The sequence below is a fragment of the Melozone crissalis genome, unplaced genomic scaffold (assembly GCF_028551555.1).
Source record: "Melozone crissalis strain CALT ecotype California unplaced genomic scaffold, PUWL_Pcris_2 ptg000002l_1, whole genome shotgun sequence".
Taxonomy (NCBI): domain Eukaryota; kingdom Metazoa; phylum Chordata; class Aves; order Passeriformes; family Passerellidae; genus Melozone; species Melozone crissalis.
Genome location: NW_026535780.1, coordinates 15,501,902 through 15,646,080, shown reverse-complemented (window position 1 = coordinate 15,646,080; position 144,179 = coordinate 15,501,902). Strand labels below are relative to the sequence as shown.

Sequence of the window (144,179 nt, the reverse complement as noted above, 5' to 3'; positions counted from 1 at the left end):
TGAAAACCCAGAGGTTCCCAGAGAGGAGCAGCAACAGCAGCAGCAGCAACGAGATGTCATTGGTTTGTGTCTTGTTAAAGATGCTCTGCTTGCCTTTGGAGCATATATTTCTCTTTTATCTGTGCTTTGTATTAAGTCATCAAAGATTATGTATGAAACAATGAGCTTTGTAATGGTTGTTTAGCTTGATGTCATGCAATCTCTGACATAAAATAACTTCTTTTTCCTAGAAATAGGGGATGCTTAGGAATTGCTTTAACCAGTGGATTAAAATTGCAGGCTGTTGAGAGTGCTCAATTCTAAAATGATTGGATTTTGTTACAGTTTCTAATAACATTCCTAAGTATCTAAAAGAAGATTTGTTGTGAATGCAGATGAACCTATCGTGGAAGAGCCGAGCCGTCTGCAGGAGTCGATGATGGAGGGCAGCAGAACCAACCTGGACGAGTCGGTGATGCCACCGCCGCCCGCCCAGACCGGGGTCAAACGCAAACTGCAGCAAGTGGAGCCAGAGCCAGTGTTACCTGTGAGCAACCTTTTACTGGTTTGTATGGGGAATGGGAATGAGCAGTGCTTTTGAGTAGGAAATGACACAGATTTGAGCTTTCTATGGTCCTTTGAGATTCACTGTAGTAGTATCAGAGCATTTGTCCCTGGGTATCATTCTGTTGCTTTTGTTAGCTGAAAAGTTTATTGAAGCATTTGAAATGCTGGTAGGATAAAGAAATTTTACTTCTTCCTCCAGTAAAAGTCTTCAAGAAATCTAGTGGATTGCTTATCAAGTCATGCTTGGCAAGTGTATCTGAACAGCTTCCATGAAGCAAGGATAGTGTTAGTTCCATAAATGTCTTCTAAGACAGCCCTAGTGTTCCAGGCTTAAGGCTTCAAAGAAAAACTTTGATTATCTGGAGAGATTTCCTGGTTGAGTTGTGAATAGACTTGGACACTAGCTGTGATGCAGTGTCAAAGGAAACTGTTTGTGAAGGGGAGAGGAAGGAAATGGGCAAAATGAAAGGTGTATTTTTCTGAATGCTTTCATGGTGAGAACAGTCCTGTTCATGCTGTGTCTCATGTTTGTGCATTTTTTAACCTCACTTTTCACATTCCTTGGCTGACAGGTTGTTCACTGTAGAATGGGACTGTCAGATGTTACATTATCTTAGTAAGCAGGGTGGCAGCTGCTGCTCCTTTTGCCCTTTCATGGGGTGAAATCAGCATCGACTGTGCTAAGTCAGTGTCATTGGGGGTGTTGGTGTGTTGGGAATTCTGTGATTATCTTAGAGGCCAGGTCAGGCCTCTAGCAACAACCTGTAGTGATACCTGCTGTGTGACTACATCAGAAGTTGCTTTGCCATTTTTAGGGTACGTGTAGAAACACTTTCACATGTCAAGGTAACTTTACTGGCAAACACTTAATTGTTTATAGATTCGGAGAGGGGAGGAGAGTACCATATATTTTACTAAAGCTGTCTTCATAAATCCTATTAAATTTCTTTTCTGTATTTTCCTCTTGACATAAATATTTTCTGAGAATATACTTTAGCACCAAAGTAATTCATGTGTTTTCAGAAACTTTGTAGGTACCAATGTTTTAATCCCTTCACGTTTGTATTGATGAGAACAGCATTTTGATATTTTGAAGATGTCTAGTTCCAGTGAGTTAAAGTGTGTTCGTGTAGCATTGCATCTGGTGATGTGGGATTTTAAATTTGCATGTGCTGATCCAAGGAATGAGATCAGTAGTTTGGATGGTGGCATAAGTGAAGTTACTGGAAAGCCTTTTTACTTTACAGTGGTGTCATAATTTCTGGTTTGAGTAGAATCTAAAGGATTGAAAATACACATATAGACAGCAAAACAAAATTGCTTTTTGGTTTTCAAAAATGAAAAATCCTGACAAATGACTAAGATTACATACTTGTATTTTATTAAACTGGTCTGTAGCACCATTGTTCTATTGTAAAAGAGATGACAAAATGATTCTGTTTGTTTAACTGTATTGTGTGCTCTTAAAGCATCCACCATCACAACAACTGGAAATACCACCTGTAGAAATGCCTCCAGAGGAGCCCCAAAACATCTGCCAGCTAATACCAGAGCTAGAACTTCTGCCAGAAAAAGAGAAGGAGAAGGAAAAGGAGAAAGAGGAGGAGGAGGAAGAAGAAGTAAGAACTCTGTAGAATCAGTTTGTGTGTTTCCTAGAAGTGGATGAATGTTTGTGGATTCAGTAAAAGGCATAAGAAATAACTCTTTTGTCTGTCCTTATAAATAGCCCTTGGAAATGTAATTCTTAAATTATTTCATAACCATTTAATAATATTATGTAATTTTTAAAATTACATATATATTCTGTTCTGAATTGGTGTTCTCTTGTTCTCACCCATGGCTGGATTAAACCACTGAATGTTTGTGATGCCTTAGATAAGAACTTTAGACCTTTAATGGTGTGGTTCATTTTAAATAGCTTGTCCTACTTAATGAAAGTAGCTTTTTGCAAGAAAACCAGCCATGTCTTCAAATAGGATAACTTGTCTCTTAGCCACAGTATTTAATATCCTGTGGTAACAAACTTCATTGATGTCTTGTATTTTACACCTGCTTCCAGGAGGAAGATGGCACAGGGGGTGATCAGGATCAAGAAGAAAGGAGGTGGAACAAGAGGACTCAACAAATGCTCCATGGCCTTCAGGTACACATGATCATTTGCTTTCTCTTAGAGCAGCTTTGGAGTGTGTGCACTGATGCTTTTGAGCTGAGTTAAAATGTCAAGAAAGAGCTTTCTGTGCAGTCAGTGTTACAGAATACCAGTTATCTTAGAGGGGGAAGAATGCATGTAGTTGATTAAATCTATATCAAATAATTGTATTAAAATGAAATCTATACTTTTATAATTGTCACTTATTGTTTAGAGAACATTTGAATTAAAATTTTTCACCTAAATGTTTTTCAACCTTCAAGTCCACACTCCATATGCACAGAAGTTGAAATTATAAAATAACTGGTTGTATTTTTGATGAAATCATAGTGCCTCTGACTTTTTGCCATGTGTCTTTAGGCAAACCCTCCTAAGAGTCTAGGGATAACACCAGTGTACAGGACATTTACTTCCTGTCTAGGCTAGTTTGAAAACTGTTATGCCATGAGAAGCTGAATCTATTGACAGCTGTGGAAATGTGACTTTGGCTGGTTTCTAGCATGTGGATTCAGTCTGCACAGACATATCTGTCTGTAGGATGGATTCTTGCTTGCTGGAACTAAAGAGGCTTTTTCTGATGTGATGACTGAACCCCACCATGTTCACCCTGAAGTGCAAACTGCTCCTTTGCTTATCAGTCTCTGTGTTTGTCCTCCACATACTCTTGGGCCAGCTTTGCCTTGCAGCCTGGTTTGTAGCTCCTTTGTTCCCTTAAACATTTTGGCAACTGGTGAGATTTGGCTGTCACTGAATGCCACATCCCACATGGTCACACATCCCCTCTTCTCTCGCCCAGCTTTAAAGGCAGAGCACGATGCTACAGGGCCTGGATTATCCTTTTGGCCATTTGGGGTCAGCTGTCCTGGCTGTGTCCCCTCCCAAGTCCTTGTGCAGCTCCAGCCTACTTGGTGCAAAACAGCACCATGTGAGCTGTTGTGAAGAAAATTGCCTCTGCCCCAAACCAAATCAGTACAACTGATTAAAATAAAAAAAGCTTAAAAATAATTTCTAAAGTATGCTGATGTTGAGTTGGTAGTGTTGTGTAATGTTTTCCTCTCTGAATGTTTTATCTCAGTTTCTGAAGTGAGCTTTAGAAATCTCTTTGGCCATAACTGGCTTTTTTCAGTTCTTTCTTCCATGTCCTCAAAAGAGCATCACATTGGATGGCTGAAACATGAAATCTGCAATGAGATTTGGAGTTAAGGTCTGATTCATATAAAGTAATTTGGTTTGGCCAGCCAAATATCTTTTCATCTTGTTGAAATTCATTCCAGGACAGACAGTTCTGCTTTAAATTGAACACTTCAGTTGTTGTCCTGGCCAGCAAAAAGATGTATAATCATGATTTGTTTTTTTAAATATATTCTTGCCAAGACTTTGAGAAAATCTTAGTGACTTTGGGAACTTAGTTTAAGACAGAGGAGTCTTAGAAATAAACAGGCTTTCACTTTGGGAAATTATGCATCTTTTAAAGAATGTTAGCTTTTGAAATTTTACTTTATTGTTTTTGGAATTACATTTATTTTGAGAAATAAAGCTTGATTTTTCTTTATTTTATTCCCATTAAGAAAAAATTGTCTTGTAGTCAAAAAAGACTGGTTAGCTATTGTTTCAGAAATAAAATCTTGTCCTAGTCAACAGTGTTTCTGGAATACATTCAGCAGATTCAAGAATGATTTTCACACATCTCTCGGAAGCCTACTAGGTTTCATTTAGCTAAGATCCATAAAGAAATTTTCATGTACATGTTGTAATGTTCCCATTCTTCTGAATCCCTCTGTGTCCTGGGGTTGTCAACAAACAGAATCTTGCCAAGAGACATTGTTGTTTCTGTGTAGTTCTCTATTTAACTTGTGGTATCAACGTTGTGTTTTCCAGAGAGCTCTTGCTAAGACTGGAGCAGAATCCATCAGTTTGCTTGAGCTGTGCAGAAATACGAATAGAAAACAAGCAGCTGCAAAGTTCTACAGTTTCCTGGTACTGAAAAAGCAGCAAGCTATAGAGCTGACACAGGAGGAGCCCTACAGTGACATCATTGCCACCCCTGGTCCCAGGTTTCACATTATCTGAATGGTTCCCTGGGGCAGAGCTCGTGCTCCTCTCACCAGTGCGTGTGTATTGCCCTGTCTGCAGGGCCCACAAGACCATTGCAGAAAATTTAGATTTTATTGTCTGTATAAAGTCCTTGGTTTTCTCTTGGGGTTATTTTGGGGTTTGGATTTTAACTTTACCACTCAAATTTTTAGTGAAACTGCTGGCTGGGTTGGGTGACTTGAGTTCCAGCTGCAGAAACCAGACATCTCAAGCACCCAGATAAAGATTGTTTTAGCAGCTCAGAGCAGATGTGTGCAATATTGGTGCATGTGATGTTGAGTATCAATGAAAATGTCTTACAATAATTTCACTAGTTGATTCAGTAGAGATATTTTTAACCTATACAAGTAAATCTGAATGGCCAACCTTTTGTCTGATTAAAAACTTTGCCAAACTCATCTGAAATGTTCGGTCTGCTTCTCGTAGTAGTAGTTTTTTCTCCCCTTCTCTCGATCTTTGTGCATACTGTGGGTCTCTTAAAGCTGCCAATATGAAAGGTAGTGCCTGATATGTCAGCTTGCTGCGTCACTGCATTTTTGCAGTCAGATTTTTGTAGCCCTTGATGCTAAGGGGAAACGAGTGTCTGTGGAAAGCACTTCCTCTATGTGATACACGAAAGGACAGAACATGTGAAGCGTTTTAGACTAAACATTCCTTGTCACTTATCACCTTGTTATGGTCCACTACTGATAATGGCTAATTACTGTTAACAAGTGACAAATGAAAACTAGTAATGTCATTTAACCATTTAAGAAATCATAATGCTTTAGATTTGTTAGAGCTGTATATAAACTCCAGACTTTTTAAAACAGACTTCTAGATTGTAAATTATCTGATTTTTTTATTAAGCAAGCATCCGACAGTAAGAAGAAGAAAAATTGCTAAAATCAGATACCACCTGTACCAAAAGGGCAACAAACTTTGAATATAGAGTACAGATGGGCACAATTCCACTTAATTGTGTAGTGTATTAATGGCTCTTTGGATATATTTATGGTTTTAGTGTCAATTTTTTCTGATAATGTACACTCCCGTGTTCAAAACGTTTTATCAGTTTTGCGAAAGAAGTCCGGTTTGATTTTTATTTCTAAAGAATGAAGCTTTACTGTTAGACCAGGTAGCACCAGAAATTATGTGAATATGTTGATTATGGAGACCTGTCTTAACTTTTTTTAGGGCAAAATTATTCACAGTGAAGGTTCTGGTTTTAATGTTGGCACTTTTGTGAAATAATTTTGGGACTCTTAAATTTCAGTGTATACTCAACTGTAAAATTATGTGAATGTTTAAAGAACTCTGAGACTACATGATGACCATGTTTTACTAATCCTTGGAAAAGTTAATTGTATAAAGTTACTGCAGCTTTATTTTCAACATGATGTGCCTGTAAAACCATAATTTTCTCCTTTGTAAAAAGAGACATTGTAGATAACTTGAATGTTTAATTATAGAAAAGGTCATTAGTTTCTTGTTACACATTTTTAGTCTGTTTTTGTTGCTTTTCAAAGTTAATATTCTTGAAAATAGTTGATGCTGTTATGTATAACTTTTCTAATAAAAGTTGTGTTATAAGCTGTTATGTATTAGCTCTGTGTCTTGTTTGAACACCTCCCATTTATGTAGGAGAGACTGAGCACTAAGAAATTGGTTATTTTGGTATTAGGTATGGAAAGATTTAGCTCTTTAAAAGGTTAAACTCGAATATGTAAATAGAATTCTTACCATTAGGAAGGAAGTGTTACTCTACTGGCTGTGCTGTGCTTTCGTTCAAGGATTCTTTGCTAGGAATGTGTGTCCTAGGAAAATTATGGGAAACTGTCTATAAAATGTGATTCATCTGCATACCTGTCCCTTCTGAATGCCAGAACATCTCCAGCTTGGATTCTTTTCTGTTGCCTTGCTTCTGGAATTGCCTGTGCATGTGTGTCAGTGCCTCTGAAGTTACATGCTCCTCCTGGTACATCCTGACTCTTGGATCCAAGCCTGTGGCTGCAGCACATGGGGTCAGCTGGTTCCCTCTAGAGTTTTTATTTATTTATATATATATATATGGGCAGTGAATTCTGACTGACACAGGCTGAGCGAGCTGGCTTAGTCTGGGCTCCACACACAAAGGGACTGTCCTGCTTTTGAGTGACCTGTGGAAGCAGGCAGGCCCACTCTGTGTGTGCTGTAATTCCTGTGGGATGCAGGTTGGCCTGTGCTGAGCCAGCCCAAGTGTGTGTGTGTGTGCAGGTGCAGGTGCAGCACTGGAAAAGTGACTTCCATTATTTTGGCTCAATCTCTGTGAGAGATAACTGTGGGAATTTGGGCACTCAGACTAGGATGAAAGCTCTTTTGGCTTTTCTTTATCAATAGGTTATATCAATAGTCTAGTACAGTTTTATCACCAGTTTGCTCTTTGTTACACCACTGTGATCAACAGTAATGATAAATTGATTTTGCTCCAACGTATGCCTGGTGACACTAATCTGGGACACTGAATGCAAGCTCTTCTTTATCCTGTACAGGATTTGTTACTGTTCTGACCATGGTACCAGTAGTACCAAGAGGCTTGCATTTCTTGGGAAGGGGGCTTTGTGGTAATGCGCTGATCAGCTGTTGGATGAGGTCTAAGGAATGGTGATGGAGCGTTGGTGTGGATGATGAGATGGAGAAGGGCTCTCTGTTGCACAGTGTTCATTGTTTTCCCTATGGCTGCTGCTGTTTTTTTTTTTTTTTAATGTGCTTCAATATCTTGGTAAAGAAGGACAGCATCTGCATTTTATTCTAGTTCTTCCTCAAACAAATGTTGAAATGGTTTTAAAGAAATTACCATAAGCATTCACTTAGTGTTTACTAGATAGGAGACATTTTTGTCGCAGCTCAGTGAGTAACATCTCTTTTCAGAACGCTGTCTTGGGAGGGATTTAGATTTGATGGAGAGCTGTAGAATGTGCTCCTCACTGCTTCCCAGCCAGGCTGGACTGGCTCTAGTGCCTTTGGCTGTAGTGCTGCACTGCAGCAGTGAGGAGAAGGAACTGCTGGGAATGCTGCTCTGTGCTCCATCCTCCCATTAGTGGCAGTTTTGTTCTGTCTGCAAAGCTTAACTGCTCACAGTAGGGGTACTATGATGCCCTGCTTTCCAAATTACTCCTCCTTGGTGTGTAAAAAAGAATAGTTGAGGATTCTAAATAAGTATTTCTTCGAGGAGATGGAGCCATTGAATGAATTCCTGCCCTATGTGTGTGATCACCTTGAAGCCACGCTGCTTTTTATTCCAGCTGGGGTGGAAGGGAAGAAGGCAGGTGATGCTATCTACAGCTGGAGGTTAAATAGTGCTCTCTCTCTGGGAAGAGCATGCGTAGAGGATTCTTCCTAATTCACAAGATATGATTTAAACCAGCTTATTAAGCAATGAACTAGCAGCTGTTGTGTGCAATTTTGCTTCAGGGACTTTGTTGGAGGGTCAGGTATATGATGCTGAAGATGCTGATCTGTGCCCATCTTCTGTGGGCACAAAATTGCCTTTTCTGCTTGGGTGTTTCCAGCCGACATCCTACTGTGGCAAATCAAAGAAGTCAAATTTCCACGGTTTTTTTTTTCTCCCTGTTGTTGTTCCACTGGTACACACCTGAGTCTGTGTCATGGTACATAATATTTTTTAGGAGTAGTGGGATTAAGGTAAATTTTTCTGTTTCTAAATCTCTTAAGGGTCCATAGATTGTACATCTTTGCTCAAGTGGTTGTGTTTATCTTTGTGCTTTTTCAGACCTTTTTCTGTTTCACCTCCAAGAAGCGTCTGGCGTGAATATACTGTGAATTTCTGCAACATGAGCATATAGAAAAGCTGAACTACCAAGAAATAAATTGTCCCGACACACAAGGAAAAAAGGACAGTTCTCTGCATTTCTTGCTGGCCTCTAAAGGTCAAGTAAAGCTGTAGGAGACACAAGAACAGGAGGTAGAAGGGAAGATTTTCTGTAGTTCTTATAACAGGACCTGGTTTTATATTTGTTTTAGCTTAAAACATCTTCATGCAGAATAAAAAAAAAAAATCCAAAATCTCAGGTAGGAGAAAATGTATTAGCCAAATACTAATTTTAGTGTTCTGAGTAGAATAAGGTGCCAGAAACTTTCTGGGAGAACACACCCTCCAATTTCATTTGGCCCTAGAGATTCCCCAGCAGCCAGGAAAGATGCAAGAGGTAGTTTGGTTGTCATGAGCTGGGTCTCTCCATGTTCTATTTTCCCCAGCCCCCCTGCTTTTCTTGTTTGCCTAATTTTTGTTTTCAATAAAAACATTAAAGATCATAACATTGCCTGAAACTAACACAAAATAATTGAGGATGTGTGGTTGACCTTTAATCATGGATGTTTATAAATGTTTGACAGTGATCAAGAAGACATGTGATGAGAAACAGAGAGTTGCTCATGACATTTGGCATCCTTCTGGAGCAGATGGGGATTTAAAGTTAGTGGTGTTCTCCATGCAGGAACTCCTCTCTAAATTAAACTGTTCTGCTGCATTCTTGAAACACTTTCTCCTTCCCTGCCTTGCAGTGCCCAGGTAGTGCTGGCAATTATGTGTACAATTTAGTTTTCTAGGTGTGGGGATATTGGGAACTGATTCAGGGTAAAACTCACCAAAAGAAACACAGGGGTTTTTTTTCCCCACCTGGATCAGTTTCTACATCCTGTGCGCTGGGCAGCCACACAGAAACTTGTGCCAACATAACACAAGAAGCACCAGGCAGGAGAATAGAGAAGGGAAGGAGTAAGGATTTCTTTTTTATATGGCTGTGCCAACTTTGCATGTGTGTTAAATCAGTTTAAGAAAACTACTCACAAAGTTGCAGTTTGAATTCAGGAGTCCCGGCCCTGGCTAAAACTGTGTACTGGCCTGTTCATCATCAGCTTGCACACCACTTATTAATATTCTGTTTTTCCAAGGCAGATGTTGGAAGTTCTCCCTGAAATCAGGTATTTCTATGGCAGAGCCCAAGCCCAGCCTCTGCCAGCAGATGTGTCTGCACTAATTTTCTGTTCATTTTGTGCAAGTTAATATGTCCAGACCTCAGGTTCCTGGAGAGGAAGCCAGAATCGCAGTCCATTCACCGGCAGCATGTACCACACATCGCACTGGACTGTGAGCTCCGAAATGAAGGGATCACATTACCTAAAACGTTCCACTGCTGAGCATTTCTGCAGAAAAGTTCAGCTAAATTTGTCTTTGTACAAATTAAGCTGCTTCTCATATTTCTTGACTATGGGACTAATCTCCAAAACAAAAGAAATGCTGATGTTTAAGGAATAAGAAACCACAGTCAATGTTATAAGAAAAAATAGAAGGAGAATCAGCTTAGCATTTGGATTTCAAAGCCAAATTGGATGCTTAGGAATGTTTCTCTGGTCAAGTAACTAATGAGAGACCCTGAAAATGGTACCATTTTGCATTTTGTAATTACATGAATGCAAACTTGTACCCAGTTCCGCTGATGCTGAGGGGGGCAGCAATGAGCTGGAAAAGGCGCACAAGGATTTGTTATGGTGGCAGCTACTTAGCAACATAAGCTGCAGGCTTGATCATATCTCGAGACTGAATAAGTGCAGGAGACACCAGCACTTCCAGTGCTCAGTTTCATCTCCACATCTGCGAGAAGCAGTTCCAGTTCATCAACTGTGGCAGGCTGCTCCCTGGGGTGCGAGTTGGGGCTGGGACCTCTGGGATCTCTTGCCTTCACCACTGAGCCTATGGAGTCATATGGAGGCTCTCTGAAAAAAAAAAAGGTTTAAAAACCAAGCCCAAAAAGAGCAGACCCACCACATGCAAGAGGAATCCATCAGGAATATTTAAATAATCTTCATGTCAGCAGCAAAGCCACCACCATTCCCATGTCTCTTGTGCTATTCCCTTGGCAGGGCGGTGTGACCATCAGAGTGTTGCAGGTGTTCGGCAGGTTCTGCTGATCACCCACGAGCTGCTTGGTGAGGCACAGCTGAGCAAGCAGCTCAGCCCCAGAGCACACAGCTGTGCAGGAAGACTTGACTTGTACTCCTGACCCCATTGCTCAGAGCTCTTCCCTGGAGGCTGATGCATGTTACTCTCAACAGAGCTGGGGAAGAGGAGGAGGAGGATGAGCCTTCCGCAGAGGACAATGTTAAGTCCAGCAAGAAGGGTGCACGTATAGCCTTACATTAAATTATTCTGCATTTATGGCACTTTATTCTTATGTCTTAGTACTGCCATTTCTGTTAGGAAAGGACCCTTCTAGCTCAGTGTGATGTGCAGATCATTCATGCCCTGAGGGAAATACAGCAGGTACCAAACCCAGCCAGATGTGCTGGGCATGTATATAATGGAGCAATAGCACTCTGAATCCTTAAGGCTGGACTGAAAGTGAGAGAACTGTTGAGTTTTCATTGCAAACAAGGTGAAGACATAAGGTCTGCCAGCTGTGGAGGTGGATTCAGCAGGATGAGAGACAGGGCCTGCAGTTTGACTGCTGGGACAAGGATATGAGAAAGGTTCCCACCTCCTCAATAGATCACGAGTTCAAATATGAACACACTGTCTCTGTGGTCTTTCCTTAAAATCCCTCTCTGCTTCTAGCATCCCTGAGGCCCAGTTTTTCAGCAGTGGCAAAGTTTTCTGCCTAATTTGAGGGCCAAGACATTTTCAATTGAAGGACAGAAGGGGTAATTAAACATTGGGATGGGTTGCCCAGGGAAGTGATGGAGTCACAGTACTTGGAGGTACTTAAGAAAAGACCGGATGTGGCACTTTGTGCCATGGTCTAGTTCATGTGGTGGTGGTTAATCATAGGTTGGACTCAATCATCTCAGAGGTCTTTTCCAACCTAATTGATCCTGTGATGACATTTCTGGAACCAAGGTAAACTGCAAAACAAAGCACACCCTTACCTCACCCGCAAAATAAGGTATCATCACTGGAAAACCATAACCAAAACAAGCTTACCATACTGGAAGGAAAGGTGAGACTACACTTTCTAGATTTTCATAGTTACACGCTCTTATCTCCTCAGTGTGGTACTTCCATTTTTGTTTTGTGTGTGGTTTTAGTTAGAAACTAAACAACAGTAATTTTTTGAACTTGACACTTTCTTCCTTATAGTAAGGGAAGCAAAGCAGCAAAATGCCTGAGTAAATGGCAAAGCAGTACTTGTGATCTGTGAAGAAAATGGGACGTGGTATGGGAGGTTGTGTCTGGTTGAGGCAGCACTCTATGAGAAGGGCACCACAGCTGCTGGATTGTGGTGGTGGGTAAAACTGGATAAAACACAACATTCCTGGCTACACAGGTGAGATCTCTGGCCTGCTCTTTTGCCCAAAGGGAAAATGGATGCTGTTATGCAGTGGCCCCAAGTCTGGTAGTCAGGTGTGAGCTGCCAAGATCTCCCTGCAGCCTTGGACTCGGGGTTTGCCAGCTCCACAGGAGCAGACTGTGCAAGAACACAGGAGGAAACACTGCTCCATGAATGGCAAGCCACCTGGGCTACCAGGTTCCACTCTCCTCCTTCCCCTCCAGCAGAGGAATTTCCCAGTCTGTCCTGGGAAATTTTCTAGTAAGAAAGCCCAGTTGTGCCTACTGAGGGTGAAGCCCAAGTGAGAGAACCCTGTGAGGATGACTGAGCTGTGTGCCTGGCATTGCTCTCCTGCATCCTGTCACCTCAAGCACATCACAGCTGCAGAGGAAAGCCACTACTCTGTTCCTCATCACAGCACAGCCTGCCAGTGGCAGAGGTGAGGAGCAGGGTGGAGAGATCATCCCTCAGTTAGGATAGAGGCCTTGCACCAAAGTCATCGATGGACAATCGGGTCTTTGTCACTTGGGAAAGGCTTAGACTAGAGTACCAGGACAAGGTACTCCCAAGCAAAAATCACCTGAATGTTACACAGATGTGAGTAATGAATGCTCATCCATTATTCTTTTCCACCCACTCCAATGGAGAAGTATCAAGTCCACATCAAGTTTTAAATCCACCAACATAACTTAAAATGCTACAGTAAACTTGGGTCTGACATTTAAAGAAAAAAATAGTGTTTGAAGGTCATTGAACAAACCTACTATAAAAACAATACATCATTTGAAAGCTTTAGCTTCTAATTGATGTTTTTCAAAATAATTCTGTTCCAAATACGGGATAGAGAAATCCAATTTAACCAAAAGGTAAAAATAGCAAACAAGCACGACATATTTGATTGCAGAAGATATAATTTAATAAATCATCACCATAATGTAGTCTAGGCATGTTTAAAACATATCCTCCTATAACCAGGCCACAGATTCCATTAAATGTAGTAGAAGCAGCTAACATTTAAAAGTCCTCTACAAACTGTATTTTCTCCATAATTTTTTTCCTTCAATCAGCTAAATTAGAGCTTTTTCAGGCTGAGGGTTTAGAAGCTCAGTTGTCTTGTAGGTATGAGTTTTGATGAAAGCCATGTAACAGTGGGCAAAAAGTCACGAAAACATTGCAAGCTGTTCATTTCCTGGTGCCTGAAGGGTGTGTGTGAGGTCAAATCTTTTGTTGTGATTCCATATTCCCTTCTGGAAGGGAAAGGATAGTTGTCTTCATAACATTTCTGTAAGGATATTTTAATTTTAGAAGATCTCACTGTAAAAAGAAGGACCAAGAAGCTGACCAACCCAGGGAAGGCTCTTAAATTCTTGAAATATTTGAAGTACTATGAGGTGGAAACAGTCCACAGAAAAATATCATCAGCTCCTTGCTAACAACCTAAATATCTCCCTGCTTCACCACTGAGGAGTGAGCTAACCTACTCCCTCCATGTCTGGATTGGTCTCAAAAAGCCAGAAACTTTTCTCAGAAAAAGTCTTTCCCAGAAATCACATTCCTGAATATCCTTTCCGTGAGTTTGCAACTGCAGTCATTTGGCTTTCAGTTATTTTTCTCCAGCACTGGCAATTTGTTGTTTCTCTCAAATGTTCATCTGGCTCTGTTTTGCTTAATCATAGTGTCTCCCAAAGGTCTGCTCTAATGAGTTTCTGCATTCGTACCATATGCTTTCCTTGCCATGGAGAGGTTTTGTTGTATACAAAACAGATTTTGAGACTCTTTCTATTCCCTTTCTCTTCTATCCTCATATCTGAAAGGTTTTCTAGGCAAAAGAGTTTTCTCAGGTCTCTTTACCCAGCTAGTTAGACCACATCTAAACAACGCTCCCATTTAATTTAGGTGTGTGACAAAACTTTGAAAGTAATTGTCCAGTTGCTTGATTTGAATTTAGGTTAAGTAGCTTTTTGGAGTCCTCATTTGAAATCCCAGAGGTCAAGGTCATCCACACACTAAGAATGTGTTGGCAACACCCAGTGACAGGAGACACCAAATTCCTAATGAAGGATCTGAGCTTCTAAGGGTGGTAGAATTATATAAAAGCAATAAATTCTTTACTGTGAGGGTGCTGAGACAAGTTAGTTGCCCGGAGAAGTTGTGGAGACCCCATCCTTGGAAGCATTCAAGGCCAAATGGGACAAGGCATTGAGTTGGAAAGTGTTCCTGCCCACGGCAGCGGAGTTGGAATGAGATGATCTTTAAGGTCCCTTCCAATATATACCATTCTATAACTCTGATTCTGTGATTACCATCATTTCTGACAATTTTTCTCTCTCCATGCCCACAAATTCCCATGCCAAGTCACTTCTGCCACAGCTCTATTACTGACAGCACTGCTTAGCTTACAGAAGGATCTCAATTCCAGTTCCAGTATCACAAAGGAATGCTTTCCTGAAGTTTTCCTACATAAAACACTGTCTCTAGTTTTCGCTTTTAGATTCAATGGAAACAGTGTTCAAATGGCATTTCAGTTATTCTGATTGTTCATCAAGCTGAAAGCCTCCATGAATGTTCTTTCCACAGCCTGTTCTCTGGTACAAAATGCAATTTGTTGTCTGGGAACGTGGGGATGCATGGAAGAACCTGGTGCTTTTAGTCTTAGGAGCAGCAGGGAGGAAAACATCTAGTTCCAATACATCTGTGTCAGGAAGCCTTCTGGGAGGGAGCCATTCATGTGCTGGCCAAGTGTGAAATACAGGAAGATGTTGGCTGACCTGCAGGATGAGGGCAAGGACAGTGGCACTGATGTTGCACTGGAGCTGGAACAATTGTGTAGAGGAGTTCAAGTTGGTGAGCATTGGGAACATCAGAACAGATTTGTTTAGAATAATGTTGGGGAGAAGTAACAGTTTTCCTATAGTGAAGGACTTTATTATTTATGGTACTAGATTAAAAACAGCAACACTCCCTGATATTCCTCAGAAAGACACAATTTACCTTTTGGAAGCTGTCATTTGTTACTAGAGGGTCATGCAGGTCTTTGTCACCATCCCAGAGCAGCATCCAGGAGAGTCAACCCCCTCAGCAGTGGTGCCAACTACAGCCCAGCTCAGAGCTGTGCTGGACCTACCTTTGCATCTGTTCATGGCCCTGGGATGGATATCTCAGCCCCTCCTGGTGATGAGAACCCTGCCTAAGGAGGAGACTCACCACAGCTGAAGTTCACTGGTGATGTCCCACCCTCTCTACTTTGCAAGTCTCTTGGCAAGTAAGCAGAGCAATGATACCAGAGAATGGTGTTTTTCTCTGAGACATTTCCTAACTACCAGCCAATGGTACCAAATCTTACCTGCTTATCTAGGCACTGCCAGAAGAACAAAACTGTGCTTATGTCTCCAAGATCAGTTCCAGTTTGTCTGCTGAAGTTACTGTGGCTACAACATTTTACGGTATTTGAGATTTTTTGCCATGCTGTTTGTCGTACTTTTTTTTTTTTCAGTCAGAGTGGATTTTCAAATTATCTAGTTTCTTCATTTGCCTGGTTTTACAGACACTTCCCAGTGTTTGGGCTACTTTAATGCAAACACTAGGCTTACCTGTAGGATGTCCCCTGGCAAACTTGACTATTAGTTATACAAGATCAGATTTTTCATAAGCTGGCAAGACCTCTTGGAACACTCCAAAATATGTTGCATTAATGTATGGGAAGATGCTTAATCTACTTTTATATCCATTTTCAATAAACCACAATTTTCTCCAAAAGATCTGCCTAAAACCCTTGTCTCCCAGCTTGAAATATGTTTCTGAAAGCAATAACATTTTCCATTACACCAGCAAAGTAGATATTAACTTTTATTTCTCTGAGTATCAGAACTTTCCATCCCTAAAGGGATGGCTTCTTTGTATCACTGCAAACTTGATAAATGACGTGCAATGAATCAAATTCATGTCCCACCTTCAATGCAGGGTTATTATAAAACAGAGGGGGCTACAGTAAGTGGAGTCAGAAAAACATCTCCTTCTGTTCTGAGCATACTTGGAGATTTCTGGCAAAAATGAGGACAAGGTGTTACTTCTGTATGTGCCCTTAACTGTAAGGGCAGCTTGCCACATGCTTCACTCATTTAGAGAAAACATCCCTGTGATGGATGACCCAACTATATAAAAATAACAGCCTAGTGATAAATTTAATGTGCAGCTTTGACCTCCTGCCTTTCTAATACTCATGTGCTGCTGTTTTGCTTTAGATGTCAGAGGAGGAGGGAGTCAAAGCAGGGACCTCCTCTGCTGACCCACCACCCACACCATGGCCACTGCTGGAGAAAGGAGGACAGAAGGGGATCTCTTTCCTCAGGAAAAGAAACCTACCAAGAACTACAAATTCCGAATTATAATTAAACCCCCAGTGCAGAGAAGGAAGACCATCCCTTGATTTTTTGCATGTTGAGTAAGACAGAAAAAACAGTGGTAGTTCTCAGGGTTTAGAAAGGACAGAACAAATTGCCTGTTGCAATCAGAAGCCACTTGCTCTCTGAAGAGACAGGCACAAGATCAGCTGCTGGGTGAATATCACTGTTCAGCACTGATCACTGGTTTGTTATTTTATTTTCCTGTTTTGTTGTCCTACTGTAGCTGCTGTCTGCCTGTTGTCTCCATGTCCAGTTGAAATCTCCATGGTCACCCTCCTCTCAAGGTGACTGGTGTGGTGAAGGCAGGTGAGTTGGGCAAGTGCTGTAACAGAAGCCTGTCCTCCAACCCTGCACCTCTTCCAGTCAGGCTGTCCTGCTCAGCAGGTACTTTGAAAAACTCCAGTGAGAAACGGATCTGGCTGCTGTCAAAGAGCAGGACATTGGATGAGATGTTTGTTCATTCTTTAAAACAACCTTAGACAAACTGCAGCTTCCTTGGACTATACTTCCATTCAGATATGCAGGTAAGCTAGGTATGGTGGGAGTCTCTGGTGCCTCTCTGGTGATTCTCCTCACACTTTATCAGAAGCAAAACAAAAATGCTCTTGATGCTGAAATAAATTACCCTGAGGTACAGATGCCTGTGTAGGGGTCAGTCTGATGTCCAGACACATTCCTGGAAGACCCTCAGATTCCTGACATATTTTGTTCAACCCAAACCTGCACTCATCTAGTTCTGGTGCTTGTTGAAAGGTGGGTACCAAACCAAACAGACACTGGGTTTGGTCTCCTGCTCTTAAAACACCCCAGCTTTCTTAAACCCATTGTGTCCACCTCTTCCAGTCAAGTTCCAACCTGCACAGTGGACTCTGCTTTCCAGCAGCGAGCCAAGGCTAGTACAGCATTCATGTCTGATGGAAATGGCAGTTTCATTACTTCTAAAATTATTTGCTCAATGTACAATGGGAGTGCTTGGCATAGAAAGATGCACAGCAGATACTACAGATAAAGCCAAAGGGTTTGGGGATATCTCATGCCTGCTAAAAGGCACGGCCAGAGAAAGACCCACCCATTTCCCTCTAAAATGTTTGTGTGCAGGTAGCAAAGAAATGCAGCCTGAATTCTGATGGTAGATGAAAATGTTATAAAATCCATTTTCAGGTCACATCTAGCAGACAGACAGGCTGTCATCAGCTCTGATTCTGCCATTTCATTTTCACTCACTCTCATTCATGTGGAAAGATCCTGGAGCGCCCTGGGCTGTGATCTGCTCAGTTCTATTTTTGGCTGTCTCCTTTCTGAAGGAAGGTGATTTCTCACATGTGGTGTTTTCCAATTATCACTTGTTGAGACATACCCCCTGGCTATATTACAAAGAGAATCAGGTGGCAAGTACATATTTACAAGTCTTTATTCTAGGGCACGGGAATACTTTATTGATCTGAGCTTTGAACTGAAGCTCTGGGTACTCTTGAGAATCATATTTTTTCTGAGTGCGTTGATCCAGCCTCTTACTCTTCTGTGAGAGATAGAGAAAATTAAGTATCATCTAATTTACTTGTGTGTATATGTGAATAGGCTGTTGGTGGTCAATTGTACAATATGTAAAATATGCAAGTGTCTCCTACAATATCCTCTATTGTATGTGATATAAAACGGGGTTTTTTCCCAGTTACTGTTCACCCACTGCCCACCAAGCTGTGACTCAGCTGCTTCCTTCGTTTTAAGAGCTAAATCTTTTTGGTCTAAAGTATTACTTTGTAAAGTACTTTATCAGGAAAAGCAAGGATTTGTGGAAGGATGAGTGGGTGAGCAAGCACCTTGTTGAGGCCTTTCTGTTTTCTCTGTCCCACTCTCAAGATACACAGGATTACCTCGGAGCTCTCTCAGCAGCATAAGTTTGAAAACTGAAAAAAGCATGATAATGATGATAAATGAAATATTTCCATTAGTAGGGGTGTATTTTGTATCAAAAATTAGCTTAATTATTGACAACATTACAGTAACACATCAAAGACAGGAAAACAAAACTCAGCAAGGAGGCTGGGGTCGCACAAGAATTTGGGAGGGGACAAAGCTGGGACAGCTGACCCCAACTGACCAAAGCAATATTCCATAACATATGGTGTCACCATCAGTGTATAAAGGTGGGGGAAAAAGAAGGAAGGAGGGAACATTCAGAGGGGTGGCATTTGTCAAGTCACTGTTACATGGGAGGGAGCCCTGCCTTCCTGGGGAAATCTGAACACCCACCTGCCCTTGGGAAGGCTTGAATCAACTCCTTGTTTTGCTTTGCTCATGTGTACAGTTTTGCTTTACCTAGTAAGCAGTCTTTGTCTCAGTCCACACAAGATTTCTCACTTTAACACCTCCTGTTCTTTCCACCATCCCATCGGGGGGGCTGATTGCATGGCTGTGTGGGACTGAGCTGCCAGCTGCGGTTAAACCATGACACTTCCCCACCATCTGCTGAACCAGCAGTCCTGGGCAGGTCTCAGAAGTCCCCCAGTGCATCTCAGCTGTGACAACAGGACCAGCAGGGTCTTGCTTGGGCCTTGTCAACAGCTGAGGGTCCCTTCTGTGTGAATGTGCAGATCAGCAAAACCTCCAGTCACTGGTTTTCCTCCACTGCACAAGTTCCCAGAAGTGGCAAAAGTCCCAGTGAGAGCTACTGAGAAGAGAGGATTTGCTTTGTTGATGCTGTGGATGCTTCACGGCTAATAACCTTTGACTAATAACCTTTTGGCAGCCGCCTTTTCCTTTGCACCATAGTGGATAGCAGTTGTCCATTCTTGTTGAAACTTGAACAAATTTAACATATTTCTGCAGCTGCTCTTACTTTGACGAGCAATTTATCCCAGGATCTTTTCACCATCAGTTTCCCTCTTCCGGCTGTTTGCTCACATCTCTTGGAATGATTTCATTAGATCAGGTTCAAGCTCATAGTAGTCAATATCCCAGTTTCTTTTACAGATCATTGAGATGTGGTTCATTTTCTTGCTTGTAGCTTTGGAGACTGAAATTGAGATGCATCAACATTCCCTTAATTTCTGATTCTTTTCTACCAATCTTTTCGTTTAGGGACATCCTACTTTTTCTAGGCCAATAATAGACCCTTTATCCCCCTTCTTTTTATGCATTTTTTCATTCAAAAAATTGGAGAACCAACTCATAGGGCTTATCATCTATAAGTACAAATACTCAGTCTGTGGTTAGTTGTTTTGGTTCTGGTTCAAATTAAAAAAGTACCAGATGTAAATATGATACCTGTAGGGCCTGGGAAATCAAAAGAGAAAACCAGATTTTTTCTGAGAGTGCACACAGTAAGTGTAGGAGCTTCCTCTCTAAGATAAGAAGTCTGGACTGTGCAGCCTTACTTTGTACTGGGGCACCAGTTTTGGAGATTTCTGTGAGCAACAGTGAACAGAAAGGGTGCTGAGAAAGAAAAACTCATGCTACAGAAAACATGGGCAACAAATTGCAAAGTTCAATAATAGCATCAGATAGCCGGGATGGAAAATGTCCTAAGAATATATGATTACTTTCTGCAGAGGCTTGCAGTTGAAATCTCAATAAACTAAGTGGACTATTTCCTTATCAAATGTGACAGAGGGCAGAGCAGACTGTACAAATAAGCCATTATTTAAAGTCACCCTACTGAATAGTCTGACATCTGAAAATTCATCTACCAGCAAGATACCATGCCTAAGTCGTTGTCCATGCCTAAGTTATATTTCTGAACCTTTTCTACCTGTCAGTCATTAAGTCAGAAATCATTATGAGATTGAATAGTATGTTACTGGAAAAATAAATGGTATGAGGAAAAAAAGGTAATTTTCCTCTACTCAGCTTTGTTTTCCATGCTGCCTTCTGTGTTTTTCCTGCTTTCTATGTATAGGATGGATTCATCCTAATCTGAAGAGTCCAGTGGGCACTTTTATATGTGCATTTCTGATTCAAGGAACCACAGAATCGCAGATTCAACTAGGTTGGAAAAAACCTTTGAGACCCCATCAAGTTCAACCTATGACCAAACATCATCTGTCAACTAGACCATGGCACTGAGTACCACATCCAGTCTTTTCTTAAACAACCTCCAGGGATAGTGACTCCACCACCTCCCCAGGCAGCCCATTCCTATGCCAAATCACCCTTTCTGTGAAGAACTTCTTCCTAATGTCCAACGTAAACCTTCTCTGATGCAGCCTGTGTCCTCTTGTCCTATCGCAAGCTGCCTGCAGCTGCCTGACACAATAAACCAGCGTGGTGGATTTTATTGAAATGGATTTTATTGCAAAGAATAAGCAAGGGAGTTCATTTTTAAGGCAGCAAGGGTAAATCTGCTACAATTTTTCAAAGTTAATTAAAAACTGAACAATCTCATGATTGCATCAGTGTTCCTATTAAGACTAAATCAATAAACCAATGGGTTCAAATCACGGAATTGGTAAATTAATGCAGTGAATAATCAAACTGGAGGTTGGAAGTGAAAGGAATTACTTTATGTTAGTCCTGTTTTCAGTTCTCATGAGAAAAAGGAGCAGAATTCAAGGAAAAGGCAGCTTCCTTTCCATCTCTGGTTGCAGGCTGCAGTCTAACCAACTCATGAAACTATTTAGTCAGTGAGGAATCATTTTGGTTTCAGGGCCATGCCAAGGAGACATTGCAATCTCATCCTGTTTCACTTTGAGGAAATCTGATTTAGAGAGTTCTCAGAGGTCCCTCTTTAACACAGCCTCTTCATGCTGAGCTGCTGCCAGTGGTTTTGGGTTAACTGCTCTCTCCGAGTACCACAAAAGCTATAAACTTTCCAAAGATGAAAAAAGACTCCTTCCACGACTTGCAAAATAAATGTTACTAAGAAGACCCACTGCTCCCAGGCTATCTGCCCTTTCCCCTCCCCAAGCACTTCTTCCCATCAGCAAATTGCCAGGTACTGCTCTCATGACCCATCTGCCTTGTGGAAAGGCTATTCCAGCACAGAGCTAAACATGTCCTGTAGCAATTATTCCAGCTGAGTGGCTTTGGAAGTGGAAAAATTACCTGTGATTAAAGACATTTTCCTTGATTATATCCATGACTCTGAATTTGCTATTCCAGTACAAAATGTCCATCTAGTTATTTGCAGCACATGAAAGCCACTCACATGGATGTCACAGAACATCCTCCCTCCAGACCTGGACTAAGTGCCCCTACATGGACCTGCTGTCCTTGACCTCTGTGCCCACTGATGAGCCAAATATGTGACAAAACTTCAGAACAATTTGAAATAATGACTTTGTTTTATTTAAAGCCCCTTTAAAACTCAAGCTGTTTTATTTCTCAGAAGAGAGACCTAAGTCTCCTTGCTGTGTCTGACTTGCTGCCCTGTCTTTATCCAGGCAATTTCAGGAGGCTATACTCTAGATGCCCTGCTATTTTCCAAACATTTCATGCACTTTCTTGTCAATACAGAGTAATGCAAGGAAAACAGTGAATTTTTCCTGGTGGAGATTTAATTCAGGCTTCACTGGTAAAAACTGAAGAGACACATTTTTAAAGATACTTCCTGACAGGATTTTTAGCACTATCTTCACGTCTGATTTGTAAGCTTTTGAGTTTCTAGCTCTCACTCAGATGAGCTCCTTCAGAAATCAGGTGTAATAACAAATTACACCTGATGGATGGTGGCTGTGAGAAAACGTAAAATTGTCCTATTTGTTTACCCATGTTTCAAACCTCTCTGTTACTCAAGCATGCTACTGTGCAAAGTGTCCCTATAGGTATCTTTTCCTATGTTTGTCCTTTTTGGTGTATTGCTTCAGTTGGGAGGGTGACTGTCAGATCAACACACTCTTTAAGAATAGATTAGGATATTATGATCAACACAAGATAAGGAAACCAAAATGCTGTAATTTTTATCCCTCACATGTAAAGTGGAAAAGATACTTCTGCTTTTGTTTTCTTGTGTATAACATAGGGTAAGGAAAGGTTTGCCTCCCATGTCCATCAGCACAGACTATTACGGAATGGAGGGTCAAATCCTGGTCAGGGTGGCTCTCCCCCGATGCAGTACTATCAATATTGTTCCTGTCCAAGTGCAGTGAAGTCCTCTAGGGTCACTGGACCACACCAAACAGTCAGTATTTAATAATACCAAATTATTTCCTCCTGCTGAAATCACTGTTATGGTCTAACAACTGAGGGTTCAACCTGCTGGGCACAAACTCATCACATCTGGCAGGGCAGCCAGGGCTGTGCCACCACTGAGTAATTCCAGAGAGCTGGGTAGGCCATGGTATTATTGTCAGACTTCTGTGGGAGAAGGGAAAAACATACAGGCAGGTTAGTGCACTTCACTGGATGTCACATATTTTTAATGAATTGGAAAAAATGCATGGTAAATTCATTAAGACTTTTCTGTGGGGGTCTCTAACCAGAATCCCCTAGCTGGGATTTGAAGGACTTGAGACAAGATGTAGAAGTTTTCCCCTTGGATGAAGCCCAGAGAACATACTGGAAAGATAAATACATGCTTCTCTCCTCATCTTTTCTTTCTCTGTAAAACGTTTAGGCTTAGATCTTCCCCGGAGATAAACTGGCACAGTTTCAGTCGTTGCAGCAGAGCTGCAATAATTTACAAAGAGTCTGTGCATTTTAAATTACGGCAGTTTCGGCAGAGAGGGAAAACCGCAAACCGCGGTCACTCCTGAAGGACCACGGCCCCTCCAGCCCCGGTCCCTCGGCTGCTCTCCTTGAGCTCACTGCGAAGCCGGGCTCGGCGGAGGTTCCCTCATGCCCAGCACCCAGCAGTGTGAGCAGGGCACACAAGTGTGTGTGGAGCAGAGCTCACCAAGGCCAAGCCGTCCCCTCTGTCTGCGGAGCGGGGCCCCGGGACCCCAGCCTGGCCCTGAGCCGCTCCCGGGGCCCGGTGAGCCCGGGCTGCCCCGCTCTCCTTCCCCAGCACAGCGGAGCGGGACCCCGGGACCCCAGCCTGGCCCTGAGCCGCCCTCAGGGCTCGGGCTGCCCCTCTCCCCTTCCCCTTCCCCAGCACAGCGGAGCGGGACCCCGGGACCCCAGCCTGGCCCTGAGCCGCCCTCAGGGCTCGGGCTGCCCCTCTCCCCTTCCCCTTCCCCAGCACAGCGGAGCGGGGCCGCGGCCTCCCCACATCCTGCGCAGCCCTCCGGCTCCCCAGTTAGCGTCCTTCACAAGTAATTAATGCACAGGGCCGAATGCTGATTCCGCAGAGCCCATTAATCACTTTTGCTGAGGCACGGGGACTGTTTGTACAGAGTTTGCAGAGATTATCGCCCTGGCTCCGGGATTTGTCACGCTGCATTACAAATGGCGCTTTAGTGAGCTCCATGGGTCCCGGGGAGCATAACCTGTCTGAGGCAAAGGCAAATATTGTCAAGCAGCCGAGGTTTCCCAAGAAGGGGCTTATCTGTTCCAGATTGCTTGATCATATAAATAGGACTTCAATATGAGATACATATGCAATTAATTCCTCAAGGGTTACATTTGATAATGGCACAGAAATTAATCTTCAGTCATGGAAATAACACTAGCTGTTTCAGAGGATTCAAGTAAAAGCCTGTAGAGATATCCACTATCAAGAATATTGCTTTATATTCCCTTTTGATAGAATATTGTTATTATTATTATTATTGTAACCTGCTGAGATTTCTGTTTTGAACATGTTGTAACAGGGATTAGTTCACTAGTAACCAAAGGGAAGGGCACAGCAGCCACAAAACAGCCAAGCGTCAACCACTGTCCCCTATGAGAGTCCTGGCTTTGAGATCCAGTCTCCTGTCCACAGTCTGGTAGAAGGATGACACAAGATGGGACACACTCAAATGTACAAAAAAGGGGTGCTTATCACTAGGCAAGTGAGCACAATGTCAAGAGAAATGTGCCCAGGGACTGGGATATACAGTTTTAGACTGGAAAAAACAATGCTGAGAAATCCTTCAGAAAAAAAATGTGAAAGCAGGGCATCAGCCTTCTTCTTCAGCATAATGCTATCAGATATGTTTGTGGTGGAGGTAAGCTTGTGTGTAACTGGAGGGTAGTTGAGAAAGCCTTAAAATCAAGTGTGATTTTATAAAAGTAAACATAAAAAAAGAAAAAAAGTTTTGTTACTTAGAAGTTTGGTAATTATGTATTTTGAGCAATCCTACCACCTGCAGCTTGAGTCAGCTAGCGACTTCAGAGAGCTCTGGAAGGCACAAGTGAACAGATGGTGTGTTTGTTGACACCATCAGGTAGTGGGCAATGAATATTTGTAAACTAGCAAGTGCCCACCAAAAATTATTCTAAAGCACATAATTAAATAAGTTATAAATAACAACAACAGCAACAACAACCTTAAAATATAATAATTAAAAATCTCATTAGTTGAAAAGGAAGGAGTGAGGGGAGGAGCCAAGAGTTTTTTCAGATTAATTATACAGCCTTATTTCTTACCTTTTCCTAGTCCATTACACACAGAGACCAAGTAAAAAATCTAATAAATTAAACAGCCCTCAGATATTCTGCATAGCTGAAGCTAATTGCCTAGCATTTTTATATTGTCAAGCATATGTAATAACAATGTTCTAGTTCTCACTATCATTAAGAAGTAAATACAGACTTGAAAACAAGTCCCCCAGAAATCACAAAAGGCCAAATACATGGAAGAAAATTACACTGTCTGGCATAACTCAGTGATTTGTATGAATTCCATATCCCCATTTTAATTTTACTATCTTCTCAGAAGCTTGGCAGGCCTGCCTGGGTTCTGATAGCACCAATCTTGGTGCAAATTTATCTCTGACTCAAGCTTAGCACCAGTGGTGTTGCTTGTGTTTAGGGCAACAATAAATCTGACTTCTTTACTACACAAAGAAGAAAGAAACACTGCAGCTCTGTGGGCATTCTAATGATGATGCAGAACTCTTTTTATTTTATATCCAGTTTAATTAATTTTAAAAAATCTAATATAAGCAGGCAACTCATATTCTGAAAAGTCGTTATGGATACTGAGAGGCAAGGTGTATAAATGGGATTAAAATACAAACATGGGACTTGGGGAAGATTCTGGCTAAGGACATGCAGACATGAAGCCTTTGAGGACTATGAGAAGCATGGCAGGGCATGCAAAGAGGCAGTCAAGAAAGCTAAGGCTTGGCTAGAGCTGAAATTGGCCAGAGATGTCAGGAACAACAAGAAATGAATATTCAGAGACATGACGAATAAGCAGAATCACAGGTAAGACATGGGACCACTGCTAACCATGGCAGGGAGATTAGCTACTTCTCAGTGCAAGGCCACTGTCTGTACTAATTGAAAAGTCATAGAAATAGGGGTGGATCCCCCAGGGATCAACACTGGGCCCCATGGTGCTGAACATCTTCATAAATGATCTGAATGATGGGACTGAAAGCAGCCTCAACATGTTCACTGATGACACCAAACTAGATGGTGAGGGGCACATGTCAGAAGGGAGAGACCTGGGCAGGCTGGGAGAGCAAGAACTGGATGAAGTTAAACAAGTGCAAGGTCCTGCACCTGGGACAGCCTAACCAAAGAGCCCAGAACAGGCCAGGATCTGTGCTTGGGGAGCAGAGTCACTGAAAGGGACCTGGGGGTGGATGACAGGCTGACCACGAGTCAGCAGTGTGTGGCTGCAGCCACAAAGATAAATTGGATCCTAGGCTGCATCTGCAGGGGCTTAACTTGCAGTGGTGGGGACTTCACCATCCCACTCAGTGCTTGCCAGGCTGCACTTGGAGTAGTGTGTCTTGTTCTGGCCCCCACAATTCAAGAAAGATGTAAGCAGACTGGGGAGGGTCCAAAGAGGAAGATTATCAGTGAGCTGCAGAACCTGCTCTGTGAAGGAAGACTGAAGGAGTTAGGGCTTTTTTCCCTGGATGAGGCTTAGAGAGAGCTCATCACTGTGTTTAAGGGGTGACTACAAGAGGACACTGCCTCTTCACAAAGATCCACATGGAGACTACAAGGGGCAACAAGAACAAGTGGCACTACCAGAGGTTTCATATCAACAGAAAAATAGACATTTTTTACACAAAGAGCAATCATTCAGTGAAACAACCTCCCCAGGGATGGGGTGGAGTCCCCATCACTGGAGGTTTTTCAGACATCATTGAACAGGGAGCTAGATAATCTCATTTAGGTTCCCTGTTCTGTGAAAGGTTGTACCAAATGATCTTTCAAGGTCCCTTCCAACCTGGGCTGTTCTATGATTCTTCCTTATTCAAATTATCATTTACATCTTCATTTTAGGGTACAGGGATACAATCCTAAGCCTAGTGTGCCACTGAGTTACATTTAGGGTTTATTGTGTATTGGCTGAAGACTGGGCTCTCAGAACAGTCTAAGCACAGTAGCCAGCTGAGCTGTGAATGCCAGTCTCTGGAGAGCTTGGGAGCCCAGGGAAGTGCATTCACTGTCATTCCATGGGCAAGAAGCCCAGACATGTTCAAGGGCAGTGACATTTGGCTCAAGCACCCATGGAGTCTGTGACAAACAAAGAGCTGAATGCAGAGTTCCTGTCCTTCACCTTTTCTAACAAGACTCTTCCTGTCCACACTCTTCCTTGAAGAACATCCATCTGAAGGCAGAGACTGGTTTTCTCAAGTGTGCCTGACTAAGCTGAAATCTGCTTTTCTTTTAGGTACTGCTGGTTGTGATGCCGAAGATACTTCAGCTTGGAAAAGAGATGAATGAGGAGAAATATCACAGATGTCTATTCAGGCACAAGTGGCATGGGAAGGATGACTAAGGAATGACTCTTAAACTTTTATCCATTATAAGGGCCAGCTGGTAAGCAGCACATTCTTTATTGACACATGAAAGTATTTTTCATAAGATGTGTTCAAGTTATGCAATTTCTTGACACAGAAAATTAAAGGTTTAAAGTTTACATGGTTTCAAGGAGAGATTGAACAAATCACTGAAACAGAAAATCATTGTCTGCTGTTAAAAACAAAATATTTTTCTTGGGTCAAGAACTCCCTAATAAATTGTCAGAAAGTTGGAAAGTCATTTGGGGAAGCACCAAGAAGATGTTTTGTCAGTTTTCATTCTACTCCTGAGAACAACATTCAGCCACTATTGGAGGCATGATGCTGGCTGAGACAGATTTTTGGACCATCCCAGAACAGCCCTGCTTGTATTTTTCAAGCTGAAAGAGAGGTCAGGGTAGAAAGGGGGAGCCAGGAATTCCAGAAAAGTGTTTGTTCTCTTAGTTTTTTTCTGAAAACCTGGCTGTCAAAGAGGGTGCCAATTCACAAAGTGAAAAATCTCCTGTGTTTCTCCAAGACAGTCTGAAAGAGTATCCACCCTGAGGAGTCAGATCAGTAGCATCTTTTGCCCCAGAGGAATTAACATGCCAACAAGACCATTCTGGATCAACCCTAAGTCAAGACTGCAACAAGAAACTTTTGAGGTCCCCTACTGAGTTCTTGGAAGGAGATTAGACTTTACAAGGAACCCATACCAAGCCAGAACTACTGGCTGGCTATCCCAGAGTATTGCTGTGAGTACCCTCAGGAGCAATTAACCCTATCAGTAATGACATGAGCAGGGTTGCTCCTGGATGTAATATCTGCATGCTGGGCAGTGAGCCACGAGCAAGGTCAGGCAAACTCTACAGCAGAATGATTTGGCTGCTAACCTGCAGAGCTGCAAAGTGAGTGATACTGAAAAACCATAAAGAGACAAAGGGTTTGGTGGCATGAGACTGACATTCTGCAGAATTTCTTGGGCCATCAGCACAGGATCTGCGAGCAGTTTAGTCAGTTCAGCTTGCTGTTTTGAAAAGGCAGAAACTGAGCCACAAAGGATAATGAGGTTTTCTTAAGGTAATTAGAAAGATTTTTTTAAAAAACTTGTTTATGTTTTATTATTGTGTTCTGTACTCTCCTTGACTGCTGAGCCATTTCTGGTTCACCTTTCACTGCTGACCAATTCTTTACTCCAGTTAGCACCGTGAAACCCTCATATATATTTTTTCCTCTCTTCCTTGGTTTCTTTAAATCTCAGTGACTAATATATTGTCTTTTTTCTTTCTTCCAGCTCTTGGCTCTGGGTTGTTTTTAATTGGACCTTTGTTAACAGCTTCGTTGTTTCCCTGTATCCATACACAAAGCACAGCTGCATGCTCTCCCTCTCAACCACAGGAGAAGAAATCAGAAAACAAAGTCCCCCTGAGGGAGCCCAGCCTGTCTCTTCTATAACAAGCTGTAGCAACTTTTACAAAATGACTGCCTCTGTGCGCAGACAGCTGAGCTCTCTGAGACAAATCTGGGGCTTGGAGTGCACAGACATAATAATTACCAGAAATACATCACAAGCCCCTTTCCTGGCATTAGTTAGGCCATTCCTAAATCACAAGGTGCAGTCTCTCTCTCACTCCTGACTCTCTGGGTACAAAAACTTTTGCTTTCTGTCATTCTCTCTCGGAACACTGCAATTTTTCTCCCTTAAATTGTAAATGATAACACCTGCTGGGGCTCTTATTTGTTCATTCCCGTATCTCTGGCTGCTCCCTGTGTGAGATATTACGCCCACACAGAGGTATGAAATATACAGTAGCTGTTTGTGAAACTTCTATATGAAAGATGCAGTGAATATAAATAATGGTATTGTTCCGATGTTCTTCATCTTGTATCTGACAGAACATGTTCAAGAAACTCCAGGAGCGCTATAAAGCTGATGGAGAAGTCATTCACACTGTATCAGTGTAGCTGAAAACAAATGAGCAGGACTGATCTGGACATCCTATTTTCCTTTCACCACCAGAATGTATTTATTCCTCAAGTCATACCATATTCATATTTACTTTAATGATTCATAAACATCCCAGGTTCCAGAAGCTTCTAATTAACTCATCTATTTAGTGTCATTAACAGATGCCCAGGGAGTGATTTATTGTACACTACCGGATCACACTAACATATAAATCCAGCCAATTGAATTGGCAGGCAGTCTAGGTAAATATCTTCTGCTGCTTGTAGATGAGACTCCATCCTAAATTCAACATTAATGCCCTGCAGACTGTGGCTGATGTATTATTGTTTTCTTCCTCTATTACTCTGCACATGTAGCATACATTGTATTGTATAACACTGGTTATTTCCCTGTCTTTTTAAAGAAAAAAAAGACTTAGTGAGCTGCTGCCTCAGATTTGAGGTATATTTTTATACTGTCTGAGAAAAGAGGAAATCAACAGCTTCAAAGAAGTTTTTGGTCAAGCTCCTTTTGATTTACCTCTGGCTTCTCTAATTTCAAAACTGAAACCAGTCTCTCTAACACCCTAGAGCAAAACAATCCTAAACTTCATGAGAAAGTTATATTGGGAACCCTGCCTATAGCAGAGTTGTGGCCACAACTCCAGCCTTGTGGAGGCTTTTTGGGCAGTACATGGAGTGAACACCTATGACAGCAAGGTTGCTCTGTGGATGCTCTCACAGTGATGAGCCTAGGGATGCTCCTAGAGATTCTCACTGCTGAATTCCTAGAGGGACTTGCCAAGGCTCACAGCCGGGGCCAGCTAAACCTCGCTGAGCCCGGCAGGCAGAGGCAGAGGGACGGCTCAGCCGGCAGCCGCAGCGGGGAGAGCTGCGAGAGCCCAGCCGGGCAGGGCCAGCCCCGCGCCCTGGGCTCCGTTTGAGTCCTGCTCCCGGGCTTACTGCCCGAACAGCATCAATACAGCCAGTCAGCTGGACTTGCTTCACTTGGAAATTGGTGGGCTTCTCTTTCAAATTCCAAACCACTGATTGCCTGTGCTTATTGCCTGGGTGGGAGCTCTCTCCAAAAGCTCACAGGCAAATTACTGACCATGCAGGAGGAGAGTTGCACATATGTGGCAGATAAATTTTACAGTTTTTCTTTTAAGAGCTCACTTCCTTTGTATTCCAGTTCTCCACAATGGCAGCACCATGAGCCAGTTTGTGTTCAAATGCTAAGGAAACACAGAAAAATGCTGTTTTAAATTCTTTAAGGTAGGAATCGTTAGAAGACTGTTAAAATATTATCCTTTTTAACAGAAATTATGTTTGTGTCTCTTCACAGTCTTTAAAAAAAGGTGAATTTAAGCTTTGTGTTTCAATGGCACTGAAAGGGATTTCTGTAAATAATTAGGGCGTTTTCTGTTCTATTTTAAAAAACAATATTTTTAGTAAAGTGACTGGGTTTTAATATACTTTTGACTCAGAATGAGATTTTGATGGCGAACCAATTCTGCTCGAAGTTTTACTTACAGCAGTGACATCTGTGGGTGGGGTTCAGGAGCAGGAAGAAATATAAGCAATATTTATGGAATGGGAAGTAAAACAACATTAATATGGGACTGTGCCCAAAGAAGTGAAGGTATAGGGACTATGACAGTTTGAGAAAAGTGTCAAACAAATATGCTGCATTAAGGTATTTCTAGGTGTTACTAAATTTCTCCTCAGGACTCACCTCAGCAATCACTGTGAGAACAACACCACAATGAGCATGACTGTTTTAAATTTCAATTAAACCTTTCATCTTGACTACAGCACCCTTCTGCCCTGCTTCTGTGTCTCACAGTGTGTTCCAAAGATGCTTATGGTCTCGAACAGAACAATGCAGGCACAGCCTGCTCCTAGCAGCTGTGTTGTGAGGAAGGCCTGGACCGGGGCTGCAGCAGTCCTGTGCCATGAGCACAGAGCACACACACCATGCACCTCCTGTGCTGGGCAGATGTGACCCTGCAGAGTCTGCTAAGACTGGCCAACTCCCATGCCAACTCCTATCACTCAAGCTGCTTTCTCAAACTCTGTGAAACAACTGTCTATATAATTTGAAAAGCCAACAGAAAGTGTCATAGATGATAGCTATGTGCTCCAGACATTCAAGAACCTGTGCAGACAGTGCACAAAACTACTTTGCAAATTCATGATAAACAGGCTAAGGAATTGTCTAGAACACACAGCTTAAACCCATGTAAGTCAAGAAGCAGAAAGCTTTCCTGTTAAGAACATCTCAGTTAAGAAGAAATGCATTGATAAAAGTTAAAAATCTGGCCACAGATGACAGGAACACTGTGAGAGCAGACTGATGCCACAGCATGTGCTATGCCGCACATCTCTATTGTCATTTCAGTCACTCACTTCAGACTCTAATGCCACCAGACATTTAAGGAGGCATAGGAAGCAATAGCTATTAATGAAAATCAGGTACTTGAAACCATTTTAGAAACTCTCTCCTTGTGTGGCTTTAGGCTGGGGTAGTTACTTTACTTCACGATAGCTGTTTTTGGATTTGTGCTTATGTGTCGAGATGCTTTCGTTATTGCTGAGCAGTGCTTACACAGGGTCAAGCCATTTTCTGCTTCTCCCCTCACCAGCAAATAGGCAGGGGGCACACAAGAAGTTGGGAGGGGACACAGGCAGGGCAGATCTTTCCAACTGACCCAAGATATTCCATAACATATGGCATCAAGCTCAGCATATAAAGCTGGGAAGGAAGGTTGGAGAACATTTGGAGTGGTGTTTGTCCTCCCATGTCACCATTACACCTGATGGAGCTCTGCTTTCCTGGGAGTGGCTGAACACCTGCCTGCTCATGGGAAGCTGTGAATGAATTCCTTTTTCTGCACTGCTTGTGTTTTGCTTTGCTTGTGTCTTGCATGCTTTTTACTTTCCTTATTGAACGGTCCTTATCTTAACCCACGAGTTCTCTCACTTCACCCTTCCAATTCTCTCCATCCCAACGCAGGGGAAGCTGAGTGCATGGCTGCATGGGGCTGAGTTACCAGCTGGGGTTAAACCACAACTCTCCTCCAACCCAGTTCTGATCTGTTCCTAACCTTACAGAACAGTCATCAGGGCCTGAGTCCCATCACCTTCAGCTGTTTGTATTCCAGGAGTCCTGCACAGCTCTGCTACACTGTGATGGCATTAGGTGCTAACAGTGCTTTGATTCAGCAATTTTAAGTTGCATTTTTCCTATTAAAAAAAAGAATAAACTACAGGTGAAATAGGTAAGATTGGAGATGCTCTTATAATGTCAGGAATAACAACACAATTGCACACCCTCCATGATTTTCTTAATAAATAAAGATCAACATCAAGAGAAGTGTTGGTTCACATGGTGCTTACAGAGAAATTTAGGCTGGACAGGGCTTTTGAGGGCATGAAGGCATAACTATTTGCAAGAGTTAACTTTTGTATTCAAACAGAGAGAAATAAGCTATTGTGTTATATTAGGTCAGTTTCATAATCTCTAACAGGCCAGCTGTAAAAGCTAGTTTTATGAAGATCAGCAACCTTGATTTAGAAGAAGTCTAATATCCCACTGAAATCCATATCAAGGCCAAGAAGCATTTCTAAAAAACTTCTACATAGCATGTGAATTTTAACACAAATCATGATGCTGGAGAGAATAATGAAATATGAGGGTTCTTAAATATTTTGTTACGAACCCAATACTAAATAACAGAATAAATTATTAGGACAATAACCTGCAAATACCAAGATACAGTAATAAGCAGTACCAACTCATAAAAATAAATTTTAATATTAACATCTCAATTTCATATGACTGCATATTAATCTATCTTTTTTTTTCCAAAGTTCAAAAAATGTTTGAGTTCTGTATTGTCTGCAAAGATGGGTTTATTCTCCTTCATTCTTCTGCACTGACTGCATGGCTTCTGCTTTAACTCTATTTCGTTTTCTTTTTCTTCTTTTCTTCTTTTCAGCAGAAGGTTCCTGACCCTCCTGTGTTTTCTTCTTTTTCTTCTTCAGACAGCTGAGAGGATTGGGGCCTCCTGCCCTTTTGCGTTTCCTTCTCTTTTCACCTTCTTGCTTTACCAGTCCTTCTTTTTCTTTAAGCTCCACAATACTTTGTTTTTGGTACTCTGGAACAAGCTGATTTGTCTGCAACTTTTGAACAAATGCCAAAGATTTAGGAGAAGGTTTGTCTAGCACCATAGTGTTCTGAATAATAAAGAGGAGGGGAATGCCAGGCTTCCTTTTCACTTTGTTTGATAACTCCTGGTCCTGCAAGATTAAACAGTTTAGTCAATATTTTCAGATGGAATGGTATTTGCAATTCAAATGCACCTACTTTTAATACAAAACTATGAAGATAAATTACATTATGAAAAAGATAAGAAACTTAATCTAGCAGATATACATGGAAGTGCCTTTCAGAGCAACTAAATTACATTTTCTCTCCTGATTAGCTGTATTTCTGATGCAAAATTTACCAACATTTTCCCTTTTCCTGCATGTATATGCATACATACATTTTTGAGGAAAAAGTCCCAATTCACTTGTATGCAGACCACCACACCACAAGAAGTAACAATTTTTTCTGTAATAAGTAATTTTTTAACTCCTGTAACCTACCTAACTATAAAGAATTCTACTATAAACTCTTTTATATATAATGTATATCAATTATACATGCAGTGCCAATAACAAACCCAAGAAAAAAAGGCTTTTTTATTTGTATAGTTATTTTTTCTTTAGTTAGTTCAAAATGTCTTAAAATTGAAGTTATATGGATGTTAACATTTAATTTCATTTTTCAGACTACTGTGCAAAGCAGTTCAGGGAAGAGGATGCACACACATGCAATATGAGTTGTTTTTTACATGTCAATAGGTAGTCAGTATGTTTTCATACTCTTTCACCTAAAGTAAGCAATATCATTACAAAGTTAAAAAAAAACCTAGTTGTTCAAGTAGGAGAAAAGATTCCCTGCTTTGTAATTAGGAAATACATTAAAGAGCAAGTAAAGCTTTTACATGATTAATTCCCATCAACTATTTAAAAATCTCATAATCAAAGTTACTGTAGGCTTCTTCATCCTTACGTATCAAAACATCACTTCAAAAGAAACAGAGCTACATTTCCCATGAGCTTTTACCTGTGTGGCAATAAAGAAGTGATGAGGGTTGCCATCTTCAATCATGGAAAGTAAACAGGTTGAACCACTCACAGGATTCTTATGGTGAGAACAGCTTCGAACTTGAAATCTCTGGGCAATTAATTTTGCTCCATACAGTGCTTTCCCCAGTGATTCAAGTTCTTTTATGACACATCTGAAAGCCAAAAGAGACAATAATTTTTAAGCAAAAAAACCCCTCATATTTTTTACAACAGTAAAAGGCTGATGTGGGTTACTTAGCAATGAGCAACGCCCAGATGTTCAGGTGCTATGATTTGTAAATAGCACCCAGAACTCCAAAAGCAATAGCCCATCTGAAGACATCAGCAAGGTTTCCTTGGCTGTAAACATGACTAACCAGTAATAACATTAAGATATATTCAATGATTTAAAAATAATTCACATCAGTGACAATGCTGAGTCCTTAAATTTATGCTTGAATACCACCAAGCATATGAACCACTACCTAACAAATAAAATTATTTTTTAAATTTAATTTATTTTTAAATTAACTTATTATAAAACTTGAAAATGTAATTTATTTTTTAAAAAGGAAATAAAAGATCTGGGGAACAACAGGCCAGTCAGTCTCACCTCTGTGCCTGTCAAGATTATGGGGCAGATCCTCCTGGAAAGTATGTAAGACATGAGGAAAACAAGGAGTTGACTGGCGACAGCCAACATGGCTTACTAAGCAGAATAATGAAAAATCTGGTGGCCTTGTGTGTCAGAGTTACAGTGCTGATGGATAAAGAAGGGCAACAGATGTCACCCAACTGCACTTATGCAAGCTTTGCACACTGTTCCACACAACATCCTTGTTTTTACACTGGAGGCATGAATTTGACAGATGTATCACTGGGTGGGTATGGATTGACTGGAGGCTCGCATTGAAGAGTTGCAGTAAAAAGCTCAATGGCCAAGTGGAGACCAGTGACAAGTGTCGTTCCTCAGGGGTTGGTATTGGGACATTTGGCGTCTTTGTCAGTGACATGGACAGTGGGATCCTCAGCAAGTTTGCCAAAGACACAAAAATATGTGGTGCTGTTGACACTATGGAGGGAAGGAATGCCATCCAGAGGGGCCTGGAGAGGCTTCAGATGGAGGTAATCCTTGTGAAGTTCAACAATGCCAAGTGCAAGGTCCTGTATATGGGTCAGTGCAACCCAAGCACAAATGGATTGAGATGGAAGAGAATGGACTGAGAGCAGCCCTGACAAGAGTGACCTGGGAGGTGTGCTGGTGGACAAGAAGCTCAACATGAGCTGGTAGTGTGAAAGCCAAATCAAAAGCAGTGCAGGCAGCAAGGTGAGGCAGGGGATTCTACCCCCCTACTCTTAGTGAGACCCCACCTGGGGTCACAGCAAGCCAGCTCACTGCCCATGCAAGGCTCTTTTCATAACATTGAGGTGCTGTCTCAGCAGCTCAGTATTGTGACAGCAGAGAAAACATGTCCATTCACCTGGCCTCAGTGGAAGCTGTTGGTCAAAATGACCAACAGATACTGCTGACAAAGAAGCAAGAAGTGATGTTTCAACATGACAGGAATAGTTTTGGATCACTGCAATTCCCAAACCTTTCACACCAAACGACATGACTCAATACTTTATACTGTTTAGAAGTGCAGGCCAGTTCCATACACTGTGCAAGAAGGTTCAGTGTGTTTTTTGAGCCTAGGATACACCTCGTCCTGGGACTGTCACTACATGCCTCCACAGTGAGCAGTTGGCTATTCTGTTATTGCAAATATACAATGTAACTGCATTTTTGTATTTTAATCTATACAATATACCTAATGGAGTAATAACAAAGGCAACTTGGAGGCAGCTTCAGTATGCAGTGTGCATGTTTTGCATGACCCTATCTTTGTCTAGCTCATCCTTGTCCTCCCTTGCGAACAGCAGCTTCGGAAACAACCCAGCACTGGCAGGCTGCAGCTCCGGCCAGGCAGGAGCTCCCTCCCGGCCCACATGTCCGCTTGCCCCTGCTGCTACCACCCCGCCAAGCAGACGCTGCGGGTGGGAAGAGACCCACCGGGCCCTCCCTCACACAGCGGGGTCACCGCTGGCCCCGCAGTCCGTGCCGCTTTCGGGACGGCAGCAGGCCCCGAGGATGCTCCCAGCCTCCTGCAGGTCACCCCCAGCCCCCAGCCCTCTGCCCCGGGCGCCTTCGCTCCCCGCCGTACCGCGTGGTGCAGAGCTGCGTGGCGCCGCCCAGATACCCGGGCAGCTGCTCCCGGATCTGGATCTTGTTGCGAAGCGCGGCCTGGCAGAAGGTGCCATCCAGCAGCACCTGGAAGGGCTCGCGGAACTGGAAGTTGTGCTTGTAGAAGCCCATGATCTTCTTCGCGTGCTTTTGTCTCGTCACCCCCATGGCGCCCGCGCCGCCGCCCGGAACGGCCGCGTCTGCCCCGGAAGCTGCGCCAGGCCCGGGCGGGGCCTCCCCGGAGAGCCGGGACCGGCCGGGGCAGCACCCGGGGAGCCGGGACCGGCCGGGCCGTGCCGAAAACTTGCCCCCGAGAGCCGGGACCGGCCGGGCCGTGCCGAGATCTTGCCCTGAGAGCCAGGACCGGCCTGGGCAGCTGCCCCCTTCCCGGAGGGTCCCGCCTGCCCGTCCCGCCCTGCCCAGGGGTACCCTCAGGGATGGTTCACTGCCCCTTGTTCTGCGGTGCTGTGCTCGCTCCTGCCGTTTGCTGAGATAAGAAATGCCGATATTTCTTTTTTTTTTGCAGTTCACTGTACTGATAAAATTATAGTTGCTGTCGCAGAGACTGTAGTTTAATCACACCTCAGCACACAGAATCACAGAATCCATTTGGTTGGAATAGCCCTCTGAGGTCATCGAGTCCAACTCAGGATCCAGCATCACTTTGCCAACCAGACCACGGCACTGAGCCATGTTCAGTCTCAAGCATCTCCAGAGACGGTGATTCCACTCCTCCCTGGGCAGGCCATTCCAGTGTCTAGTCGTCCTTTGTGTTATGAAAGTTCACCTAATGGCCAATCTAAACCTCTCCTGGCACAGCTTAACACTACATCCTCTCATCCTGACACTTGTTACCTGGAAGGCTTAGGAATACTTAGGAAGGCTTAGTCAGTGCCCATTTATATTTGTGCCTATATTGGTTACATCAATCTTCAATGTGCACAAAACCGAAGTTGAAAAGCACATATTCTACATTTTAGTTTTTTTCCAAGACAATTTAATTGCACTGCAATCGGGGCACACAGCTGTCATTGAAAAAGTGCACAAACTTCTCCCTGTCCAAGACAAAACATGAACACACCAGACATTCGGCATTAAGAAACCAAACTTAATGCCCCTGTTTTAGGCAGACAAGAGGATGTGATACCTTAACACTATCAAAATGAAAATTGGAGACATCTGTCTTGCAATGCAGGTTCCACAGGAGACACCTTTCTGCCTGGGACAACTGTTCTGCAAGCAAAACCATGGCAAGCACCTGCCAGTTTGTTGTAATCAGTCAGGCTGCTCTAAGATCATTTAAGCAAATACTCAGATGTCATATTGGCCTTTTTGCTAGCAAATAGACATGGAAAATAAGTGCTTCCAAGTAAGCTAGTTAGTGTCAAGAGAAAATGAAAAATAAAGGATTTGATTACTATTCTAGAAATTCAAATGCTTACATGGAAAGTATTTTAAAGCACTTAGGATGAAAAGTGCAAAGAACAGGTGATTAAGAATATTTTCCATGGATCCAATTGTGGTGTTGACAGTATTTTCTGCCATTAAATTCTTCTTTCCAGCTGTCTTCAGGGGACAGTTGTGCATGCTCCTGAGTATCATGGACATACATGGATATATGCCTTATTATCAGCTAAGTGACATGTTGAATTCATTATTAGACATAGTCCTATATAAAAAAGTCTTCATTAAACTTCAGTCCTGTAGCTGATGTGTTTCCATAATGCCATGATGATTCAGTTCTCCTATCTAACTGCACAGTTTAATTATTTAAGATGTTAGACAAAAACACTCAGCAAGACTCCAAAGTAAAACCTTACTGGAGAAATTATTTTTTCTTCAAGGAGGTTTTTGCTTGTTTGTTTTTGTGTTCTATGTGTGTGTGATGACAATTAAGTCACTGCCCAAAGACAGGCACTTATTCCATGATAAGAACACTTTCCACACCTTGCCTTAGAATGAGGAATCTCCAGTGATAACAGCTGCTGTTACAGCTATTACACAATGGAGATAAAAATTTTAAAAAAGGAAATAAGAGCTTGAACTAGTTTTTGAACAAAGGGCAAAGTAAGATATAATCCAGAGTAGGATGTTAAATACCATTGTGATGAGATACTGTTCTCCTGGTAAATAGTATCATCACAGACAAGTTGTAATGTAGCTGGGATATGTGGAGTATGTTCAGAAGGCTGGCTAGCAGGCAAAACACAGCACAGATTTCTCCTTCTTATTCCTCAGAAGATGGCATTAATTGGATGATAAACTACTTTCAGTACAATTGTTTCATATGTATGCAATTCTCTTAAAAATTATTTTTAATAAATTTAAAATATTAAAAATAAGGTCTGTAAGACTACTATAGCAGAGAAGTACAGTTCTTTCAGCATTTTCTTTCATATTTTGACAGTATTTTTCATAAACTAAAATTTGCCATATTCCTTTCAATTTCAAATCTTGTACTATTCCCATGAGCCATCTGTAAAGTGGATTTAAAAAAAAAAAAAAAAAGTAAGTCTAGGGATTTTATGAGAGGTGTTGAATCCAGACTTCTCTGGTACCTGTGGTTTGTTGCTTCTGGCAGCTGAAATCCCTCCCTGCACAATCTCTGGACCCAGCAGGATCCTTGTGCTCCCAAGTGTCCTGGACAAGCGTGGCACACACTGAGGGCACTAACAGCCAGCACACAGAAGTCTGCCAGAAATGACACATGATGCATATTCAGGGAGTGAAACGCTGCTCCCCCTGTCCAGCTGAGCAGGACTGAAATGCCCAGGTTATCCCCACACACCCTCACTCCCTGTACTCACCAGAACCCCCTCAGTCACAAATCCCCATGGCCCCTCGGTCCATCCAGTGCCCGTGCCTGGACCCTGGCCCTCCCACACATGTACGTGTGTCTCCTGCTCACTGCCTAGTCCAGTTCAAATCTGATAGCAGATTACACATCCACAGGATTAAATTCACTGGGCCAGGCTATTTAGGTGCAAAAGAAAAGTTAGAAACCATCTTCATAAAAAGATAGGACTAGTTGCTGTGATCAGGCAGAGAGCTCAGTAAGACAAATGTACTGAATGCTGCCAGCTCACATGTGAGTCCCCTTACATCTCATTTTCCCATGAGTCTTCCTAGATCCTCCCTTTCCCTGTCTTTGGCCTGTTCCGTGAACATCCCATAGAAAATTTTGCAGACTCCTGCTGATACACCATAAGAAATTTTGCACAGTGCTATACACCCCCTCAAATATCTTGTGGTACTCATGGATAATCAGGTTTTCCTGTTCTCACCAGAGACAAAGCTCAGACAAACCCTATTCAAGGTGTCTTCCTGGGAAGCTCCTTTAATGGCCTCCAAGCTTCTGCTCCCCACTCTTGTCTTTGTTACCACCTACTTACTCAGCAAATTTTGTGCACCTGTGTGTGTTTCATAGATCACTTGCCCTCTTGTCTTCTTTTATACTGAACAAATTCAATGAACCAGGTGCTTCTGCATTCCACATACCCTTCAAAGACTGTCAGTAGCACAGCAAAGCTTGTCATAAAGCTTGGGGGAAAGTTATAGCCCTTGTATTTCATTAAGAAGTTTCATCAATTATCTGGCTGCACCACCAAAAGACTCTGAGTTTGGGGGTTTGCGTGTTTTAGTGTTTTGGGGGGTTTGGTTTTTGTTTTTGTCTTTTTTTTAAGTGAGCATTTTATTGAAGCACTAACAAACCACTTGCATCTTCAGTAGGCTGCCCAACAGCAGTGCCATTGTGCAAGTGAGCCTGAGAAGGAAGATGGAGGTTGTTTTAACATTACCTTTATTAATGTGATTTGCTTTTTCCAAAGACAGGAAACAGAATTTGAAATGGGGAACTTATTTTTCTGAAATACAAGTCCTTGTTTGCTGCCAGACACAGTACAGATTTCTGGGTACAGGTCTGATCTGACACAATAGTTCCTGTGTCTTTATCAATAATATTAATACTTTGAAGGTAAATAGACATTTTTAATGAAAAAAGGTGTCTCTGAAGAAGGAGCCCTTTCTCTGTGTCCAAAGTGGGAGGAGATGTTCATGCTGAACTTCCCAAGCCTGTGCAGAGGTGAAAACCAGGCATCACAGGAAGCTGGGCTTCACGAGACACACTGCACACAAAATCTGCTCCAGCAGAAAATTAGCCCTCTGCAGAGCAGACTATCTCTTGGCATAAATGAGTTCAGCTCTGGTTTTGAGTGCTAGGTAATGCAGTAGTAGAATTAAATAACAAAATTGCTGTGACATGGATTACTTGAAGTGAAAGCTGTTCTTTATCAAAGAAGCTTTGATGTAGGCCTAGTAACAAGGATTTCCCCTAATAGCTGGCACTTGTTAAATGCTTGTAGCTTGTTGAGAAAATAGCTTCTGATTCTCCCAAAGTTGTCCTGTGTCAGACCTTTTTAATCTGAATGTGTTGCTTTGGGCAAGTCTGCTGAGTGGTTGTCTGCTGTAAGTCTTAGCATCATGCTTAAATATGAGAAATGAACTGATTTACAAAAAAAAGAAAAGGATAAGGTTTTCAATTTCAACATTTAAAAATAAACAAAACTGTAATAAACACAGCCCATAAATCATTGTTGGAGAGTATCTGAAAATATTCCCCTAGGTGTATTTTTTCTTAATTTTTCTGAGGTATGTATAGGCCATGGAAGAAGATTCAGATGCATTTACTGCTAAATTGTATCTGTCAGAATGTATATTATTCATTGCTGGCCACACCTTTCATTACCTTGAGGCTGGTATTGAGCTTTTGAATTTTAGTCTTTATCATGTGCATTCTTCTTTTACAGTGCCTATTTTTCTGATATTTCATGGGAATGCAGTATATGGATTTATAATAACCATGGCTGTGACAAGTTCTGTTTTTCCTGCATGGGTTAGTATGATTTCAGCAGATGAGAATTTTGTGTATGACAAAGCTGTCTGCTTTTCTGGCTCTACCATTACCATAGCTAGAAAATTATTTCTGGCTTAAATACCACAACAGCCCATCACTGTATGCCCCACATAGCTATCTTTTTAATTGTGTATCATAGGAAGCACACATTTAATGTAGAGATCAGCATATTTAGTTTCACAAGGATAAGAAATAAAATACAGAGAACATCAGTGCAGGTTTTAAGTGACTGCTTATAGTAGCATGTATTTTGAGAATGCTCTGGAGACCAAAGATTTTGCAGGCAACTTTACCTTTCTTACTAGAGCTGAAAGAAATTACAGAAATGAAAATAACCAGTGGGATTCTTGACAGTTTCTCAAATGTTAAACCAGCTTTGCTGTGTTTTTTGACCTTGAGCTAAATTCACATGAAAGATCAGAACAGAATCAGATCTTATCCAATATAACTAAACTTTCTGAATAGATACACATCTCTGATGCACATAATTTAGTTTATGCAGCATTTTTGGTTGATGCAGCTCTTTATGATGTACATGTTAAACAACTGGTTTCATACTCCTGTAAGGACACACAAGGACATTGTTTTGGAGCAGCCTTCCCTCCCTGCACTGTTCCTCAAGATCTGCACCAGCTAGGTGCCATTCTGCACCACGTGTGACATTCTGCAGTGCTGCTCCCTCTGTACTCACTGGTAGAAGCCCTGGAAGGATGTAAAAGTGCCATAATGTAGGAAAACAGAAGTCTTAATGGAGTATCCAGGAGTGAATTGTAACTTTAGTTTGTGAATTGTGAAGAGCACAGGAGACAGGAAGATACCTTGCCAAACCCTGACTATCCTACACCTGATATGAAAGGTAGGTAGAGGGGAATAACAGAGTGATGCTTTACACATCATCTCCTATTGTGCCTTCATTTTGAGCAGAACATCCCTCTCCCCCTTTTAATATTTCTGATACAAAGTAAATATAAGTCCATTTTAGATCTCTTAAACACCTACATGGTCTTACCTTGGAGATGACAGGAAGCTCAGAAGATGTAAAACATTTTTGATTTTTGGTATGCTCACATCTATTTCCTCAGTTCTTGTTCTCCTTAGAGAAGGTTGTTATATTCATCATGGTAGGGCTTGTGTGTAATCAAGAATTAGAAGGGTCAATTACTTGATTGATTGATTAATTAACTGATTATGAAGAGAAGGCTGAACAAATTGACATCAAAAGAGAAATTATGTGAGAAGAATTCTCCAACAAGAAATTAACTTATGGCCAAAATTCTGATTTATGCCAGGGAACTCACTTCAGTTGCCTGAGATACCATATGTATCTTTTCACCTTTTCTTTGATTTCAGGGAGAATTCAGTTTACTGGGAACAGAGAAGTAGAATTTTTACAGTGTGATAATAAGTCATACATGCTCCCTACATTTACATAATTTTCTAACTTGATACTCTAGAAAAGAGTTTAGCTCTGCTTAGAAACATACAGTAACTCTGTGAAATACCTTATCTTTGTTTTACAGGCTAATATTAGCACTTAAAATGTCTGAGTTTGTTTTATCAAATGCATTTCCAATTAGGCAATTTTTTCATTAGTTCCTTCGTCTTTTTTTTTGTTCCTGTTAGCTGTATGCTAATGGGTTTGAGATGCAGTAATAAATGATCCATTAATAGTAAAAAATAGCTATAAACACTTGAAACATAAAAGTTAGTAAGAATAGAAGGTAACTAAAAACATTTATGGGAAAGCATCTATTGAAAAACCAGACAAAAAAGGTTGAGTGGTGGAAAACCCACAGACTTTCCCAAGGAAAGAGCTTATATTTTTTAATATTTCCTTCACATACAGAAATACCTTATTATGTTACTGCCCATTTATTAAAATATAATGCTTATACTTCTAATCCAGTAAATGCTAAATGGTTGCCTGTGTAACAGCATGGCTGAAACCTTCCATGGCCTCTGAAACCTCCATTCTTACAGAAAAGAAATTGAATTTTCCAAGTTTATATTCTAGTCCCGTAGTTCCTTATTGCATTCGATGTTTGTCCCTGGGGGGTTCTGTGCTCTTGCAGCTCCCACTTTTACAATTTTTCTCTCTCTCCTACACCTTATTACTTTCCATTTCCTACTTCAAATTTAAAAAAACCCCAAACAGCAACAATAAAACCAATTCCTTCACTTTGATTGTCTTGAAGAAAATTAGAAAAAAAATGTGGAATGGATCTGAGCATTGGTATCATTAACTTCTAAAATCTCAACTAGCCTCTTGAGAAATAATAGTAATTAAAAATCCATCTGCAGAAAATGCCCATGCATTTGTGTAGCCTGATCTTAAATTTTCCCATTGAGCTCCTCTGTGGAAAGTAGTAAACATTAGATGAATACCTGACACTTCAGAGGGTGATTATTTATCAGTGAAACAGAATGCCGTAGATGCTGTAGAAATAAGTATGCAAAGGTCCTGACTTCAGTGGGTTGCAGCTGGTGATCAGTGATATCCGAACAAACTGGGAATGGAGTGCTGCCTCATTTATCAGGGAGAGCCTACCTTAACATGTGTTGGTATGCCTGGGGATATTTTATTTCTTTGAGTCTTAAATTGCTGTGGTCAGCAGGACACAAATAGCTGAAACTCCTGAATTTCACAAGGCTTATACACAAAGCTGCTTCCTGAGGCTGGGGCTGGAATTTGGAATTGCCCTGCATGTGGCAGACAGTGCTGCTGAGCATAACTGCAGTTATGGGTTCTGTACTGTTACAGAGGCATGCACCTGGCTAAACTTCATCTGCTGGTGACCGTCCCTGAGGCTTCCCTCTTTTTTGGGGGGAAACAAAAGTAAGAAAAGAATGAGCATTTAAGAGATCTTGTCTTTGGTTCCATGGCTTTGGAAATGTTACTCACAGGTCTTCTTGCCATCTTTCTGTTCTCCCCCAATGCTGGGGGATGAGAGCTGAGTAGGTGTTTGGCCAGGGTTAACCCACCACAGATACCTTCAGATACACAGAGGGACCTCTTGTCATTAGTGTTTTCACTCTCCCAAAGGGATGTGACACTGGCATGTAAAGGCTCCTATGAAAAGGTAAACAAGAAAGGGATTTCAAAAGGAGCAGAGGCCATGCCAAGCATAGAATTGTTGTAGAATAGCTTTATACTTGAACATGAGGATTAAGTACAGCCTTAAAATCACTACATTCCTCCCAAATACACACCTTACTTTACATGGGAAAGGTGTTGGATTCTTTCTTCATTTGTGAGCAGTGCACTGGCCTTCAGAGGCAGTGTAAGAGCTCATCCCCTTTGTGGCACACTGAAAAAGGTCACCAGTGTAGTCATACAGAGATGGGCCACAAGCCTTTTATGCCTTTCACATGTGTTTCCCCATGTTTGAAAGCTTGAGCCTGAAGACATCACCTCTCTCAGAATACTGAGATTTTCTGAACTTGAAACTTCTGTAAACTGCAAGACATTACAAGGTGATTTTAAGTTTGTGTTAGTTTTGCCACCTAGTTTTGGAGATTATTTTGCTGGAAGCAATTATTTATTTTTTTTAACATAATTAATGTTGTTTTAGGCAACTCTAGTTATTTGTACAAGTTTGTATTTGGGTGTTGTTATGTCTCAGTGCAAGTACAGACTGCTATGTGAATCTTAAGTGATTCTTCCCTATTCCTCTACACTTTGTGATAATGAAATTAAAGTACTCATTATGCCTAGAAATATTTGGAATTGCTGAGAGGGCAGGGAAGAAAAACACAGAATTCAGACATGACCTATTTCCCAAGTGGTAACAAGTCATTGCAGGCTAGCCCATCTCGGGTGCATGGTCTTAGCCTGCAGCATACACAAATGAAACTCACATTGGTTTAGCCCTTAAGGTAAAGTCAGTCTGACGATTTGGAAGGGATTATATCTTTGAACCCTAATCAGATAATTTCTGTTTAGCAACTCTAGTTCTGCTCATAGCCCTGATATGGTGCAGAGGTGCTTTGGGGGATATGACACATCTCAGTTTCACCAAGGTTTTAACTTAAACAGGACTGGGGAATTAAAGGATTTTTGGTTGGTTCCAGCTGTCTTTTGATTTAAGAGAACAATTTAAAAATGATTAATGGAGACTGTGCACTACTTGAATTTTCTAAAGTATTTTGTGATGAAAGTCGTCTGTTTTGTGGTTTTCCTGAGTAGCTTGGGCAACGTTTCTAAATTCTTCACACTGACATCCTTTTTGTGGCCTCCTTTTCAAGAATTCATAATTTTCAACGGTGAAATTTTTCATGGCCTCTTGCCCCCAGTGATTTGGTGAGTTTTGTAAGGTAGAAAGTTGATATTTGTTTTTCATTTTTCATGTTAATCATAATTAACAAAAATGACTCAATTATTCTAGCAGTGCATTAAGTAGTGAGCCCTATGCCAGTCCCTTGAATAGGGATATTTTGGGTGCCCACAGCAATATCTCTGAACATGGTGATGTTCTGTGCTGTAGTTACTTGTTGGGGTTTTTTGGTGGTTTTTTTTTGGTTTTTAGTTTTTTGGGGTTTTGTTTTTGTTGTTGTTGGTTGGTTGGTTGGTTTTTTGTTTTGCTTTGTTTGATTTTGTTTGGTTTTTGTTTTGTTTTTTTTTTTTAATTACATTGATTTTCTGTTCAGAAATTTCATAGGCCAGGATAATACATCATATTTGTATTATCCCAGGAGTTTTCATTCTTTTTCAGATCCCTAAGAATTTGCCAGTGTTAAAGCACTGTGCATTTCAGAAGGTATGTTTTCCTATTTCAATACCCATCAACAACATCTTTGAAGTATTCCACACATCTCTAGCAGTCCATGGATGGGAGTTGACAATCACTGTATTACACAGTACTGCTTCCTACTCTTTGTTTTCTTTAATTAAAACTATTTGACCAGATTTAGTTTAACAAGGGCAAGTGCTGGATTCTGCACCCAGGACAGGGCAGCCCTGGCTGTGTGTACAGACTGGGGAATGAGAGGCTGGAGAGCAGAGCCATGGAAAGGGACCTGGGGGGTGATGTCAAGTTGGACATGAGCCAGCAGTGCCCTGGCAGCCACGAGGGCCAACCCTGTCCTGGGGGCATCAGGGACAGCATCACCAGCTGGGCAAGGGAGGGGATTGTCCTGCTCTGCTCTGAGCTGGGGCAGCCTCACCTCGAGTGCTGGGGGCTGTTTCAGTCACCACAGTATAAAAAAGATATTAAACCATTAAAGAGAATCCAAAGGAGGACAACCAAGGTGATGCAGGGCCTTGAGGAGATGCTGTACGAGCAGCAGCTGAGGTCACTTGGTCTGCTTAGCCTGGAGAACACAGAGGAGAGACCTCACACAGTTTACAGCTTCCTCAGGGGGGGAAGTGGAGGGGCAGGTACTGATCTCTTCACCCTCATGACCAGTGACAGCACATGAAGAAACAGCATGAAGCTGAGTCAGGGGAGGCTTAGGTTGGATATCAGGAAAAGGTTCTCCACCCAGAGGGTGTTTGGGCACTGGAACAGTCCCCCAGGGAAGTGGTCATGGCATGAAACCTGACAAAGCTCAAGAGGCATTGGGACAACACTCTCAGGCACATGGTGTGAGTTTCGGGGATGTCCTGTGCAGCCAGAGCTGCACTTGGTGATCCTGAGGGGTCCCTTCCAACTCAGCATATTCAATGATTCTATGACTCTATTATATTGTGAGTTAAAACTGGATATTCATGTTAATATAACAGCTAAGTGAAATAATACCATTGAATTAAACAACTTCATTCTCTAGAAAAACGTCAAAAGGCAGTGCCAGTGGGAGTGCAGCCTTCAGTCATAGAAACCTAAGGGCAGGACTCAAATGTTCAACACCTACATGATGGCTGAGCTTGCTGGCCACAGCACACTGCCCTGAAGCTCAGGGTTGTTATTGCATCAGCCTCTCTACAAACTGCTTGTAGAAAAACCCCCTAATCCCACTGCACGTGCACTTCAGTCTCTTTGGAGCACAGGCCCTATTTACTTCAGTGATGCTGCCATTGTGAACTTCCCCTTCAATCTCCATTTAAGAATTATTTTCCCAATGGAAAATGTGAAGTGAGATTCATCATACCCTCCTTTAGACATCTATCACAAGGTGTCCTTAGCAGAGCTGGGTGTTCATATTTCTTGCTAGGGTCAATGCAGTTCTAGTCAGTGATATCAGTGGCATTTAGGATACATTTTGCCTTCCTGGGATGGTTATTATACTGGATTCTTTGCTTGAATTTGTTTCAGCAGCAATGCAAGGAACTGATAGGGACTATTCTAAGTGATGTTAGAATTGTTTCATAGGAATAGGCAAATGTTGGGTCTGTGGCTGCAGGCAAATACACATACATTTTAATCTTGGTGTTGATAAATATGTTCCTCACCCTTAATTAGAAATGACTGTTAACTACATTGTTGAAAAGATAAATTTTTATGAAGTCACATATTTGGCAAAGTGTCTGAACAGATTTGGGGGGTTTGGTAGGGCTGCCTTTCACAGCGCGTTGCATTTTTCAGAAGGAATTTGAAGTGTAGAGTTTGAAATTAAATTAGAAAAAAGCACACAAAAAAACCCCAACCTCAAACAAAATAAAGCAGCAAAAGCAACTGTTTTAATGCAACACAAACAATTCCTGAGAATTGCATGTGAAGTTGATAGTTCAGGGATTAGTGTAATGTTAAGAGCTTGCACTGATGCCTTGTTATTCATGCTCAGGACAGAGATTCACGTCACTCCACAGCAGTTTGGTTTTTTGTAAAGGTAATACACAAAGCCTTCAAATCTCTTAGAAGTACATCTCCCTCAACACTTGCAGGTTTATTAGGTGAAATCCAAGACTAGAGTCTCCTCAGCCATGCTGGGAGCCCTCACTGCAGCCCAGGACTGGGAATTCAGGCCCCTGTGGCATCAGAGCTGCCTGCTGTGGCCTTGGAAATGCACAGATGGAGCTTCCTGGGCTGCCAGAGATGGTTTGCCAGGGGCCAGCTGGCAGCTGGACCAGGGCAGTGACCCTTCCCCTCCTCTCAGCACTGGCCAGGCCACACCTCAAACCCTGAGCTCAGTTCTGGGCCCCTCACTACGAGGACATTGAGGGGCTGGAGCGAGTCCAGAGACGGGCAATGAGCTGGGGAAGGGTCTGGAACAGAGGGCTGATGAGGAGCAGCTGAGAGAGCTGGGGGTGTTTGGCCTGGGGAAAAAGAGGCTCAAGAGAGACCTTATTGCTCTCTACATCTCCCTGAAAGTGTTGCTCAAACAGGTTCTTTCAGCCAGTGTGCAAGAGGCCAATCCACACAGAGTTCAGGTATTTGATTTATTTACAGTTCTATGCAGAAAAGGGTGCTGGGTGGCAAATCCACAAAGCCAGCACAATGACTACCAAAACTTTTCACTATTTATACATTTTAGCAAAGGCACTAATGTTCATTTGTTAGAAGTTACTTAGTTCTCTTATTAATTAGCATTCTATCTTCTATTGGTTAATGATTCTCTTGCTTCCCATGTTAATTAGTCTGCATGCTAAGTTCTTATCTTCCTTTGAGTTGGTGGCTTTCTTGAGTCATGATTTTCCACTGCTGAATTACTTTTTACCCCATGGGAGCTGATGCAGCACAGTTGCTGAGTTGTCCTTATTAGTTTCTTCCTTATCTTGGGGGGTTCTGCCAAATATCCTTGTGGCCCATAAATTCCGCATTCTTTGTGTCCACTGCCAGTGGCACATCCTTCTTCCTGAGCTCTTTGTTAACCTCCCTCTGGGTCTGAGATCATTGAAGAACATCCAGCACTAAACCTTAACAAGGCAACAAGTATTTTTTCTTTCTAATGCCTGGACATTGCTTAGACCTTGTTAGCTGCTATCTAATTCACAGATTAAATCTCCTTTTTTGTTGATTAGGCTTGAAGGCATACAAAGAACAAATGTCAAAGAATATCCTTTCTTAAATTTTTTTTTACATATTCCACATTTTGAAACCAAAGAAGGTTGTAGCCAGATGGAGGTCCATTGAAACAGGTTGACCCCCATGGCAGGGAGAAATGATGAGGAGGACTCCATCTTATCAGAAGGCTAATTAATTACTTTATTATACTATATTATTCTATATTATATTACACTATATTGCCTTACATCTAAACTGAATCTGCCAAGCACTCCACTCTGCACCTCAGAGGCACAGAATCTTGTGGCTAAACAATCTCCATAGTGCATTCTACTTCGGCTCAACACAGGCATGGCAAATGAGATAAGAATTGTTATGATCATTCTCTGAGGTTCAGAGAATGTGAATCTCAGAAATATTCTTGGGAAGATTGCCTTGCTTTTTTCTGTGAGGAGAAATGTGGCTACAGAGGTTGGCCTCATCTCCCAGGTAAGTAGCGACAGGATGGGTGACAGAAACAGAGGACATGGACTCAAGCTGTACCAGGGGAGCTTTAGGTTAGGCATCAAGGAGAATTCCTTCCCAGCAAGGGCGATTAACCACTGGAATGGGCTGCCCAGGGAGCGGAGTCGGCATCGATGGAGTGTTAAGAGACGCCTGGATGGGCACTCAGTGCCATGGTGTAGGGGACAAGGTGGTGTTTGCTCATAGGATGGACTCGATGATCCTGGCGCTTTTTCCAAGGTAAATGATTCTGTGGAGAGGAAAGCCGGCAGGGCAGGCTGTCTCGGCTGTCGCATGCCGGATGAGCTGGCACAAGGCCCCAGGCCCAGTCTCTGCGGGCACACCCGGGCCGGGCCGGGCCGGGCCGAGCCGAGCCGAGCCGGCAGCCCTGAGCCGGCACCGCCGCCATGCCGGACCCCGCGCTCGCCGCTCCGCGTTCCCGCCCGGGGCCGTTTGGCCGCGCAGCGCCCCGGCCGCGCCGCCGCTTCCGGTGTGGCGCGCTTCCCTTTCCGGCCGTGCGGGGCAGCCATGGCGTCGCGCAAGGAGGGCTCGGGCGCTGCCGGCGGCGGCTTCGGCGCCTCCAAGGGCAAAGGCAAAGCCGCCGCCGCGGGGGACTCGGCCGTTAAGCAAGTGCAGATCGACGGGCTGGTGAGCAGAGGGCCCCGGGCCTCCGCGGGCGGGGGGCGGGCGGGATGGCCGTGTGGAGCCGCCGGCCGGGCCCGTGCGTGGGGCGGTGCCGCGGCGGAGCCTCGTGTCCTGCGGGGAGCGGCGCTTCTCGAGGGACAGGAACGGCTTCCTGCCCCTGCCCGGCTTCTTATTTACCCCTGTCCCGCTTCCCGCCCCTGCCCTCCTTCCCTCCCCTGCCCGGCTTCCCTTCCCTGCCCGGCTTCTTATTTACCCTTGCCCGGCTTCTTACTCCTGCCCGGCTTCCTGCCCCTCCCCGGCTTCTTATTTACCCCTGCTCGGCTTCCTATCCCTGCCCCGCGTCTTATTTATCCCTGCCCGGCGTCTTATTTATCCCTGCCCGGGCTCCCCGTGCTCGTCCCTGGTGTGTCAGCCAAGGCCGGGCCAGCGCAGTGTGATTTGTCTATCATGTCCCATTCCCCCGTTCAGTTTCACCGCCCCTGTGCCCGGAGTTGCTCTTTGCAGCTTTCATAGCTCACACTCGTACCAGATACCCGGAAAATGCCGCAGGTGTAAGAGCTGAGAAGCACGGTGGGTTTTCCCTCACCCTTTGTGCTCTTTCCCTTCTCTGTCAGGGCTGTCAGAACCTCCTGCCTTTGCTTAGTGAGGAATAAATTAAACTGATGGGGTGAAGTGGCTTAGCAGGGAACAGAGCCATCCTAATACAGACAATCTGTGCAGGCCAGAAGTGGAAGAGCATCTGCTAAAGTTGGTTCTTGGCTTTGCTGCTGGTTCTTTTTGTGTTGGTTCGGGCCTTAGAGATTTGGGGATACTGTTAGTGACACAAGGAGAAAAAGTGGCTTCTTAAGGATAGAAACATTGTTTTATTACTTCATCATCTTTTCCAGTGTCAACAGAACACTGTACAGCTGGAGTGTGAAGGGGAGAGTTGGCACCCTGGTTATGAGAAAGAAGATCGTAGTTTTGAGGCAACCTTTGATGCTTGCTTGGCACTTTTAGTGGTAATCCTCTGCTCTTATCCTGGAGATATACAGTGTAGTAAATATTTGGAAGATGAAGAATAATTTATTTGTGTGTAGTAGGTCTTGTGAAGGAGGAAATCTGAATCACATTTTTTCTGCCCTGTTGTGTCCAGCTGTCTGTGTGCCTGTGGCTTTGGTGCATGGAGCGTTTTCAAGGAATGGTGAAAACTGACCAGTTGTGAAATGTTCTAAAAAGGCCAGCAGTGGGTAGCAGGCTGCTCCTGCTGCAGGCTGGTGCCATACACTTTGATAACAACTGATGAATTTCATTTATTTTTCTCCTGGTTGTTCTCTATCAGGCATATAATCTGCTTTGTGAGCTGCTGTTGATTCAGATCAGCTGTGACCTGATGCTGTGCTTCTGACAGTCCAGCAAATGCTTATGATTTTGTTTTGTTTCATGGTTTTTTTTCCCTCTCCTTGTATTTTCTTCTGGTCCAGCACAGTGGTGCCTCTCACATGGAGTCAGTACAGAGGGACGTGATTTACTGAAAACTATGAAAGGTTTCAACTTTCCACCTCCTGCAGGTGTCTCCTAGACAAAGAAAGTGTTCTCAGGACATTGACACTGGTTCATAAACTTCTCTGACATCTGTGATGGAGAGAAATGTTGGCATAAATTGGCATGCAAACAATGTGAATTGTGTTATAAGTCCTTCAGATGTCTTACTGAAATTCTTCTGAGGTGTTCCTGATACCTCACTGGTTTAAATGTCTGCTCTCACAAAGTAAGAGCACTTCCTCCTCAATCTTGGTGATGGCCAGGGTGATTGCACACCAAGAGTTGTGAATTCAGGAGGGCATCAGGGAAGTTGGTGATCTCTTTCTCCTCAGTGGTGTCCCATCTCCTGGCAGTGTCACAATTAACCCTTCAAGTGGGGCTGCTTTGAAAGCAGAGGCATGTTTAGGTGGCTTGCTTTGGAGTCTGCGAGTGCAAAATAGAAGATGCATCAGTAGTCTCTCTATGTGAGAGTGTGAAAGTATGTTTAGAAAGCTTGGTGTTTCAGAGGAATAATAAAGTAAGAAAACCCCAGTATTTGTAATGAAAAGAAGTTCTGAATGCCAGGATGTTACCTTACTATGTAATGGTGCAGCAATGTTTGCTTCTTGGGCCTCTTTTTAAAATCTGGTACAGATAAAGCATTCTGGAGTTAACTTCTTTCTTATTTTAATCTGTTCAACTTCTTAAATAAAGTTAGAATGAAAATGGATTCCAGTGTAGGTGGTGTGGTCTTTCTAAAAAATTAGAAAATGCAGGGTAAAAGATAACCCTCTATAAGCACATTACAAAATGTGCTTTTTCCTTCAGGTGAGATGTAAGAATTCACGTATTTGTTTTTGACCATCCTGACAGAAAGGTCAGATTAAGTGCCACCTATGATATCCTGTTGTCTTTGCTTCCTGTTGTAAAATTTGAATGGATATTCTGTTATGTTTTCTCCAGTCAAGGAGCCCAGAGAGAGCTTTTGTCTGCAGCAGTGCACAGGCCTGGGGAAGAGTGGCTGCTGGAAAGAGCCTGGGGGTGCTGGTTGACAGTGCCCAGGGTGTGCCCAGGTGTCCAGAAGGAGCAGTGGCATCCTGGCCTGGGGCAGGAGCAGGGGAGTGACTGTGCCCTGGACACAGCACTGGTGAGGCTGCACCTCAAACCCCGTGTTCAGTTTTGGGCTCTTTGCTATAAGGAGGTCCTTGAGGGCCTGGAGCATGTCTGGGGAAGGGGCTGGAGCACAGCTCAGGTGAGGAGCCGCTGAGGGAGCTGGGGCTGTTCAGCCTGGAGAAAAGGAGGCTCAGGGGAGTCCTTGTCACTCCCTACAGCTCCCTGAAAGGAGGCTGCAGCCCAGGTGGGGTTGGTCTCTTCTCCAAGGTAACAGTGATAGGACAAGAGGAAATGGGCTCAGGTTGGTACAGGAGAGGTTTAAATTGGATATTAGGAAACATTTCTTTACTGAAAGGGTGGTTAAATATTGTAACAGGAAGCCGAGAATGGTGAAATCACCATTCCTCAAAAGTTCAAAAGTCTTTGAAAATACATGTAGATGTGGCACTTAAATATGTGGTTTCATGGTTGATGATGAGACTTGATGATCTTAAGAGATCTTTTCCTAAACAGTTCTCTGATTCTATAATTATTCCAAGCTGTCAGAAGTAATTATACAGAATTTGCTTACCAGAATTTGCTTACACCTTTTTTTTTTTTTTTTTTTTTTTTTTTGCAAGCGGTGTTGTTGGACTCTGGTTTGTTCTATTCTGGAAATTCTGCAATGAGAACCAAATATTTGGTAATTCAGCTGATAAAATTAATCAGATTTGGTTCACTGATATTATAGTATTTTCCTTCAGTAAGAAATTCCATCTATAAGCTGATGTATTTTAGGACAGAAGAAATAATTATTCCTTTGAATGATTTTTGGGTTAACAGAAAATTCTAGATTTCCATCAAGTCTTGGAGACTTCTCTAAAATGCTTCCCTAGTGAAGCTTCTAACCCTACTACACTGCCTAAAATTGCACCTATGGAGGATTCCTTGGCATATTTATGCATTTCTGATGATTTTAGTAGTGATGTCAGGCAACACAGAAAACTGTGAAGGCAGAAGTGAACTGGTGTGTCATTCAAAGGCATAATAAGATCTGGTAGGGTAAGTAAGTACCATTTTTACATGATGAGCATCAAAGTCTGTGTCATTCAGAAATTGAACTAATATCCAAAACCAGCTACTCCATGTGGTGGATTGTGGATTGTGTCAGACCAATAAAGTGTGGGTGATGGATATATGGAAAATTTCTTCTGGAAAATAGCAGCTGTGGGATGGGAGGTGGGGAGCTCTTAGCAAGGCAGGTGTGCTGCTAGGCCGGATAAGTGTTATTATTAATCACATTTGCCTTCAGAGTAGTTACAAGGGACTGTGTTTTTACTGGGAAGGTGTTTCATTCTCTGCAAAGCTTCTGCATTAGGTTATTCTAGGAAAGAAGGTAAAATTACCTAAATTCATCTAACTAAATTGTTAAGCTCCAAAATTACTTTTTCTTTTTAAATCTTACCCTTGCATTTATTTACACATTCAAAAAATTACACACCCAGAAATGGTTCTGAAGAACAGTTAGCTGACTGAAAAAGGTTTGCTTATGCATGGCTCTTGCAAAGTAATATAACAAGATCCTTAGCTCATGCTAAAGCATTCATATGTGCATTGCTTTTATCATTTCACTAATGGCAATGATGGTTCCTTTTTTACTCAACCACTGCATGTGATTTCTTTTTACACATATGTCCATTGCACACAATGTTTACATATTGTACAAAGTAGCAAAAGTTATGTAGGCTTTTCAAAATGCCTGTAGGTTTCTATTCTTATATCTTCATAACTGCTGATGTGCAAAACCCTCAATACTAATAGCAAATTGCTACTACACCTTAAGATATCTTTGTAAGTTTGTTTGGAGTAAATGCAAACATACATTGGCCAAAACATAAATATGTCAAGGGGATGGTTAGAAGTTGTAGGCCTTGTCTGCCTGTGTGCATCACCATCACCCATGGGGCTATAGTGCCACATTCTCTTGTGTCAGATACGAGTGATTTAATCAAAGATTGTTACTTCAGGCTTCATTACATCATCCCTGATTTGGTGATGCTGTGGTGTGCCTAGTGCTCTGTATTCTTATCTATGGTAAGTATATATAGAGGATTTATTTGCTTATTTACAATAACACAGATAAGAATATATGAGTCTACATGTTCAAAAAACCTCTCAGATAATTTTTGAATTCTTTTTCAGTAGTTGCTCTGTTCATAATTGTGATATTTAGGTGGCTTGTGTGTCACAGACACATTTTATGAAAAATCCTTTCCCTAGAATGTTTTCTTCTGAGAAACTGAGAGGCCTCAGGAGCAAAATGTAACCAATGGTTATCTGCTGCTGTGGAATGCAGCAGGTCCATCTGTGATTGGTGTCATGTGGTTGTTTCTAATTAATGGCCAATCATAGCCCAGCTGGCTTGGACTCTGTCTGAGACACAAGCTTTTGTTATCATTCTTTCTTTTCAATTCTTAGCTAGCCTTCTGATGAAATCCTTTCTTCTATTCTTTTAGTATAGTTTTAGTATAATATGTATCATAAAATAATAAATCAAGCCTTCTGAAACATGGAGTCAGATCCTTGTCTCTTCCCTCATCCCAAGACCCCTGTGAAAACTGTCACACTTGTGCCTTTTTTTTAATTACCATCCATTTTTGCCATAAAGGGGTTGGATACATTGGACTGTATCCTCAGCTGTTTGTAGGGAGGAGCCCTTCAGGATGATATGTTTGACCACAGTAAATGAAATAACGTACCATGATTACTGAAAATCAGTTTCTAAGACTTCTAATGTTTGTGTAAGGACTTTTTAAAATGACAACTTTTGACACTATGGAAAGAAAAGAATCAATTTCCATAGTAAATTTTGTAATTTTGTCGTACTGGTGAAGCCTGTATTGAGCTGGCTGAAATCTCTGACATTTCTTGAGTTGTGACTATTGTGCTTTCCTTAGCATTTCTTGTGTTTCTTTTTTTCCTTCTTTACTCTTTCTGAAGACTTTGCAAGAATGCACAGTGGTGGGTTCTGCCTGCTGTCATTTGTAGTGTTTCTGACATTGCAGAGCTGTAGAGGAGTATTTTAGGATATAACATCCTTCAGGCTGTATTGTATTTTGTGTTTCTTCCAAAGGAGTTAAAATGGAATTTTAATTTGAAGTTTAATCTTGTTGACTTTTCCTTGACCTGTTTCCCTGAAGAGTTAGATGACATTGTGCTGGCTCTGAGAGTTGGTGTGTGGATTGAATACTGGCTTGATGTATTCATGGATACCTTGAACCATGGAGAAGACAGAAGAGCTTTGTTTTATATTCTATTAATCTTCATGTATTAACAATGAGTTGCATGAATCTAACCCAGAAGGGAACTTCTGACATATAATCTGTGCTTAAATTCAGAAGAGAAAGCATTAATATGTGCTGGTAAGTTAAAAGGGCAAGAGCCTCCTTGGAATATAACAATTTTCAGGCTTAGTGAAATTTCTTGAACTGCAGTGGGTAAAGTACCCATATCATGATGTTCTGAGAATGCAGATTTCAGTGTTTTGTCAGTGGATAGGAGGGGATATGTGCTAGCAGAGCACAAACTTTAAATGATTTGTAAGAGTGCAGTGGTGCACTCAGCATCTCCTAAGTGTCATGGTAAGTGTACCCTGGTGAGGCATTTGGAACTGCAACATCTGGTATCGCTTCATGCCATCAAACTTGTGTGCTGACAACAGGAGTTACTCTGAATGTGGAGGTGCCTTAAATGTGTTCAGCAGTGTTATACTTCAAGACTTCAAGGGGAAAATCTTAGTTCAAAACAGGCCTTTTGCTGCATGCAGGGAGGAGTAATGTGTTGCCCTCTACACTGCTGTCACTAGCAGTTCAAATTCTTTTGGCCCTCTTATGTGCCTGTCAAACTGGTCTCTGGCGTGGTAATCGTGAATTCATAGCTCCTGTGAAAACAGGACATCGTGCTCTTGTGGTTCCTGTTTGTTTGTGTTGATACTGAGGACAAGAGTATTTCCACCAGATAGCTTTCAAATAAATTCCTACCTTTTAGTGATTAAAATGTTCCATCTAAAATGCAGCAGGTAATAATCATGAGCTTTTGTGCTGACTGGTGTTAGCTTTGACTCTCTGTGTTGGGAGGTGACGAGTGATGGTTTTGTTGCTGAGTGCAATCAGTGCATTATGTCTGCTGGCACACTGAACATTGTTAAATGTTCTCCTTTGGTTTTCAGTTTATTGTAAAAACATCTGAGCTTTGCAGCTGACATTCAGTGTGGTGTGGGTGAGAGAAGTGTACACAGAACTGCAGGCCCCAGGGAGAGACCCAGCAGGTACAGATACTGAGAGGCCCTTGGTGCTGTGTATGAAATGAGCACCTCCCAGACCCTATTCAGTCTCTGGACTTTTTCTTCCACCTTTTAAATAAATCTTACAGACTGTATGAAAGGCCTTGTAGGAAGAGGAGCAAACTTTTTTTGGTCCCCTAATCTTTGAAAAAGGATGGTATATCTTCAACTTATTGTTGCTATAGTATTTTATCATTAATCTTTCTTTGCCAGAGATAGTTTTTTTATATGGTTCCTTTTGGATGTTGTTTTTCCATATTTACACTCAAAGCTCAAAATACCTCCTCAGTGATTGTATAGTTTTGAGCATACTTTTCTTTCATATTATTTTTAAACTTCCAGCAGCATTAAGATTGCAGAGATGTGATACTGACTTTACCAACAGTGTATAACAGTTTAATTACATTACCACATAACAAAATCATACCAGCTTAATGGAAAGTAAATTAATTGTTAATGTACCAAATGGAAAAATTTTAGGCTCATATAATAAATATTCTTGTTAGTATTTTGTATGATTATTCAATAATCCAAAACAAAGGCAGTAGAGCTTAACTTTGATAATGTCTTTTTTAATGTGCATACACAAAGTTACTTCAGCATAAGTGTGGGAATATTTTTGAATGACTTGTGTATGGATATTTATTTCAGATAAGCATTCTATTAATTTATTTTGGCTTTATCAAATTTTAAAGTTAATAGACAGGCTTATTTACTCACTGGAGTTTGATGATGTGCCTGAATTTTGCTTTGTGCATGCAATAACAGGCTAATTCTCTTTTGTAAATATTTGGGTTTTTTTCTGGACAGAGAGTGTGTGGATGTTGTTTTGAGCATGTAAGTCTTGTTGGTCTTTGCCTTTGTTCTGCTCACATGTTGTATCCTGCTTTGCAGTGTGTTTGCTGCACATCCTTCCTGTTCCTTGGAGCCCATATCTGGGCAAGAAGCAGTGTTCATACCCCTTCCTGTTTAGCAAGTTCTTTGATGTTTAGGAACATGGAGGTGTAAATCACTTATTATTTGGGGGTTTTTTGTGCATACCTGAGGGCAGTATGGAGTCTGACAAAATGCTTCTTCAATCTAGGGCTGAGTTTTGAGCACTTGGGTCTTGGGATTTTTTACTATTACGTTATTAGCAATGCAAAGAAAATTAGCTATTTTAAAGCTTTTTCAACTTTAGATGAGATATAGGATATTTACTGCAGCTGTCATCACTCCTTGGAAGCAATTTGAAAGCCATACTGCCTTCTCCATTGGCACTCTCAGTGATAAAATGTAGAATGGTTGTTTTTAATCTCTTTGTCACAGTAGCTGTTATTAGAAATGGAACTCTGCTGGAAGTGATTTTCATGTGGCAGTGTTCAGATGATGACACAAAGGCAAATCTCTGTTCGAAAGATGGGAAAGCTGAAGCAATAACGGACGTTCATGGTTTGGGCCTTTTTTTTTTCCCCTCAATTTTATACTTTTAAGTCAGTAGGAAAACTGAGACTTCATGCAGGCTTGGTTCTCTGGATTGCACTAGCTGTTACTAGGAGGATCTGTCTCTGTTGCAGCCCCTTAGCACATAACCAGGCGTTTGCCAGAAAGGCTGAGTGTTTCAATGTGGAAAAAATCATTGTGCAAAAAGTTATAAATTATTAAAATGATATGGAAGTCATTCCAGTAGGGATTTTACTGGTTACTTGGAAGCATCTGTTGAATGCATATGGAAGTCATGCTTTAAAGACACACCCTTAAGTAGCATATTCCAGTTTTGTTGTGCAGGGTATGTTTTTTGGAAAAGATCAGTAGTCTCAGATGAACTCCCACTCCCTCATCCCCATCTAGGTCTGCCTTTGCTGATTTTTGAAGGTCAAATAGATAAGAGTAACTGTCTTGCAGTTTTTCTTCAACTTCAAAATGGTAGCAGTGTGGCACAATCTGATTAAAGAATAGGCTGTTAAATAAAATTGCTACCGCTGCTTTTGGCTGTCATCTTTAAATCTTTTTGTAGGAAGCTGCTAGAAGTTGATGCTGAAGAAAACCTTGTACTTGCAATACACTCCTTGTGCACCATGAATGTGAACACTGATATTCACTAACACACAGAACATTTTATCGACTGTGTGCTGAAGGATAAATGCAAAGTTCTGGTGTTTCGAGCAGAAAATGTTGAAACTGTGCCTGTCTACACCACTTGTATATAATTTCCATATGTTGTGCTCTGAAGGAGTATATTCCTTAGCTTTCATTCTTGAAATGATGGCTAGATATTGAATTCAGTAAGAATAATAAATATGAATTGTATTGGCAATTTGCAAAAACTGCCTGAACTACTGAATGTTTTCAAAAATGTTTTGTTCGGTGAGATTTGGGAAACAGAAGAAATAATATACTAAGTAGTCCTGGGGAAATGCTCCATCCCTCTTGCAACCAGCAGAATTTTGGATGCTAATCTCATCCCATCCCTACCTCTGCCTCCTGTCAGTGTGCTGGCAATGTCTAATGCCCTGCCCTTGCACCAGGAGGTCCTGGGGCTGTCCTATGGAAGGGTTTCTATAAGGAAGTGATTCTGCAGTGCCCGTGGCCGTGATGGTTTCCATGGGAATGTGCATGAGCCCATGTGCTGTGAAATGTGTTATGAAACGTTGTGTTGCAGAGAACTGTGTCTTACCAGCATGTGAGCACAGCAATGGCTGTGCACATGTAATTCTGCATTTTTAGTTACATTGAGGCAATATTAAAGTGTGCTAATGGCTTGTGATTAACCCTGGAGATGGTTGTTAGCCTGAGCTACTGTAAAACTCAAATGTAGTGGGACAAAAATGAAGAAGAGATTGGTCTATTTGGTAACACACACCTTGATTAACATTCAGTATTTTTCTGTTTTAATAACCTTTGCTTTTCTCCACATTTAATTAGTTTTTCTTTTGATGTGCTGCAGTTTGTGTTTAACTGCTTCCTTTTGCAAGAACAAGCAGCTCACTTGGACATGAGTAAATAAATGACTTAAACAGATATTTCATGGTACCTACAAGACATTAGCTGATGAATGTAAATTCCTGGCAGAGTCAAGGAAAACCACAGCCTATGAAAACCCAACACGCCTCTAGCCAAAACCCAGTAATCTTCCCTTCTGATGTTGAACTTGTGCAGAAACAGGCTTGGTGTCTGTACTACTTCAGTTCTTCAGTCTGAACTCCACCTACCTGTGGAGTCTTGTCTCAGTTTGTCTATTCCATTTTATATTTTAGATATTAACCAGTTTTAGTTCTAGGTACTGAGAAATGTTTCATGTTCTGTGTCTGGTTTTACATGAAATCAGTAATTTTTGTAATTTGAAGTAGATTATGATTTTTTAAAAAATCTTTATGACTTTGCAAGTGTCCCAGTAATAGAATGAGGGAGCAGCCAAGCTGTGTTTGCAGCAGCTCAGCTTGCTTCCAGTGAGTGAACAGCCTGTGTGTCAATCACTTGGCAGTGCCTGTGGGATCTGGGCTTGCACTGTGGGAACAGCCACCCTGACTGGAAGTGGGGTGCTGTTGGCAGGGGCAGCCAGGCTGTGTCCCTGTAGGGAGGCCCCCTTCTTGTTAGAATGGTTTTCCCTCCTGCTATTAGGGAAATTCTAGAGCTCTCGAGTCACAGCAGTTTGGAAGTAATTCTTCTTAAAAAGAGGAATAAAGCAACTGAAAGAGCAGGTGCTTTACAAGTGTTTTCTGTGGGATATTTCGGTGGTGGTTGAAGCTTTGCTTGCAGTTTGTGTTGAGCATGCTGCTGAGCTACACATAATCTATGCAAGAGTGTTCAGAAAGTGAAAAATAAACAGAATGTCTATTTTTTCTAGACTAAGCTTCAGGATAAGCAAGGTACAGCTTTTTCAACCACGCTCCAAACAGTGCACATAAGCAGTTAATGTTCAGGAAGAATGACAAAATGCCTTTTGGCCAGTCACTGACTAAAAATTGTGCTTTGAGTCAGCCACTTACTGAAATGAAGTGACAAGGGATGTTATATCTGGTTTATTGCTGTATGTGGATATTATCACCTTCTTTGTCCTGTTGGAAAGAAACCCTAACCAAATGCTGAAGGAAAGTGAGATGGTTATAAGCAAGAGGTAGTCTGGAAAACCATCTAGGTTCCTGTCATTACAGGGGGAAATGGTTCCTAAACCAAGCAGAAGTGACAGAAAAGACTTGTTGCATCAATAATCTGTTATGATTTGGGTAGTTTTCTTTAGCCTCATGTAGATATTGTGGAGCAGAAAGGTTACTGATATTCCCTCTTGCAGTTAAATCATTTGAAGTCTTGAGGTTTACAAACTAAGCAAGTGTTATGGTACTAACTGATGTCATAAGACACCCAGGGACCAAAAAGCTTTGGATGCTTCTCATGTGCTTCCTAATACTCAAAAAAATTAATATAGTACAGAAGCATGTAGTATCATCCCCCCATATTCAAGGTGGACAATTTTCTGTTCAATTTAACCTGGGTTTCCAGAATGGTTTGGTGCTGAGCACCTACATGAGACAAAGTTGACAGACTCCTATAATTTATAATTTCAGTGTAAAAAATATATGTAGCATTCTCTGCTTGAGGCCCACGTGAGATCAGTGCACGTTGTTCATTGCTGGTGAATTTAGGCTCAGCTGCAAGAAACCTCTGCTCGTGTCAAAAGGATATTTTGCTGTTTGCACCCAATTGAGATGGTATGAAATTGCATGCATCATTCTGTTATGCTCCTATGTAATTATTGTTTTTAAGCCCCAAATTTTTGTCAAGTTCAGAATAAAGATTTTAACATCTGATGTTGAATTAGGTGTTGAGTGACATAAAATGTAAGCTTACTATTCCAAGAACTGTATTTACAAAGACTTCATAAATGTTGCTGTTTTGACTCTAGCAAGTCAAGATAAAGGTAAATTATTGTGGGGCGTTTGAGGTCTTCTGTCCAAAGGATGACTGCTACACTTGCTAGATAGAACAGTGAGGGCTAAGGCTTGTTGTTTCTGAAGTTGCTGTTCAGAACTATATTCTTCTGAAGTTACCTTGCTTTTAAGTCTACTCAGTCTTGGCCTTAGGTTTTTCAACAGAATGTTTAGATTAAGTAGCTTTTGATTACTTCTCAGGGAATAAAATTTTTTTTTTGGCCACCAAACATAGTTAGAACTGAAGATATCTGCCAAAATAATTACTTTAAGACGTTGAAGGTCTCAATAGAAAATTATTTTTAAATTTTTTTCTTTTACTTCTTCTGAGATAACATTGGTCTAAGAGTTTTAAGAACTTTAGAATAAAAGTTAAGTATGAAGAAGAAAAGAAAAAATGTCTAGACATCCATCATGTCAGGAATGGTCAAAAATGCAGTCCTGTTCAATAAGAGAATCTAGAAAAAATCAAAGATCTCTGCAAATAAGCTGGAATATGCATTTAAGTGAATTCAGTGTTTATCAGTCAAAATTGTCATATTTATTGAGATCAGTATAACATGCAAAGTTCAATTTCACCTCTAATCTTTAGTTTCATACAATGGGTTGGGTTGGAAGGGACCTTAAGAATCATCTAGTTCCAGCCCCCCTGTCATGGGCAGGGAAACCTCTCACAGGACCAGGTTGCTCAGAGTTCCATCCAACCTGGCCTTGAACACCTTCAGGGATGGGGCATCCACAGCTTCTCTGGGCAACCTGTGCCAGTGCCTCACCATCCTCACAGTTAAGCATTTTTTTCTAATATCTGGTCTAGAACCACTCTCTTTAAGTTTGAAGCCAATCCCCCTTGTCGTGTCACAACATGCTCTTGTAAATCCTCTCCACTGTCCTTGTAGGCTCCCTGCAGGGGCTGGAAGGCCACAGTCAGGTCAACCCGAGGCCTTTTTTTTCCAGGCTGAACAAGCCCAAATCTCTCAGCTTTTCCTCACAGGAGAGGTATTCCATCCCTCTGGTCAGCCTGGTGGCCTTCCTCTGGATTCACTCCAACAGGTCCATGGCCTTCCTGCACTGGGGATCCAGAGCTGGACACAGCACTGCAGGTGGGATCTCATGAGACTGGAGCAGAAGGGACAGAGTCACCTGCTCGACCTGCTGCCCCCTCTGCCTTGCATGCAGCCAGGACCTGTTCGGCTTTGTGGCCTGGGGGTGCCCAGTGCCAGCTGATGTCCAGCCTCACATCCAGCAGTGCCCCAAGTCCTGCTGGCCAGGGCTGCTCTCCGTGCATCCATCCCCCAGCCTGTGCTCTGAGCCAGGTGCAGCACCCTGCCCTTGCTCTTACAAAATCTGATGCAGTTCCTGTGGCCTACTTCTTGAGCTTGTCCAGGTCCCTCTGGATGGCATTCTGTCCCTCAGGACTGTCAGCCAGTCAGCTCAGCTTGGTGTTGGGCTCATGCCATGACTTTATGTGGTGGCAAGTCTTGTGCCATGAAGATTTATATCCAACAGCTCTGAGACCAGGGTATCAACCTGTTGATTCTGTACTTACTTCTGACATGTTATCTGTCATAGTGCTTTCTAGAACCCATTTCTGTGCACTGCACTGATTAAGGTGGAATTTTCAATGTGTGTCTGTAAACATCTGTCTCCTTAATCATCTGGAAGAGTGTGTCATGTGTATCAGACATATGTTCTCTTAATGTTAATCGTTGCAGTAATATCTTTAATTTACTTCAGAGTTCCTTTTCTCCTGGCAGGAAAGTTGAGAGTTTCTGTTATTGTCTTATCAAATGGTGCTGGAGCCAGGAGACAAATCAGCTCAAGGCAAGTTTTTTTGGTCAGCTTCCAGAACTTGTCTTTTGTAACTGTAGGATAAGCACTTATCTGTAGTGTGTAAAAACCTCATCTGGAGCTATTAAAATGTTAACATTCCTCATGTTTCATGATATCTAGGTTTTTTTTGTATTTTTTTTTCCAAGTCTTTGTTTAAAAACAAAGCCATTCCATGCTTACTTGGATATTTCAGAACTGTTTAATTAAATTTCATTTTTGCATAGCTAATTGGTTGTTTCAGCACACCACCAGCTGTAGATTTTTGGTGTAGGGATACCTGGAGAAGGAGACATGGCCACTAAATTAGAGTAAAATGTGGTATGTCTTCATGTGGATATTAATTGCTAAACAATTCAACTCTTTATTCAGAGGTAAACGCCATACATATACACACCATATATGCCATACATATACACACCATTTATGTGTATCAAGATGTTGATTCCAGGCTGCTCTGAGGTTAACACGATTGTCTGAGTCATTGTTAGTAATGACTAACACTGTGATCTGTCCATTTACAAAGCTGTGTTATCAGTTCTCTCTTGAATCTGGGTTATGCTAGGAGTTTAAGTAAAATGGCTCATGCTGAAACACATATATAAAAGTTCATGGTTTGAGTTTTAAGGGTTTGTGTGGAGAAGGCACATGTGTGGTATGGATGCATTCAAAGTGTGTCACACATGATCGGGAGTCACAGCTTTGGAGACCCTTTTGCCAGGCTGACTGTGGGTCACAGGGTTGTGGTGTTAAGCACTGAGAGCAGTGAGCCAGTCAGTGCTGACACCGGCTACATCACCCAGAGTTATTTAGACTCCCTCCCCATCCTCTTCCCCAGATGCTGGCAATTGATGCCAGTGGTTGTGACCACAAAGCTTTCTTGGGTGGCAAAAAATGTTAAGCATTTAAAAAGATACAAATACTTAATTTAAGACTGTAGATCAGTGTGCTGTATCATGTATTCGCTGGGCTAACAGAAGCTCTCTCTTGTTCGATTTCACATGTGCAAGGCATGGCACAAGTACTGCAGTCTGGTTTCAGTGTGGTGACATTCAGCTCTCTGGAACACTGCTGTAAATGAATCCTCAGTGCTTTGATTTGCTGTTGTTTCTCTTTAGATAAATGCAGAAATGTGCATCTTGGTATATTCATGTCCCTACAGTGGGATCTTCAAAGAATTTTCCCGCAAAGGCTCATGATACTTCAGCTGTGGGTTCCTGTTACATGTATTTCTGTAGTGAAGTACAAACTTTTGAAATTAGCAACTATGATGTTAGGATGTAGCCCAACTTAAAATTTGGCAGTATGCAGTTAAAATATGTATCTTTGATGTTCTTAATAGTTACCGAATGGTTTTTACATTTTTTTTTAAATTTTTTTTTTAGTTTAACTTTATTCTTAATGTTTGAACAGCACTTTGAAGATTTGGAAATTAGAAGCACTGCAGAATTGCAAAGTTGTTTTTTTTTTTTTTTAAATTGAGGATTAATGGTCATTAAAATCTGGTAAGTGGCTACTCCAAGTGATTAAATTACTTTGGTGTTTTGAACACTGAATGTACAAGGCTGGGGAACTCTTTGAGTTTTATTTAGGAATTACTTGTATGTTCTTTTCTAAAGAGTCATTATGTACTTGAATATTTCTTACATGCTGATTTACTAAATCGTGCTGCATATGATTATTGACTTGTGTTCAGGGTATTAGAGTTTAGAAATCTGAGGGCTCTTTTGTTATTTGATACATTTTCTCCCTAAAAACATAACCTTTCCTGGCTGGCCAGCTGCATTACTTTAGTAACAGCAGCAGTTGAAACGGTTTGGTTTGGATAATGTTAATTTTGTGTAGCTATGGCATAGCAGTGAAGGGTCTATGGGTATTTAAAACAATTTATAGCTTGTACAAAGGAGCAATATCTCCTATTAGGGGAATAATTGGATGGGAATTATAAATGGTGTTAGGAAGGTGAATCAGCATTGACTGAAAGATGCTTATACTGGTGTTCATTTAGATGTCTTTGGGATTTTTTTAAGTGTTATTTGGAAAAAACTGATACTTTTCAATGTGCTGCATTGCTTGCATTATTTATTTTAACACTTACTACATTTATTTTCAGACCAGTATAACTGCTCTGATTCTGTTCACATGCTTCACAAACATAACATATTTTTCTTTTAGGAAATGTCTAGATACAAGTTAGTGCTCATTTTTCTTGAGTATATGTGGTTTATTCAGTATGAAGTATTGAAATGTTATGGCATTGGTGTTTGCATAGTGGTCAGCTGTTCCTGCTGTATCTAGACTAGCAAACAAATGGAAATTACATTTTTAGTGTTGTAGCTGATGTTATTACTAGAGAAGTAGCTCTGCTTTACACCTGCAGATCTGTTTTTGGTACTGAAATACAAGTTTCAGAGCACATTTCCTGCTTGGTCATATGGTAGTGTTTTGGTGGCAGGTTTTTCAATCTGAGCTGAAGAGTCTGCTGTACAAAAGACTGGTGTCTTAAGTGCTGAATAAAACTGTCCAGAACAAAGAACAAAATGAAAACAAAAATCCTGTGTCATTGGATGCATCTTTTTATAAGTGATTTCGGTAGCTAATGTATTTTCCAGTGCAGTCATAAACACAAACTTCTGCGGTGTCCTAGTGGCTGTGAAATTTGGAGTATTGAGTTCATGAACTTCTCTGCTCCCTTTTTTAGACTCTATTGGAAAATGAGGTTGCAGGTAGGCTTAAATCCCTGGGGTCTGTGTCTCCCAGGCTGGAGATTGAAAAGTGCAGGCTTTTCATTGTGTATTGGGGTATTTGGTTAACATTTAAGAGCTTTGAACTCCTAGTTTTCTTCCTCTGAAAAATCACTGATACTCTGTGACAGCCCATGCTTGTTTCATTTGTGACTGCTTTCTGTAAGCAATTATCATCAGAAACGCTGCAGCAAATTGGCATTGTGTCACAAATGCTCCTGGAATGAAGTCAAGCAGGCAAATAATACATTAACAGGGACACTCAGTGTGCATTGAGAACTCAAGAGAAAACGAGAAAAATACTGGAAAAGGTGAAGTTTGCAAGACTGTAAAGATGCTGAGAGTAGTTGTAGACAACTGAGTGCCCTCTGTGCTGTGTTCTGGCAGGGTAGTTAGGGATGCCATGGCTGTGGAAAACAGGGCTTGTGGCAAATGTATGATAAACCTTAGCTTTACACTAAATGCAGGCTGAATGTTATTTATGTGCTGACTCATATATTCATCTGCTGTGCCCAGGTGATCTCAAACTGGTGGTTGGTGTATTGTTTCCATCACTGTTAAATACTGCTTCACTGCCCACTGATCCTAATTTCCTTGCTGTTTTCCCATGAAATAACATGTATATAACCAAAGTATCTCTTTGTGTCTCTGCTCTGTAGACCTGTTTTAGCAAATTGAATAAAAAGGTGTGGCTGCAGAGGATTTGAGTGACAGATGTGAATGAGGATTGGAGTGAAATGTTATCTATGATTGAGAAGCTTCAATGCAAGTATATCTAGATTAAAGAGGAAGCACAAATGAGTGATACTGTAAATAAACAAGGAGTCAGTGGGTGTTGGTCCAGTTTGATACTGAAATCCAACTTAGTTGGAAATGGATATTTCTTTTCAGTTTTACCCTCTCTGCCCTGCCTCCAAGTATGAAGCTCATTTTCCCATTTTAGCCCAAGAAGGCAGTGTATTTGCAAATATCTTCTACTCTCCTTTTTCTTTCATTTAATCTGTATAATGGTACTTCAGTACATTAATGGTGTTTTACAAAGAGTGACATCTGCTAATCAACAAAGGGGAAAGCTAGGGACAAATATATGTTCCTGATGTGTAAGTATGAGCTTAACTTCCTTCCCCCCCCCTCCCCTGCAGAATGTTCTCTAAAAGCCAGTGCTTGTACAAAGCCTGTTCTAAGGGCAGTTGAGCTGAAATCTACTAAACAAGTTTGTTTGCCAGCAGATGTTAAAGTAGTATTGCTTTAATGAAAACAACAATCATCAGACATTTTCTGTTGGATTTTGAATGGATGGATTAGGGTTTAGTAGAATAAACCTCTCTTACACTGGAGAAAGCATAAGTTCTTTCAAGTCAAGGTTTGTGGTTAGTGTCTTACCTTATTGTAGTTCTTGTCAAGTATAAAATGTTATTCAAGTATGAAGTGTTGCTAGCAAATGACTATTTTTGAGTGGTTTTGTTCATACTGTTCCAATTTACAGTATAATCTCATGAGAATTATTCATTGTAGAGTTCAGATTTAAGGAAGGAAGTGGAAATTATGTTGTTAAAAATATTATGAGTAATTTGTGCATATTTTTTTTCTTTTATCATTGATTTTCCTTAAATACCCTATGACATGCCATTCACATTATATAACTTGAACTATCATCTGAAGTAAAACTTCAGTGAGATGTACTTTAAAAGATTAATGCAATTGAAATTTGATGGAATCTGCATCTTTTAAAAAATTCCTATCAGTTTCTGCATAGTTTTTTAAGATGTTTTGTTAGTTCTTTGTGCCCTCTTTCCTTCAAGAGGGGGCTTATTGGACCTGCAAGATACTGTTAAAAGCTCACAGTTAAAGCAACAAGCCAAAGTAAAAAGGATCAATATTTCATTTTAGAATGGTGTTTCAAAAAATTGATTTAGAACTGCATTTTGATGGTTTATTTAATGGTCTTGTTTTTTCCCTGTAATATTAGGATGGCTGTCTGTTCCTCGGCCTGTATTAAAATTGCTGGTGCTTAAGCTCACTTGGCTTGCAGCTCTAAACCATGCAACAAATTTAAAATTCCAGATACATAGGTTTGAGGACAAAACCAATGCATTGCATATTATGATTTTATCATTTTGTGTTCTAGGTTGTGTTGAAGATCATTAAACATTACCAAGAAGAAGGACAGGGGAATGAAGTGGTTCAAGGCGTGCTGCTGGGTCTTGTGGTGGATGACAGACTGGAAATCACAAATTGCTTCCCTTTCCCTCAACATACAGAGGATGATGCAGACTTTGATGAAGGTAATAGTTAAAGTTTTGTAAAACTTAGACTAAAAAGAAGATGTCTGTGGGCTGTAAAGGCCTTTTTTCCTTCACAGTGAGCAGAACCTTGTATGTACTCAGATTTTTTACTCTGGGTTGAAGTGTCAATGTTTAATTGGAGTGCTGTCCTGAAAATCCAACTTAAATCTTTTCTGTATAAGGGAAGTTATAGGGGATGAATACTGTATGATATGGACATTTATTTTAGGATGAGACTCCACAGAGGAAGTTACATTAGTTTCCTGTCTGTAATTCATAATCACTTTGAAGCTTTTTATGGAAATGGCTGTGTGTACGTGTGTGCACACATACACATCTGGATGTAGCTTGGCACATAGATTGCCTCTCTGTGGATTTAATTGTATGCATTAAGTACTCATTGGAAATCTGGAGAGCAGAGCTTTGTGAGTTTTGAGAGGCTGTGGCTAACTTGAAGTCTGGATGATCATTTTGCTAAGTGAGCTAGAATGTAGTATGGGTGGTTTCTGTCTGTCTCAGTGGTTTTTGCTGGTCCTAGTGATGTTTTGTTAGTGACACTGTAAGTTAATGTGATTGGCTTGGCACAGAATGACATCAAATTTATAAAGCCAACTTAAAAGGCTTACAGTTCTAATATTGATATCATAAGTATGCATGTGTGTATTTAAGGATGCTATTAGAAAAACTTTATTAGGGCATAAAGAGTCAGTTTAACTTCAAGAGTAACTAAAGAGGCAATATAGTCAAAGTAGTTGCAGTTGCTTCTGTTTTGATAACCCCGTTTGAACAAGATCACTTAATCTGTATGTATAAACTGCTTTTTCTTGCTTACAATGAAATTAGGTATTATTAAATTAATATTTTATCTTAAAAGAATCTTGGGCTCTGCTTTTATAGCAGAGATAATTTTAAGAAGTCTTTGCAGCTTGGTAAGGTTTCGTCACTGTTAATTGTCTTCTTGTGGGATTATACCGTTAGGTCAAAGAAAATAAGAGTGCAAAAACAAAAAGGAATCTTAATTGTCCTACAATAACGTGGTGCTTGAGTCAGAACTATATTTTACTAAAGCCTAAGAAATATTTTAGCTCCTTCTAGGCTCCTTCTCTTCTGGAGCTCTTCAAAGGATTGAAGTAATCAAAATTCTTAATTGGACCCCATGCTTCATTTTTTTTCTGTAGAAAATGGCTGAATTATTTCCATGTAGCTGATAGGAGAGCAAGTATTGAAAGGGATTTCTCAGTGTCAGAGATGGATTCAGCTCACTGTAGGATGGCTCCCATGCTGAGCTGTAAGCCTGTGATCTGGTATGCAGGGTTCAACTCTTTGTGTTCGAGAGAAACTTCCTTCCAGGGAAGTGATTTTGGTGCAAGTCTTTCCTTTTTTAGCAAGTAGGCAATAATCCTGACATTGAGTAAGGTCCAAAGGCAAAGCTTCCCTCACCTGGACCCCCTTAGCTCTTCAGCTCTCTGTTCCCATGCTGTGGCACAGAAAGCAGAGCAAGCTCTGGCCAGAGAGGGAAGTGAGCCTGTGGCAGTGAGGCTGGTGCTGCCTCTGGCAGTGTGGGGAAGCTGCAGCCAGGTCAGGGAGCTTGCCTGTGCTCAACCCTGAGCTAATTCAGGAGAATTTCCTATGGGTTTCCATCTTCCCTTGCCTGTACTACATGTAACACAGGGATGTTGCCTCTGTATTCTTCTCAGTGAAATGCAGTTAAATAGACTGAACCACTTAGAAAATGCCAAGTGCTCGTGTTCAGTCTGCATTCCCTTTACTAGGGGCCTGTTGGGATCTTTAACCTATGTAGTAGAGCCTAGAGAAGATGAAAACTTAAACAAAATGGCTGTTGGGGTTGCTTGCTTGAGCCTTTGGTATCTTTTTAGGCTCCTCAGAGTTGTCTTCTGTCTTGCCAATGTGAAAAACAATAATGTTTTATAAATGCCCCCTGTTTGTTTTTCCTGGACCTGTGTTTCCCTATGTAAGCGTCCTGCCAGATTTTCAAAAGATTCTTTTTCTTCTAGATGCAGATAATTGAAGTAGAGAAATCTCTTGTTATGTGCCAGAATATTAAAATGGAGGATGCTAAAAGCTAAAAACCAAAGAAAACAAGGCACCTCCTTCCTCCTACAACTTGTGTGTTACTTCAGTACCCTACCTGGCTTTACATATTTGCACAAATTCAGGCCCACAGATATGGGGGGAAAATACAAAGGCCTTGGCACTTCGGTGCCGCTGTCACACAGAATAATACTTAACATTATGCTCTTTTGTCAGGATGATGTTGCATCATCTGCTGCCTTAGTGTAGGCCTTAGTGGTCTCGAGGTGACTGTTGTTAAGAGAATTTGAGCTTTTGTACGGGAGGGTGATATTTGAGCAAATAAACTGTTGGGTAATTGGCAAGACACATTCACGTAAATGTTTTCCTCTTTTAAGCTGTGCAAACCTAATACAAAACACATTTTTGAGGGTGCTAAGAAAATATCCTTAAATTGAACTTGAAATAGGTATGCATGACATTAAAGAATCAGTTTGATAAAGATGTATTTAAACTTGCTTACAGCAACCATTTCTTAAGATATGCTTAGTTATGCTTTTGTTATGGTGCCATTTTGTCTCTTGCTTCTAATGCTTGAGATAATATCAAATTTTGACTATTTGCTGTTACAGAATTACTTCAAAAATTAATTTAAAAAAAACATATCTGAACTTGTTATTTTACTGCAAGAACATTTTTTAATGCAATTCGAATTGGACCATTTCTGAAACTACAGAAAACAGAGTGGTTTTTTCAGGTAATTCTTATTTCAAATGTGGGCAGACTGTCCACCATGTATGAATCTGCAGGTGTTTTTCATCATAGAAAGTTTCTCCTGAAGTGTTGTCTTCCTATGATTCTTTTTACAGAGTGCAATTTTTTTGGTAAGATTTCCTGTCAGGGAAGTCTTAAACACTTAGGCTGGCCTGCTGCAGCATGAGATTTTTAGTGGGGGTGAGAGGGTTCAACCCAGCTCTCTGTTAGAAATCTGTAGGTGAAGTTTGGTTGATGATGTGTGAGCTAATAGAAGAAAATTGCAGAATTGTTGTTGAGTCTTCAGCAAAAGATGCTTCAATGTGAATGTTCAGTATTTCAGGGCTGCACTTTGGGCTTTTGGTTAGGCATTTACTTTTCACATAATTTTGTTTCCTTTTTGCTGGTGGACTTAAATCCTCATAGGCATTGGCTTTATTTTTCAAAGCACTGATCTTAAATTTCATAAAGATGCTTTCAGCGATTTACATGTACAACCCCTATTCCTGTTCCCCCTGTCTCCCCTTCCCCACATCCTCCACCCCACAGATTGAACTCTTGTTTAGGGAAAATCAGATTTCTGCTGTAAGGGTTTTTGGCTTAGGTACTTCTGTGAAAAGTTGTAGTATTCCAGCTTGTCTTACTGAGGGTAATTTTCTGAGAAGTGCTTTCACTTTAGGGAACTTCCAAGCCTTTGTCTGAGCATAGTTTTGCTGTCTTTCAGTTAAGGTTCAGTAAAAAGCTTATTTTCTCTATGTTCTTCCTGATAAATAAATGTACTTTTCATGTCTATATATTTCTAAGCAACATGTTAAGTTCAGTCCTTTGCACTTTATTGTCTTCGTCTTCAGTCCTTTTCACTGAGTAGCTTTTCTCACAATTCAAAGGAAATTTATATTCCCTTCTTGGAAATACAGCTGTTAAAAATGAAACATAGCTCTTGTCATTCATTATAGATGTTGTGAGACATTATTTTGAAACAGATTTATTTGAGTCTGATGTATTTGAGTAACTTAGTTACTAAAGCAAAGATGATAAACCAGGTCCTGTGGTAAATTCGCCAATCGGAACTTTGAGACAGTTCTATAATTATATATCAAAATAAGTTCTATATGGTTGTAACCTTTTGTTCTTCTATTAGATTCCCTCTGAAATGCTCCAGAAGGAAAGCTGATGCCTTCTCCCCCTATCCCCCAACATTATTTTTACTTTGTTACTTAGGAGGATTAATTTCTATTTTCAGGTTAGAATTAGCTAGATGATTAAATATTCAATTTCCTGTGGTTTTCTGTGTTTTAGGTTGTATTTAGTTGTGTAATCATTCAGTAACAACTAGAAATAACATAATATGACATTTCCACAAACCCACCATTTTGTTAGCCTCAAATGAGTGCAGTTTCATGTGCACAAAGTTGTCATAGCTCATAAATAGTGCTTATTCAGGGTTGTTATTCAGGGTTTTACTTGGCCAGGGGCAGCAGCAGTTTGAACTGCTGAGCCTCACCTGCAGTGCTGCCTGTTCACTCACCTGTGATGTGTGGTCCTTGCAGAAGCAGAGGGCTTCAGGTAGAATCACAGGATCATCAAGGTTGGAAGAAAATGAGAAGATTATCAAGTCCAACTATTGCCAGTACTATCACTGTAACCCCTGAACCACATCACCCAGGACCAGATCCAGATACCCTTTAAATTCTTCAGGGCTGGTGAATCTGCCACCTCCCTGGGCAACTTATTCCAATGCCTGACTACCCCAACACTGGAAAAAGAAATTCCATCTGCATCTTCCCTGTCTCAGTTTAAGGCCATTTCCTCTGGTCCCCACTGCAGGCACAGCAGAATAGACTGGCCTCCACCTCATGACACCCTCCTTTCAGATGGCTGTAGAGAGAAATGAGGTCCCTCCTGAGTCTCCTCTACTCAAGACTGAGCGGACGCAGCTCCATCAGCTGTTCCCTTAAGACATGTTTTCTAGACCTCTCATAAGCCTTGTTGCAGTAGGGTCCAAATGGACTCTGTGAGGGTTGATTTCTTTTGTTAGTATTGCTGTAGTAGTCCTGGTGTCATTAAATCACTGCCCTCCCAGCAGTGTTGGTTCATCTGCTTTCTGTAAAGGCTTCTGTCCAGGTTAGATTTAGTCAGTTTTTCTTGTTTTATTCTCATTTTAAATCAAAGGTTTTATCATTGTATTTATCATCTTGTGTTTCTCTTGTATTGGGTGACAGACCTTGAACATGCAGTGACTGTAACTATGTTCTGAATAGGCAGATACAATTTTAGCTGGTTTTTTTCTTCTTTTTTTTTTTGTTTGTATAGATTTATTCTCTTTAGATATAACAGTTGTAGCTCATGTCTTTTGTTGTTTGCTGTAAGAAAATTGAATGCTTATGAAATGAAGAAATCAGGTTACATGATATTTGAATTTTATTTCACTAAGGGCAGGAACAGATAACACAAAAGCTCCCTAATCACAGCCTTGGTTCTGGTTCCATTTGTAGTCATTTATGTAAATTCCTCATCTGTGTTTTTTGTAAGGCCTGTTGTAATTTAGGAAGAAAGCCATACTGTGTAAATGTTGACTTTTCAATTACTGAGTGCTGGTGAATGCCTGTCAGGTTTGTCCATGCATTTATGAAGTTACACTTCGTTCTCTATGTAAAAAAGGATATAGAATTTTATGCTTGTTTGTTTGTTTTTATTTCTTTCTTTATCATTTGGGTATAATGAATATGTGAAATAGTCCATAGGCTCAATAAGGTTTAATTTATATAAGGAATTTAGATGATTATGACAAAGGGTGGATGGTCAGTTGTTAAGCATTCAAAATAATGTCACCTGATCTTTGATTTTTTTTTTTATGGTTTGCCAGAACTGATACTGCAATATAATGATGGACAAAAACTTTATTGATTATGTGCTTGTCATCCTATAAGATGTATCACATCTACAAGGTTTTTTAATAAAACTTCTAATCACACCTGAATTATTTTGTACTTTATCTGTCCCTAGTGCAATCCCTTGATTTGTTTCCTGCAAGGAAGCTAATACTGACATGTTTTGTGTAATTGTGATGGTTCAGTGGAGTAGCAGGCATGCAGCCTGTTAAATGTTTTGCCTAAGTTTTCATACTGTGCACACTTACCTGTAACGACTGGAGGTTTTTGTTTTCAATAAGTAAGAAAGGAGAAATCCCACTAAAAGGCTGCTTTGCCGGCCGGGGACTGTAGTGTGCTTGTCTCTATCAGAGGCGGCAGCGAATGGCACAGGATGCTTTTGTACCACGAGTGCTAAGAAACAGCGCATTTACTGCTCGTGCCCGAGGCGAGTCAATTGTCCGGGTGTGCCCGCCATGGCCCCTCGTGTATCCCCCACCGATGGCCGCGTGTCCCCCGCCCGTGTCCGTGTGTCCCCCGCCCGTGTCCGTGTGTCCCGCCCGTGTCCGTGTGTCCCCCGTGGCCGGGAGCCGCCGGCAGAGGGCGCCCGTGGCCAGCGCTCGGCCCGGCCCTCCCGGCCGGCTGTCCCGGGGCGTGCGGCAGCGCGGGGCGCGCGGTGCCTTCTCTGACACGGGACATGTAATCTTCTGCACAAACGAACACAGAAAATTTGTTAGAAGTGCATTGACTATCCTAACTCAGTGTTTGCGTGGTTCTTAAATAAGCCTAAATGTGCTGTGTGCTCTAAGGCTCAGTGTAGAAGGGAGAATTAGACGCAGACTTCCGTGTGTGTATCCTAAAAGCAGGACGGAGCTCGCTTCTTCTGCGGGTTTGCTTCTTTGCTTCCCAATTCTACCACGCTAACTAAGAGAGAGGAGGCAGCAATTGTGATGGAACTCAATGGTATATCTAAAGGGATTTACACTACTGGACTGTGCAGACATAAAAATTGCACATCACCTATTCCTCTACTGACAGTATTGCTCAAACTGCCTGAAATGCTTTGTTTACTGCATTTTTGGATTTTCACATTGATTTTTACTGTAGGGGCAATACTTTAAAGTGGTAGGTTAATCCTTTTGTTCAACATCTAATTTTATATCAAAAAAGAGAAATTATTTTGCTCTTTAAAGTACTGTGCATATTACAGTTTTATTTAAATCAGTTTCCATTGAAATTTTGCTGCAGAATAAGTTAGTGTAATTTGATTTAAAACGCAAAATGTTCTACTAGCTCTTAGTTTTTTTTTTTTTTTAAGAGAACATATTTAATGGCATTTTTCCTTGAGCAATTTTAAACAGAAAAACCTAGTCTAAAGTCTGTTGTAGGTTGCTTGATTTTTTTTCTCCGTAATTTGCAATTGCAGGGATATTATTATCATACTTAATAAACTCCCATACTGTACTTTACTTAAAATTGTATTTAAGAATATTCACTTAGCCTGAAAATGAAGTTAGAAAAGCGTCTGTTTTAACAGATAGGTAGTTAGATGTATATAACTGATTTTTAGCAGCATTAAAATGAGCTGGGAGATTGTATCCAACTCAGCTATTGAAACATTTCGTTATATGGAAGATTTCATCTTGAAGCCAGGAGTTTTTACTTTATAGCTTGTGTTCTATCTTAGCTGTATTCTTTATTTATAATCATGATATACAATAATTTAGTTTGTTATATGGATATTTAATATAATCTTGTAAGACTTGCAGAAACTCATTAATTTTTATATGGTCAGCAATATGAAAGCCCAGTTTCTTTTACCTTCAGTTTTGATAAAATATTACAAATGAGATATCCTGAATTTAATTTTTTTGGTGCTAATATAATCAGCTCAGCATTGACCGAAGACATAAAAGAGCACAGAAGTAGATAACCAATTAAATAATGAAAGTGCATGTGTGTGTATGTATGTATATACACCACACTTAGTATCTGCTTGTGTCTACCTCTGTGTTTGGAGGAACTAAAGCTTCATCCAGAAGGAAGCCCAGTGTTGTGAGGACAACATTGTCAGTTCTGCTAAAAACGTTCAGCTTCTTCATCCTTGATGATTATTCCTTGGTCTTGGACAATGTGGTACAGGAGTGGCTGTTTCAGTAGGACTGCCTGGATCTCACTCTCTGTAAGGGAGCAATTATTTGTGGACCTTGTGGTTCCCCTCAGCCTTGGCCATACATTTGGACTCTACACTCATCTGTTCTTTTCCCAGTGGGACTGGACCAAGAGGAAGAGGGAGAGTTCTTTCAACACCTTCTTATTACCTCTTTCCATTCCCCCTCCTTCCCTTTTTTGCTAATGCAAGTATTTAGCCATTTCCTTTCCCAGAGAAAGCTGTAATAAACTTGAGGGAGCTGAAGGCAAGCACAGCAAAATGAGCAGATCCCCTATTTTTGTTTTTTTTTCTGAGAGCTAAAATTAAGGAAATGCCTATAGTTCTATTGAAAAGCAGTTCCAATCAGTACATCTGTGTGAGAGGTAATAGAAACTGATTGAAATAAATAGTAGTAGTAAATTATGAAAAATCATTTTCATTCTTATTTCTTGTTCAATAATGTTTTATGGACTTATCAGCTGCATAATATGGAAAAATTATGTGGCATTATTCTCTAAGAAAATGTTCCATACTCAAGATACACATGAAAGCTAAGTTGCACCTCTTTTGTTCATAGTGTTCACATTTATTTTTTTGATGTAAAGGTAGAGACAAGAAGCTGGCCCGAGGTTCAGGACTGAATTTGGAATTAAATAGCTAAGGAACAGACTCAAAATCCATTCTGCTGGCAGGAAACCCACTGCAGCAGTGGAGTTAAAGAGATATAAGAATTTTTTTCATAAAAAAATTAGAGAACTTTAAGATGTTTTAAAAATACTAGTCTTTGATAGAAAATAGAAAAATCTTAGTAAAGTTTATGTTTGTATCTTTATTTTAGCATTAGTTGTTTATGATTAATGCATATTGTGAAATCCAGTGGTGCAGTCAAAAATATATGGAAAAACTGAGAAAGCTCAAACTGAGCAGATCTTGCTTATTTCTGTAGTTTGAAGGTAATCCACTGTATAGAATCCTAATATCAGCAAAATTTGAGAGAGTAAAAACTACTTTAAAACTAGTGAAGATGAGCAGGGTGTGCATAGTTGCACATGTAATAGTGTACAGTAACTTAAATTTATATAAATCCTTATTGACTGCATTCACAAAATGTTTTTGTTGCAGATAAGGCTCTCATCCATCTGACCGAAGAAATTCACTCTGTTTTGGTTTGTGGTGTGTGGGTTGATAAGTTGCAGTAGTAGTATGTAGCTTGTAGTATATATCTTGCCTTTTGTTTCATTGTGCTGAATTCACAGTTCGATTCCTCTTATTGGATTACGTGCTTCAGTACAGTGTAAATTCGTGCAGTAGAAAAATACACATGAAAATAGGTCTTTACAGTAAAATACTTACATGTTTTTGTAAGTTTAGTGTGATAAATCCTCTGTACATATTTATAGCCAGCATGCAGACATGTGGAGTTCTAGTTAAAAATAAAAATGGAAAGATTTCTTAAAACTTTTTTAGAAAACAAGACAGGCATATTCTTTGTGTGATATATATAGGTCATAAGGGACATCTGCTAAGGATAATTTTCTAACACTTGCTAACAATCCTAATATAATATGGCCTATTCATCAGTCATATTGTTCCTGACTTGGCTAGCGTGGATTTTAGTGATTCCCGATGCGCATTTAGACTCCCTTAATTGCAAGTTTATTGCTGTTCTATCTTATTGTTTTGTAGGACAATGCATAAGCGGGCACAGAATAATCAAAATGGTTTCCCTGGCCATATTAGGCACCTAACAAGAGATGTATTTGCTGTGCAATGTGTGCGTGTTTTTGCAAGTAGAAGTCTCGTTGAAACAAAATAAATCTTACCAGGGAAGTAATTCAAGGATTTGAACATGCTGTTCAGTGTCTGTGTGTGTATATATATTTATATACAAAAACCTGATCCATGTGGGGTGTACTGCAGATTTTGTAGTGCTCTTTTATGCAGCAGAGAAATCGGAGGGGTCAGGGAGGAGCTGCAGACTCTAAAATTTTGAAGTTCTCGATAAACTGTTAAATTGTGCCAGTTTTTTGTCTTTGGTTGAGAAACAAAAGCTTCTTTAGAGATATTTGCAGTAGAGCTGAGATCTAATCTTTTAGGTTTTAATCAGCTCAGAATTTCACTTAGCTGCAAGGCATTTGACTCCTGAAGAGGTGCATGTAATGTTCTTGCAGCTTGCACACGTGAGGCAAATAGTGCTGGGCTTCATTGTTTGAGGGGAGAGATGTTATGGTGGGGGTTAGGTTTTGATATTAGTGAAAAAGGAAAACTGACCAGGTGAAGCTTGGCAAAACTACTTAAAGGGGTGTTTGCAATTTGACTGTAGATGGAAATAGTTTTTTTTTTTCTTTTCCTATTTTTTGTTCTTTTAATTTTTATCAATTTGTATTGCTCCACTGTTCCATACTGTGCTCATACCTACGGATAGAATAATAGCTGTTTAATGCTTTAGGATAATTGTTATAATAATTAAGTGTTTTATCTTGATCTGTTTTCTGCTACTCTGTGATAATGAAAGAGGAAAAAAAGCTAGAAATTGTAGCTTTTGCAGCAATTTGGAGGAAGCTTTCTTTATAACTTACTCTCGGTGTTGAATCTTGTTTAAAATTAAGTGTTATCCCTCTGATCAGTTTTGGGAAGAACAAAGCAATTTTATTTTCTAGATTTGTTACTCTCATTTTTACTCACTTGTTTTTGCCAAGCACGGTAGATGGTCTATAAAATCCCGCATAGCTGCAAAGCAGGAAAATTGTTTGTTGGGGCTTTGTTGTTTTGGGGTTTTTTTCCAATTCTATTAGTGATTTTTACTTCTGTTCTAACAAAATGTGTTTAGGAAGACTGGTGTGGACTATTAAAGCAGTGCCAATGATCGAGAATAAATCAGCCTGGGACTGTGAAGTCAGTTGTTGAGTATAGTTAAGACCATAGTCTACACAAATGTTAATTTCATTCACAGTTTAAATCTGTATCTCTGTGGCTTAATTGAAGTATTTTACGGGACTTAATAGTTGTTGTCCACATTGAATAGTTGAAAATTTCATTCATCTGTGCTCAGTTGATTTAAACAGTTTGGCAAAAAGTGTGTGTAAACTATTTTGCTTAGAATATATGTACAGTTTAGGCAGAGAACTGCTGATTTTCTGTAACTGCAGCCTGGGAGAAAGGAGCAAGGAGAGACTGAGGAGGGAACTGGAGACGCCGTTGTAAGGATGCAGTTTGGACACTGGGTGCCACTCCTGGTACACACTGAGCCTGAAAGACTTTCTCACACCGTGGAACAGCAGGCACTTGTGAAAATGGAGGTCTTTGTATACTCAGGGAATTCTGAAGGTCTTCGTCCCCTGAGCCTAGTGGTTCTTGTAGCTGAGAAACATTGTCCTCAGTCCTACGAGGAGTAACCAAAGATACAGGGGCAGGATTTTTTTTTTTTTTTTTTTTTTTTTTTTTTTTTTTCCAGTTCTACTGAGAATGGGTTTCTAGACTTGGTATGTTGCTGTCTAGTTCCATACCTCCCATCATGTGTAAGAGAGATAAGAGTGCAACACCAGCTGTTCAGGAACTAGACCAAATATGACATGTCTGTCTGCAAGCATATATGTATATATACATATATGCATATATACCTATATACATATATGTATATGTATATGTATGTATTTTTATATATAGTTTCATTCTGCCACGTGCTTTCTTTTTAGATCATTTCAGTGTCAGATTCATTTGGTGGTGTGTTACTGGTGGAAAACCAGAGGAAAGGACAGTTGAGGATGGGTTTGGGATTGGTCAGTTTAGTGGACTTTGAGGCAGTGATGGTTTCCAATAGGCACTAAGTGTTGAAGATATGAGGAATGCTGAGGAGATGGAATAAGGAGTGGGAGTAAGAAATGTTTAGATGTAAATTGGAGTGAGGTTAGTGCTTCCACCCTGAAAGCTGTGTAGCTCTCAAACTAGGAAGCGTGACCTGATTTATGCTTTACTGTGCTCATGCCCAGAGGCGTCAGCTGGCTCTGGGTGTCCTGAACATTATGCAAACACATACTTGCTCAAACATTTTAGAAACAGCACAGGAGTTTAGGTGTCCAGTTCTTAATGGCTTTCAGTGGAATATTGTTGGCATCTCTTCGTGGCTAATTTGGAAACTGAAATTTCAGTTATAGCCGAAAGGCAAGTGGGGGTTTGGAAGGTGAAATACCATAGCATTTTAGGAAGATTAGACCTCTAAACCTTATTTCCATCCAAAAATTTTGTCTCTTTTGTATGAAAAGAAATTGAAATAGTGGGTCAGAAAATAACATGCACTTGGAGAGGAAGCAAGACACTACTTGAAATGATGAATGACAGGGTGAGGGATGGGAAGCACCTTGTAAAATTCTACTTTGATGCAATGATGTAGAATTACAAACAAAACATCCCTCTATCGTGAAATGTAGAAATTTGAGCTCTTGGTTTTACTTTTTAAAATGACATTTGAAAAAGGTTCCTGCTATTCACAGTGCTCCATTGTATGATACTTGACCAAATCTTCCAAGGCATTTTTCTTGTAATGATGTTTCAAGTGAAAAATTAATTGATATATTCAAACACATAAAGCACAAAGTTAAATGAAGAATAAATGTCAAATCAGCTTTTTTTTCCTCTTTATCTGCTTGCTGTCAGAGCTTATAGTAATTTTAAAGGTAATGACTTCCATAACTAGGTAAAAATTTTGACTGTGTTTTTACATGAAACTTTCAGATTGAATCTAGTAAAGTTGACATTAAATTTTTAAATTTTTTGGACTTTTTTGGACAAACATATTGGTCCACAGAAAACTATGGCAAACATGAGTCATTTGGTATTCCTCTGTAATTAGCTGTGCTTTATGTAGATGGTGAATAATACAAAGACACGCTGGTTTCTGTGGTTTTGCCAACTGTGGTGAAATGCCTTATTTTAAAATTGGTATTTTTAAACTTTTTTTTATTTTTTCATATTTGACCTTATCGAAAAGCACCAGATATATAAACAGAGCCAAAAACGAAAGAACTGGTAAAACCTTTTGTTGCCACCTGGAAATCTATTAAATGGGACACTTTAAATAATGAGTATGGCATATGATAAGCTAGAGCCACCTGGGTTTTATTGGGCTACTCGATGCTTTGATCACAGCTTTATTTAAAGAGGTGTCTGTTTACAACGTCAATGTTCCTTGTCATCACTGTGATTTAGATTTTAATCTGACACAATACAAAGAGGAATTGCAAAAATCAAGACAGTACTCAAATGGTAAAGTGGTATGGGAGAGATGCTAGTTCAATGTGTCAACCTGGGAACAGAAGCACCTGTTTAAGCAAGACCTGTAATCTGGAAGAGCAGTAGATGGCTTTCAGGAGATGTGGGACACATCATGCTGTGGAGAGGGTGGTAATAACTCGGGCTTGCTGGCAGCAGACGGAGGAGTTTACATGGAATGGGGTGCTGTCATCTTGGATGGAGGGATCAGGGCCAGTGAGTGAGGCCATGTGTGTGTTGGTTTGGTGCAGCTGTGTCCCTTAGGAGCTGGTGTCACAAGGCAGCACAGCTGTAGGCCTGTGCACAGCTCTGCAATGCCCTTCTGGTCCAGCCTGGGGTTCCCAGCACAGCCCTTTGCACAGTGCAGGCATGCTCCTTAAGATTTCCCTTTCTTGCATTTAAAGGACACTTTAACATGAAAGGAGGAATACTGGGGTCCAGCTTCTGATACTGCTCATACTTGCTAACCAGTTAATAAAATCTGATCCATCTTAATAACTTGAATAGGGGAAAGATCTGTTTTTATTCTTTCTATTGCTAAAATTTTGATACAGTTCTGCAGCTATGAAATAAAGCCATCACTGTATAGAGGCTGTGTAGGTTCTCTCTTTGAGGCTTTGCTGATTGGCAAAGGTAGGAGAGCTGCTTGTTTGGTGGTGTCTGGGTATTGGTTTGGTTGTGGATACTTGAGCATATTATTGAGCCAGGAACAACACTGCTTTTCTTGCTGACTTGCCTGCTGCTGAAAATGCCCTCTCCCCTGCCTTCCCCCCTTTTTAGTATTACAGCTGTGTAACAGCTAGTGTTTTACAGTAATGGTGACAGGAGTTCTTAATTGGGATTGATTCTGTTGTGTGGTTTTGCTTTCTTCAGTGTAGAGAGGCTGAAGGGACATTTGATGAAATCTCTATAAAGAAAAATGATTTTACCTGATACTTTTTCCTGCATCCAGGGTGGTTGCAAGAAGTAGCAGAAGGTTGAGCTTGTATTAGGGTGAGTCATGAGGAGAAAGAGAACTGTACCATAAGAATAGTGGTACAGTAGGGCAGGTTGAGTGGAAGTCTGGGGAGGTCGTGAAGGATACGTTAGCCAGATGTTTGCTGCAAACAGTGTGTAATGGGAGGAAACGGCTATCAGATGACTTTTAGCTCTGTCCCTGTGATTTTGATATCCTATTTATCCTGAATTTGAAAGAGACTTTTAAATTACTGAAACTGATGCATTTCAACTACTGTAATTTGATCAACTAGTTAAGTAATATTTTCCACACACCCTCCTGTATGTGGAATTCTTCATTTGTGCAATGGCTGATGTGAAGGTGGTTTGATTTAGTTGGAAATATGTAGAGTTATGAAATGGCAACCCAACATTTGCATGAAAGCATCTCAACTGATGTAGTTTAAGTATGTCAGAATAGTATAAAGAGGAAATAATACTTTACTTTTAATTATTTGTCTTTTTACTCAGTTGCATATGTTGCAGGTTTTTCCTTTTTAGCGTAAAGGAAAGTAGTTAATGTGAATATGGTAAACATGGAGTAATGCCCAAATGTCTTTTAAGATCTGCTACTTTATAAAATAAAACCAGATAATTTTAGTAGGGAATAGGGCAAATTTGGTGGAATCCTCCCCATTTGTAAATGTCTGATTTTGGTGGTTTTTCTTTTTTTCTGTTTTTAAATTGCATACAAAAGTCGAAGCTTCCATTATATTTTTTTTAATTGGAAAATCTGTTTTTTTTCTTGATACTTTTAGCAATTATAGTGTTAATATTAAAATTCATTACATATGTGCAAGTAACGGTTTCATTAGTCCACATTTTCTCTTTCAGAACAAATAACGTTTTATAATTAAGCTAAATTTTTTAATAACTTTTACCACTGACTTTTTTGCATTCAAGGAAGTGCTACAATCTTAGTTAAAATGGCAGCAGGTCTGTATTTTCAGGCCATGAGCATGCACTCTGTCTCTAACCTTCCTGCTTATTTCACTTTTCCTTGCTTCAGAAGTTCTCATGCTTGTGTCACTATGCTTTTACTCACTTTCAAAGCTTAAGGGACCCTCTAAATGTGTCCACAGGAGATGCTGGACTGCCTTGGTGGGCTGAGGTCCCTTCACTCCTCCTGGTGCCCAGCTGGTGTGTCCCTGGTCCTGCTCTGCTTCACCCAGCTGCACTCCAGCCAGACCTGTAGCCAAGCCCTTGCTTGTACAGGTGGGAACTGGGAAGTGCCCTATAAATAGGGACAGATGGTCACTGCCTGGGGTTGTCTGGACCTAGCCTGTGTGTTTAAGAGACTTTCAGTTATCTCTCATCAATGGGTTTATTTCTGTCTGGATCAGGTCTCAAATGTGCTGCTCTTCTTAAGGTTAAAAAGGTATTGGTGGAAAGAAGCAAATGTTAGTGATCAATTTTTATATTCTAGTGTCAAAGCATAGTATTAATGTACACTCCCAATCCCCATTAACTCATTAGGTTACTTCCACCATACTTGTAAGTCTTGCAGCCAAATATGTTTTAAATATGGAAATACATTGATAAAATTATTTGTTTGTTGTAAATTTGGATAAAAATAGTCATTGTCACTTCTAAGAGCACATTTTTGGATAGGCCATCTTTAGGAAAGGTGTTGCTAATGTTCTGGGCCTCCAGCTCAAGTAGACTTTTTTGGTTTTATTTCCTTGTAACATATTGGAGATCCTTGGCTCAGGTAAAGGCCTATCTCTGTGTTTTTGAAGATTACAGCTAACAGTTATAGTTACTGTTACTGCAGCTCTCCAGGACACAGGTTGCCAGAAGTGCCTGATACCACTCCCTGAGGCTGGAGCCAACAGTCCTTTTGCAGAAGGTGTGCTGTGGTTTGAGAGCTGTGTCACCAGGTGAAGGAGCTACAGGAGGAAGTGGATAGGCTACACTGTATTTCAGCCAAGGAGCAGGAGATTGACCGGTTCTTTTCAGAGACACCACGGTCTCAGACTCCTGGGAGTCTTAAACCTCCATGGCAGAGGAAAAGCAGGTGGATTCAGAGCCCTGCAGGGTAATTAATTAGTCAGAGGACTGTTAGTCAAGGGTCTGTTCACAATGAGGGCTGGAAGCAGGTCACTGCACATAGCAGGAGAAAGGTTCCTCCTTGGAATTTGACAAGTAGGACTGGCACCTTCTGCAAAGGTGTGAGGCTCTGGAACTAGAAAGCCAGAGAGCTGATGAGGTGAGTGAAGGTCTTTCTGGGATAGTGGGGCCTCCTGAGGCAGTGCCACCTCTACCCCGTATCACAACCTCCTCTGTTAACAGAAATGGGGTAATTGCAATAGGAGACTCCCTCCTAAGGGGTACAAAGGGCCCGATATGCAGAGTGGACCCCACTCCCAGGGATGTCTGCTGTCTCCCAGGGGCTCAGGTAAGGGACATTACTGAAAAACTCTCCAGTCAATAAAGCCCTCTGATTACTATCCACTTTGGTTGTTCAAGCTGGTGGTGAAATATCAGAAGTCTGAGGGGAATCAGAAGAGACTTCAGGGCCCTGGGGAGATTGGTGGAAGGATCAGGAGTGTGGGTAGTGATTTCCTTGAGCCTTCTGGTAACAAGGAATAATATTAATAGGAATAGGGAGGTCCATCAGGTCAAGTTGTGGCTCCTAGGTTGGTGTCAGTGGAAAAACTTTGCGATTTTTGACTGCAGGACGGTATACTCAACATTTACTCTAACACCTGACAGGATGCATCTGTCTCAAAGGGGAAAAAGAGCTCTAGGACAGGAGCTAATGGGGCTTTAAACTGGCTTGGAAGGAAGAAAGGAACAAACAAAGCTCACCAGTGATGAGTGATGGGACCGTGTGCCAAAACTTGAGGAAGGGAGTACTAATGAATCCCCTAATTTGCATTACCAGGTATTGGATACAATCTACCACACTCAGAATGTTTCTACACTAATACATGCAATGTGAGGAACAAACAAGAGGAGCTTCAGGCTTTGTCCCAGTCACAGAGATTTGACATTACTGGTATAAGTGAAACCTGGTGGGATGAGTCCTGTGTCTGGAGTGCCCTGTTGGATGGTTGCAGGCTCCTCAGGAGGGACAGGCAGGGCAGAAGAGGCTGGGAGTTGTCATTGTATGTAATAGAAGTGTTCAAATGTATGGAGCTCACAGTTGGCAATGGCACAATTGAGAGTCTCTGTGGCAGAATCAAGGGGCAAACAAATAATGCAGATGTCATTGTAGGGGTCTGCTGTTACCTCCCAGCCAGGACAATGATGCTGATGAATTTATTCTTTGAGGAACTAAGGGACACTTCCAAGTCAACTGCCCTTGTCCTTATGGAGGGCTTTAACTTGCCAGAAATTAACTGGGAGCATCACACAGCTGGCACAACCTGCACCAGAAGATTCCTAAAAAATCTGGATGACTGCTTTGGAAGAGGTCCTGAGGGAGCTGGCAGGGAGAGGTTCCCTCCTTGATTTGCTGCTTGTCAACAGAGTGGATCTCATGAGCAAAGTCAAAATTGGTGGCTGTCCTGGCCACATTGACAACAGAGTGATAAAGTTTAAAGTCTCTGTTGACAGGAAGAAAAGTGCCAGCAAGACCCCAGCTCCGGACATGAGGAGAGCAGGCCTCAGGCTGCTCAGGGAATTAGTGAGTAAAGTCCCCTGGGAAAAAATTTTTGTACATGCTGGGGTCCCTCACTGCTGGTCACAGTTCAAACATCACCTCCTAAGGGCACAGGAGCAGGCAATTCTCAAATGTTGGGAGTCAGGCAGGAGAGGCAGAAGGCCAACTTGGCTAAGCAGGGATCTTCTGTTGGAAATAAGGTAAAAAAGAAAGGTGTATGCCCACTGGAAGCGCATGAGAGGAATACAGAGATGCTGATTGCTTCTGCAAGGAGAGAATTTGTGTGGCCCAAACTCAGTTGGAGTTGAATCCGGGCAGAACTGTGGGGCACAATACAAAGTTTTTTCAAATCTGTTAGTGGCAAAAGGCAGTGTAGAAATAAAATTGTCCTGTTCCAGGATGAGGATGGTCACCTCACAAACAGGAGCAGACACAAGGCAGAGATGTTTAATGCATTGTTTACCTCTTTCTTCAACACAGAGGAGGCTCCAAGGGGTGCCCTGAGCTGGAGGACCATGACTGGGAGAATGATTAGCTCCCAGTTGACCCTGAAACTGTGCAGGATTTGCTACTCCAGGTGTATCCTTACAAATCTGTGGTGCCTGGTGAGGTTCATCCAAGGATCCCTAAGGAGCTGGCTGATGTCATTGCAGAACCTCTCTTGATTTTTGAGCTGTCTTGGGAATCCAGAGAGGTCCTAGCTAACTGGAAGCTGGCAAACGTTATCCTAGTTTTCAAGAAGGGCAAGAAGGAGGAGCCCAGAAATTGCAGAACCGTCAGTCTCACTTCAGTGCCTGGCAAAATTAAGCAAAATATTATTCTGAGAGATATTGAAAACACCAGGAAGACAATGCAGTTGTAGGTCACATCCAGCATGGCTTCATGGGAGGAAAGTCCTGGTATCAAACCTGATTTCCTTTCATGTCAGGTAACTCACCTAGTTGATTAAGGGAAGCCAATTATTGTAATCTTTTTGGATTCCAGTAAAGCTTCAGCATTCCTGTCTCTCACAGGATCCTTCTGGACAAAATGTCCAGCCCACAGCTGGACAGAGACATCATGGGATGGGTGAGCAACTGCTGATGGGTCAGGCACAAAAGGTTGTAGAGAATGAGGTGACATCAGACTGGCTGCCTGTCACTCCTGGGGCTCTGCAGGGCCTCATCTCGGGCTCTGTGCTCTTCAGCATCTTCATCAATGACTTGGACACGGGACTGCAAGGGGCACGGAGCAAGTTCCCAGATGATACAAAACTGGGAGGGGCTGTTGGCTGCCTCAGAGGCAGGGAGGTCCTGCAGAGAGACCTTGACAAATTAGAGGGCTGGGCAGTCCCAAACAATGTGAAGGTCAGTAAGGGCAAGTGTCAGATCCTGCACCTGGCACGGGGCATCCATGAATGTGTGTACAGACTGGGGAATGAGAGGCTGGAGAGCAGAGCCATGGAAAGGGACCTGGGGGTCCTGGTCAATGGCAAGTTGGACATGAGCCAGCAGTGCCCTGGCAGCCAGGAGGGCCAACCCTGTCCTGGGGGCATCAGGGGCAGCATCACCAGCCAGGCAGGGGAGGGGATTGCCCTGCTCTGCTCTGCACTGGGGAGCCTCACCTCAGATCCTGTGTGCAGTTTTGAGTGCCACAATATGAGAAAGATTCTAACTATTAGAGAGCATCCAAAGAAGGGCAAAGAAAGTGTTGAAGGGCCTTGAGGGTAAGCCATATGAGGAGTAGAAGAGGTCACTTGGCCTGGAGGAGACTGAAGAGAGACCTCTTCAGTCCACAAGTTCCTCCTGAGGGGAGGAGGAGGGCCAGACACTGATCTCTTCTCTGTGGCAATCAGCAACAGGACCTGAGAGAACAGCCTGAGGTTGTGTCAGGGGAGGCTTAGGTTGGATATCAGGAAAAAAGTTGTTCACCCTGAGGGTGTTGGGGCACCGGAACAGGCTCCCCAGGGAAGTGGTGACAGCACTGACAGAGTTTGAGAAGTGTTTGGACAATACTCTGAGGCACATGGTGGGGCTCTTGGTGATGTGCTGTGCAGGGCCAGGAGTTGGACTGGATGATTCTTGTGGGTCCCTTCCTACTCAGCTTGTTCTGTAAAGTGGTAAAATAATACACCTTCCAGTATCATCAGAGATCAATGTCATATCTTGATTAACACAAGGTCACCATTCTCATTTTATAAAGTTGTGGCTAAAAGTGATAAAAGAATTGTAGACATGGATGAATAACTAGAAGTTTCATCAGATTTATTTACTAATGCTAAATACATTTTTTCATATGTATGCATTCAAACTCTTACAAGACCACTCTGGCCTGCACTTTTTTATGTAGGTATAGAATGAATATAGCATGACATGAAGAACATACTTGATCAGGTGTTTTTAAACACATCAGTAGTCTTTTTAATTTAAAAAGTATTAACTGTTTAGAAGTCCTATTGATATTTTTCTTCCCAAAATGCTTTTCTTCTTTCAGAACTAGTGTAAAGGTATATGTGTGCTTCTTTCTGTCTCTGTGTAGAAGAGAGGTGTCTAGCACAGTGAACATCTATAAAATGCTATTGCTGTTGGCTCTGTGAGAAGGGAAAATTACTCAAAAGAGACTTGGAAGAAAATAATGGAAAGGGACGTAGCTTTCAGGCTTGGGGAACTGCAAAGCGCTTCTGAGCTGTGGAAGGAAAAAAAAAAAGACTTTGTTTATGCTAGTAAATCATAAACTTGAAGCTATAGTGAATGCAGGACTAAAGTGGATTTAGCCAGTGCTGTGTAACTTTGATCATCATTATGGTTTGTTTTGCATTTCCTTCATAGTGTCCCAGGCTATCTTTGAAATGGCTTTGTTGTCATCATGTCATCCACACGTGCAGACTCTGAAACTGCTCTTCTGTCCTATCTGGAACCTTGAAAAAGCTGTATTTTCTTTAGCTTTCTAAAGTATTTGGTGTCTTATTCCATCTTTTTGTATGGAATATCACTCTATGATAAATTAATTTTTACTGTCACCTCTTTTTTAGGAAGTCTCTCTTTTTTAAAGTCTCTCCCATTCCTTGTCCAGATTATGGCATTAGGGTTACATTTGATTTATAGTTCTCTTGTCTCTTGCCTTGATCTTTTTCTGTCCTTCCCCCAGCTTGTCCTGTTAACATAGAACAGAACTGCCCTTGCTTGCACTGCTGCTCTTTTTCCCCTGCACTTCCTGCTTGGAAACCTTTTTTCTGCTTGATCTTCTGACCTGCAGACCAGGCTGATAAAAGCACTATCTCCTTGCTGCACTGTCCTTTTTGCTATCTCTGCTGGATCTGTATCACCAGCGATCCTGAGTGTAAATTTTCCAGTGTTTATGTTACTGCCTGTTCCAAAATTAAAATTGTGTTATTAATTTAGAAGGAAGTCTCCATCTAATATATTAGTTAAATAACATTATGATGAATGAAGTGTAAGCATTCAAGCTGCTAATAAACCAATGCATGTTTTGAAAAATATGCAATTAAGAGTTAAATTCGCAAGAGTGGCCGGTGGTCCTTTTGCTGCTTCTACTTTACAGCTTTTATGCTCATTAGATGGTATCTAGCAACACACATTACATGCAGCTGACAGAAGTTTCATGGATCTTGCAGCCAAAAACACAGTCTGTGTCCAGCTTGCAGGCTGGGTGTTTGGGCAGTCTACCTGAAGCTGCAGATGCCTTGAAGCAAATGCCCTGTTTTATATAGGAAAGTGTAGGTAGCTGAACCACAAAAGTGCTCTGTGTCTAAGATGTCTGCTGCAGGGAATCGAGCCAGCGTGTGTAGGAGAGAGTTTTAATGGTTGTAAAGCTGCCAACACTAGGTAAAAGGTGGGATAAGAGAATGATTTGTACCTGGAGTGTGAGATTAATACCCTGCACTTGCATAGCACCTTTCATTTGACGATCTTGGCGTACTTTATGATCAGTTAATTGCCTCATAACCTCTCTGTGAGGTAAAAACTATCACTAGTTTACAGTTAAAGACGCTGATGCATAGAAGAATTGAAGTAACTTCCTTGGGATACCTGGGTAGTTGTGGCAGAAATATTTGAAGTTCGTCTCATGCTAATTTTGGGATGTGTAGCATCACAACACTTAATTCCCCTACACAAAAGGCAGTAATTGATTCTAGCCCTTTTTGTTCCTCCAGCTCTTCAGTTGTGTGAGCTCCTTCCCTGTGCTTTTGTTCCCCATGGTTCTTTGAACTGTGGTCTTACAGGTGACAGCTGTTGAAAAGGGAAATAAAGTTCTTTTAGCTGAGTTAGAGCAATGCAAATTGTCTGTCTCTTTTAAAAGTGAAGAGCAGAGTATTACCATGGAAGTAGTTAAATCTTGACTTTCTCCCACTCTTCTCAGAATGCAGGTGTCAAAATACATTCTTGGTATGTTTCCTTTTGTTCTTGTCACTTAAAGAAATCATAAACCAGTAATCCTGTACTGCTTGAGTTGCCATGCTTGAAGCTAAATATGTATTTGGCTGGTAGTGGCTGGGCAATTGTGGATGAACTAAAAAGTAACTAGCAATGCTCCCATGAAGGCATGGCTTTGTCTCTGTTAGAATTTACGAGCATTAAATAAAATTGCATTTCCCTTTTAGTGTATGGACACACCTCTCTGTTACCCAAAGTAAACCTCCACTTAGTTTTCTCCTATTCCCCTTTTTTTTCATGTTATGCATAAAATAATCAGAGAGGTTTTTTATTGTTTTAACCACGTCGGTGTAAAATTCCTACTTGTCCATCCTGGTTAGGAGAACAGGAGTACCTGGAAGTTAAGTGTGTCCTGGGAAAGGATACCTTAAGTCATTGGTTAAAGAGGCATATGAAAATGAAATTTGTGTATTAGGGGAAACAGTGCTACAGGCTGCGTCCTTTGTAGTAGTGTATGTGAAGAGCTATCTTCAGAAAAGTGACTCAAAGTAGTAATTCTCTAAGGTAGAGGTGTACTTCAGGATTTTTTGAGCTATGACAGTATATATTCTGATTTAAAGTACACAAGGATAAAAATGGACACTGCTTGCATACCTCCCCACATGATGAAACATGATTTCTATATTACATGTACCAGTTATTAATAGTGACTTCCTTTTGGTTTTAAGACACTGGAGAGTCAAAGGTAGTGAGAAAAATATAATAATAATCATGAGCTCAGTAAGTAGAACACATTTTTTGACCTCAGCTTTGTAGAGGAAAAAGAAAAAAATAAACAGGATTTTCTGTTAAAGTACTGTGGACTTGACAGAACTGGTAATTGGTTTTAATCTTTCATTTCAGCTGCTTTGCCTCACAGGATGAAGTAGGGTTTTTTTCTACTTCTTAATATGCCACAGTGCATCTCATGCTGCAAGGCAAAATCATAAAGCGAAGTATTCAAGATAGATGAAAATTTTTTACTTACTTTTTTTTTACCCCAAACCTGTGGTTTGTCTTTTATTTCTGATCTGTATCTCATTTAGGAAGGCCATACAGTATTTCTTCCTTAAAATAAGAGTGACTAGGGCTGAACATTATTTAACTAATTTCTTAAAGAGAAATATTTTGAAACAGATGTACAAACCTTGTCTTTGTTACAGAAGACAATCTTAGAAACTTTTCAGGTGGCACAAGGTGTTTTCTGTGATGAGAAGGGAAATGGTTGGTTTCCAGGGAGAAAACTTAAAGTCATTAAGGTTGGAGAAGACCACCACGATGATTGAGTCCAGCCTTTTACTGAACACCATAGCCTGTAGTGCCACGTCCAGGCAATTCTTGAACCCTTCTGGTGATGGTGACTCTGCCACTTTCCTGAGAAGCCTCTTCCAATGCCTGACTACCCTTTCAGTGAAGAAATTCATCTTGATGTCAAACCTGAACTTTCTGAGGCACAGCTTGAGGCCCTTTCCACTTGTCCTGTTGCTTGTTGCCAGTGAAAAGAATTTAGCAGTTTTAAGTTCAAATGACAAGCTGAGAGGTTTTAAGCAAAATGCAGTTGCTGATGCTGTTTTTAAAAATTTTAGAATCACAGAATGGCCTGGGTTGGGAAGGACCTTAAAAATCACCTAGTCCTATCCCTCTGCTGTGGAAAATGATTGTGTCAAACTGCTGTAATGTACGCATACAGGTAACATTATATATTATAATGCATACAGGTAACATTAACCAACTTGTTCCAATTCATCCTCCAGCTCCAAGAAAGTTAGTTAGGTCACAATTTGTGCATTACAACTTTCAGAGGTTCATACTGGTGAGTGTTCAAACTGGCATGGTAGGGAGTGGAGCAGAATTCATCTCATGAAAGAATACCTGCAAACCTTCCAACGAGTGTTTGGTACTTGTTCTGCATTTGACAATTTAATTAAAGAGCAGACATTGCCTGTTGATGTAGCCTGGGTAAAGTTATGGTCATGCTGAAGAAAAGCAAACCCCTTTGATTGTTTTTCTCTTCTGTGTAGTACAAAATACATGGTGTTAAGGGTGTTTTACTAATTTCTGTGTTCTTCCTGCATGGAGTTTCTCTCCTGCCAGACTTGCACACGTTTTTCATTGTTGAAATGGTATTGGTGCATCACCCATTTTCAGTGCTCAGTTCATTTGTCACACAGAAGAGAACTGACTCTGCTGCCATAAAATTTGTTTTATTGCCAATACATTTAAACACTTTTGATTAACTTTTATTGGGGCCATTTTATTAAATTTGATGCCTGTGAATATCATGCTGAGGTAAAGATTGCTACTTCGGATGCCACAAATTTTATTAAATTATTATCTCAGAGCATGGTGGTTCTTTGTTCCTGGCCTGGGCATCAAGTTGATTTGGAATCTGGCAGAAGAACATGTTGTTTCCTTCTTTTAAATTGGCATCCTGCTAAGTAGTAGGGTCTCCTGGTTGCTTTACACAATTATTTTTAAGATATGCAGAAAACTCCAGAAATATGAAGAGACTTCTTTTAAAAGCTTAGTGTTTCATTGAAAGATGCATTTATTTTGTTTGCCTCTTCTACAAAACAGTTTGTAAAATAATAATGCCCAAGAATACATAGCTTTTACATGCAGTGTTATTGTCTTCAATAATCCAGAAAATAATCCAGCTGACCTATTTGAAACACCTATTTACTGTTTCCCTTCACAGTGGTCTGGAAATGGAGTTGTTAGTATTTAATGATTCAGCCCTGAAGGAAGAGATTTTATTTTTATTTTTTAAATTGAATTGACTACTTTTAGTGCAAGTTAATTAGACCTTACTCCCAAGAAGAATAAAACACTAGTAATCTCACTGCAGGTCAATATTGATTTGAAGATTACATTTTATTAATTTTACATTTTAAAAATGAATACATTTTCATTATTTAAGAAACTTTGCTGTGTAAAAGTAGGTGTCCTTATATTTGTTGATAATAAGTATTTTTTACAAATGTAATGGATGTCATGAGATGCTGTGTAATGGAAACTATGTAGTAATTAGTTTATATCATAACAGTGAAATAGTATTATAGGTCCATTTTGGTGAGGATAGAGATGTGCCAGTTACATCTTGGGACTTGAACAAGCCAAGTGGGTTACTAAATTTCAGCAGTAAATGGACTACAAGATTATGTTTGCTTATAGTTTTAACTGGGGAAAGAATGTCTTTATCATGTTTTTTGAGAAAAAAATCAGATTATTAGCCATAGTCCCCAGTGGTAAATAGGCAAAGAAGGATTGGCAAAAAACATATCAGTGAGAAATGCAGAAGATGATAGTTTGCCACTTTTATGTTTATAAGATGGTAATTTACTAATTTTGTAATTAGTGAGAGTTGCATAAGTAAGCAGGCAAAGCTTAAGAGGCAGGGACAGTGGAAAGAAATATGGGCATTAAATAGGCTAAGAGTGGAAGGAGAAAGAAGAGAATTTGTATATGAAGAAAGAGTACATTTACTGTAGTGGGAGTTGTAATTCTGTGTTACTGGGAGTGAAGTGGTGATGGGAAGTAGAAGTTAAAAGTCAGGGTGTTGTTTTTTTGGTAGAGTCTCTTTCTGTAAAGATAAGGCTAAAATGGGTAAATTTATTTTCTGCATTGTAAAAATCAAAGGGTTTGATTCAATGCATAAAAACCAGCATTTGAGAAATTTGATGAACTGTGTGCTAAGTGATTATTTTACCTCCACAAGAGACCCTGAGGCCTGCAAGTTTTTGACACTGAGGGAAATGTGTAATTTTTTAAAATAACTCCTGCTGTTAACCTAAGGGAGAACTTCCATATGGAAACCTAATATATGTTCCCTTAGCCATGCCAGAAATGCAGATACGGTGTTTCATGTAGGCTTTTCTGTGGCTCTCAGGCACACAATTGCTGAACATGTGACAGCAAAGAATGTATTTCACCATAAATTGGTAATAAGCTGTGTTTTGTATGAAAAGAGGATAATAATCTTTGCCTTGTGCCACCTAATCTGATAACACTACAAAACACTTCAAAATGAAAACATGGGCATCTGTTCTAGAACATGTGATGTTTTCTTTTTTAATAGTAATTTCTACTTTCAGTTTATGTCTTCTGTTCAAAAAAGATTTTGAAGCTTTTCCTTTCCCCAGGCTTCCATGGGCTAATCCTCTACATATGAAACTATTGCTTTCCTTTTCTAAAAATGAAGGAACTGGATATGAAATGTATAATTTCTTGAGCTTTAGGTGGATCTTCATGTGGAGGGCCAAACTATATCACTCTGCTCCCTTTTTGTCAGAGGAACATTCTTTGTATGCTTTTAAAAAATTGCTAGAAGTACTTTATCATTGTGTATTCCATTATGGTAGACAGTATTTCACAAAAACCACATATAAAAGACATATTAGAAAAATTTAATGTGCTCTGTAGATATTCTGGAAGGTGATCTGTCTGCATACCAGGAAAGATGTTTGCTTCAAACATACTCAAGAAAACAAGTTTATTTTCTTAAGCAAGCGAGCTGTTTATACAAAATATTGTCACTTCAGGACGCATATGAAGTTGATGACTAGAATCTGTTTGAGGTGCTGTCAGATGGTAGTATATGTTTTTGGCACACCATGCTTACTAGTATTCTGATGTTTCAGGCTAGATTTTATTTTAAGCATAATTTATCTGAAAACTGGGCATGTAAATAGTGCTCTCCTTCCTCCCCAACAGAAACATTCCTTCTAAAAATTTTCCTTGAGATTTTAAAAATGTGTCACTGTAAAACCAACTGGGGAACAAGACCTGAACAGTTACAAGAGTCACAGTATTTGAGGTCTACTCTGCTGCTTATCATAGGTATATTGTTTTCTTTAGGAGTAAAAAGAAAATATATTTCAGTAAATTACTATAGCTGGATGGCCTTCATGGTGGTTGGAAAAGAAAGAGAAATAGCTGACTTGCTAATAGATTGTGTAATTTGTTATTGAAAAAAGGATACTTCACATCTATTAGTAGACTGCACAATATTATAACCAGCTAGAAAAAAAAGGATTCTAAGTCATTCCAAAATAAATAAAGCTTGTGGTTCTTACTGTGATACTGGAAAGGGGGAAAAATAAAATCTTTAGAAATATTTTAACATGTTGTTTTTCTAAGTATAATTAATTAATGGCTCCTAATTTTTTTCCTGTCTAATTTGTATAAGTCAATTATTACCAATGGGAAAAAAAATTCAAACAAGCCAAACAGATTTTCAGTTACTTTTTTATAACAATTCCACAAAAGATGAAGTATGGTAACTTCACTGTTCCATGCAATGGGCAGATTAAAGCAGGATTTTTAAGCATTTTTTTAGAATAAGCTAGCTACTTACCCAGTTCTGAAAATTTCACTAGTCTCATGTAATTGAGGGAAAAGACAATGACAAATTGAGTTGACCATCATCTAGTCCCACTTAACACCTAACATTACAGGCACAAGGAGTCTCCTGTTTTTCAGACACATTTTTGGCTGTTTTAAATAACAGGAAGGTAACATGCAGATTTTTCTGGTTCTCCTAATTTTTTTAGTTTCTTGGTAGCTGCTGTGGAAATGTGGGGCTATTGCAGACAAAGGGAGCAGTTTACAAAGGTGGAGGAAGGGTGGAGTAGAAGCTTGGGAATGTCCCTGAACAATATTTCAAAGGCCAGATTTATTCTATTGAAACAAATCTCCTTAGGCTTATTTTGTGTTTATAAAATTGTAAATTTTCTCTCTCTTTCAGAGAGTAGCAAATGTGGTGGTAGAGGAAATCTCAATTGGCATTTCACCCTAGAATGAGAAGGTACCTGTAATCTGGCCATAAAAAAAGCACAACAGTGATCAGAATTAAGCAACAAATGGTAAAACCCAGATATGTTAAATGTTTCAACCTGTTAAATGTTGAAAGTATTTACTGGAGGAGATGATGGTTTTTCATTCCAAGTTTATAAGGCAGTACTATGTTACACTCTCACAGAAATATGCAAGTAAAGAGATGATAAGGTGAGATATCTTCCATTTTACTAGACACAGAACTACTTTCAATGTATAAACTTCAAGGGTAACACATTTGGTTTACAATAAGGTACATGCTTTTAATCAAGTTTTTCCTGTGCTTTAGCTGATGCAGTCTGATTTTTTGCAAAACCTCTCATGAGTTCTTTGTTTGAGCACATTTTAAGCTGTAATTGCACACAGTGTTCTGGTGAGATGGAGGGGCCTGTATCCCTGAGTGTTTTGTTTGTTTTGGTTTGGTTTTTGTTTTTAAGTAGATGCTGAAACAGTTTTCTAAAAATCATTCTGGTGTTTTGATTTTTACAGTACCTCAGCCTTTCAAGTATTCAGTTTAATGAACTGTCTCTGTTAAAACACAAGCATGTTTTCTCTGCTGGGTTTTCATGTTCCTAGAAGTTGGGTATCTCAGAGGATTTTTAGAGTGCTTTGTAAGCTACTTACTAATTTTTCATGGAACTCAGTCTTTTCCCACTTAAATTTTATTTAAGTGACTCAGAAAGTGTAAATGAGTTCTTCAGTTCCTAGCAAAGTGTCCTGCTTGCTTGCAGCATCCATTTGATGGTGTAGCAGGTAAAACCAGCTCTGGAATAGTGGCCCCAGAAGGGTTGCTGTACAATTGCTTATTTCTGTCAAGGTACCTGTAAACCCAAATGTGGTCATGTTGCATTTGTGTAATGCACCAGCTGCCATGTTCCCTTGCTTGGAAGTGTTAGCAAGTTGAGTGTTGGGATTATGAAATACACCTGATAAAATAATAGATTTTTATCAAGCTTTCTTGAGCATCCTGACAGAGGAGTGGTTCCTCAAAGAAAAGCGAGAATGATTTGCAGCTGGTTTTGGACAACTCTTCATAAGCAAAGTCGGCAGTGTTTGTGCTTTTTGTAAAAAATGTAGCTGAAATAATGCCAAAGGTGATGGGAAGTGTGAGAATAGGAAAATGGAAATGAACCCTTAGTATTGAAGGAGTATTTACATGCAGAAAATGGAAAGCTAGACAAAAGCTTAAAAGTAAAGCGATAAATTTAATTTGTTGTAGCAACAGCAGCTTTTCCTTTCCCCTCCAACCTTCTGTATTATGTATTAAAGCAGTTGAATAGGAGAACTATCTGTATTAGCTTGGTGAATTGATATGAAGAAATTATCAGTATACTGGTCAAAGCTAAAGGAAGGCCAATTATAATAATTTTTAAACAGAAGAAGATAACCAAGAGACTGGATTGTTTATTTGTTGATTTGTGGATCCTATACATAGGAATGGATGTGTTTTAAGTTGCAATTGACTTCTTTTAAGAATGTGTCTAGCATACAACTTGAGAGGCTCCCCACATTTTGACTGTAAGCAGTGCATTTAGTGAACTTTATGCATCAAAAAGAGCAGATGTGTTTCAAGGTGGGATTTTCTATGCAACATGAAGCTTGCTTGGATTGAAAAGAAAATGAGCTGTAGGGAACGTCAAGCTAAGGAAGAAAGACAGCTGGAAATAATAAGAAGGAAATACACTGGCTAGTTTTTATCAGCTGTCCTACTCAGAGAGGAAGTTGAGAGGTTTTGTGAAATGGGTAAAAGGTGATTCAGTGGGTTGTATAAAGCCTGAGCTGGTGAAGTGGCTTTCATTGAAGACAAAGATGCCCAAGAATGTCAGTGCCTAGTAAAGGGTATGGAGGTGTTAACTGGTGCTGTGGGAACATGCTGTCGTGATCCAGCCTGAAGGATCAAACTTAATTCCGGGACTTGATCCTGCATTTGCTGTAAAATTAAACATATGCCTCAGTGCTTTTAGTTATTCTGCTGTTCTGCCAGTCTACCAAGAATAGAAATCTCTGGTTTCCTTTTTCCTTTTTCCTTTTTCCTTCCTGCCTTGTCTTCCTTCCTTGTCTTCCTCCCCTTCCTCTTTCACAGTTGAAATTTGAATAATATTTTTTTGTGATCAGTCTTGTCTGCATAGCATTCTGCAGAGAGGAAGACCCTTTCTTTGGTGGTTCCTTCCTAGACTTATTTCATGTAGTTGTTAATTGGTCATAGATTGAAATACAGTATGTACCATTATTTCCTCTTCATAACTTGATCTTACTCCTACTTGCCAATAGCACCAGAGATGTGTGTGTATGGATGGGGACAGTGATTTGCACACACTTCAGGGTAGAGTGAAGACTGCAGAATGACTTAAAGCAAGATATGTCAATGTCTTTCAAGTCCTGAAACTCTGCTTGGCAATAGAATTTTCAGAAACTATTTCCTAACTTAATGTTATGTAAAAATACTCAAATCAGTAGTTCTAACACCAGCAGCCTCTGAAGACCTTGACTATTAATGCACTCTTCTATTGCATGTTTTTCTATCACAGACTGGATAGGATCTTTAATCGTTAGAATACTTTTTGTATTGATACATGATGCCCTCTTAAATGCCTGTTTTCGATGACAAAACAAATGGTTACTCCTTAGACAGCTTTCCACACAGAAGTGAGAGGTTCTGTGGTTGGTTTCGTTTGTTTTTTTGTTAAGAGAAGATTTGTGTTTTGGAATTCTGACACTCCTTTTTAGTTATTTGCTGCATAAATCCTGTGTCGGTATGTAAGGCACTCTGACTATATTTATTTATTTTATTTATCCTTCACACTGTAAATTCAGTGAATTAAAGTTTCCAGTTAATGACACAGAGCCCTTGCTTTTAATTTTACAATATTTTCTCAGTTTCTCAAATGTAAGAAACAAAGTACATATGTATTATTTGATCAATTCTGTAAGTTCTGGATGACTTTAAATTATTTAAATCTTATTTAAGTGTCTTGCTGAAGTTTCTCCTAATCTGTTATAGCTCTTGTTAGGGAACTTATTGCTGGGAGCAGACCATTTCAATGCTCTGCAGTTTCTGAAGCAAATGATCATTGCTATAGGAAGACCTTTATAGGTAGAGTTTAATTTAAATATGTTCTTGGCTGTTAAATTTTGTAATTTAAGCACCCCTGGCAAAGCAGCCCTTACCAACCCAAGGCAGTTGTATGGTGGCCTGAAAGCAATGGTGTATTGATTAAGTTGGATGGCTTCAAGAATGGTGAATTAATTGTAACATGTAATTCATCCCTTCTTTGATATTTTTAGGACAGTTTTTTTAAAATGATGAATAGGAAAAAAAAATTGATTGGGTATTTCTAGTTACAGTGCTGTTCATTCTAGAAAGAGTGATTTGTTCTCTGCAGTTGAACTTTTATAATACATGTGATTTAATCTATCAGCTGAGGATGGGAGCCATCCCAACTGTCCCTCTGTGCATTTGGCTGCCTGGTCCTGCCTCCTGCCTTGTGCAGGACCTGGGGCTTGCATGGCCACAGAGCGAGTCAGATCAGCTTGTTGATCTACTGGAGACTGGAGGAAGAGGAGGATTTGGTATGGACCTCCCATTTCAGCAGCAGTGGAGGGTAAAGGATTGAGTGTGACATGAAACGGTCTGACTTTTTATTCTCAGCTAAATATACAGATAATGTCAGATACAGTAATTCTGAAATAAGCCTGAGCAAAGTATCACCTGTTTGACGCTGTAGACTTGTCAAATTCTGTAAAAAAGTTAAGCAGCTGCCATGACTCTCATTAAGGGAGGAACTACATTTGATCTCACAAAGACAGGTTACTTGAGCATTTAGACAATACTTGAGATTCATCCAAACTGCTCTACTATGTTCAAGGCAGTGTAAATGGATAATGATTTCTAGAGCCTTGCATGGAAGCTTCACAGGGCTCTGTGCATCAGATTGACATTTTGGTTCTTTGTGTTGGTTTGGATTTTTTGGGAATATGGGGTGGGTTTTGCTTTGAGTTCTGAAAAGCTTTTGCATCACGCTTGTCTTCAGAGTATTCCAAAGTTACATTGTAAAGTGGATTATTTGCAACAGTTATTTGGAAGAGAAGCTGGGGCTTGCTTGTTTTTTCTTAAATCTGAACAAATGCCAGTACCCCCTCCATGCCTTGATTCTCCTTGTGTCAGAAGCAATCCTTCTTTGTCCATTCTTCTCCTGCAGCCTTTCATCCCTTTTCTGCAGGGTGTCAAGGAGCAGGACACAAGTAGCACCTAATAATTTTGTGTGCTTGGTGTTGCAGTTCTGTTTCTGCATGATAGATTCTTGGTATTGTGCATGATTTATATCATGACACTGCTGGCCTGATCACGTTTTCTGTGGCCAGTTCTTAATTTCTGTTCCCTAGGTGATCACATGACATTTATATCTTCCATGGTTTTCTCCCGTGCACTGCATTAAATATATATAAAACTTTTTTATTATATTATTACAATAATTGCATTTTTGCAAATTTAAGTGTGAGAAAAGGGCCCTGTACTGGGGGAATTTTCTGCAGCACAGTTTGTGTTACTACATAATCTATTTTTTAAAAAAGTTTCCATGTTCCTCTGATTAAGCATCTTAATCATTTTCAGTTCTACTATGAAATTTTTGTCCAAGAAAAATAAGTTTGTGGATATTACTTCTTCATCTTCTGACTAACCAGATGCTCACTGGGTATTTATGCTTTTTTGTCCCCGGTTTGGTGTTAAAATTGTTTAGTGACCAATTTTGTTGCTCACCAAACAATGTGTAGTGATCAGTTCTGTTTCCACTGCCTGTAATGTTCCTGCCATTTATAACACTGTATAAAATCCAGTCTCTCTTTCGTCAGTACTAATGGAAGTGAATGATAGTATGAGGTGATGGAAACATTTTATTTCCTAAACACTTCCCAGTTTGCCGTTGATTTTGGTTCCCCTGGTGGACTGATCTTTCACAGCTGTTGCAGAATGTAAGTGCGTTTTTTCCCTGCTGTGCAGATATCTGCCTTTTTCTAAACTCTCCATGGCACAAAAGGGTCTTTTTAAAATGTCACAAATATAAAGCAATTTCTGTTGGCATTAAATGTAAACATTTTGCTGTCATTGTTTATGGAAGAAATTGAAAGTTTAGGAGTGAATGGGTAAAAAAAAAGATAAATATTGAGCAGTCTCCATATAGAAACAGGAATGTGAGTTACACATAGTTTGTTCCTTAGGAAATATCTTACATTCAGTTTTATCAGTTACTGCTTGAAAATACTTGGGCTTCACTTCTGTATAATTGCAGTGACTATGCTGTCTGTTGTCTACTCTTGGTTATTTTGCCACTAAGTTTTGTCAAATGTAATGATATATGGATGAATTAACTGTAAGTTTGCTTACACTCTAAAACTAGTGAAACTATATATATATATGCACATATCCAGTTTTAGCTATATATATTTATGTATGTAAATATGCCTAGATAAATGGTTTCATATGTTTAAAACTGCCTAAAACCCCTTATGATATGAAATAATAGGATAGGTTTTAATTGAGATAACTTTACTTTTAGAAATTATTTTCCACTGAGGGTTAGCGCTGGGCATTAATGCATACATATGGAAGCATAATGTTGATTCAGATGGAAGAGGAAATATCAATTTAGATTGAGGAATGTGTTCCCTATAATCCTCCCTGTTCTCAGTTTTTCTTGTAGAGCTTTGCACAGAGTTTGTAGCCATGGTGCGGGAATACTAACTTCAGTAGCAGATGTGAGCCTGAAGCTTATTACATGTTCCACCAGATGTTTCATTTATCTTTAGGGCAACCTTCTGGTTTGTTTTTTATATCAAACACTGTGAGAAATAAAATTCAGAATATATTTTAAACATGTTATGAATATTTGGAGATAAATGAAACCTTTTATAACTTGAAGAACCATTGTAATGTCTCATATTAAATATATTTTTCTTTTAGATTGTATTTCAGCAAGATATTTTATAATTTCCATTTGTATAATGATCCAGTCTTAGACTAAGCTTGCCTGTAAAGATAATGTAACACTGAACAGAGCAGATTTTGTATGTTTATGTAAGCCTATTGTCTACTTCTATATTTATTAATAGTTCACGTGATTTGATATCTTACATATTTACTGCTAGAGATTCTTCACAGCATAAAGTAGCCTTTTGGATGAAGAAGCCTCGTAATTTCAGTAATAATTCTGAATCTCAAGAAGAGATCCCTTGGGCTGATGCAGTTGATATTTCATGAAGGAAATTAATCCTTTAATTTCATCTTTGAATAAGCAGGCCACTTGTGTGGCTCACTGGTTTTGTCTTTGCACAAAGGTCTTCACCTCTGTGCAGAATGGGGTATCAGAAATTCAGCTTTTGTCCACCCTCAGCTACTCCTGTGCTCAAATCATGTGCCACCCTTGCCATATTTCAGTTATAGCATTGTTTAAAAGCTGATGTGTGTCTGGTGTCTGTGAACAAAAAATAAGTGTATCACTCCCATGTCATGGAAAGTTTTGCCAGGGAAAATTATAGAGGATAGCAAGTGAAATGTTTATCTGTGTTCAGTGAATTTTGTTCATCAGGCATGTTTAATAATGTGAGGACATGTCAGGGAATTTGGAGGTCTTTTTTAAAAGCAAATTACATGTCTTTAAGTCCAGGGTAGTATTCCTGACCCTCCTCATGCTTCCAAAGTAATGCCTGAGAGAGGAGGCTGTGAGAATAGGCTTGGTTCACCACATGGCCTTTTAATGAGAGAGGAGGAGAGGAGAAGACCCTGGCGTCCTTCTCCTTTGAAGGACAACAATGGAAAGGGCAAAGTTTCAGTTGTGTTGGGGTGATCATACAGCTCATTTTGCCAGTTGCCTGGAAATCTCTCTGCAGGAGTGGTTGTCCATTGCAGAGGTGGGATGGATCACCGTGGACTGGGTTATGCTGAGTCCAAGGTAGACATCTGGATTTGTGAAACCATTGTGAATTCAGCTCTCCTGCAGAGAAGTTTCACTAGGTGCAATTGTCAGTTTCTTGTGTGTTTCTGACTCTTAGGACTTTGGCAAGGACATTCTTTTCTGTGGAATCTTTTCTGTGGAATCTTCCACTTGCTAATAGAGTGGGACATGGTTTCAAGACTCCTGAACTCCTTATGTGTAAGACTTGAAGGAAGATTATTTGTAAAAAAACTGTATTTGACTCAGCTAATCAGCAACTGAATGTATTGGGCAGTGGAAAAACTGTTATGCTACCATTCAGCATGATTTGGTTGGTGTTTTATGGCTAAGGCTGCATATACACCACAAGCTCTGTGTCTGCGTGGATACATTAAGGCTCTCTAGTAAGCATCACTGACTCAGTTCCCACAGAAAGAAGGAATTTTTTTCCAGTCCCCTTGAGTATATTCAAATGATAAAAGATGGAGGAGGTACTTAAAACACAAATTGCAGGTTTTTAAGTAGTTGTTCAGAGACTCTTGAGAATGATATAAACATCTTTCATCTAAGGCAGAGTAAACTTCTTACGAAGTTTGCAGATTCCCTGCTGGGACCTGATACTGTGATTGTTATATGTAAAAATAAAATACATTGAGAAATTTAAAATAATTAGGTGAGCATAAATTGAGGTTATTCTTGCTAAATTGTCACTTTAACCAATACCTCAAAGTTGCCACTGTTCCGCTCATTAAACTTGTATTATTTTGAACTGTTTTCTGGTATAAATGTGTAACTGTGACAAATGGAAGTTTTTAGTTTTTTTGGTGAAATACTTCAGGAAATAGCATTCTTTGTAATATCTTGAAGAGAAGGAGTCTTCAGCAGCCCATCTAGATGTAATTCTGGTTATAGTGATATTAAAGAGAATTTACTGAGTCTGCTCTTGATGACTGCAACACTATTTTTAAAAAATTTAAATGCAACTTTAAAAATAGGACATCATGGTCAATGTACTAAAATGCTTTTTAATTTACATGTCCTTCTGCCACGTTTCTCTGTTGAGCAAAATTAATTCTCCAGGCCTTTATTTTCAAGTCCTCTTGACATTGCAGTTCAGTGTTATTCAGTCCTTGGCTTTGTTTCCTTTTTGTCCTTTGACAGTTCTGTATTTTTGTATTTGCCTACCATATTGAACTGCAGATGCAAATCTAAGCACAGTTTGTGTAACAAAATATTTTCAGACTGGCTTACCCATGTTAATTTTTTGAAACAATTTCTGTTACATTTTTGACATTCAGTGAGACTGTCTAAAATAAATATAGTCTGTCGCTGTTAACCAGAGATTTTGCACCTGTTGTGACTCGTGTCTTGTTTGCATTTGAAAAAGTATTTAGGCTGAATCCTTTGAGAATTATGTAGTCCTCTGTATAATTGCTTTTAACGTTTTCAATAACTAACAAAAAGATGAATGCAGAATGAAAATAATTGATTTTGAAACACAAAAAATCTCCTTCAATGAGATTTCACACTGTGGTTGTGTGTTTCTAGAAACCTGTATTTTATTCAAGGCAAACTTGGTTTACTTATATTGTGATATTTTTATTTTAGCAATTAGCAGGACTTTGTGATTTTGGCCCTTTAAAAAAAAATAATGTTTTATGTGACTGAAATTAATGTTTGACATTTCTTTTTGTTATTTTTCTTTACTGTATTCTGACTTACTAAGCCATCTTTTCCAGTCATAGAATCATTGAATTGCTGAGCTTGGAAGGAGTGTCTGGAGGTCTCTGGTTCAATCCTCCTGCTCAAAGCAGCACAGCTAGAACAGGTTGTTCACACGAGTTTTAATTGATTCCAAGACTGGAGGCTCTACAGCTTCTCTTGACAGCCACTGGAAAGTTTGCCCTTCCTCAGAGTTTGAAAGCAAACAAACAAAGAAGCTATTTTGTCATATATTGAAGTTGAATTTCCAAAATCTTAATGCACATGGATAAGATCCTTCTCCCTTCTCCAGCTCTCTCAGCCTCTCCTTGAATGACAGATGCCCCAGTGCCAGTCATCTCTGTGGCCTGTCCCTGAGCTCTCTGCAGTAGGTGCAGGAGCCCAGCCCTGGACACAGCACCCCAGATGTGTCTCACCAGGGCTGAGCAGAGGGGAAGGATCACTCCCCTCAACCTGCTGGGGGGGCTTTGCCTAATGCCCAAGAACTCCCGGCCTGTCCATTGATGGCTCAACCAAATGTCCATCCAGGACTCCCAGTTGCATTTTCTGCTGAGTTTCTTTCCACCTACTCTGCCCCAGCATGTGCTGGTGCCTGGAGTTCTTCCTCCCCAGGAACAGGACATTGCATTTGCCTTTGCTGAACTTTTTCCCAGCCTGTTTAAGTCACTCTGGAAGTCAGCACAAACCTCCTTCTGGTTTTTATCATGGCAAACTAGCTGAGGGTGCACTCTGTCCCATCATCCAGGTCATTAATGAAGATGAGTGAAGGGTATTGGACCCAGTGCTGCTGCTCACAGCCCTGCATGGCTCATCATCTTTGTGGCTTTTTTCTGAAGTGTGTTTGGATAGTATTAATCTTCTTGTATTCTTTTATTTTTCCCTCTCCAACTATAATTTAAGTTTGTAAATACAATGTTGTTGCAAAGGCATTTTGGCATTTTGGCAGTTAGTGAAAAATAGGTACCACCAAGTGATTTGATGATTCATCTCTTCCTCAAATGAAACTGTTTTGCTTCAAGGCTTTGTTCGGAATAAATGGTGAGTGCTGTCCCAAGGGTTTGTAGTCTTCAGAGAAAAGCGGGAGTGGAAAGAATTGACTTGTCCAGCCCCCATCAGGGAGTCCTTCAGCTGAGCAAGCAGTGGGACCACAGCCTACTGCCTCCAGCTCTGATGTACTGTGCTTTTTCTCTTACTCATTAAAGAATTGATTGCAGTGAATCTGCCCCTCTGCTTCCCAGCTTGTTTCCAATGTAAAAAACCTTCTTTAAGTTTATAACTTCCTTCTTGGCACAGAGCATTTTTTCTGCCTGTTCAAACAGGGTGTGAGTTCAGTTCTTGGCTACTTTAAAAGAACAAGCCACACTTAGATATAAAAGTTGCAAGTGCTATGCTGCTGAAATATTAGCTTTGGCTTGCAAAATCCTGCCATATGATGTTACAAGCCCTAGAAAGAGGAGGAATTCATCCTGACTCTGTCTTGTGTAGCTTGATCTAAAAGCCATGAGCTTTATTTTCTAAATTAAATAGTCTCAAACTGTTGTGGGTTTTAGTTTTGTTTCAATTATTTGGTATCTTTATATTGGAACATAGTGCACAATCTCAAATTGCTGTGTGCCAAAGGCTGCTCCTGCAGAGGCATGATTGTCTTTTACCTCAGGTATCTAACCACTCCTGGTTTTATTGTTCCTCTTGCTGGGCTGCGGAACAGACTTCCTGAATCTGGCCTGAATTCATTGTTTCTTTGAGGATACATTGAAGAAGTGATACTGATGCAGGCATTGCTAGTGTTAGCTTGGGCTTTAGAAACTGCGCTGAGCAATACCAGTGATGATGCCATTCAGTAGATGCTATGCAGTGTTGTAGTTCCTTACTGCAGGAGTAATGCTCAGTGAAATGGGGATTTCTGTTCTGAGTTACCTTGGCCTGATTTTCCCTAACCGTGATGTTATTATCTGGGCAATGGTGAGAAATTATAAGTTGAAAATTTTTTGGAGTGGGGGTAAGGATTGAGATGAACTTTGTAGTACTGGAAACAAATGCTGTTAGCCTTCAGTGTCTTGTTGAGAAGTTGCCTTTACCTTACCTTTTCTGTATATTTAAAAGCACGGTCATATGCATTAACTTTTACTATGGGAAATACACCTTGATTCATGGTTAAATATCTGTTTACATATGGGCTGTATATATGTATATGTTGTGTGTATGTATGTATGTATGTATTCTTTCCCCTCTCCCCCTTCTTCCACCCCCTCACATCTGTATGTATGTATGTGTACATATATGCACACACATGACTGAAAATAAAGGAGGCAGTAAGTGATGATGATGCATCTGATTTCCTTGGGAAGAAAATGGGACATGTAGCTGTTAACTGTGCAGGTTGTTCAGGACAAGGCCTCCTATGTGGATGTAAAAAAAGTAAAACCTGGTACACCAGAATGGCATTTCAGGCCTCTGAAAGCTGACCCATTGTTGTTTAGGTGCTGCAGTAGATTCCAAGATCTGGTGTGTGTGTGTCTCCCTAACTGTGGTGGTTCTTGTGGTAAAGTGGCACAGTAGCTGCCTCTGAGCCTTTCAAAACTGTACTGCTGGCTTTCCATGGCACCTGGGCTGTGACTTGCTAACCCCATTTTAAAGCATCATTTTGGAGTTATTTAGAAGTCTGTGCTGCTATGCCTGAAACTGTAACACTTTTAAAACCTTAAGTACTGTAATATTCTTTCACTAATTAAATGTTGCACACACTAATTAATTGATAGATGCTGTGGTAGTAGTCATGTAAGGAAACAGTACAATGTATTAGTGATGTTCTTGAACGTTTCTGATTTCAAATTGGCATTAAAAGGTTTTACCTAATAAGGCATGACACTGGCTTTTTTCTAACATCACCGCTTAACTGTATGGGACGAGATGTGGTGAAAATTTGGATGCCCTCAGCTCTGGATGATGATTTTTTGATCAGTGTCATATCTCTCACTGTAAGCTCTTGCTGCCTGCTAGCATATGTGGCCACCATATAATTTCTTGCATCTCCAATATCCTTTTAATGGTATCACCTGTCATGTTGAAATGCACATAATATTATATATAATATTTAGGGAGCAAAGGAGGCTGAGTTTCACATGCAGGAAGGGACTACCTCTATGAGAATTTAATTTAATCTGTTGTTTCTTGGTGCATCCAACAGCTTCCAAAATAATTGTGCTGTGACTGTTGGTTGGCAGGGAAGACTTAATAAAAAAGCAGAAAATGTCTTGTGATCTAATTGCAGTAATTTAAGAGTCTTTCGGGCAAATGCTTTCACAAGGTTTGAACCAGTAGTCTTATTCTTCCTCCAAAATTGAATCTTTTTCCTCAAGCTCCCTAGAAAATGTTGATCAGTGTCTTTTACTTTTGATCTAAAAATCAGTTTCCTTCATATTATTTCACAAACTTAAAACTATCCTGAAGAAAATTGCAAGCAGCTCTTGGTAACCATCATGCTACAATAAAATACTAGTGTAAGATGTGCCCCTCAAAAAAGGGAGTTGTCTGATATACTCAGTTCTGGCTCTCGTTAGGCATCATCTCTGTGTGGATCTGTGGCCTCCACACGTGCAATGCAATCCTTGCACTTCATCCAGAGAAATCTTTAGGTGGATGGGTTGTTTACTTACCCTTTTGTAAGCCTGCATGTTGAGAATTTTTTGTGTTAGAGTTTGGATTAAAAAAGCTGAGTTTTCCTTCTCTTTTGAAGAGTTGCCTAGTGATAAGAAGTGGTGTTAAATATGTGTGTCTGTTGTGTGGTGGCAATCATTAGCTCAGGAACTAAACCAGAAGGGAACCTGTCACTCTAATCTGCCCGCAAGCTAAACAAAGGCAGAGATTTCTGTTGTGGCAGGGATTGCAAGCAAAAGGACTTGACTAATTTTATCTGGAAGTCAGTGCTTGGCAAAGCAAATGTCTGACCCTGGATCTTGTAGCGAAGAGATAGTTTGTCATCTGTCTGCTGGGTAGGGCTTGGCTTGAATTCTGACTTACTTGTACCTCCTGTGAATTAAAGTGTTGCTCATGGCTTGAAGACATGGCTGGCAGCCACGAGGAGCACTTGTAGATGGTCCTAGAGCAGAGATCCAAGTGAAGCTGCCCTTTGTTAGAGCTTTCAGCTCAGTCATTGCTCTCTAAGCTGGTCAGATGGGATGTCTCAGGCTGTGTCCTGGACTGCTCAATGGGATGTGTTCCTTGGAGGTGTAAGTGGGGCTCTAAGAATGTTGTAAGAGGTGTGCTGAAGCGTCCTTGTGACATTGTGTTCATCTAGGTATTAGACAAAGCTCCTGGTTGCTGTGTTAAATGAGGGGTGATAGTTAAGTGCTGCTCTTACTGAAGAGAAAGAAGTTAATGTGGCATTTCATAGCTGTTTGCTCAGCAAGTAGCAGCACCTGGGCTAGACAAAACTGGTAGACTTTGTCAAACTAGTTGAATTTTGGGCGTTGTGTGGGGTCCTTCTGCCTTCCTGAAAGGAGCAGTAGCTGCTGACTGCTTCACGCCTTCCTGGTGCATGGGGAGGTCCTGCCCTGCACAGTAGAACCCCAGCAGAAGAAGCAGTAAGGGCAATGCTGAAGATATAATAAGCTTTTTATTTTTTAATAAAATGCCTGTGTAATTTTGATTCAGAGGATGAGTTTATGGTGGTGGCTACCATGTTCTTTTGTTTTGCCAAAAATTGGAACTTCACTGAGTCTCGCTGCTAAATGTTTAGTAGTGTTATCCCTATGTGATGGGCTGATGGAGGTCACAGAAAAATAACAGGTGTAACTTTCAACTGAAAAAATAGGCAGTAGCAATGAATTGCTATAAAGACAATTTAGGAATATTGCTGTATGGGGTCTGTGTGTGCTTCAGTGCTCAGACCGTGTTTTATGAGCTTGAAACTTAAGAACAATGTGAAAAATTCTTGAAAGCAGACTTGTGCATATTTAATACCAAACCATCAGAAAACCACTTGCTTCATTGTATCTGGTAACACAAGATGGGTGTCTTGACTTTAAATAACCTGTGGAATATGGGCCTCCACTTCCCATTGCCCTTTGAATTTCAGCAGTGCAAACAGTTATTGGTAGAAAATACCCAAACTTTGAAGCTTTACAAAGAAGAAAAGTGGTTTTTTTCTGTGTTTTCAGGGAGATGAGGAATTTAAAAGGGCCAAAACCCCTTATGTGAAGTCATCATTTTTCTTCACTTACTGAAAAGTTATTAACTAAATGAGACTGACTTTCTTGTGATGCATGCTATATGAAATTACTGATTTTCAAAATGCAGTGATTTTTGAGTTGTTTCCATTTTGGTCTGTTCCTGTTCTGCTTTCAAATTGTTGAATATGAAAATCTGTGTTATATTAAAGTAAAAGTGACTGTGTAATTCATTAATCTTTAAACATTTCCAAAATTTTCCAGGTAATTGAATAACCTCTTTGAGTATTTATGTAATATAAAATTTCATAAAAAATACATTAATCTGATTGACATTTATGTAGGAAAGGAATTAGTTTCACTACACATTTTTGTGTTATTGTGTGCTTAATTGCTTTGTAACTTAGAGCATTAAGGTAGATATGTTGTAAAGAATATGTTGATATTTGGTAAAGAGAGAGCTTTTATCTGTTAATGTATCCTCACTAGAGTAAACAAGCTAAAATCAATGGCTGTTAAACAAAGTTAAGGATATCTTAAGAAACTTTAAAAAACCATTTTTTTAAAGGGTGTGCTTTGTTAGATATGAGGTTACTGTAACACAGAGTTGATTTTTGACCATGCTAATTCCTTTTCATGCCTTTAATCCTACTTTGCATGTTAGCAGTTAGAATGACACTGGAGAAAATTGGTGTAAGTAAAGGCTTCAAGGTGCTGAAGTCCATGGGAATACACTCCTAATAGAAAACAGTTGATGCTTTCATTAGGCATGTGATGTTTATTAGGAAATGAGATATCATCTTCCTGCCTTCTTACAAGGAAAGCAAGCTTTAGGCTGAACAGATGGCATTTTTAGTAGTACAATTTACTGCTGTCATGACAATGTAGGCTGACTGAAACTTTTTCTCTGGATAAAGATTTTGATCTCATATCAAATTTCTCTTCAATCAATGTGGAAATAGTAATGTAGTAAGCCAAATAAATGCTTGGACAAGAATAGTGTTTACCTGCCCTATAGGAGGAGATGGAGGATTAATTGCCAAGTGTTTGTAAGATGCTGTGAAGATGGATCTTTCTAGATAAATGTGAAAAAATACTTGAAAGATGTGGCAGAAAGCCTTCAAATATGTTGCTTTTTCTTTTGACCATTTCTTCTTGATAATCATTGCCAACAAAATAGTTTAATTATATTGCTTGATTTTAACATTATTTCAAGATGCTAGTTTGTGGTGAATTTCTGAATTAAAATTGCTTTTTGAAAACTCAGTGTTTTAATATTTCTGAAAGATAGTATTGTAATGCTTTTATCCTTTGGAATAGTGTTGCATACATTAGAAGACAATTTCACAAGTTACCTTGACAGTCCTACCCATCACATTTAGAGTCGTCTTCAGGCTTGAATGTACTTATTTAAAAACAGGACAAGTTTCCATTATCTTGAATTGTGTAGAGAATTGTGTGGTCAGTGAGATTTAGCTTGTCCAAAGGCTTATCTGAGTGTTTTGCTCATGTGTTAATAAAATGCTGTAATAGGTTGATGGCTTTGATTGCCTCCTAATTCACTGATTGTGTGCTTAGACCAGAGTCCCAAACCCACTGTCAGAAACCCCTGGGTGAGTGCCAGCACATATGCAGGAAGTGGTGTGCTTCCATTTTCTGCTTTCCCCTTGTCCTGTCACGCACATCCCCGTGCTCCCCATCCCCTTGCTTTACTCATTTGCTCTCAAAACTTGTCCTCATCCTTTATTACCCCCAGTGACAGAGCTGCCCTTTCCTACCGTGCCCTACTTGGTCAGAGCTGTCAGCTGTCCTTGTGCTGGCCTGTGGCTTGGAGCCTCCTCTGTAAAGTAGCAAGGTAGTCATGGGCAGTCACTGCTGGCTGTGCTGGGGTGTCCCTGATCCCAGGACAGTTCTCCCTGTCCCTGATATCGGGGCTGTGGTCGTCAGCTCTGCTGGGGACTGTGCTCTGGCAACTGCTGGCTAAAGTGGTAACAGAGAACAGTCTGGAGGTACATGCTTGCCCTTGGGTAAGTATCTCCCGACAGAAGCACTCCAAATGTGGGTTTTTATTTTTATTGTGTTCTGTTACTTTTCACTGTTCACCTACTGATTGTGATATCTCCTCTGGGTGTCCTGTACTTTATTCTGTTGAGCACAATTAATATCACACAGTGCTGTCATAAAACTAATATTGGGTTTTGATCACGGTTAAAAATGAATGAGTTTACTGAGTGTACATAATGAATTGGTACTGAAGAGTCTTTCCTCTTCTGTTTCTCTCATTCTTTCTCATAAAAGCAAGGACCATTTTGTTGTAGAAAAACATGAAGGTACTAGCAAAGCCTCAGTTGTTGTAATAAGCATTCACTCAGAAGAGGTTGGCTTTTACTAGAGCAGTAATGTTGGTGGCATAGATGGAGGGGATTCCTAAAGAGTTGTAGCCAATTTATCTCATAGCCTGTACAGAAAATGCAGATTTGTGAATGTTCAGTTTTTCTTCCTCTGTTGTAACTCATTAGAACACAAAATTCCTCAAAAAAAAAAAAAAAAAAAAGCTGGTGAGGGGCTTGGAACACAAGTTCTATGAGGAACGACTGAGGGGGCTGGGGATGTTTAGCCTGGAGAAAAGGAGACTCAGAGGTGACCTTATCACTCTCTACAACTCCCTGAAAGGTGGCTGTGGTCAGCTAGGGGTTGGTCTCTTTCTCCAGGCAACAACTGACAGAATCAGAGGACACAGTCTCAAGCTGTGCCAAGGGAAATTTAGGTTGGACATTAGGGAAAAGTTTTTTACAGAAAGGGTGATAATGTACTGGAATGGTCTGCCAGGGAGGTGATGGAGTCACCATCCCTGGATGTGTTTAAAAAAAGCCTGGATGTGGCACTGGGTGCCAGGGTTTAGCTGAGGTGTTGGGGCTGGGTTGGACTTGGTGATCTTGAGGGTCTCTTCCAACCCAGTGACAGTGATTCTGTGATTTGGCCACATAGGTTCTACCCTTTTTTTCATTCTTCAATTTAGCAATTAAAATAGGGTTGAATTAAGTCTTTCGACTTGCTTTTCATTTTGTGCTTTTATGACTATGACTCTTGGACTTTTGCCTATTTTCATGATTTTTTTCCCCATCCAGCTACCTACAGACCCTGGTCTGCTTAACTTCCAAGTTTAGACGAGGTCAGGTGCTTCCAGCCCTGTATAGCAAAAGTGCATAAAATAGAGCACTGTTTTGTAACCATGACTTGATATTTCAGAGGAGGAAATTAATATTATTGAGGAAGGCAATATTTACTTTCAATTTTTTTTCTCCATGAATAGAGGAATTGTTGAGTTACTGAGCTTGTGCATTTGTCTTGGGAGAAGTGTGTATGTGTGAGGTGGTTGAATATAGATAAAAATCTGTAAATATTTGTATGCATATGTGTTGCACACTTTAGACAGAGAAATATATTTCAGCAGTATCTAAAGGCTTTTTCAGATGAAACATTGCCTTTGCTGGAATTAATTCTGAATTCTGGTTTCTCTTTTCTCATTCTTTTTAGTTGTATTTTTTAACCATAACAAGTTGGTTGTGGCATTCCTTTTTTTTGTATCTTCACAATTGGAATTGTTATCAATAGATGCAGTTATTGTGATTCATAGTTTTTTAGACAATTAATTGAGATTGTGTGTGTGGAGGGAAACGAATTAATCTGTTGTCTCCATAATTCTCTGTGCTAAATTAAATAAATCAATTTTCCTTCTTTTCAAATGCATATGCTGGTTCCTTGAACTAGCATCTGCTAACTTGGTTTAGTCATTGAAGATACTGTCTGAAGCATACATGTGGTTTGGCAAAGTTAATATGTATAGAAAACCCCAAATTTTTCTGTGCTGCGAAGTGTATAGCACTTGTTCAGTACGCATGCTACCACATGGTAGCACTTCAAAACAGATAAATTATTGCATTAAAAATACAATCCACATTAATAGTGGTTCTATAAAAGGAATGTTTTGGTTGTTTTTCAGTATGTTTTGACCAGATCAACCAAAATTTGCTATGTTCATGTTGCTAGTTAAATTCAGAGAAGTGTTGGCACAGAAACTGGGTGCTGTCTCTTCTGATGGACTTTTGTGTCCCTTGGACAGTATGCCTAATCTTGAGTAAATTTTAGGTAGTTTTACTTCATCTGTCTTCTGGGTGCTCAGCATTCTTTGGTGAAACAATATTTGTCCTGAGATTCATTCTCTCAACTTGAGTGTCTTTGTGAGGAGGCTGTAGAAGGTGAGGGAGCAGTCAAGGTCCTCTTTGTTCTTGAACCAGTGACCTGCCCTCCTGAAGGCACGTGCAACTTCTGCTCTTAGGGCACACTTAAAGGACAAATTTGGGACACATGGGTTGAGGCAAACACTGAATTGTGAGTGGCAGACCAAGGTGGCAGAACACTACACAGGTGTTAGTGGTTTGTAGCTTAGAGTTGGTTGTGACTTCTTTGGCACAGGGCCCACTGCAGCAAGCTGGGTGATGAGCAGCATAAAACCAGTCAGTCTGTGGCACCTAACACTGGTACAGAGTCCTTCCATTTCAGTGGGGTGTGGCTTTTTAGCAGGCATGTGGATTGCTGCTCTTAAAATCAAATTTCTTAAAGTGTATCAACTTGAGTTATATTTTGGAAATTAAAGCCTTTAGCCAGTGAGGTGTCATCAAATATATTGCCTCCAGGCCACTATTGATCACATGGGTTTCACATGTCACAACAGTTACTGATAGTCTGAATGTGGCCAGGCTGAAATGCATCTCCTCTGATGATAACGATCACTATTTCAGTCAGCAACATGCATATGTGATCCCATGAGAAGTGAATTCTAATTAATTTTTCTTGGTAAAGAAACAATTAAATAATAAGTAAACTTGCATCATTTCCCGGTTGTTTTTGAACTCTAGGCTTTTAGATTTGTTTGCATTTTAGAATAATGATGGACCTTTTTTTCAGTGCTTCAGCTGATTTGACCTATTCTGAAATTAGGCTTTCCAATAGTGAAATTACTGACCAGATATTTTAAGGTACAGAAAACATGGCTGAATCGTCCCAGTGTTGAATGGGCCATTACATCAGGGTTCAATTCTTTGTGTTGTATCTGATATATTATGTACTTTTTTTTTCTTTGGTTGTGGTTTTTTTGGTGTGGTTTGGGTTTTTTTAGGGTTTTTTTTGTTGGTAAGGTAGGGTATATATCTCCTATATGTTAAAGCCCAGATAAAGTTTCTAATATTGGCGGTACTTTCTAGAAAAGGAAAATGTCTTTGTTATTCTATTACTTTAAAAAATCTTTTACAGTATTTATTAAAACAAAATAAACTGCTATAATAGGGTTTACTGTCAAGGTTTTTCAGTCAAGGCATTTTGGTAATACAAATCCACAAAAGTCAGTCATTTTTAAACAAAACCCCATATTGTATAGTTTTGCACTTTTGCTTGCTTTAGACAAGTTATAGTAATGCTTTCTATCTTACCTTATTCCCTATCCCCACCCATTTGGTTGCAAACTAACAAAAAACTGCCCTTTTAGAGGAAGGAGGTGGTGTTTTTTAATAATAAGAAAAGTGAGAATCTTTTAAAAAACTTTTAAAATCTAAGAATCTCAGAAAGGTGCTCAGGAGAGCATTGGTGGCTCAGGAAACAGAGTTTGCACGTTCTCAGGGCAAGCAGCACTGCTAGGAAGTGCAGGTGTGGCTGTTGCCTTTCCTCATCATAAGGACATCCCTGAACAAATAGTTTGTTTTAAAATGCAGGTACACTGTCTAAATGTGGGGGAGAAGGAGGCAGCATCCTGGTCTGGCTCTTCCCCTGCCCTTTTCTTTGCTCACCTCAGTTCTGGGTGCTCTTAGACTAAGAGGCTCTTTCAGTGTCAGCTTTGCAGAGTGGCTTGGGAGGGACTGTGACACAAAAAAGTGCACAGCTGTCCCAAATGCTAGCAGATTGAGCAATAAATAGAAGGAAAGGAGAGAGGGAACTCTTGCCCAGTCTGTGCTAAGCTTCTAGGTGAAAAGATGACGTTCTGTAGATTGGGCAAAGGATGTAAAGAAACAGTGGTAACGGTATCAACAAAAGCAGCTTGGGGGCTGTTATCCATTTGTGCAAGTTGGCAGCTTGTTGGAGCTATCTAGCTACTAATACATGTTATAAAATATATATGTTTGGTTAAAAGAGTTTCCATTTCTCCCTGGTGGGGACTGCATCATGTTTTAATTTCTGCAGTTGTTTTCCCAAGGCAAAGATGTTAGCTATTGATGCTTTATTGGTTCTTTGACATTTTTTCCACTATTGCCTTCATTATCATCTAACTGCTAACAGTCATGAGAGGAGGAATTGCTGACATGAAATCTGGATGGTTTTCAGTGAGTCCTTTTTCTTCTGGATAGTATCTTTTGTATCGTGTTACATCTCTTAGACGTAGCTGAGTGTACTGTGTTTAAGAAAAGAACTTGTTCCTGGAACTTGGTTACCAGTTAGCTCGCAGAGGAACACTTTTGAGGGCATGATATGCCTTTATTCAAGTTTGTTAAAGACCTGGATGTTTTCCTGCTCTTGAATATTACACTTCTCAAGGTGGAAATTATCTGGATGTATCAGCCACATGATTTCATAGGAATCTATGTCTAAGTGTCTTTTCCCCATCATTACATGACCATCTCTACTTTGAGAGTGTCCAACATTACAAGAGAATTACCACTGCAAGAAGTCTAGCTCAGCTATCTAAAAGCCCGCATTTAATTTAATTAAATTTAATAATCACAAAATCCTTCCTAGTTTTTCCTCTTAATGACTTCATTTTGCTACAAAGGATCTAACTATAATTTCATTTTTTAGCATGTTGTAGCAAGTCATATGAGAAACAAGTCATTCTTGCTTTCTACACAGATACGCCTTTGAAAAGCTTATTTTAACCAAAAGAGTTTATTCTAGCTACACTTAATAACTTGATATACTTTTTCAATTCAAAATCATGCTTACATGAGGAGTCTTTTAGTTTGTTTTGGGAGAGATCTGTTTTCTTGTTTTAATTATAAAATTTAGAAACTTACCATCTTCACCTCCAAAAAGTCCACAAAAACTTTTAAAGGACTGAACCTCTTTGACAAACTAGATCTTTGCTTTTGAGCTAAACACTGAGATGAAAAAGCATTGGGCTCTGGGTAAGCAGCTGTGTTCAGCCTGGCCTTTGTTTCTGGAAGTAGCACAATGAGCTTGCTTAGGTCTGGCAAGGGGAAAGATTTTCTTTCTGACTTGGAAATAGCTGTTTGATCAATTGTGCAGGCTGCCCTGAAGAGTGTAGAGGCATCTCCAGATTTGCCTAGGTTTAGAGACACCCACATCAAGCAGGCCTCTCCTTTGCCGGCTGTGTTAGAACAGAGCCCACATGGTTTTCCTGTATTGGTCATGCGATGCTGGATTATCACGGTGCCCTGGGTGAAACACAAATTTCAAGTAATTCCTGTTAAGATACTATGGTATAAAATACAATCACCAGCATGTACTGATAGAAGAAGTCTGCAAGGGTTTCTGTGAGTGTATGTAGGTTACTAGAATACAACAGTCAGTCAGATATGGCAATTTAATGAAAAGGCAATTTAAGAAGACTGCAGAATGTAGTTTGTGCTGCAAGGATGAGTGATAAGTTGGAAAAATATTTGTCCAGTCTTGAAGAATGTCTCCTCGTATCTTTAAATAATATGTGTGGATTTTTTCCCCCTTTTGAAAGGATATGAAGTAGGGTCTGAAAATGTAGCACATTCCACAGCTAATTAATTTGTGTTTCTCTCTTTTATAATGAATATCATATTTGCATCAGTACAAGGAGAAGCCTTGAAAAAAATTACCAAAAAAGAACACATGGGGTGTGTTATCTTTGTAATTTTTGCAGCTGCAGACAAAACTTAAGGATTGTGTAGTGTTTTTGCATTTGATTTCCTGTGAGTTGGCTCCGAATGTTGGTTCATCTGATAATCACACTGATTTCTCTTTCCTTAAATTTAACCAGCAGTCACAGTGCCTGTCTGTTTAAAAGGTCTGATAAGTGATAAAGTGTGTTGTTCTGTTTGATGGGATTGTGTTAAATATTCCTGAACAGAACTGTTCCATGAAGGTAATTGTTTGAACGAAGCATTTAATAGAAATAGAATTTTGTGTTGGTACAAGGAAACATTACAGCTGCTGGTGTGAAAAGCCTTACAGAAAGTATGTTCTCTACTGTTTAAGGTAACTTGCTGTATTTAGATACATGTGTATTATAAACAATAATATGTACATGCATGCATCCTTTGCATTTATACACACCTAAAAAGAAGAAACAGTGTTGAAAATTGGAAATAAAATGCAATCAAAAGTATCTAACAGCTGTAGCTGGTTCCCCAACCTCTGATACTGAAAATGTAGTTTTATGTTTTGAAAAAGACAGTTTATAATCAATTTCATACATTCATTAAATAATTCTCCTTTTGATTCCAAAAGTTACCTAATTCCAGACAGCATTGCTGTCTATTACTTAAATCACAATAAGTCTTTGTTACTAAATGGTAAAATGTTACTGCTTAATGAGACCCCCAGTATCAGATATTTCTTTTATGAATGTGGAAGGTAATGCACACTGTAAATGATGTGTAACAGTTTGTTGATCATTTTAGCAATTAACTGCAGCTGGAAAAAGTCTGCTTACTCAGGCTGGTTTTACTCTCATTCTCTGACAAACTCTGGGTTTTAACGAAGACAGTCCAGTGAGTAAACAAATTTCTAGGCAGCTGCAAAAATGAAAATAAAATACAATTGACTCATTTGCTATCAAGTTTTCTCTTTAAATACTACCGATTGTGTAAGTTTACTTTTTTAACACGCCTTTTATTTAATCCAGTCCAATACCAGATGGAAATGATGCGAAGCCTGCGCCACGTAAACATTGATCATCTTCACGTTGGCTGGTACCAGTCCACATACTATGGCTCTTTTGTCACCCGTGCCCTCCTGGACTCCCAGTTCAGTTACCAGCATGCAATTGAGGAGTCTGTAGTTCTCATTTACGGTTAGTATGAGGTTTCCTTTATTACTCTTTTCCCCTCTTAATATTATTACTACTATTTTTGTATTCTGTCTTTTGCCTGTAAGAGTAGCCTGGCAGGCCTTTTCGAGTAAATACCAACCCTGTGTCTACGGCAGCCTCAGCAGCAGCTAAGTCTAGACAGGGTTTCCTTCTTTCTGTTTATTTTTCTTGCTATCAGAGCCCTGATGTGTACGTTTTGGAATGCTGGAGTAGCTGCTTCATTTTTATTCCTTCATCTCCCCTCCCTCGTGGAAGGGGCTGGTGGAACCCGACCAGATGTCTAACAAACCCCGCTTGCTAGCGTGTCTGGCTCTGTACGTGACTGACCAATCATCACACGAATTGCCAAGTTTTTTTAATACCTCTGACAGAAGCATACAAAACCTGGACTGTTTCTTAGCACAAAGATTTTTTTCTTTTCTGCCTATTTAATGGTGTTTCCTCAAGCTCTCCAGACCAGATGTTCTGTGCTGTATCAGAACCGTAGGCAATTTAACAGCTTTATAGCCTCCCCCTCCCCAAACACTCACAGTTTGCCATATCTGGCAGACTTGCATATAGTTTCCAGCTGAGAAGTAAATGTAACGTCCTGAGTATCTGTCAGAAAAAATACTAATGAATACGATCAATCTTATGAGCTGCCCCAAAATTGTTTCAGTATGTTAACAATTGGATTACAGTAAAGAACAAGTTGTTAAAGTATACTTATATTGGCTGGAAACATTGCATCATCAGACCTTGATGAATTTTCCACTTGTTTCAGTCTATTTTGGTTTTCATTTTATCACCGATTGCTATAAGTTTTACTGTGTTAAGTTTCAGACAACATGAATGTTAACACAGCTTTTATTCTTGTGTTGGCATGCTTCAGCTGTTATCATGCTGCAAGTGTTAAGCTTCTTTGTCCAAGGAATGTAACAGTTTGTTTAGAAAATTTCCGCCTAAATTCAAGGCAAAACGAATCTTTGTATGTACCAGTTACATTGTCATGCACAAAGTGACATGGCAACTTGATATGAATTAGCTTATTGCTACTCTAAAATTATTTTTTTTTCATATAAAATACTGTTTAATTAATATTTTAATTTACTGCAGAATGACTGGAAGGAAGAATCTTTATTTAAATGAGGTCACTCTTACATAAGTTCTGTGGATAATTCGTACAAAAAAAGGAAATGTGAATTGGACCTTTAATGGGGAAATAATATGAGTAGAATGGATCAAGATTCCCCCCAAGTTCTCCAAGCTAAGTTTACTACTTGGCATCACTTTATATTGTTGGTTGTATTTTACATAGCAGTGCAATAGGACTCCCTCTGCTATGGTGTCTTTTCTGTGTTTGTTGTCTTTAATTTTTTTTCACTAGGACTACTTAGTAATTTTTCCTCCTGTTTATGTCATTCAGATATTTAAAAAGAAAAAGTCAGTCCGGATTTGGTAATAATAGGCTTCCTTCCATTTTTAATAATAGATCCCATTAAGACTGCCCAAGGGTCTTTGTCACTGAAGGCATATAGGCTGACTCCCAAATTGATGGAAGTTTGCAAGGAAAAAGACTTCTCTCCAGAAGCGTAAGTAACTTCAAATAATGTTTTCTCATAGGGCTTGCTGAGTTATTGGGACACAGAACGGTACCTGGGGTTATGGAATGCTGTATTTTAAAATTAAAAAATCTCATGTAGCAGTGTGTGCTGGGGAAAAGGACCTGCATGGGCTGTGACAGTTGTGCAGTGGCACAGTGGGCTGAGGAGGTGTGAGAGGCTGGCTGGGCATTTCCAGAAGTGGGGGCACCCAAACTGGGTTTGGGGCTACTCAGAGGGTGTGCTATAAGGCCCATGGGGTAGATAGCTCTAAGTGGGAGCAGACCCAAAAACAGGAAAAAAACCTCAAAAAACGGAGAGAGGGAAATAGCTGATCTGTCTTTAAGCTCTTTTTTCCCCCCAGAATTAAAATAGAACAGGTATTCTGGAATGGCTGTCCCAGTGTATTTGTTCTAAATTAACTCCCCATGTGGACACCATCTTCTGGAGTAAAGTAGATTACTGTGTTTCAAAATGTTGGCTACTTGTTACAGATGTAGGCCTTAGCATCCTTTGCCTCCAACTGCTTGGTGTTCAATAGCAAAAGCACAAATAACTTGTTAAAATCACTTTGTTGAGGAAAAACGTTTTTATTTAATTTCTGGGCGTCTTAAACTGTAATGATGAGCAAACAAATCTGTGATCAGTCAAAAAAAAAGGGGGTGGAGGCAAAAAGCAAAAGTTTTTGTTCCAAAATCCAGTATGAATATAAAGAAGTTAAGGCTCTCTTTCCTTAAAGACTTCTAAATCATGCTTTTATATCCATATTTTATGAAAAGTATTACTATTTTATTTATTTTATTATAAAGGAACAGCAATAGTTTTTTATGTGTACGTTGTAAAAAAATACACACTAAAAATTTATGTTTTAATATTCACCACAGAATTTAATTATTCCAAAACATACAATATTTTGTGAATCTGCTTTTTTGGTCAGTAAAATTTTTACTTGTTCAGATGTTGGGAAAATAGTTCTTCGTGGTAGTAGTTATGATATTTAAAGATATTTTAGCATCATGTGGTAACTAACAGTTTAGTTCTGCTCAAGAAATGCTGATGGCAGGAAAAGCAGTAAAATATTTTGGAAGGGGCAGAGTTAATCCTGTCAGTACAGTCTCTTGCTGGAGGCTTTTTCACGTAGGTAATCTATTAAAAAGCAAGGCAGCTGCTTGTCTTCTGAGAATATTTCCTAGAGCAGCTTTTGCTAGTCTTTGTAAATAAACGTGAGGTTTTGCCATGCAAATGCTTTCTTAACAAAACTTCACTCTTGTTTAATTTTGGAAGTATGAAAATCAAGAATTTTTACAAAACTGTTTGTTGGAGCAACAATTCCACAAAGAGAATAAGAGAGATACTGTTTCTATTAGTAAATATTCTGTAACTTTTTTCACAGCTTGAAAAAGGCAAATATTGCATATGAAAACATGTTTGAAGAAGTGCCTATTGTCATTAAGAATTCATACCTGATCAATGTGATGTTGTGGGAACTGGAAAAGAAATCCGCAGTAGCCGATAGACATGAGTTGCTCAGTCTGGCTAGCAGGTAAGTACTTGTTACAGTAATGGATGTACTTTTATTCGCTTTCCCAAACCGCAGTTTAACACCTTGGGTGAAATCCCAGTCTCATTACAGTCCATGGAAGCTTTGCCTTGAGTTTTAATGGGGTTAACACTTTACCCTTCGTGTTCTTTTGCTGAAGGAAAAACTGCATGGTAAAACTGTAGCATTAGATTCAAGGGCAAAATTCAGTCTCTTATCCTCATACACTTGCAGTGCTTGAAATGGATAAATGTTTCAAAAGAGTGTGTTTTTTCAAGAAAATATGGGCACTCAGAAATTTCGGGCAAATAGATCTATTAAAAAATAGGTTTTGTTAAATATTTTGTTAGTAATTACATAAACTATTTTAATGAAAAAGAAATCTTCAGTAGCAGGATGAATTTTAAAATAAAATAATAAACAGTTGATAAACTGGCAAAAATGCCACTGATGGTTATTACAGACAGCATTCATGATGTTGGAAATTGTTTTAAGAGTTTCTAAAATGATCTTCTCATAACTTTGTCTAGGAATAACTTTTTCTTCTTGTAGCAGTATGATCAAAAACTTGGCAGTATTTAAATCTTACACAACACAATCAGTTGTATTATTATTGGTCTGACCTAAATAGCAAGATACACAAAATAATGCAGTGTCTTACTGCATGTAGAAGCTAGGTTGTATTCATGAATAGGTTTTTGGGATAAAACACTTCACTTTGGCGTAGAGATTCTGATCCTAGTGGCCTTTTTACTTTTTCCTTTTTAGTCCTGCTCCCCTTCCCTCCCCCATCATGTAAGGCTGAAGTTAATGGATATGTATTTCTAGTGGTCCCTGTGTTGCCTAAGTTAGTAGAAATTTTCCACTTTCTCTGCTTGAACTTATGTGGATGTTCAGAGGGATCTGATAGCTTTTAGAGAAGTGATCAAGAGAGAACGGGAATAGGGTTGAACTCTGCTGGGGTATTCACAAATGGCACAAGTAATACTTAGTCAGTAATTCTGTCCAGTAAAGTTGTCACTTTGCACATTGGAATTACTGAAGTGAAGAATTCTTGCTGAGATACTCACTGTGTTTACTCTGCAGGTGTTCTGTAAGTCATTTTCTTTCCATGGTCAAAGATCACAGAGCTTTTCCCATTTGAGGAGAAGGGTGAGGACTGGATGCAGGAGATGACAGTGGTTTTATTCCTTGTAAACTCTATCACTTTGTGGTGAAATTGAGGAAGGACCATGCTGAGGATACAGAAGGTTCCCAGGTGGCCTGGCAGCATTGCCCTCGGTTGATTCTTTGGGTTTCCTCCTGTGTAAAGGGCTGGGACTAGCTGGCACCCTGGATCTAGTAAGGGCTGCTGCTAGAGACACAAGACAATTCTGGAAATGGAAAGTAATTTGAACAGATCACAAATCACAGCTTTAGGTCTTATGTAGTAACTGTTCTGTGCCACTATCCTGACTCAAGATCAAAGATAAGAAATGTACAAATTACTTTCTGTTCTGGTGTTAAATGTCTGGTGCAAGACAGGCTTTTGTGTTGGTCTTCGTACCAGTAAAGGGAATGAGAGGTGAACAAGAAAAGAACCAGCCCAAAACTAAAAACAGACTTTCCTGGCAGATTTCTGAAGCTCACCTGATCTCTTTGAGGAACGTAAGGTGCTTAGTTTGGTTTGAAGGAAAGTTTTGGAAATTACTCCAGGAGGTTGTTTGGAGGTTTTTGTATGTGTCCTTTGTTTAATATTTGATAGCTACTTTTAGTTACCAGGCAGGTTACATTCAATGATATCTTATATTGGTATAACTGGCAAAGCAGGTGGCAAATTAAAGCATTTTAATGCTTGTTTATTCAAGGTTAGGTGACTTGTACTGCCTGCTGAAATGTTTAGCTAGTTTTTACTTGAATTCAGCTATGAAGATTACTCTGTCAAAGCATGCATTACTTGAAGTAGGGAGTTCAAAGTTCCACTATTCTGGAGTTTTATTTTCACATTTCCTTATTTTTGTCTTTCAGCAGTTTAGGCTAAAACATTTCAGATAACAACTTTTAATTTTGGTGCATATCTTCCTCACTTAACTTTGCTGTTGTTGACAGTAACTTCAGAGCTAGTTTTTGGGTTTGGCTTGTTTTTTGGTTTTTGTCTTAGTTTGTTTTGTTTAATTGTGGTTAAACCAAGCAATTTTTTTGCTTTGGTTTGTTGTTTGGGGTTTTGTGATATTTTTGTTTGTTTCTTTGTTTGGGTTTTTGTTGTTGTTTTATTTCTTTGGAGTCTTGGATTTGTTGGGCTTTTGGGGGGCGTTTTTGGCTCCTTGAGAGCATCCCTGAACTTCTGTACTCTCTGAAGCAATGATTTTGGCAATAAAATTATATACCCATAGTTCCTCTCTTCTGAAGAGTTTGCTTCATTAAGATTTTCACATGTTCAGCCACCCACCTTGTCTGAGTTTAAAGCTCTACCTATTTGAGGCACTTTGCTTGCACCTTAGTGTCTTTCTCCATTTGAAGTATATTTGTGATAATTGTATATAGTAATTTACTTTTTTGGACATAAAGTTGTGTTTCTCTTGTGAAATACGAATTGACTCAAGTACTCTAGGCAAAGAGGTTGAAGGCAGACCAGCACAAGGTTAGCAAGTAATAGCAAGTAAAGGCCTTTTACTCAAACAGTTATCCTGCTACCCTTAAGGACCAAAATGTCTTGAAGACCTTGGAGTACTGCCAGTCTTTTGATAGAGACTCAAGAATTAAAATCCTGTCAGATAATGTTCCAGATCTCCAGGGAAATAATTACAACCAACTTTCTCATTCTCATCCATCTCTTCCTTATTCTATTGATGATCTAGTTTAAATTAAAAAAAGCTTTTTTGTGGTCTAGCTTCATAATAGGTTTGTTCTATAATATCTCAATTTGTCTCAAACAATTTTTCTAATAATGTGCGTCAGTAGAAGCAAACATGTGCTGAACATTTACTGCACTAACATCTACTTGGCAGTTATATTTTTCAAACATCAGATGCAGTATTTTTGCAGAAGTAATATAAGAAGGGTTGCTTTGGCTTTTAAAAAAAATATTAACCTTTACACATTGCACTGCTTATTCAAAACTCTCAATGTGCTTAACGGATTATTAAGATAATTATGAAAATCTCTAATTTGCAGGTGGGGGAACCTGACACAGAGAGAGTAAATGTGTTGCCCAAAGGTACACATCAAAGTCAGAATAGAAAACAGAATGGAACTCAAGACTCTTGACTTACATATCTCATTCAAACAAAATCCTCTTAAACAACACAGGTTGAACTCAGGCTGAAATGCTGAGATGTAAACAAGTTCTGCTAAGTAGTGGGAATGTACCTTACACATTTTTAATCAAAAAGATGTGCTTTGCCCAGCAGTACTTCTCTAATCCACCCAAAGCTGTTCCCACTAGGAGGAAAATTCTGTACAGGATGGCACCTGTCCCAAAAAGCAGTGGCTGAGAGGGGGCCTGAGTGGAGTGGTGGAAAGTGGAAAAAATGAGCAGCAGATACAGCATTTTCCAGCGCTTCCACTTGCTGTTCCTTGCTCTCATCTTCCTTAGCCATGGTGCAAGCAAAATAAAATGAAATAAGTGAAGGGGTCCAATAATGGCAATTAATGGCAATTGTAGGCAGGTTTAGGGTGCTGTCTTTTTTGCACATCTCCAGCTTCAGGGTTGTTATAGCCCAAACTTTGGTGCCTGGGTGCAGCACGGTGACCCGGGTGTCAGAGGAGCAGGAGGAGCAGGGCCGCGGGCTCGTGGGGCAGCGCTGTGCCAGCTGAGCCCAGCTGTGCTGGACACAGGCAAAGGAGTGAGCAGCACATGGGCACTGGGAGCCATGGGAATTGCTGCTTCTCTTTGAAGCTTGGCTGTCTGACTTGAAGCTTCATTTTGGATGTTTCAGACCTTTAGCAAGTGTGTCTGGAGTCCTTTTCTGATTAAAGATGCTGAAGTAAATATGGGCTTCCATGTGTCCCCATTATGAATGCTACAGAAGCAGAGCCAATTTGAGGTTCCAGTCCCAGCTGTTTGTCTTGTTTCTCTCCACTACCCCCATTTCATCTCTACATCCCTCCCACCCTCAAAGATTTTTATTTCCTCATCTGTTTCAGAATATGGCTGTACAAATAGCTTTTGTGGCATAGTCTGATGGAAAAAGTCAGACTAAAAACTCCCACTCCTCCCTTCCAGCCTTCCCCTCTGCCTCCCCCCAAAAACTAGAAACCCCAACAGGGGGTGTTTTTGCATTTAGAGTAGACTGTTTCACTGAAGGAGTTTGAAGTGTGCCCACGCAAACAACTGAATCCATGCAGCTCAGAGTGCTGTAGGCTGTGGGCAAGGGAGAGGCAGGGAGATGCTGATGGTGGAACCTCTCAAACTGCCTTTGCTGGCAGCAGTGAGCTGGACCTTTGCTCTCCTTTAAATATATCTGCAAAGGGAGGTTTGGTGGTATGAGCACTCACTCCCTTGGGAAGAGCAAGGCTTGCATTCAGGTCTCTTAGGCAGATCTGCATCCTACAAGGATGCCCTTGTGCAGTGAGTGATCTGTGAGTTCAGTTAACGTGTCGTTGTTGCTTTCTCCTTCTGTGGGTGCTGGATTCCATCACTGCCAACTGCAGGGCTCGCCAGCAGAAAGAACAAGACAGGAAAGACATCAGTGTTATCTGCACATTAGGCTATTCTGCTCACAGGTTTCTGCCTTTCACCCTCAGAATTAATTGACCCTTGTATTTGATCATTGTTAAACAAGGAATCTCATGTGTCGATGACCTGATCTTATATCTGCCCTTGTGGGTAAACAATTACATCCCATCATATATAAGGCTGTTACAGAAAAAATGCACAGCTCAGGAAACTGCTTTCCAGACTATAGTTTCTAGTGTGTTTTATGATGTAAAGAGGCTTTGACAATTTCCCTTTGGGAGTTTGTATGTGTTAGTCATTTTAGGGCATTTTTGATTATGCTATCTAAGCTACACAAATAAGTCTCAAATTATAAATTTCCAAAAGTCTTTGGGTCACTCCTTACAGGTCCATGAGTCTGGTAACAGTTGTGGTGAAGGAGTGTTCTCACATTAGATTATTCTTGATTAGATCTGTAAGAATCCACATGGCAGGTACTTCTTCTGATTTTTCATTTTCCCCCTCTTTTCTTATCTGTATTTCTTCACAAAAAAGAACACAGTCCCCATGTGAGAGGGGGGACTTTGTGATGAAAGCTGATAGTTTTCTTCAATGAAGATTCACTGTACCAGAGGAGTGGTGGTCTCCTGGTGCTATCTTAAGGTGGACCTGTGTTCTAGCTCAATTCAAGAGTGCCTTCAGGTCATCGTGATCTCAGACCTGATTTGTTTCAGATGAAACTAAACTGAAAAGAGGCTTTGGGAGGATAATTACTGTGCCTCAGCCACTTGCAGATCACTGGACCATGTCAGAAGCAGTGATAAGAACCCCCTCAAACACATGTAGCATGGCCATTGGTTTCTCAGCACCAGCTGTTTTGCTTTATAGGTCTGTTCCTGTTGGTCTGCATTACTCACTAATTTAAATGTAAACTCAATTTAATTGCCTCTTTTGCTAGATCTGCTGACTGAAATGCAGCCATTGAAATAGCAGTTTCTTTATTACTGATCCCCCCAGAACAACAACAAATGCAAGTGCTGAGCTCTGCATTGTCTACACTTGACTGTCACAGAGCCCTGTAGGGAAGTGAGTCTAGATAAGGATGCAAGTAGCACTTACTGGCACCACTTTTTAAAATATATATATATATTTAAGTTTTTTAATTGTATTGATGCATAGAGGGCATTTAGGTACCTGGCAGTGTGATCTTTGAGATCTGCTGTAGGGAATGCACAATGGATGGAGGTGCCTAAAGCACCCTTTGAGCAAACTAGGTGTATGATGAGTGTTATGGGCTGAAGCAGTGTGATCTAACTTCCAAAGTATCAGCAGAATAAACTTCAGCTGAGTAAAACTTCCTTAGAGATGGTATGTAAGCATTTTTACAAACTACTTCCTATTTGTCTTTCTATTTTTTTAAGAGATGGAGCAAAAAAGGGTATCAGCCACATGAGAACTGAGGGAAAAACTGGTTCTGTATTTGCAGCATACTTATCACTTCATGTCTCAGTTCACATCTGTTTAAGTTATCTGTTTTTTGTTGCCCTGGCAATGAGAGCAAACACTGTGTTACTGCAACTTCTGACAATAACTCTCTGTTTCTGTGCTCTGTTGTACTAAGCTGGTCCCAAAGAGATTCACATAAAATCATTCTTTGTAACCAACTATATTTCACACTATCTGCAAAATAATTCTGTATTTCTGTTGTGCACATACCTTACAAAGCTATTAGTGTGTACCTATACATGCATTTCTGATAATATCCAGTTCTAACACTAACTCCATACTATATAAACTCTGTAAAAAACTGAAAGCATGCATGCTCCTGGGCATGGCAATATTCCGCAGTTCTAAATATCATGTGCTTGAAATGCTCAACCAAAAAAAACCCAAGAAGTTTAAAAAGAATTATTATAGTGGCGCCTTTCTTGCTGCTGTGGAGCTGAACTCCTCCACACCATCTGCCTCTGTACACAAGTGCGATTTAACTGTGGCTTGTAAATAAATTGTGGTCTGAGGTTCCTGATGGCAGGCCTTTGTTCAGTGAGCAGCCCAGTGAGTGAAGCAGCTGTCCTTGCACTCAGAGATAAGGGTGTCTCCTGCTCTCTTCTCTGCAGGTATTCCTAAGTGCATGATCACCTTCTGTCTCCAGCTATGTTCTATGGATTCTGGAAATAATTTACACCTAGGGATGTGCACAGTATTACATGTGTGGTTCTCTTTTGACTTTATGCCTTGTCTTCCAGTTAGAGTTTTTCCAGTCCATAGGCTGTAGGATGATAGGAAAGCATTGTGAAAGAAGAGAGAATCTCAGATAACATGGTGAAACAGTGATTGAAGGGTGGGATTCTGACATTGACGTGCACCAAACTTTAAATTGGAAAGAAACTCTTATGATTGTTAGATTTCAGTTAAGAGGAGAAAGATGAAGTTTTGAGTTGTTGGTCATCAGCCAAGTAGGACAACAGAGCCAACAAAACAGCTTCTGATCAAAGAGATCAGTAGTGAGCAGAAAGTGTCCTTCTTCTACTGCTCTACCCTGTAAACACAATTTAGGAGGATGTCTCCATGGGCACCAACCTAAAAACTTCCAAAACTTTGACTTGGAAGGTATACCTTAAGTTGAACATTCCTGCAAAATACTGAATGCATTGCTAAAAATGGTAACAATAAAAGTTGTTTAACAGACTGCATTTGTCTGGCCAAGGCAGGAGATCGCGTAGCTGGACTCGCCCAGCCTCCTGCTTCCATGTTGCCTATGGTATGGAATGTGGAGCTGGCTGGACAGGACACAGGCTCCGTCTCAACAGCTAGGATCAAACCATGTCTGCTGAGCTTCCAGGCATGGTTAATGAGATGGAGTTCTGAAGAATATTTAACTGTTCTTACTCAGAATAATATTTAACAGAGAGATAATTAAAAATTTGGGCAAAACAAAATAAAGGTAGTGAATTTTAAAAAGTAATTTGAAACCAAACATTTTGAGCATATCTCCTGGAATGTTGCCTGGGTTGCATGTCACAAAAACATCAGACTTTTTCTTGTAGTTGTATGCCCTGCATCTCTAATAACTGTAAATTCATGCAAGGCATTGTTTTTTCATTAGTGGGAGGTTCCTCGAAAGACCAAAACACTTAAACTTGGTATTTGCAGTGAGGCAAAGATGCTAGAGGAGGAGATGCCATGTAAAGTATCATCAAATAAATATATGAACAAAGATAATCAGGAACTTAAAAATTTGCAAATGGTGTCATTAGTGCAGAAATACTGGTCAAGAGACAGAATGAATTTTTAATTTTTAATTTTTTTTGTAGTAAATTTCATCTTTCATGAATGCTTCTCCTTTTTCAGTAATCACCTTGGGAAGAGCCTGCAGCTGCTGATGGACAGAGTGGATGAGATGAGCCAAGACATTGTTAAATATAATACCTACCTGAGGAATGTAAGCAAGCAGCAGCAGCAGAAACATCAGGTTGGTAACATGAAGAAACTTAAATGAGAGAATTTTTTTTCAACAAAATACAGTTTGGGTTGTGTTATCCAAGACAGAAAAACTGGGATCTCAGCAAGATCTATCAAAAATACACCTGTTAAGCAGTGTGATGAGTTGACCCTGGCTGGATGCCAAATTGCCCGGAAAGCCGGTTTATCACTCCTCTCCTCAGCTGGGCATGGGAGAAAAATTGCAGAAGTCTCATGGGTTGATCTAAGGGTAGGGAGAAGTCACTCACCAATTACCATCTCAGGCAAAACAGGCTTGACTTAGGGTAATGAATTTAATTTATTATCAATCAAATCAGAGTAGGGTGATGAGAAATGAACCCAAATCTTAGAACACCTTCCCTTCACCCATCCCTACTTTTTGGGTTCAACTTCAGTGCCAATGTTCTCTCCTTCTTCCCCTCAGTAGTGCAGGGGGCCGGGGAACAGGGGCTGTGGTCAGTTCATTCATACATCTCTGCTGCTCCTTCCTCCTCAGGGAGAGGTCCCCTCACATTCCTCCCCTGCTCCATGGGCTGCAAGGGCACAGCTGCTTCACCATGTTCTGCACCACAGACTGCAGAGGAATCTCCTTCCTCACTGACCTTGGTGTCTGCAGGGCTGTTTCTCTCACATACTCTCATTCCTCTCTCTTGGCTGGCATTTTTTCCCCATCTGAAGTGTTTTATCCCAGAGGTGCTGTCACTGTCACTGTTGGGCTTGGCCTTGGCCAGTGCTGGCTCCATCTCAGAGCCAGCTGCTGTTGGGCATATTGGACACGGGGGCAGCTTCTGGCAGCTTTTCACAGCATCCACCCCTGTGGTCCCCCTGATACCAAAGTCTTGTCACAAACCCACTACAAGAAGATTTCTTAAATGGGTTAGTCAGTGGGCAATTACCAAATGAATTCACTTCTAGTGACATAGGGTATGGATTTAGCTTTCTTCACTATTTTACATGTTTATTAGTGATTTAGGATTAACCAGAATAATTTATAAGTACTCCATGGACACAGGAATAAGAGATTCAGTAAATGAAAGGGGTGAAACTACAAGTTTTGTTCCAAACCAAACTGTGTCTTAGTACCATCATATGTAGTCATGCATCTAGAAATAAAGAAGCACAGTGCAGTGGACTGTCAGGAAGTTGGACTGTTCTCTGATTGAAAAGGACATTTGAGTCATATTTAGTATCAATAAATAGTGATGCTGATTGGGTGATGCTGACTTTCAATTCCTGGTGCCAAAGGGCCTCTTTAAAATCCAAAGCATTAGAGAATTAGAATTAAAATCCATTGATTAGAGATTGAGTATGAAGAGCAGCACTAGGTGACCCTGCTTGAGCAGAAGGGTTGGACAAGGTGACCTTCAGAGGTCCTTTCCAACCTTAAGTATTCTGATATTTGAAGACAGTGTTACTTTCTTTGCTCTTGCTGCACAGATAAAGCAATGCTCTGTCTGACTGTAGGAGGATGGTGGTAAATTGGAAAAAAGCACCATGAGAATTATTTGAAAGCCTGGAGAGAAGATGTTGGTGAACAGAATTCACATAATGTGCTAAGTTAACAAGTTACTTGCTTACTCAAGAGATACCTTCATGATGAATAAATTGGAGCTCTTTTATCTAGCAGACAGAGATATGACAAGATTCAATATTGGCCAACTGAAAATGGACCAGATCACATTTAAGATAAAATGTTGTTGGTATTGCCACACACAGTAAGTGATTATTAAAGAGAGCACCTGTTGTTCATGTAAAAGACTTCATCACTGACTGTTTTAAAATCAAAATTCCTTTTTTCCACACAAATGTAGCTTGGACAGGGAATATTTTAGGGAAGCAGCAAGCAATATTTTAGGGATCAGTGGTCTGTCCTGGCCATGGAATTCCCAAGGACATAAAAGCTTCATGCATGTTATCTTCAGAATTTTTTTCCCTTACTGCCTAATTTGAATATAATGATGGCATCTACTTCAAAGGTTTTTGTTAACAACAAGGGGATCTATTTATTTTGAAAAGCAGAGCAAAGAAGGTTCCATGGTGTCTCACTAATTTCTTTACTAACTATAGCTGCTTCAGTAGTGGCTCATTGCAGCATACTTAGTGGTCGTAACTTCATTTCTAGAATGGAGCAATTGTGATTAAGAGCAAGCCATTTCAATAAAGAATAATAGGCAGACTGCTGAGAAGTGAATGGGGTAATGCAAAGAAAGAAGAAACTGCATGCAATTCACATACAAATATGGGCATTTCACATTTTATTTTTAACATTGTCCAAAAACATGTATTTGTCACTACTACTGGAAAAAAATTACTTCATTTGATTGTGCCACCAAGTAAGAACTGTTTTCAAACTCATTGGATCACAGATACAAGAGAAAACACTCTGTACTCTTTGTCTCCTTAAATTCTTTTTTCTTGTGTTGAATGTGAGGACTTTGAAGACAAACTTTGTAACTCACTGCCACATACAATATGAAATCTCACATAGTTCCTGAATTTATGAGCTTTGCAAGATAGCTGCAGAAACATTTGTCTCAATTTTTTATAAGTTTGAGTAATCTCTGTGGCAAAGAGAAGTATGGAAAACAAATTTTTTTATATATATAAAGCAGAAAAACTTTTTCAAGCTACTATTCTAGCATATTAATGGAGAAATGAACCATTGTGCTTGGTTTCAGCCACCACTTTGTTCTCAGTTTGGAGTTAATATTTTTTGGCTTAAAATACCTTATTTAATCAAGTTCTCTTCCCCTTTCACATTAATATTGTTTTGATCTTTAACTTACATAAAATGCAGAATTTTTGGTTTGTGCAACTATCTGAGGTGGTGGCTTCTCATACCTACATATTCCACCCTTGCTTTTTTCTGTTGTGTGGGGCAGTAGAGGCCTTTCTCAACCATGCTCTATTCTTTCCATCAGATGCAGTGTTTATCTTTGAAAAGTTTTAGAAGCTAAGCCCGCTACCTCAGTACTGTATGATTCTCCATTATCTCACTTATTTAAGGTGCCATGTGGGATGGGGAATGTCTTGTTGCCAGTGAATTGAAATAAATGTGAATTGCATTATATTGTTTGTAGTAACCTGAATTGTATTAAAAAGTGTAATTTTGAAAACATACCTCCTGGTTTCTTGAAACCAACTGAGAAGAAAATTTTTTTCCAGCTTTATAAGTCCTGCTGCATTTTGATTCTGTTGTTTTATTTCAGTATCAGCAGAGACGTCAGCAAGAAAACATACAGCGTCAAAGCCGAGGAGAGCCCCCTCTTCCTGAGGAGGACATCAATAAGCTTTTTAAACCACCACAACCTCCTCCAAGAATGGAGTCACTCCTTATTGCAGGTGATGTTTAGCAGTGCTTTCAAATTGCCTTTTAACATAAGAATGTCTGCTTGGGAAAAAGCACAGTTGTATCCTTTGAAAGCATTTTAAGTTTTCATTACTTTTGCCATTATGGTATGATATTTAGCTTGGTAGCATTCCACATCCTATCCTTGATATTGTAAATTTGACATTTTAAAGGAGAGATGGAGAAATGCTCCACGGGGCAGGCTTTCTCCATGAATGGGTGTAACTGCTCCCTTCACTGATGCCCCAGCCCCTCCCTCAGCTCCAGAAGTTCAGGAGCTGTACAGACAAGACTCAGGAATAAGCTCTTTGGGCTGGAACTTCTCATTCAGAGCAGTTGACAGCAGCCCCAAGTTATTGATAATATTTATAGGTTTAAACTGATTGTTGCAGCAGCTGAGCTCTAGCAGCTCTATCTAATTTCAAATAGAGTGGAGATAATTTCTTTGTTTTGTATGGCCAGAGGTTTAGGGAAACTATCCCCATATTGTTGCACTGCCAGGAGAGAGAAGATAAAAATCGGAATAAAGCATAGATAACTAGAGATACCACCCCCCAGTTTCTTCAGTTCACTGGTGGGCTGCAGGCATAGCCACTGTCAGTGCCTGTTCTGTGCCTCCTGAAAGGGTAAAAACACCTGGGACCTCACAGTGCCAACAGAGAGCAGGCAACTTAGGTGCCCTGCTAAGTAAAATAAGTTTGGAAAATATCATGAAGAAGCAAATTGTTTAACTGTAGCAGGCCTTTTGGATCAGATGGCTATCACCTTGTTTTGTACTGAGAGAAAATTCAAAATCCTGGTAATGTTTTGTGCATCAAAGAGTGCTTTGGCATTAAAAAAAAAAGTGGATTTGAATTACCTGAATTTTGAAGTGACCAAGAGTTTATTATTTTGATATTTAATAGTTTCACACTGATAATAAGTGCTGTGTTTAGAAGAAAGAATATTCTTTATTTATTACTCCTTACAGAGTCTTTTAGAAAACCCTATTGTTTTTATAGTTTTTCGCAGTTACTGAATCCTAGCAGCATTAAAGTATTTAAATATTCAGCTCTAGCAGAGCTTATAAATGCAGCTGAAGAGTGTATATGTGTAATGTGTTTTTTATGAAAGTGAAAGCTTAGGATGAATCACCCCTTACGAGAGAAGGAATTGAAAACTATTATACTTAAAGGAAAAGACAGTTTTCAGCCAAAGCACTTTCTTTGTTTGTTCTTTTACCATAGTCAGGGGAAGAATTGAAAGCATCCACTTCAACTTAGATGAAGTAAAGTTTGTGGATAAAGAATAAAACTTAGGTCTTTGTCTCTGAGGCATTGAAAAACTTCTCAAAGAGAGAGTTCTCTACTTCTCTTTAAATCAAGAGTTTATTGGCCTTCTAAACAGCCTTAATTTTGATTAAACTTGCTTCAGGTTTTGCTACTTGTAGCTAACAAGGGAAATAACTTGTAGCTGTAAGAGTGTAAAAATGTTTTGATGGGCACATTTGATTTGCAAAGCACTGACAAATCTTCATACCCTGGTGATTTTTGAAATAAAATGAAATGTTAGGTAGAAAAAAAGGCTAGCAGAATGTCACAGAGGAATGGCACAATTTTCAGTATGCTGCTGAAAAATACTTCTTGCAAATATTTTAATAGAGAAGGCATATGCATAAGAAGAGAACTGAAATTCAGTCTTGTCAAATTTTTAGAGCAGCTAAATTGAAGAATCAATGTGATTGAGCTTTCAGTCCAGCAGCAATAATTGTTTATTCTTTTTTTGTCATATGTATTTTCAGAAATTGTTTGTAGTGCTGGAAAATTAAGAGGTTTTTTTAGCATATCAATTTACCTGTTCTCCTAATTTAGTTTCTTCTTCTTCCCAAACATATTTAGGCATCCTGAAAATATAAAATTCCTAAGTGTGGAGTAGTTGAGCAGAGTTAGTGACTTCTCTGTAAATCCTCAGTGATTCATACACATTTGGCTTTTGAAAAACTATGTTCTGGGGTGCCTTTCTGAATTTCAAAACTGACAGAGGTTTACTCTTTCATTTTGACAGGTCAAATAAATACCTACTGCCAGAATATTAAGGAGTTCAATGCACAGAACCTGGGCAAGCTTTTCATGGCTCAGGCTCTCCAGGATTACAACAACTGAAGAAACTTTGCTGAAGCCCTCAACAAGAAGTGTAATTTACAGCTTTACACTGTTCATGATCATCTTGAAAATTTATTATATTGGGAGGAAAATCTTGTAAAACAGAGTCAACTTGGTTTATGTAGAATTCCCTTATAATAGAAAAATAAAGGCACATTTTAATGATATTTTAGTATTTTCTTACTTGTTGGCCAAATTGAACTGGAATTTTCTGTGGTCACTCAGGCTTTATAAATGTTTGGCAGTTATTCATGTTTAGTCATAGCAAATAATACAGGTTTTATTTAACTTGGAGTCAGAAATAAAAACAAATACTACAAATGTTCAGTATAACTGACTTAGAGAAGAAATTTAAGATTTCCCAGTTTTGGTTGAGAAGTTACAACTGCAATGTGCTAGACACTTGGGGCAGTACCTCATTTTTATTTTAATCTGTTTGGACGGTCTGGTGCAATGCTCCTTCTGTATCACAAATGTTTCTTAGACTTCACATTCAGAACATAGAAAACCAGTGGGATGTGGAGACTGGTCCCCACCATATTTTGTTGTGTTCCCATTTCCTCTTGCTGCCACCAACTGCATTTAAATCAGAATCTAGAACCAAAAGCTGGAATAAAAACCAGTTAATGGTTGGACTTGGAGATCCCAAAGGTCTTTTTCAACCTAAGCAATTCTGTGCAATCCAGTGATGCTACTGATTTGTTCATGACAGAAAGTCCAGAAGTAGCTGGAGCAGCCAGTGTGGTATAAAAGAGCATCATCTGCTGGAGCAGTTCATGTGGATGAGTCTTTATTCCTGCAGCCAGTGTGGTATAAAAGAGCATCATCTGCTGGAGCAGTTCATGTGGATGAGTCTTTATTCCTGAACTTGCTCTACTTATCTCTTTAAAAAGAAACTTAAAGATTTAGTACATGGCAACTCACACATGTTGCTGTCATGATTTCGTCTTTTTTTCCTCTTTAGTTCTTGCATGTCATTGTGTCTTGAGTACCAAGAGCCTAAAATGCCTGAAGAAGTGTGGTTTAGTCTTTTAAAATAACATCCTCTAAACATGGATCTAGCATGGAATATTTCAGTCTGAATGAATATTCAGGTGAATATTTTGGAAAGTCATAAGTGTGTGAAACCTGGGGTTTAGACTAAGTACTTATTCTTTTCCAGTCTAAACTATAGTGATTGCAATATTTATGTAGATATGCATGCAAATTTTGATCAGCACTCACATATCTGTCAAATTGCCAGGCTGATATTTTACTTTGGAAACTTTATGCACCTTTTTTTTGTGTTAGCTTTCATACAGTGAACTCCTCTGAAATCAGAGATCACTAAAGTATCCTGCTACAGCACCACATGATTTTAATTTCCTATACAAAAAATATTCAAACTGTGTTAATTTTTCTAGTTTCTCTAGCACCAAAATAACCACCAGGGAACAGATAGGGTAGGAGCAGATAATTAGGCTAAGATGAGATATTTGAGTGAGAAAAAATGATCTCCTGGATAACTGGGAATAGAAGACTGTCTCTGTATGTGTATGGAAGGAAGCAGCAGTAACATTATCCGTACTAGGAGGTCTGCAAAGTTAGCAAAACAGATACTTGGAACAGGTTAAAAACAACCTGTGTGTCTTGAATTAGTTCTTTAGTATTGAGGATGTAAATGGAGAAAGAAGGCAGTAATATTCTGCACTCAGTGGATTTTTTTTTTAGCCAGATTAAAAATGTGCTAAATGTCAATTAAAGTCCATTAAGAAATAAGGAAGACTTTAGTAGAGATTTGTAGCTTCTAAAGGCATAGACCTGTGTCAGAGAGGGAAATGAGATACAAAAGTAAGTGACATGTAAGTAAATTTTGGAGATAGTTTAACTGTTCTGTTCCGAATTACACTTTGGTCTTCTGTCATGGTGGAAATAATTCAGAGGAAGCTTCTTTGGGAGGCAGGAGAGGTGGAGTCACTTAAAGGTGTTGATCGAGAAAAGATAATCAGCATCTGTGGGGATTGGAGATTGATAGGGATGGGGCTGTGTTTTCATGCTGGATTCAGTGTGGACTTTCCCCACTATCTATATATTTCTGTAGCTTTGCTTTTGCTTGTTCTTTACGTAATGTAAGTGACTAGCAACTCATTCACCACAAGATATGTCCTTTCTATTTCTGATTATTGTAGCACAACCTGTTTTTTCTGCTTTCTTGTCTGTGAAAGGCTTTCCTGTGTACCAGTGAATATGTAGTGATGTAGTGTCCTTGAAAAATGCATATAAAGAATTTAGAGCTTCTTTTTGGTCAGCAAGCCATTGCAGAGGCTGGCATGGCCTCTGCCCCATGGTTCCCTCTCCATTACATATCCTCAGGTAACACAGATACCCACAGGAGACCAAATGTGCACACAGGAGAAAACCTGCCCTGTGGTTACAGTTACACACAGGGTCTGCATCAAGCTGTCATCTCTTGTCAGACTCCTAACCAGGCTGGTTTGGGATAACTGGCTTGTAATTGATTTTTTATTTCTGCAGAACTGTAATCCTTGTAAGAGAAAGTGTTACTATGGTATCCATCTCTAATTGGTGTGAATCTTACAGGCTCTTCAAGCTAGATGTGCAAGTCTTTCAAAAGTGACATTTGAAAGGAGAAAAAAAGGGGACAATTATCTTAGTTTTGATGCTGGAGAAGAACAGCATTTCTTCTAGTTTAATACTTGGGATCTTCACCAGTATAGCTGGTGAGATTTTGCTGTGAGATTTACTGCCTCTGTTCCACTGCTGTTTATGAAATGTCTAACTCTACTGACAATTGGAGCAAAAGTGGATGTGAAGTGCTGTCTCCCTTAACCACAGCTCTAGCTCAGGTCCCAGTGCCATGACTGCCACTTACAGGTGCCCCTTTCCCAGCCCCTTGTCCTGTGTAGACAGAAAGGCTTTGCTGGTGAAAGGTGGGGTGGTTGCAGCTTGCTATTGCATAAAGAGGCAGAAATTCCATGCTCTGGTCATTTGAGGTAGTCACAGAAATGGATGGTGCATGCTCTTACTCAGCTCAAAGCAAAGTGGAACAGGTTAATCTCAGCATTTCTAACAGTCTGAAATGTGTCTGGTTGGACCAGCACCCCAGTTATGCTCAGGACAAGCCTTAGGAGAAGGTGCTAAACTTTGGACCTTCTATGGTTTTACCTAAAAAAATAAAAAAATTCTTTAGATACAGTTGACTGCCACAGGTGTCAGAATCTAGTTCTTAACATTACTATTTAAGGAAAATGAAACTAAATGGGAGAACTTTTCTGTAATCAGAACATGCTTGGTGTGACCTTGCCTTGACATCATGATATGATGCACTGTTTCCATTCTCTGTTTGGTATTCTCAAAGTTGCACCAGACTTCATCTAGGCTGTAAAGCATTCTGCTGCTGACTGCCCACATAGAAGAAAGATAGGGTACTCCCCCACTTCTACCCAGATTATCATGTCCTTTTTTCTTTTCAGCTCCACATGATATTCTCCCACATACTTAAACATTTCTACTCCTGTGTGTCCTGTCGAAGTCTGGACCTGTATGCAGAGCTGACCAGTGTGGGTATAAGGAGCTGTCATGCAAGAATGGGTAGTGTTTGTGCAGATGTAAACACGTGCACAGAGGGGCAGAGTAGAGAAGGTCTGAGTGAGGTTGCAGATGTCCTTTTTGGTGCTAGCAAGGATACTCAGTGGGATTGGCATTGGCAACCAACAATGCTTGTAAAGAACATTTGACATCTTTGTGTTTATGTTCTTTGTACTTCGCAGATTTCTGCGCCCATGCATTCTTCTTGTTGGTCTGTATTGCTCAGTTTTTTGCCTTTTGACAAATCTCTGATATGACAAATCATGGGTGACAATTTGAGGCATCTTTAAGAAGCAAGCACTATTTAATGGTTCTCACTTGGCGGCCAAAGGACTCTGAGTGCTCTGTTGAGACGTCGTTAGGAGCTGGTGGTGCAAATAATATCCCAGTCAAAATAAGTGCAGTGTGTGCAGCAAGAGGAATTGAATTGCTGTCTGTAGAACTGCTTCTCATCCAGATTGACAGCCCTGGTGTGAGAGATATGTCCCGCATGATTTTCCATGCCTGTGCATTTCTCCCCTTGAATTTTATACTGCCTTTTCATTTTCTTCAGATTTTGCCCACAGCTTGTTGATTTTTAAGCAAAACCAGCATGCTGCTCTAAAACCCATGCCTTCTGTCATTATATTTACTTTTCCATGAATTCTTCTGGAAAGCTTTGTCTGCAGTTGGAATGACACTTTAAATTTTGTGATCTGAACATTCCATTTATGGTGGAGGTTTGAGCTGCTCAGGTGTCAGGCATGATCCCAAATTCAACCTTCTCATGCCCCTGCACTTCAGCTTGGCACAGCTCAGGAGATGGTGGTGCTGCTCTTTGGACTAGTCCAGAGGGACTTGTTCAGAAGCTTTTCATGTCAGCTTTACTACTGGAAGGAGGTTTATACAAAGTTGGGCTTGTGTTTTATTTTTGATCTTTTATTGACAGAACAGATTGCTGTTGACACAACTCATCATATGCTTAACAGTAGTGAACTGTGCAGAGCTGTGAAGGATGTCTAAAAACAACAGCTTTGCAAAAGGCTCCTTACTGAGAGAAAAGCAAAAGACTCCTTAATAAAAGAAAAGTTAATGTCTTATTCAATTAAAGCAAACATTTATATGTGAGGAAAAATGGCCAGATCCATTTTACAATGATATTAAAAGGCATTAGACTGTCAGTAAAATAAACAAGGAAGAGTAGCAATGTATTCATCCATCAGAAACACAGCTAAAGCCTTTCAAACTTCATAAGATGAAAAAGAATATGTGTAACAAGGATTGCCATTCTGGTTTGAATGATCAATTTATTCAGTCTCTCTCCATTACTGAGGGTGATGTTGCTTAAATGTCATGGACTACCTCAATCTTTTTTTTCCCCTTCTGGATTTGACCAATACATATCTAGTTTTATATATGTCATGTTTTCATTACTCAGTGTGTGATTTCATCCCTTATCTCTCAGTAAAACTTATGGAGAGCCATATCCCTCAGGTTAGAAAGTTGAAATCTGGTTGAAAGTTTCAGGGGTCTCAACACATGAAGTGTTTGCTTGCTTGTGTATCCTGATGTTTGAAAACAAAGCACTTAAATAAGGTTTTCTCTGTCACAGAACTGATTGTTTGGGTTTTTTTTTGTTCCCAAATCTTTCATTTTGCTTCTTTAGCATTAGCACATTTAATTATTAGCTCACAGATTGCATTTAAGGCAGAAAAACGTATTATATAACTGGAACTCCCCAGTTGCAATAGACTTGCCTTTTTCAAGATGTCGTAAAAAATGTGCTTGAAAGGGAAGTCTTGACTAATAATGACCAATTTACTGACTAATAATGACTAATTTATTTATTTTAGAAGTAAGTAGATCAAGGCTAGTCTGTCTTGCAAGAATTTTAACACATGAGCAGTTTCTGTTTTGGACCAAATGTGTGATTTCCACACAGATAGTTTTGTTTTTTTTTTCATTGGGGGAAACAAAACCCAACCAAAAAGGCATGACCATATTAATTGCTGTGCAGAAGTCTGGCAAATCTGTTGTTACTGGCTATGAAGAAAATAGTTTCCAAAATGATTAGCAATTACAAATTCCAGTGATGTTAACAACTTCTTTACATGGACTTTAAGGTCATATTAAAGTTAATTTTTCACATGACTCCTGAAGTCATGCTCTAAAACATCTAAGTTTCAAGTACTGTTAGGGGGAAAAGCCCTTTCAGTTCATAGAAGAGCACTTTCTACAGTTATATATGTGAGCACCAGCAATCATGGGCTTGGTTTCTTGTGGCTTTTTGGTCTTCTTAGTTCAACCACAAATAGCTGTTCACAATGCCTCCTACACACAGCTGCCACGTCAGATGTTCAGTTCTCTCTGCAGGAGTTTCTCACTGGTGAGCGAGTGCTGGTGCAGCTCCCGTGGCCGTGTGTCCTGCAGGTCTGCTGGGGACCTTGGCAGCCCGGCCGCTGCTCTGTCTGACTGTGCTTGGCCAGGGAGCTTGGGAGGGATCAGAGGAGCTAAAAACTGTGTGACTGCGTCAGCTCTGCCTCAGAAAAGCTCAACATCATCCTTCATTAATGCTGACACCACCAGCTGTGCACAGCACAGAGTGTGTGCAGGGGAGGCTGTGCAGATCTGCGTTCACAGGGACCACCGGCATCCATCCGGGGCTGGCTGACGTGGAGTGCAATCAGACAAGCTCTTGGGAAGTGAAGAGCTCCCATTTGCAAATTGATTTTTTGTTAAGACTTCCATGAGCATTTAATTAATCCCCACACTCCAAGGAAATAGGGGAGATACCCAGACATTTTAATTTTATGTATCTGTAGAAGGGAATCAGGTAATTTATGAGAGGCTTCTGCATCAAACACCAAACTACTTCCATGGTTGTAAAGTGACTGGTTTGTGTTTGTCTATAAATTAGACATGCTGGCAGAAAAGTCAGCATTTGTGGGTGTGAATATATCTTAAATCGTAAGAACTTTCATTAGATCATAGCATTATTAGAAGAGACTCTTCTTGTTTTTATATGGTATGTATCATCTCTTTATATAAGTGGCACGAATCAGGCATCTATCTGAAATTTTTCATCCCCTTCATAGGCAGCTGCTGCTTTTTCCTCTCTTGGGACAACCAAACTTTACTTTTCTCCTACAAAACACAGAAGGGCATCCTCGCTGAAGGATGTGACAGAGGACCTGTGCCATGGGCTTAGCAATCCCAAAGGAGGAAAATCCCATTCCTGGAGAGAAGCTTGTCCATGTCTTGTGGCTCACCAGCTGCAAGCTCTGCCTGCCACCAGGCCATAGCAGTGAATGTGCCACTCCAGGCACTAGAGTGGCAGTAGTGCTGTTGATAGACATGGGTGAATAATTTCTTTATGTAGAGGACAGCTCTTGATTTGAAACATATGAGCTGCTTCTTCATTCACATCTGCCTGGCAACATAGATGTGAGCCCAACAGGAATCCTATCTAGACCCAGATACAATAGATCCAGATAAAGGTCCTCCCTGAGAAGGTCCTTGAATCCCAGTGCTTCATTCCTCCAGTACAACAAGTAGCAATTCTCTCTTTTGTATTTTCTGAGTGTAAGCTCCTTAAGACAGATGCTGTCATCTGTCATATGCATTTAAAGTACTTCATGTGCTCAATCCAGCCCATGCTCAGCAGGCCCTTGATATCATTTGGAGAATCTAAGTATAATTGCCTTATTATTACATCTTATGGAGAAAATAGTACATGATTAGGCTATTAAAAGGTTGTGTACTGAGTAACAGGATGAAGATTGCACTGACAATTCAGGTTTTTCCTGTCTCTTGAGGGC

At 40.1% G+C, this 144,179-nt stretch overlaps 3 protein-coding genes across 5 annotated transcripts in view; 2 read left to right on the top strand and 1 right to left on the bottom strand.

The window, feature by feature from the left end:
* The window catches only part of RAD21 (RAD21 cohesin complex component), a 21,703-nt gene extending 15,335 nt beyond the window's left edge, over positions 1–6,368 (top strand). For 2 of the 3 annotated variants that reach the window (XM_054275363.1, XM_054275444.1), the window contains exons 10-14: positions 1–62; positions 375–526; positions 2,016–2,165; positions 2,606–2,689; positions 4,574–6,368. The exon at positions 1–62 is cut by the window's left edge and continues 98 nt beyond it. In XM_054275363.1, the coding sequence (XP_054131338.1) occupies positions 1–62; positions 375–526; positions 2,016–2,165; positions 2,606–2,689; positions 4,574–4,765 (640 nt within the window). In that variant the 3' untranslated portion in view covers positions 4,766–6,368. The remainder of the gene's footprint in view (positions 63–374; positions 527–2,015; positions 2,166–2,605; positions 2,690–4,573) is intronic. The other variant, XM_054275531.1, reaches the window with a different exon arrangement.
* A 26,114-nt stretch (positions 6,369–32,482) lies between these two features.
* Positions 32,483–36,804, bottom strand: UTP23 (UTP23 small subunit processome component). Its single transcript, XM_054289550.1, has 3 exons — positions 36,592–36,804; positions 34,386–34,560; positions 32,483–33,511 (listed from the first exon to the last, which is right to left on the bottom strand). The coding sequence occupies exons 1-3, from the start codon at positions 36,777–36,779 to the stop codon at positions 33,125–33,127; spliced, it is 750 nt and encodes a 249-aa protein (XP_054145525.1). The 5' UTR covers positions 36,780–36,804; the 3' UTR covers positions 32,483–33,124.
* A 13,607-nt stretch (positions 36,805–50,411) lies between these two features.
* Positions 50,412–136,961, top strand: EIF3H (eukaryotic translation initiation factor 3 subunit H). Its single transcript, XM_054289308.1, has 8 exons — positions 50,412–50,555; positions 69,096–69,252; positions 119,880–120,047; positions 121,537–121,636; positions 123,039–123,188; positions 131,173–131,293; positions 134,514–134,646; positions 136,697–136,961. The coding sequence occupies exons 1-8, from the start codon at positions 50,436–50,438 to the stop codon at positions 136,792–136,794; spliced, it is 1,047 nt and encodes a 348-aa protein (XP_054145283.1). The 5' UTR covers positions 50,412–50,435; the 3' UTR covers positions 136,795–136,961.
* The last annotated feature ends 7,218 nt before the right edge of the window (positions 136,962–144,179 follow it).

What these genes read in the sequence shown, in the direction of transcription:
- UTP23 (XM_054289550.1), bottom strand. Translation starts at nt 36,779, where the DNA reads ATGGGGGTGACGAGACAAAAGCACGCGAAGAAGATCATGGGCTTCTAC. An exon ending in ACGCAGCTCTGCACCACGCG is followed by an intron (nt 34,561 to 36,591) that starts GTACGGCGGGGA and finishes TTTGGCTTTCAG; the next exon opens with ATGTGTCATAAAAGAACTTG. An exon ending in ACTTCTTTATTGCCACACAG is followed by an intron (nt 33,512 to 34,385) that starts GTAAAAGCTCAT and finishes TTAATCTTGCAG; the next exon opens with GACCAGGAGTTATCAAACAA.
- EIF3H (XM_054289308.1), top strand. Translation starts at nt 50,436, where the DNA reads ATGGCGTCGCGCAAGGAGGGCTCGGGCGCTGCCGGCGGCGGCTTCGGC. An exon ending in AAGTGCAGATCGACGGGCTG is followed by an intron (nt 50,556 to 69,095) that starts GTGAGCAGAGGG and finishes TTTGTGTTCTAG; the next exon opens with GTTGTGTTGAAGATCATTAA. An exon ending in TGATGCAGACTTTGATGAAG is followed by an intron (nt 69,253 to 119,879) that starts GTAATAGTTAAA and finishes TATTTAATCCAG; the next exon opens with TCCAATACCAGATGGAAATG.